At 32.2% G+C, this 144,179-nt stretch overlaps 7 protein-coding genes and 1 long non-coding RNA gene across 8 annotated transcripts; 2 read left to right on the top strand and 6 right to left on the bottom strand.

Moving 5' to 3' along the window:
- Positions 1-8,716: 8,716 nt before the first annotated feature.
- Positions 8,717-40,155, bottom strand: LOC139528163 (uncharacterized). Its single transcript, XM_071324023.1, has 7 exons — positions 40,117-40,155; positions 36,570-36,646; positions 34,611-34,721; positions 12,480-14,738; positions 11,261-11,351; positions 10,491-10,618; positions 8,717-9,138 (listed from the first exon to the last, which is right to left on the bottom strand). Exons 2-7 carry the CDS (start codon positions 36,619-36,621, stop codon positions 9,080-9,082), a joined length of 2,700 nt encoding a protein of 899 aa, XP_071180124.1. The 5' UTR covers positions 36,622-36,646; positions 40,117-40,155; the 3' UTR covers positions 8,717-9,079.
- Positions 40,156-55,170: 15,015 nt separating this feature from the next.
- On the bottom strand, positions 55,171-64,664 carry LOC139526779 (uncharacterized). Its single transcript, XM_071321945.1, has 6 exons — positions 64,554-64,664; positions 64,019-64,122; positions 63,075-63,192; positions 58,231-58,566; positions 56,255-56,361; positions 55,171-55,292 (listed from the first exon to the last, which is right to left on the bottom strand). The coding sequence occupies exons 2-5, from the start codon at positions 64,094-64,096 to the stop codon at positions 56,270-56,272; spliced, it is 624 nt and encodes a 207-aa protein (XP_071178046.1). The 5' UTR covers positions 64,097-64,122; positions 64,554-64,664; the 3' UTR covers positions 55,171-55,292; positions 56,255-56,269.
- Positions 64,665-72,529: 7,865 nt separating this feature from the next.
- On the top strand, positions 72,530-74,050 carry LOC139526780 (uncharacterized). Its single transcript, XR_011665168.1, has 2 exons — positions 72,530-72,975; positions 73,751-74,050. It is a non-coding gene; the product is annotated as an uncharacterized lncRNA (long non-coding RNA).
- An 8,269-nt stretch (positions 74,051-82,319) lies between these two features.
- Positions 82,320-86,023, bottom strand: LOC139526781 (uncharacterized). The gene is made up of 2 exons (XM_071321946.1): positions 85,984-86,023; positions 82,320-84,443 (listed from the first exon to the last, which is right to left on the bottom strand). Exon 2 carries the CDS (start codon positions 84,425-84,427, stop codon positions 82,463-82,465), a length of 1,965 nt encoding a protein of 654 aa, XP_071178047.1. The 5' UTR covers positions 84,428-84,443; positions 85,984-86,023; the 3' UTR covers positions 82,320-82,462.
- Positions 86,024-92,436: 6,413 nt separating this feature from the next.
- LOC139528165 (transforming growth factor-beta-induced protein ig-h3-like) lies at positions 92,437-98,673 on the bottom strand. The gene is made up of 6 exons (XM_071324024.1): positions 98,469-98,673; positions 97,010-97,242; positions 96,021-96,210; positions 95,377-95,478; positions 94,611-94,721; positions 92,437-94,016 (listed from the first exon to the last, which is right to left on the bottom strand). Exons 1-6 carry the CDS (start codon positions 98,650-98,652, stop codon positions 93,898-93,900), a joined length of 939 nt encoding a protein of 312 aa, XP_071180125.1. The 5' UTR covers positions 98,653-98,673; the 3' UTR covers positions 92,437-93,897.
- A 5,311-nt stretch (positions 98,674-103,984) lies between these two features.
- Positions 103,985-116,965, bottom strand: LOC139528166 (protein N-terminal glutamine amidohydrolase-like). The gene is made up of 6 exons (XM_071324025.1): positions 116,845-116,965; positions 111,285-111,384; positions 110,865-110,918; positions 109,735-109,883; positions 105,845-105,969; positions 103,985-104,225 (listed from the first exon to the last, which is right to left on the bottom strand). Exons 1-6 carry the CDS (start codon positions 116,925-116,927, stop codon positions 104,122-104,124), a joined length of 615 nt encoding a protein of 204 aa, XP_071180126.1. The 5' UTR covers positions 116,928-116,965; the 3' UTR covers positions 103,985-104,121.
- A 9,959-nt stretch (positions 116,966-126,924) lies between these two features.
- Positions 126,925-130,178, bottom strand: LOC139528167 (protein starmaker-like). The gene is made up of 2 exons (XM_071324026.1): positions 130,109-130,178; positions 126,925-128,726 (listed from the first exon to the last, which is right to left on the bottom strand). Exon 2 carries the CDS (start codon positions 128,688-128,690, stop codon positions 127,119-127,121), a length of 1,572 nt encoding a protein of 523 aa, XP_071180127.1. The 5' UTR covers positions 128,691-128,726; positions 130,109-130,178; the 3' UTR covers positions 126,925-127,118.
- A 385-nt stretch (positions 130,179-130,563) lies between these two features.
- LOC139528168 (isochorismatase domain-containing protein 1-like) lies at positions 130,564-140,376 on the top strand. The gene is made up of 5 exons (XM_071324028.1): positions 130,564-130,722; positions 134,095-134,142; positions 135,162-135,323; positions 138,476-138,592; positions 139,812-140,376. The coding sequence occupies exons 1-5, from the start codon at positions 130,597-130,599 to the stop codon at positions 139,953-139,955; spliced, it is 597 nt and encodes a 198-aa protein (XP_071180129.1). The 5' UTR covers positions 130,564-130,596; the 3' UTR covers positions 139,956-140,376.
- The last annotated feature ends 3,803 nt before the right edge of the window (positions 140,377-144,179 follow it).

Raw genomic sequence — 144,179 nt, forward strand, 5'->3', positions numbered from 1 at the left:
ATACAACGAACTAAAAAAACGTCATACAAAACTATAGTCTGATTTTTAATTTACATTTGTATAAGAATTATAGTTCATCTTGTATTTCTGTGTCAAAAGTCTTTCTTGTATAAACATCACGTTTTAATGTGCTTGTTGAAAAACAGATATCTCACGTGTGTATCTACTGGATTTTGAACGTAAGCTTTATGACAGAATTGAATATGGACTGTGAAATTCAGCAATATGTGTTGACTCAGATCTATTTAGTCCTTTTCTATTGTCAAAGATCTATTTTGACTCCTCTTGGCTTTTTTTGTGTGTGTTGTTGTAGCACAACTATAGCAAAATTTTCCGATTTCATGTATCATTATGGCACATACAAAAGTATGGAGGTGTGGTTTAAAAGGCATTGCAAGTAAACAAGTTATAAAAAAGAGATGATTTCAGCTTCCTAGTTGTATAATTTCCATTTCTTTGTAGCAACATTCCAGCAGCGCCTGCATGCGAATATAAATTTTCCAATTGTTACGATATTCCTATGATTAAATTTCCTATCGTGATTTTCCTGATAGAGGGTTGCTGCTCAAAAGGAAGCTAAAACCTAGTGTTCCAAATGGTTATCCCTTCGTAAATTTTACGAACGCCATCACGAGTTAGTTGCCTGTTATGGAATACCCGTTGCACCGATGATATCGGATATGTTTTTATGTCGTAATTACAATCCCGTTCCCGTTTCACGAATGTGACTTACCGAATTAGACTATTTACCAGGTGTGTAATAACATGAGCAACACGACGGGTACCATATTATGAGCAAGTGTCTACCCTCCAGGAGCACATGAGATCACCCCCAGATTTTGATGTGGTTCGTGTTTCTAAGTCTTTAGTTTTATATGTTGTGTCTTGTGTACTATTAATTGTCTGTTTGTCTGTTTGTTTGTTTTTCTTTTTTAGCCATGGCGTTGTCAGTTTATTATCCATCTATGAGTTTGAATGTCCTTCTGAAGTCTTTCGCCCCTCTCGTCTAATTCTATATATGTTACATGGATAAATGCGTTAGTACAACCATCTTTTGTGAGGACTAAATTGGGTAGCATGCAATTAAATTGCAATAACATGTAATTTTTTTGTGAATAAAGGAGTGGTGTCACCAGTGTTAAATATAAGCACAAGAGTGATGGAAGATAAGACTACATATGTTCCCCTCAAAACCTACAATGTATTCATATTTAACCGCATCCTTGCAATTTTTCACAAAATTTGTATAGGTACACATCATTGGTGAATTGTTCGAAATACTAAGGAATTTCTTATCCCAGGCATAGATTACCTAAGCCGTATTTGGCACAAGATTTTGGAATTTTAGGTCCTCAATGCTCTTCAACTTTGTTCTTGGTTTTGGTTTACAGAACAAAGAGTGGAAGATGAGAGCACCATGAGTTTTAGATTTTGTTCAGGCTTGACATATATCTACAATTATTAATTGTATCGAATCATTCTTACATATTCTGGCCGAGTATCCTTCGTTGCATTTGTATTTATAATTTGTATATTGCATTTGCACTACCCTAGCTATATGAAAGTATTGATTTGTATTTATTATGCCTCTAGTGGCCACAAAAATTCAGCTCATTGAAGATTTCATTGGATTTTTGGGACATAATTTATAATACTGCAACCAGAGTTCATTTTTTAAACTTTAATGGTCCGGAAGAACACACACCTAAATTACATATCGATGGAAAGAGGAAAACGTGTACAATAAGAAAAGTTGGGTCGTAAAAATCCAGAGTGGTCACAATTTTGTGAAATTGAGGTCAAAGGTCAGACGTAAAAATATCAATATTTCAACAACAAGGACAAAAAGGAGAAATATTCTGATATTTATTCAATAGAATGCTACAAAAACGATTCAAGCATAAGCATATGCTATAAACGATGTTAAAACGACAAATTTGACTACTTATATGAAGAGCTGCCATTACAAAATGGCGTTGATTTGGAACCTTCTGATTTTTTTCCATTTAAGACATAGCACAAGAAGAAATGGCCTTGACCTTTTCACATCCATAAACTTTCATATTGTGTATAGTTTTTCACTATAGTATATTACATAATTATTTTCTGAACTATAAAACACCAGTTTATCAAATTATTTCAAATCTTCTATCTTTGAAAAGAAACAAAATTCAAGCACTGAAACAGTGTTTTTAATTTTGCATCTTAAAGGTTGTGTATTTTGTGAAAATTAGTATCTAGTTATAGATAAATACATATTTTGTATTTGCAAAGTCTGGACAGAGCAGTTATAACACGAAATATACTATAGTCACCCGAGGCGAATGCGAGGTTTAAAAAAAATGAGTGTAAAACAAAGTCAGTTTGGTGCATGAACATTTTTTTAGTTGGATAATCCTGGTAAAAAAGTTAATTAATTAGTTTTTTAAGAGAAGGATGAAAAATTATAGAATGCAATGCCAAATTTCTAATGTTGTTATTCAAAATCAGTCATGATCCTTATATCACTTTTAAAAGCGACACACAATAGCTCAAGTATTCATTAAATAGGGACATGAATCAATCTCTTAGTCATCATATGCGGATTCAGTACGCGTATTAGCAGTACAAGACACTTCCCTTTTTTATAAGAACAAGTTCGGCGCAGGACAGAGTTTGTTCAAAGCAAACACAGTTTTTTTTAGTACAAATGCTATCTGGAGCGTAAATACCGTCATGATTTGGTCAAACTCGTCAGATATAGTCTTACCTTTGCATAGGAAACACAAAAGCAATGTGAGTACATAGTTTCGATCAATGTTCGTGACCCATGTTCCCATATGCATATGCATGATATATCCGCACTGCCAATCCCAAATGTAATTAGGCGAATGTTGCTACAAAAACGATTGATTTTGTAATAGTAATACATTTACGAATATTTGTTATCTTTAGGGACAATATTCGGTTCAGAAGTGCCTTTGAGGTTTTTTTCCATCAATTAACTAACAAATGAACTTTTGAGCCTAGGCTCCGTGTTGAAGACCGGACCGTGACCTATAATGGTTTACTTTTATAAATTGTGATTTGGATGGTGTGTTGTAACATTGACACTCATACCACATCTTCCTATATCTATTAAGAAGCTATTCGGGCATCGTTTCCATAGAAATACCAAAAACGAGGACATAGCTCATAAGAGCACTAGTGGCAGTGTGAATTTGTTGTTCTTCTTTTAATGTATCCTTGATATTTTGAGACACACCTTGGTGTAATTCTGAAAGTCTTAACATAGACTTCAATTTTCCTGCAGCAGATATGGCATCCCCTATATTGAGTTCATATCCCTATGTCCCACTGTGTCTGAATTGTAAGGTGTCACAATATCTAGCTAGTTCTGGAGTTTGGCAGTTTGGTAAGCATCAGAGACAATCTGTGGTAAAAGTGATCGGTATATGTAGAGGATGTGCTACATGAGAAAGACTTTTTCTTATGGAAGAACAAGTCACAACACTAACAATCGTTATCAATGAACTGACAGCAAGTTCAAATTCTAATTTTTCAGTAACTGTTTTACTTAATTGCACAGGTGTTGACTTCAATAAGTACTTGGTTATGCATGGATAAATGATTACTCACATTAATAAGTACAACTTAAAAGACTGTCAACACGTTTAGAGGACTCAGTTTTGTGTAGTTTTCTATTTTTTTCTTTTACACAAAAATCCTGTTTTCATATCAAAACTACAAGGAAGAAACTGAGCGCGAGATCGTATAAAAGTGTCAGGTTGTGAGGATACATGTCGATCAGTTTGATCACATATATGGATTTCTGTTGTTTCTAATTTAAAGTTCCCCAAGGGTGACTGGGGAAACGAAATATGGTCACTTGGTCTTCTCCCGACCGGCAGTGAAACGAAGTGGGGCGTCCGTTTGGCTGTGCGGGATGTATCAAGTTCAAAGTCACGTCCGGTCAGAATGGGGACGCTAAATCCGATGCCTCGTGTAAAGGGAGTGCCACGTCCTTTGAGCGTTAAAAACCCGTGCAACAAGTCTTTGAGGGGTCCGTAGGTGGCCTGTTGCAATTGAAAATTTCTGTCTCAAACCAATATACCATCATTTTCCAGTGGCAGTCTAATTTTCCCCGACCATCATATCGAATGGCCTCTATTATGAATAAACCTACCTATTGTTTTTATTGTTAACTTGTTCTCGTCCTGAAAATGCATGCAATATTTGCCACTGGACGTTAAGCAACCAACAATCAATCAATCTAATTTAAAGACGCACCAATTTTGCCTTCTGGTGCAAGTCTCATAACATCACTGATGATTCGCCCAAGGAAAGCAGAATATCAAGAGAAGTTGGTTTTAGCATCACCTTGTCATACAGCAAATCTCTGCAAAACTTCAATAGTACTTTTCCCCCGACCAGTTGCATGCATATTAATTGCTCTGAGGTTAAACATTGACATACATTGTATTTTCACACAATATCAACTATAGTCATTATCCGGAAAAACCTCTTATCCGAAGGATTTGGTTAACTTTTATAAAAAGTCAAAATTTTATTAACAAAAATATAACTTATTTACAGAAAATACACGAAAGAACTACTATACATATTCAAATCACTCAAAAATAAATTAACTTCTCTTACAAAATCTACATAATCACATCGAAACTATCAAATTGATTTCGAAGGAAAAAATAAATGGTGGAGCTAATTGAAAGTTTCCGTAATTAAAAAAGGTACAAATGATGTTTTTATTTTTGAGTTTTGATAAAATTGTTTGGAATTGGCCCAATAAAATTTGCATGCAGTATCGTAATAATATGTTTTGTCCTCTCAAATGTCAAATACTGTTTTTGAATCATACGTTTTTTTGTTTCCAAAGAAAAACGCGTTAAATTTCTATCTAAAAAACAGCCAACTTTAAGTTTGAAAGTTTTACTTGGAGATGGTATTATATTTATGTCTTCATCATTCCGATGATCATTGATGATATGTGCGTAGAAAATATTTACGAAAATAGCGGGAAATTCAACCAAAAAATATATTTTTGGATTTTAAGGTACATGTAACTACCCAAAACCGTAAATTGAGGGGTACCCCCATTAAAGGGATAAAATACAAAAATGTGACCATAGAAACTTTTTACCACCCGACGTAAATTAAAATATAGATATTATTCTATCATTTAAAACAATTTGCAGCCCTGTGACATTCCGGACCATTAAACTCTTTAACTAAGCGTTTTTTTCGGTGTCAGTTGCAGTACTATTATGACTACGCTGCATTGTTGTGACAATGTTGTAAAATAGTAGATACCGAAGGATATAAATAATCTAACCATTGTAAAACCCTTGACGTGAAACATTTTCAGTTTTCGGCATGTTATATCATTTATATATATATATATACCTTTTTTAAATGTTGAATCACTTCGAAACAGTCAGAATCTTATATATTTTATATATTCAAACTCTTTAAGGACATTTTTTAGGAACAACACACAAAATAACTATGTCAATTGAACATCCTCTGATACTATAACTGTCCTTAAAATTTTACTAAATACCATTGTTGTTCGCTTTGAAGATTCAGTATATGGTCAATTTATCGGAATTCCAATGGGGACTTACTGTGCACCACTTATTGCGGACCTGTTTCTATATTATCATGAGTTACAATTTATGACTAAAATCAGCAAAGACCCATCGAAACAACATTTGATACTAACATTGAATGATTTTTAGATATTTGGATGATACATTGACTCTAAATAATGACGACTTCAGTATGAATACTAAAGAGATTTTTAAATAAAGTTTAAACTAGCAATGTTCACTTCCCTTCCTGGATTTTGATATCTATATTTTGATTGTTCCTAATCTTAATTAACCATTTGTAGATTGTAAAATATAATTCATCTTATAAGTTCAGGTATTTATGATCAAATCTTTTATTGGATATTCTTAACAAAGCACAAAAATGTCGGCAATTACCTCAAAAGCTAAACAAACCTTTTAACAAGCATATTCAAAAGGGCTATAGTTACGATACTGTTGCCAGGTCATATTTTGGTATTGATATTGATAAAATCATGTAAAAAGATATTGGTTATGTTGTCGTATATTTTATATTAATATTATACTAAACCAGTAACGGGAGGGATTGAACTTGATTTCATATGACGAAGACATGATCTTTTAATTATTTTACTTGAAGTCTGGGGTTGGTATGTAACCCTGCCGCATTTTGCCTGTCCCAAGTCAGGAGCCTCTTGCATTTGTTCGTCTAATTTGTTTTCAATTTTATTCATTTATTTGTTTTGGAATTTAGAAAAAAGTTCATTTTCGATTAATTTATAATTTAGTACACATTTCTGATCAGTCTGATCTGAAGTCTGCCTCCGGGTGCGATATTTCCTTGCTGTATTGAAAACGATTGGTAGCTTTCGGCTGTTTTTTTACTTCCTAGGTCGGGAGGTTGCCTCTATGACAAATTCACCATTTTCATTCTCAATATTTCTTACTGTTTTGTGCCCCACGTGCACGTTAGATTTTATATATCATAAATTATCGAAATTCTTGATTATAATGTGCTTTTTAAAAGTGTTAGATTGGACTTTCCGTTGTTCTAATTGGAGCATAAGTAGACAAAATGAGCGATTTGTAACTATAATACCCAATTATAAGCCTGTATTTTTGTTGAGCGTTTGTGAAGCACTATAATGTAGAAACAAAACAGTGACGCTATGCAAACATGGGTACAGCTGTAGGTCAGATTTACAAATATAGATTAATTGTTATTTTTGTTCCGTCTGTTTTTTAAAGTTATTCTCGTTTATTTGTAAACAGTTATTTTAATAAATAAAGATCCCTTAAAGATTTGTTTTCAGGATTCGTTAACGTGCAGAAATGTTTACACTTCATTAACTTCACATTTTAATACTAATCTAATGTAACCTCCTATTTAATTATCCTGCACATGTGTGTATGCTTTTACTTGAGGATGTACTTTGGTACGTTTAAAAATTGGTGTAAAATGTTCGGAGTCCTTTGTTTTTTTCCATCAATACAGGGTAAAATATTTTGCACACTAAGCCCCTTTGTAGCTCACCGGGACCAAAGGGCCCTATGTAAGCTTTTGCATTCACTTAACGTCCGTCGAAGTCCGTTGTCTGTCGTCCTAGTAAACTATTTCAAAAATCTTCTCCTTTGAAACTACTGGACTTTAACTAAATGTTTTTTTTAGGAATCTAGTTTATGAATTGTATCCGAATGTTTGATCCATCAACAAACATGACCGCCATGGCTAAAAATAGAACATAGGAGTCAAATGCAGTTGTTTGATTATATATCAGAAAGTAACGTATTTAGAGCAAACCTGACATGGGTCAAGATGATCAAAAGGTCAAGATATATCAGCCATGACATTTCAGACACACTGAACAACCCATTGTTTGGTTGATGCGACTAGATTGGTTATTTTAAGGACATTTTACAGTGTTTGGTTATTATCATGAACATTATTGAAGATAAATATAAACTGTTAACAGCAAAAATGTTCAGCAAATTAGGATTTCTAAAAAGGTGTATATGACCTAAATAGTCAATTGACCCCGTAAGGAGTTATTAAGGACATTTTTACACAAGCTGTTTATGTTTTGTAACTTTAAAAATCTTCTCTAATGAATCTAGTATAATTTTGTATTTCTTTTCCTTGTACGTCAAGAAACATAGACACCATGGCTAAAATGGAACATATTACGTGTTTAAATAACTGTCAACCGTATTATTTGAACTTTATTTAAAATCGTAACTTTACCCAGCTTAATAAAAATGCTCGTAATCTAATCTTACTGATTGGATGATACCATATGAGAAAACATATATACATATCAGCAGCAGACTGTCACAGTAAGATGATATAAATGTCATTTTTTTTTATTTACCATCAACTTTCACGTCGTCTTTTTTCGGGATAAAACGTGCATACATTTCAATGAGGGGCGAACGATACCAGAAAGACATTCAAGCTCCATGGCTCAAAAAGCAAAATACTATCAGTCAAATAGACAAACAATAGCACACAAAACATCAAATAGAAAATTAAAAACTAAGCTACACGAACCCAGTAAAAAGATGGGCTGATCTCAGGTGCTCTGGATGGATGAGCAGATTCTGCTCTACATGTGGCCTCCGTCGTGTTGCTCATTTTAGTACAAACCCAATAATATGTCTAATTCCGTAGGTAATATTCGTGAAAAAGGAACGGAATAGTAAAAACGATATAAGGAACATATTCGCTATCATCAGTGAAACGGATATTCAATGAAGATCACTCAACACGTGATGGTGTCCGTAAAATGTTGATAAAAACCCTCTATCAAAGAAGAATACATGATAGGAGAACAGACCCGGGAGTATCGGATCACTTGAGAGATGTTTTACTGAATGTTTCCTACGTAGAAATAGAAAGTTTACAATTTGAGTTAACAGAAACAATAGATTGCTGATGCATGTTCAAAGTTCAGAAATCCAATCAGATTATATCCAAATCAGGGTAAAATTCAAACCCAGAGGGAATCACAACTACAAAAGAAGAAGACTAAAACAGAACCAGTCATTGACCTAATATGAATGTTGACAAAGAAAAACCAGTATTCATTATTTCGCAGCCAAGAAATATCTGTCATCAGAAGGCATCTTAAATAAATTTGTGAGATATATTTATTCAGTGTTTTCTCTATCATTTTGATGATGAAAACAACATATATATTTATGATATACATAGTATTGCACTTTGAGGCTTTAATACATTGTCTCTCAGACTACATACTCTAATATAACAATAATTTACACTCCTACAACATTGTCTTGTACAGAAAGTTTGCTTTCTGTTCTATGGTATTTTCCTAGCTGGTGGATCTGCATTACGAAATCAGAATACACTTTTCCCAATTGTAAATTACTGGTCTTGTTCGGTCTAAAGTTATTCATCATCATCTATATACTCCAAAACGAATTTATGAATAAAATTTAGCTGCTAGATATTATCACGATCGATCGTCAAGTCAGGTACTGGTATCTTTTCAGGACCAAAAATCCGCAGTTGGTTTATTAATTTGGCATGCGTCACTGGTATAATTAACTTGAAAATATAAGAATTAACATTTAAACGCATTAACGTGATATTGTCATTTAACAGAAATAGTCATATATAAAATTGTAAACATTTAATAAATGAAAAACGCATAAGTATCTTGTATTGTCTTATGCTTCACTGGTGTTTGCTTCAATTCGGCGAGAAATTAAACTAAATCTTTTAAAGTGCATATTGTTGTGTCTATGTTATTGACACAAAATTGAAGTAATAACGATTATCTCACCACGGATAAATACGGATGTGATGATTGGTTTCTTGACTGAAACTTGAGGACACGCTATGAATTCGTTTTTGGGTCAATAGGTCCGAGTAAACAGTTATATCGAAGTGCATTTCTTTTAGACAATAAATAAAAATAAAAAAAATTCCACTTGCTCTTTCTCAATAATAACATTTTTACTGTGTCATGTACTACTTTGGGGACAAATTATAGCAAATAAACTTATCATAGACATGATAGAAACTAAGATTAAATTTTGTTTTATGCCAGACGCGCGTTTCGTCTACAAAAGACTCGTCAGTGACGATCGAATCCAAAAAAGTTAAAAAGGCCAAATAAAGTACAAAGTTGAAGAGCAGTGGGGACCAAAATTCCTAAAAGTTTTGCTAAATACAGCTAAAATAATCTATTCCTGAGGTAGAAAAGCCTAAGTATTTAAAAAAAATCATAAGTTTTGTAACCAGTTAATTTATAAATATGACCATATCAATGATAATTCATGCACGCAAAAAAAGTGCTGACTACTGGGCTGGTGATATACATGGGAAATTAAACTCCACCAGCAGTGGCAAACTTATAGAAAACTATATAATACCGGCTCTAACTCAAAATATTGACAATACTATGTTAAGGAGGTCTTGCAATCTTTTGACAGCTTCCGAAGTACTTATTTTAAACCTCTTTCAGCTGGACCAAATCACTCCTTTACTTTAAAATGCATGACCCAATTCTTTTTACAGTGTAATTCCATCCCCATTTTTTGCTATTTGAGGCATGAAACAAGAAGAAATACATTTTGAAGGGGTACTAAAAACATTGCAAGCAACACAATGTCCACACTATGGACTATATTCGTGGACAACGAAAATTAAAGGACGATAAATGTGTACGCGGACCAGTAGATGTTTAATTAGGTTCATTACGTCGTAATTACTATTTATGGTGATTTTATATATAAGAGTTGTTGTTTCTTATTTTGTGTTCGATTGCAAAAGCTTTTCTGTTATTTGAAAAATAATTCAAAGTTTTACAAAATTCTCATTGTAACAACGTGTTATGCTTACAATTTATTATTGTATTAGATAGTAATTCTAACTCTTCTCTTAATCACACTTACTATTTGCCGGGTATGCTGTAACCATATGAAAAACAGTTGGCTCGTCATCTGTAACAATAGTTGATATTGTGTTTATAGAATGGCAGTCATGTGACTTAGAGTTTCCTTCAAATCTTGTGTACCTTGTTCTGAATAAAATAAAATTAACCCCTTCAATCATAGCTAACATTTATTTATCCTGCAATCGACCTTTTAACTATACATATACAGCAGGTCAACAGATAACATGAAGCAATAAACGTATTATAGATTTGTATAGTCTCCTGGTAAACTGCTTCTATTACGTGAACGGTATGTCAAATTACAAACGTCATAACAGTTTAATGTGGGGACCTAATATAATGCGGTCAACAGTATAAGTCATGTGGATTTATTTAAAAAAAAAGATATTTAACGATTGGGATTGAAATATTTACAAAATTATTTGCAGGATAAAGACTATCATGTTTAGTGTCTTTAAACATCAGCTGTATTTGTACTCCCCTCGTGACAGGAGAAATATATTTTCGAAGCCGGCATTACACTTGTTCTTAGCCAGCTGATATTTAAAGACACAGAACAGTTATTGTCTATATCTCTGTAAAAAACGACATACACAAGAGTTATTTCAGCTGTGAGCTGATAGATGACGCCATAGCTAAGCAGGAACTGTTCAAAATACATTCGCACCTGTTTTCATTTCGAACGCAAGGTGGCGCTCACATTGATGATATTGTGATCTAGAGATTGTTAGACCCGTATTTGGACATTGACATACACAAGACTCTTACCTCATCTTTGCACTTCTGAATAACACTGTCGCAACCAAAATGATTAAAATTGCACATACTATAGGAATGACGGCATATAGAAAAATCAAATCTGTAAAATATAAATGAATATTTCTTTCCAATTGATGAATTATTACAATTTAAATTATTTCACACCCCTTCGTGCTCATACACACTCTTTAAAGAATTTTTCAGATTTAAAAGGTGTAGGGAATTGTCGCTTTGCAAAGATCAGCGGACTTTTCTTTTATGATCATATCAATTTTTCATAGAGTTTATAAAATCAATTACATGGCTTACTTATTCTAAAAATAATATTTCTTTCTTGGAAATTAAGATATTCACATCAACAAAAGGAACAGGCGTATCTGCAAATGTTTTTTTTGTTGCAATCGATTTCTTCACCTCATTTTGAAAAGTATAAACTTGAATGCCAACAAAAAAAATGAACTAAGCGATACTAATATAAGCGCGAAACGTTTTGGGGCCTTTGCTAAACCTATAGATCATAGTTTTAAAACATAATAAATGCGTTGTGCTATATTTTTGTTGTTGTTGAGGGATGTCTCATTAAACCATGACCAGCTTTAAACATAACTTCAATTACAAATGTACATAATAGTTACTGAGTTATGGAAGTATACTTTGCATTCGTATCGTAATGTAGTTGCTGTTCAATCAAGATAGCAAATTTTCAATGTTTATGCAGGAATGCAATTAACTTAATTATTAAATAAAGGATCTAATTATATGCTTTTATGTTAATATGGGGACTTTGTATTAACAAGCAAATGAAGGCAACGACAATGGTATCATATCAATGCCGATAATACGTAAACAAAATATAGCAAACATCAAATTTGCTGCGATAAATGTGCATTTCCGGGCAAACCCACATTCGGAACAAATTTATTCGAAAAGTGAGAAAAGCCCTAAAACATCACCACACTTCAAACTATTCAAGTACATATACCTTACAGAATTACCAGATCAGACAGAGACATTAAACTTGGTGGATGTGCAGTTTTACATATGGTTCAATTGTAAATATGATGCAATGCATAATTGTATTAGGGTCTAGAAAATACGTTGTTTATTATATATGCTCATGAAATTTGCAACTGAAATATGATTTCTTTGATATTATAAATTTGAAAAAAATAGTTTTCTCATTGAAAATCATACCACAAATTATTAAAAAAAAAGACTATACATATACCTGGATCATTCGTATCGTCTGGTTTGGTACCATCTATTGGTGGTGTTGTTGTTAGTAATTGTGAAGATACTACAATTGATGCAGTTGGTGAAAGAAGAATTGTTGATTCTAAAAGAAGTGATGATGTTGTTTGATCAATTGGCATGGAAGATCGCACTGCTGATTCAGTCGATACTAACGGAACTGTCGATTCATAGGACGAAAAGGCAACTGATGATTCAGTATAGAGGAATGACATTGTTTGGTCATTTGACATTGAAAGTATCATTGTTGATTTAGTCGATAATAGTTGACCTGTTGATTCAAGCGATGAAAACGAAACTCTTGATTCTATAGAAAGTGACGACATTGTATTTTCGATTGACATCGACGATAGAACTGTGAAATCAGTCGAATATAATTGATTAACTGATTCAGTCGGCGACAATTGAACTGATGATTCTGAATCAAGCGATGACGTTGTTTGTTCAATTGACATCAAAGATAGAACAGTTGATTCAGTCGACGAAAAAGGAGACGTTAATTCAGTCGTTGATAAAGACACTGTTGATTCAGTCGAAGATAAGGAAACTATCAATTCGATTGACGATACAAAAACTGTTGATTCTGTCGATGATAAGGACACTGTTGATTCAGCCGACGAAAAGGGAGCAGTTGGTTCTGAATAAAGTGATGAAATTGTTTGTTCGATTGAAATTGAAGATAGAATCGTTGATTCTTTCGATGATAATTGAAATGTTGATGCCACCGATGAGAAAGGAACTATTGATTCTGTATAAAGTGATGTCATTGATTCAGTTGATGATAATTTAACTGTTGTGCCAGACGTCGATAAGAGAATTGATGATTCTGTAGAAAGTAATGGTAATGTTTGTTCAATTGGCACTGAAGATATAATTATTGATTCAGTCGCTAAAAGTTGAACTGTTGATTCAGTTTTTGATAACTGAACTATCGATTCAATCGATGATAATGACTGAACTGTCAATTCAGTTGACAACAATTGAATAGTTGATTTAATCGATGATAATTCAACTGCTGCTTCAGTCGATGATAACTGAACTGCTGATTCAGTTGATGACAATTCAAATGTTGATTCAGTGAATGATAACTGATTTGCTGTTTCAGTTGATGATAATTGGCCTATTGATTCAGTCGATGATAACTGAATTGTAGATTCAGTTGATGATAATTGAAGTGTTGATTCAGTCGGTGATAACGCAGCTGTCGATTTACTTAATGATAAATGCACTGCTGATGCAGCTGATGGTGATTGTACTGCTGATTCAGTTAATGACAATTGAAATGTTGATTCAGTTGATGATAACTGAATTGTTGATTCAGTCGAAGATAACTGAAGTGTTGATTCAGACAATGTTAATTGAACAGTTGATAAAACATGAACTGCTGAATCATCTAATGATAATTGAAGTGTTTGTTCATTCGACGCCAATTGAACTGTTGAATCTATAGAAAGTGGTAAAATCCATTGTTCGGTTGCCTTTGAAGATGAGATAGTTGATTCAGTAGATGATCCTGGAGGTTTTTTTGCAGTAGCAACAATTGATGATGTTGGTTCAATTGAGAATGCAAACGATTTTGTTGATGTGGTTGACAGTGATGACAAGATCAATGTTTGTTCCTCTGAAAATGAAGATTGAATTTTTGTTTCAAAGGGAAGTTGTGAATTGGTAGATAACATTACTACTGTCGATTCGGTTATAACTGTTGACGCTGTAGAATCGTGAATGGAAACTGTAATTTCGTTATATATTGATGACCTTGACGATTCAGATGACAACGGAACTGCATATTTGTTAGAAATGTATGACGATGTTGGTTCAATTGAGACTGAATATGATATTATTGATTCATCGAATAATTCAGAAACAGTTTGTATTGGAGAAAGGGATACAACTGACTGTGTATTTGATGATGAAGCTGACATTGTTTCATCTGTAGAGAATATCATACCCGTTTTGAAGACAGAATGTGATAAAGTTGAATCGATGAATGATGCTGCTGCGTCTGTGGATGTCGGAAATAATTCTGATGCCGTTGATTTGCTAACCAATGATGTGATAGCTGATTCGGTATATATTGCCGACGGTGTCGGTTCTGTTAACATTGATGTTGACTGATAAAAATCGGTAGATAATTCTAATGATGATGTTAATTGAGGGCAATCTGCTGCATTTGCTACACATGTTCCAGATTCACATCGGTGTAATCCTTCGGGGCATACATTCTCGGCTGCACCTTAAATGACAGATGAAATACTATCATGTATCAGACATGTGTCACACTTTTTGTCTTTGATAGAAGGTATTTTTTTATTTTTTTCATTTCACGTTTATAAAATGATTTCTTTAGCTTGATCTATGTGCAAAAAGTTGACCTATGATATTTCATGCTAAAACTATACGAATATGTCAGGCCAAATACAGTGGTTTTTCTTTTTTCATCTGTAGTTGTCATGTTTCTGTACGTCCTATGTCAAGTCAGGAATATGATAGTTGTAATTTAATAGTTCGCTTCTATGTACGTTAAATGTTGTTTGTTTTTGTTGCACGTCTATTTCTGTTATTTCGTTGTTTTCATTCAAACGATTTTTGACTCTTTGAAAAGCCGTATACTTCTGATAGTTATATACATTTCTTTTAGATTTAATTATGAATTTTGCCAGTTTAATATCATTATGATTAGATTTAAGATGCAGGTAAGTACATAAGTAATACTATGATATTTGTAAATCTGTCTGAATAGCCAAAATCATCTTGTAATTTAGATTTTATGAGATTATACTTTAAAAAACCCTGCTTGGTTTTGTCAAAAAAAAAGCAATGGATATATTTGTCAATTTACTTCTTTGACATTTTCTATTGCAAGCTTTTCAGATTGCTATGATGAAACAAACTGTTACTCGCACAAGATAATCTTAGGCACAAAACAAAAAGTATTGCAGTATACAATGGATCTAAGAATACAGGTTTTGGAACAAAATAACAGATCTACCTATCGGTTGAACAAATCATATATTGTATTGTTCTGACAGTAACTTGACTTTTACTGGCAATGCTGGTAATAAGGGAAAGGTCTGTGAATTTTTTTTAATTTAAAAATGTTGATTATATAGTTCAGTGGTAATAGAGAATTCTCGATATCTGAATTTACTAACGTAAGAAATCACGATTAAGACTATATTTGAGATTGAATTGTCTCCCTTTTTCCAAAAAAACAAAAACCCATATTAAAATGCATTCAGCTATAATTTCGCCATTATCTTCATATTTTTCTTAATCTAATTAGGATATTTGAATTGAGACAACATTGTTGTACACAGGGAAAACGTCTATTTTCAGTTAGGGAATCATGAATACATTGGACCATTAAAACAATCTTGATACTGTACGTGTAAGTCTTTTTGTTTATAAGAAACAAACCGATCAAAAACCAGATACAGCCCAATGCCATTAATGGACTGTTTTATGCTTTATGGTCTGGTGTGGTCTTTTTGAAATGTTTTCGTCTTTCATTTTTTCCATACTTCGTCATCCCGGGCTTTAATATCTCAGATCGTTAATCTATGTCCTAGCTTATATAGACTATTTCTTACGAGTTATTTAGTGTGAATTGTTGCAACTGTCTTTTTAAATCGATTTTTACCGAATGCTGTTGCTGTTTCTAAACTTAGGAGAACATTTTGAGTCGCTAAACATGTTTGTCCACCTCCAGAATTTGTGCTAGGTCATATGCTACTCAGTGCTTGACTTTGTTGATGTTTATAATATTTGTGTTTGGTTCGCACATGTTTGCTTTCTCATTTTAATTCCCTTGCCTTTCCCTTTCCAAAATAAAGATTTTGTCAGTGCATAATTAGTCGATCTTTAAGCGTGCATGCACGTCTTAAACTTGAGAAAGCAGTTTCGATTTTTTAGTATTTATAGTGATTCTGGTAACTTAAAATTATTGACCATTAAATTTCAAGAAAAATAATCGTAATTAATGGAAGAAAAGGAAGGTATAAAGAGCTGATATCCAGTTTATGATTCAATAACTGGAGACACTGCTATACACCTGTTATACTTTGTTTAAAATTACAAGGGTTAATTATAAAGTCAAAGCATATTATCATTAAACTATTATAATTGAAATAAAAAATCTCAAAATACAAATATCATCTCACTTTGTTGACCGTAAATCCACGATTTTCACACCAAAATAGGTTGTATCTCTAATTTAAAGTTGTGTTTGACGTATAGTTATCATAACTAGTATTTTGAAGGTTTTTTTCTCCGGAAAAAAACCTTCAGATATACCTTATAGTCAAGTCAGAATCAACATATGTATGAAATTATAAAAAAAAAATAAAAGATAAATATTCATGGTTGATACAAAACTTCATGTGTCGTATATTTTGTATCAAGACAGCTCTTGATTGTTTTTTGTCGTCAGTACATAATTAAGGCAATCTGAAATTGAGACCTGGGTCTAGACTAAAGCTAAAAAATGAAGGCCATACGGAAACCAATAGTTGCTTAAAATAAACATTATTCCCCTGATAGTAAGTTATCTGGGGCCGTGTCAATGAAAGTATCCTAGGACATGTACTTGTCCTAAGATAGGTCTTAGGACATTATTTAGGACGTGTCTGAGACATGTATTAGGATGTAAAACAAAGCTGTCTTAGGACAGTCCTAACTATGATTGTCCTAGGACCATCCTAACACATTTATTTAATTGAAAATATATGTAGAATTTTTTATGTCATAAGATTGAATTTTATTTTAGAACCTATATGTAAAGAGAGGGAGGATGACTCTTATATAGAAAACAATTAACGCAAAATAAAAGTTAAAAGTTTTTACGGAATACTTATAAATACGTTATTAAATATGATAATAGATATAAATGAATTTAATATGAAAACAAAAGTAAATGGTCACAAAACTTTGTGATATTCGTGCTGCAATTGTAGTGCATAAACTAGTTTTGTCCTTAGGTCCACTCGATTTCATTACATGTATCGAATCAGGATTAGGTAAAAAAGAAGTAAACTTTTTCCCATATTTGAATTATTTAAAATATGTTGCTTATGATGATAGTATTGTTTAGGCTTCAAAAAAGGCAACACGAAATAATTTAATATAATACAATTAAATCTTTAACAAACACTAAACAATGTTTTTTTTATTAATTTTGTCTAATGATAGTTTAATATTGTATTAGTATTTTTAGTATTGAGTTTATGTCATATTTGTTGTTTATATTACGTTTTAGAACGATGTAACCTTTAGGAATATCCTAAGACACCTAATTGTATATCCTAACTTTAGGACCAAATTTAGGACATATCTTATTTTAGGAGACTTTTGTAAACCCGACTTAGGACTAAGACGAGTCCTAAGACCATCCTAAGCCATGTCTTAGTCCTAGGACAGCTTCTTTGACACGGCCCCTGATTGTTAATACTGTTAAATATCGACGATTCATCTTTTTTGGTTGAACAAAGGATTTTTTTAAAAGTTTGATTTTTTTTGGCTTCATATATACACTTCATCAAATTGTCTGTATAAAATAAAATGCCCCTCCGCACCAAGTATTTAAAACACATAAAAAGATGGTTCGTTCCTTCTATGATGTTAACATTAGAAAGAAAAAAAGGAAACATCTGAGTTGCCATCTCCTTGCCATATTCTACCAATCATCTCTTTAAACGAGTATTCACAGTAAGGTCGAACATATAAATAACGAAGTTATTTTTTGGGAAGAACTTCTTGCAAATACGTTTACGAAATATCGAATGAAACAAGTGTGGACACAGACTAGCGTGGACAGTATCCAGCATATAAGAGAATTACTCTGTCAAACTCATAAGACCCAAACAAATGCGAACTTGATCTGGATTTTATCATGGACATTTGCCAGCCAGACAATACCACCAGATAGACCACTAGAAAGACAGATAAACAGACAGAGCAGACCACCAGAAAGATAGATATACAAACAGATAAGACCACCAGACCGACAAGACCATCAGACAGACCCCCAGACAGTCACACAAACAAGACCACAAGACAGACACACAAAAAAGACCATCAGACAGACACACAAACAAGACTACCAAACAGACATAGACAGACAAGACAATCAGACAGACAGCAAGCCAGACAAGACAACCAGACAGACAGATAGCCAGACCAGACCACCAGATAGACAGAAAAGACCATCAGACAGGTCCGTGTATATCTTTCGTTTTGAAATATCAAAAACAAAAAAACAAAAAACGAAAGTGTTTTCATTTTTCGTTTTTGATTTCTTAAAAACCAAAATGAAAAACAAAAGTGTTTTCGTTTTTCGTTTTTGATTTCACAAAACAAAAAACGAAAAACAAAAGTATTTTCATTTTTCAATTTTGATTTCACAAAAACAAAAAACGAAAAACGAAAGTGTATTCAATTTATCTTTCCCCTACACTGTTTAATTGTCATTCAAAAAATGACAATGTTGTCATTTGTCATTCAGTTAAGGTCGTTAAAGTATACATGCACAGCGGTTGTCAGATCAATACTACTTTAATCGAAAATAATGTCGACGGATGCAAATGTCTTTAGCAATCGGAACAATATGAGTGCGTGAACTCTATTACTTTTAAGTTTAGAAAGGTCGATCCAAGATTATTAGAATTTTTAGATTTTACAAACTACGAGGACGATAATGTATTTTGCTTGATCAAATTTTTAAAATTTCCGCAATTTCACAATCAAACTGGGATATCAAAGCCTTCAATTGGTTTGCCATTAGAGTCTATAAGGTGTTAATTTTGCTTATTTGTGAAGACTATAAGGTGACATTAACTAGAGGCCGTTGGTGGGGATTATGGAATTGAGAATAGTGGACAAAAAATATAAATAATAGAGACAATGGACTAAGAAATAAATAAAATAGCTTAAATGTAATGATAAGAGAATAATTGTCAAAAAGTATAAAGAATAGAGAAATATGGCCTAAAATATTTAAGAATACAGAAATTAAGAACCCCGAATCCAGACCATCATACTAGTTGCCTTAATGAACGTTAGTTTGTCTCTGGGAGATTGTTATTGGTTATCATACGGTTTTTCTTTATTTCTATGTCTATTAATTGAGAAGCGTGCTTTCATTATTTGCCAACATTTTACATAATACATTATAAAAAAGACTATTATTTTTCAAACTACCATAGATTTCCGGTAATTGTTCTGCATAGACCACACCACATTGTAGTCCCTGCTATTTTTTTTCAAGTGGACCGCAGTAACCCACCATACCCCATCATAACATAAAAAGTTAATAAACAAATGTCTACGGAAATACTTCTGTCCGCACAATGTGTAAAGGGGAGCTTGGTAGCTGATGTCTGCTGGAGAAAAACAATCAAGGTTGCTGTTTAGCTTATAATTTTTCAAAGATAGGTCCATAGTTGGGGTCGAACACCCCACCCTTACCGAAAATGTAATAAGAATTGTCCTCACTAGGTGCAAAGTGAAGTTGGGTAGCTGGGGTCTACAGTAGAAAAATCCAGGGTGTTGTTCTGCTTAGTTTTTTTTTCTTTCTAAAGTAGGTCTAAAGTTGAGGTCGTATACCCTACCCAACCCTTACCGGACAGTTAATAAAACAAATTCTGCGGCAATACGTTTATCTGCACTAGGAGAGAACGTAGGCTAGAGATCTAGGGCCTACTTGATCAAAATTACAAGTTAATTTAGCACGGATCAATCTTTTTTGAGCTAATAAATAATTTACTTGCCCGCCATACTTTGAATACAAAAAATAAACCTTTTGTCCAGTCATATTTAAACGAAATCCACTAGTTTAGAGGTAGAATGTTTTGTAAAAACAGTTTTGTGTGGCAAAAAGAAGTTAAAGCACGAGTTCAACTTTCTTTTCTTTTAATGCAGAATTATTATTACTTTTCATGAACTATTTGACAGGATGCCGATAATAAGGAAAGCTATTTCACCCAATAGTGCAATTTTGCCATCATTAAAAAAAAACATAATTATTTACGATTCTATAAACACTCAAAGTGTTGACTATTTAAAATGTAAAGCGGGCAGTACGCTGTGTGATATATCGAAAGCGATTGATTTTGCCTTTCTATAACTAATAATTACATAAGATGTATGTTTCATTATAATTCGTTATTCTGATTGGCTAACTGTACATCTCATGTTCCTTACGCAATTGCATTACACAATGAAATTCATCATTCATGATGACACGAGGTTCAACAATAAAGTGCAAGGTGAATTTAATATAAACTTGATAAAAATCGTGTTTTCATGATCCTAGCTAAAAAATGTAACTATAAATATTGAATGCTTCTTTTTGTAACGTCATAGGGTTGTAAAAGGATTGACCGTGCGCACATTTTTAGAATGAAGCGCTTCAGCGTTTCATACAAAATGTATTTCGGTCAACGCTTTACTGTACCTCAATGAAGTAACAAAAAAAGCATTTAATTCTTAAATGAACCAGAAATGAAGTTTTAAAATTCATTGAATAGTGTCTTTGACTGCTTAATTATATATTAAAAACTGATGATATAGTGGTTATATATTAATAAAAACATTTGAAGTACGTTTGAGTCTTATGCAATCTTTGTGTTTATATATTTGAAAAGTGGCTGCTACCGACTGGCTGCTTGAGCCTGGTCTCACAAACTCCGCATTTTCATTACAGCCGATTGCATTGAGTGTGTAGACAAAGGTATCTTTGGATCGCTTGTTTGTTAGCTGAACTATGAAGTAACTAGGTAAGGTACAAATGTATACCACCCTCCTGTAGAAGGAGCCTAGTCCTACAGACAGATTGATTGGTTATCTGTCGAACTAGTCTACTCTTAAAGGAGGGTAGCTTACCTAACCTAATAATACAAGCAAGCTAACCAAGGATATGCTACCTTTGTCTACACACTCAATGCAATCGGCTGTAACTTCTTTACACCACAGGTTGCAACACCTTGCCAAATCATTGGGTTCTACTAGAGAAAACAACACAAGCGACATAAGTATCTACTTTATACATTAAATGTAACTTAACAATGGTATTTGTACGTATGAAGCGTCAACTTCATGTTATTTATACCTTTCAAGCGTCATTGTAACATACATTGTACGTATGAAAGTGAAAATTATTAATTTGGATTGTCTTTCTTTTCCAAAAATCATTTCTATTACGAACTTAATCACTGACTGCATAAGTAAGATGGTAAGTCGGTGATTGTTTTTACAGATATATATATATTTTTTTGACAGTAAGCTAAAAAAAAAATTACGATTTTTATAGATAAAATGAAATTTATCAGTATCTTTTAATTTAAGTTGCATATGTTATGACGTTACGCGCGATGTTCGTACCTCATTGGAAATTCGGTGTAGTTGGCAAGATGTAAGTCCAAAATATATAATTTTGTGATATCATATTCATTGCTATTGTACGTATTTTGAAAAATAACGATCTTTAAAATAAAAACGAAAAAAATAATTGTTGAAAATATGTTTTATGCTGCATGCAAGAAGCTTCATTTAAAAAAAACGGCGATTTTTAGGTTGTCCCGCGTAACATATTTCATTTATTGTAACCACTAAACTATGATTTTTGTCAAAACTATTTAATATTTTGAAAAACGTTTTTTTTCCATTATTAAACAGAATGTTTCATTCAGTCTTTGATGCATTTATTTATGACGTTATGATGTCATAGATAAAAAAACGCGTTCCATACTACAAGGGCAAATCTGTCCCATGGTGAAAAAAAATGGGATTCCAGATTTGAGAATCAAAAAACATTTATCTAAAATGAACAAAAGTTTAGTATTTGTATTTACTACATCAATGTTAGTTTGCTTAGTTTTATGAATTTAAAGACAAATATCCTGAAAAATGATATATGGTAATTTATGAGCGATTTTTCAAAGGCTTACAAGGTTGTCGCACCGCCATTTTTTGACGTAAAAACGAAATCAACTCAAATTTACGTCAATTGTTTGCTTATCACTGCTCTTATAATGGTAGACAGTGCTTGTCGTTTGTTGGTACAATGTACTATGTGTGATAAATCACAGTAGAGCCTTCATCAATGAGCAAAGCCCATACCGTATAGTCAGCTATAGAAGGCCCCGAAATGACAAATGTAAAACGTTTTACAATTCAAACGAAATAACTAACGTCCTAATTAATGTACAAAAAAAATGAACGAGAAACAAATATGTAACACGGCACCAAACGACAACCACTGAATTACAGGCTCTAGACTTGGGACAGGCACATATGTACGTAATGTGGCGGAGTCCCAACCCTCCCCTAACCTGGAACAGTGGTTTTATAGTACAACAAAAGAACGAACTGTAAAAATCATTTGAAAAAGGCTTATCTGTAGATATTCGGTCTCAACAGTATTTCATGTACATTGTTGAAACCCGCAAATATATTTGCTCTTCTCTTTATTTCATAGCAACGTTATGTTACATATTTATATATGACTTTTAAAGCCAAGACGCAAAGATATGCTGATTTAGTTTAAGTTTGGTTAAGTTTAATTGGTAATTAAACTAAATTGATTTGTGTGAGACTAGTGCCTAATCAGCTATAAAACATTTTGTTGATTGATATAGATCGTTAATCATCTAGTGTTAACTAGATATATAAGTCCCTGACCTGTGAAGTGGAGCTGTAGGAGACTTTATTATATTTGTTTGTCTATCTGTCTTGTAGTCTTTTTTGTCTGTCTGTCTGGTGGTCTTGTTTGTCTTGTCTGTCTGGTGGTCTTCTCTGTATATCTGTCTGGTGGTCTTGTGTGTCTGTCTGTTTGGTGGTCTAGTCTAGTTGTCTTGTATATCTGTCTGTCTGGTGTTCTTGTCTGTCTGTCTGTTTATCTGGAGTTCTTGTCTGTCTGCCTGTTTATCTGGTATGTCTGTCTGACTGGTGGTCTTATCTGTCTGTCTGTCTGTATGGTGGTCTTTTCTGTCTGTCTGGTGGTCTTTTCTGTCTATCTGGTGGTCTGGTCTTGCTGTCTGTCTGGTTGTCTTGTCTAGCTTGTTGTCTGTCTGATTGTCTTGTCTGTCTGTGCTTGTTTGGTAGTCTTTTTTGTGTGTCTGTCTGGTGGTCTTTTTTGTGTGTCTGTCTTGTGGTCTTGTTTTTGTGACTGTCTGGGGGTCTTGCCTGTCGGTCTGGTTGTCTTTTTTGTCTGTATATCTGTCTTTCTGGTGGTGTGATCTGTCTGTTTATCTGTCTGTCTGGTGGTCTATCTGGTGGTATCGTCTGGCTGGCAAATGTCCATGATAAAATCCAGATCAAGTTCGAATTTATTTGGGTCTTATGAGTTTGACCAAGTAATTCTCTTATATGCTGGATACTGTCCACGCTAGTCTGTGTCCACACTTGTTTCATTCGATATTTCGTATAAAGAAATTCTTCCCAAAAAATAACTTCGTTATTTATATTTTCAACCTTACTGTGGATACTCGTTTAAAGAGATGTTTGGTAGAATATGACAAGGAGATAGCAACTCAGATCAGATGTTCCGTTATTTTTCTTTCTAATATAAACATCATAGAAGGAACGAACCATCTTTTTATGTGTTTAAATATTTGGTGCGGAGGGGCATTTTATTTCGTACAGACAATTTGATGAAGTATATATATGAAGCCAAAAAAAAACAAAAACTTATTAATAAAAGAAAATCCTTTGTTCAACCACAAAAGATGAATCGTCGATATCTAACAGTATTAACAATCAGATAGCTAACTATCAGGGGAAATAATGTTAATTTTAAGCAACTATTGGTTACCGTATGGCTTTTGTTTTTTAACTTTAGTCCAGACCCAGGGCTCAATTTCAGATTGCCTTAATTATGTACTGACGACAATAAACAAACAAGAACTATCTTGATACAAGATATATACGACACATGAAGTTTTGTATCAACCATAAATATTTATCTTTTGATTTTTTTTATAATTTCACACATATGTTGATTCTGACTTGACTATAAGGTATATCTGAAGGGTTTTTTTCCGGAGAAACAAAACCTTCAAAATACTAGTTATGATAACTATACGTCAAACACAACTTTAAATTAAAGATACAACCTATTTTGGTGTGAAAATCGTGGATTTACGGTCAACAAAGTGAGATGATATTTGTATTATGAGATTTTTTATTTCAATTATAATAGTTTAATGATAATATGCTTTGACTTTATAATTGACCCTTGGAATTTTAAACAAAGTATAACAGGTGTATAGCAGTGTCTCCAGTTATTGAATCATAAACTGGATATAAGCTCTTTATACCTTCCTTTGCTTCCATTAATTACGATTATCATATACTTAGACTAAATAACATATAAATTTTACCGTATGATAATAGCCTTAAATTGACGTAAATTCCATATTTTTCGAATCGGTGCTTAGCGGGCTGATATGAAAAGTTTATCACATGCTTTGATTGTTATCACATGCCTTTCCGTAACGTTATCACATGGCATTCCGGTAATACTCGGCCAATTCCGGAAAATACACCTCAATGCTACGTTTTCAGTGAAAAACATTAGAAAGTAGTGTACAAAACAATTACTTGAATACTGAAAAGTATATGGATTAAAATAATAAAAAAATAATAATAATAAAAAAAAAAAAAAAAAAACTATTTAATAAATACATTTTTTTAAGTTTTTCTGAAACATTATTTAGAAAGTTTCTTTAAAAAGTTGACTTTTCCAAACAATGATCATTCTGTATATTGTTTAATTATTTTTTTATCGATTCGTCCATATTAAAATGTTTTTTTTTTCTCTCTCTCTGTTGAGGCATATGATAGAAAGGTATCAATTTTTGGGTCCGACGGCCGTGAACCTTTTTACTCTTTAAACTTCGGGAACCACGTAAAAGGAGCAATAAATGAATCTGTTATTTTTCTCTACTGTTGAAGCATATGATAAAAAGATCATAACATGTCATTTTTCATATCGCATGTATTATCAGCCCTCGGTCAATATCAGCCCTCGAGCCATGCGGCTCTTGGGCTGATATTGAACCTAGGGCTGATAATTCATGCGATATGAAAAATGCCATGTAATAATCTGATATTAATTTTCTTGAGATTTAATGGTCAATAATTTTAAGTTACCAGAATCACTATAAATACTAAAAAATCGAAACTGCTTTTTCAAGTTTAAGACGTGCATGCACGCTAAAAGATCGACTAATTATGCACTGACAAAATCTTTATTTTGGAAAGGGAAAGGCAAGGGAATTAAAATGAGAAAGCAAACATGTGCGAACCACACAAATATTATAAACATCAACAAAGTCAAGCACTGAGTAGCATATGACCTAGCACAAATTCTGGCGGTGGACAAACATGTTTACCGACTCAAAATGTTCTCATAAGTTTAGAAACAGCAACAGCATTCGGTAAAAATCGATTTAAAAAGACAGTTGCAACAATTCACACTAAATAACTCGTAAGAAATAGTCTAAGCTAGGACATAGATTAACGATCTGAGATATTAAAGCCCGGGATGACGAAGTATGAAAAAAAATGAAAGACGAAAACATTCCAAAAAGACCACACCAGACCATAAAGCATAAAACAGTCCATTAATGGCATTGGGCTGTATCTGGTTTTTTAACGGTTTGTTTCTTATAAACAAAAAGACTTACACGTACAAAATGTACAGTATCAAGATTGTTTTAATTGTCCAATGTATTCGTGATTCCCTAACTGAAAATAAACGTTTCCCTATGTACAACAATGTTGTCTTAATTCAAATATCCTAGTAATTAGATTAAGAAAAATATGAAGATAATGGCGAAATTATAGCTTAATGCATTTTGATATAGGTTTTTTTTTTTTTGAAAAAGGGAGACAATTCAATTAAGAAATAATTCATGGGGGCTTGAATATATCGTGATTTTACCACGGGTTGGCCCTTTATGACAAATATTTTACCCCTGAGCGATAGCGATGGGTAAAATATCGGCATAAAGGGACAACCCGTGGTAAAATCTAGATATATTCAAGCCCCCATGAATTATTTCGATTCTGATAGGACACATACGGCAATTCTTTTGGATCGAAGCGCTCCAGGTGTAGGCAAATATTTGCCGTTCCCATAAATAAACGCACTAATAAACTAGCGTAAAAGAACGGAGCAAACTGCATTAGTGACATGCTTAAACTATTTAAAATAATGTATTTAGACAGTTTTGGATGAATTTGAATGATAATTTATTTATATGTCTTATATGATGTACAATAAAGGGCTTTTGCCACATTTTAGCATCATTTGTGTATGTTTCCTTGTGATGATTTTCGGATTCACAAGCGTGTATTTTCCCGTAAAATGCTTACATTCTAACGTCATTGTTCTATGACGTCGGGTATCTCATTCATAAAAAAGCATATGACGTGGGGGTACAATGGGAACAGCCCATGAAATATATTCATATTTTACCACGGGTGTGTACTCAAAGCGTTTGAAGGACGTCATGTTAGAATCTCAAATATAGTCTTAATTGTGATTTCTTACGTATACTTTATGTATGACGTTAGTAAAGTCAGATATCGTTATTGACACATTCGGTTTTACAAGCTCTTCAGAGCTTATGTTTGTAATTGCTTGCTTATACCGACTCTAAATAAAGCTTTATGTCTTATGTCTTATGTCATATCGAGAATTCTCTAATAAACGTTTGGAAAATTAAGTCAATGTGCTTTCCCATAGGGTTTTATGCAGAACGATTACCGGAAATCTATTATGGAAACTTGCAAAAACTATATCAAAATCGAAATCTAACTGAACAATGAAGTTACTAACATTAAAAAAAGTTGAGACATTGAAGGCCAAATTATTTTTTTTATTCTTGCGTGTCTTATTATTATCAGACGGTAATTTTAGAGTTTACAAAGAAATTTAATATTAAGACAAATATTAATGTAGAACTTCATTGGTGAAATTAACACTACAATACAAATAAAGGATTCTCAAATGATCATGACTTTTGCTTGTAGTAAAATAATCAATCAATCAATCAATCAATCAATTGATCAATCAATAAAATTGAGAATGGAAATAAAAAACGTGTCAAAGAAACAACAGCCTAACCAAAGAGCACAGCCAAAGGCCACCAATGAATCTTCAACACAACGAGAAACTTTCGCAACCAGAGGCGGGCTTCAGCTCGTCTCTAAATAAAAATATATACTAGTTATGTGAAAATGGACGTCACACTTAACTTAGATAAAAAAAAAAGAACATAAAAAAACTAACAAAGATCAAAGTCTCCTGTCTTGGGACAGGCGCAAAAATACGGCAGGGCTTAACATGCTTTGTGAGATCTCAACCCTCCCGCTATACAACTATATCTAGCTCATGTAGAATAAACAAACACACAACAATATGCACAGGAAAACTCAGTTTAAAAGAAATCCGAATCCGATGACAAAATAGTAAACAAAAGAAACTACACAAAATGAATATGATTCATAAATTAACAAAGAACTACTAGCAGTAACTGATATGCCAGCTCCAGACCCCAATTAAACATATCGAAATACTACATAGATATAAGAAGATGTGGTATGAGTGCCAATGAGACAACTCTCCATCCAAGTCACAGTGTGTAGAAGGACCCTATTATAGGTTAAAGTACCCTCTTCAACACAAATCCTCGGCTCACACCGAATAGTAAGTTATAAGGATCCCCCAAAATGACTAGTGTAAAACCATTCAAACGGGAAAACCAAAGGTCTAAACTATATATATAACTCGATGCTCTAAAGAGCCTGTGTCGCTCCCCTTGGTCTATGAGTTTTGCTGATGGTGATGTGTTCGTAGATCTTACTTTACTAAACATTTTTTATGCTTACAATTATCTCTATCTATAATGAACTTAGCCTAGTAGTTTCAGTGGAAAACATTTTGTAAAAATGTACAAATTTATGAAAATTGTTAAAAATTGACTATAAAGGATAATGACCTAATAAACAATTTTACCCCATGTCAGATTTGCTCTTAATGCTTTGGTTTCTGAGATATAAGCCAAAATCTACATTTTACTCCTATGCTCTATTTTTAGTCATGGCGACCATCTTGGTTAGTTGGCCAGGTCACCGGACACATTTTTATACTAGATACCCCAATGATGATGGTGGCCAAGTTTGGTTGAATTTGGCTCAGTAGTTTCAGGAAAATATTTTTGTAAAAGTTACAACGACGGACGACGGACGCCAATCTTTGAGAAAAGCTCACTTGACCTTTCGGGCCAGGTGAGCTAAAAAACGAGAAGCGAGAACGACATCAACACACGACAATTACTGTTTTTTTGTGTGATTTTTTTATTACTAGACCAAATGTTTTATGACTTTTTATTATCTAGGACTGTATTTTTTTTTATTAATAATTGATTGCCAAGTTTAATAAAACATATGTGTGTATAGCAAACATATTAACTTTGGCTTGAAAGACGTCTCTTTAATTGTTTTCGACTCGCTCTGCTCGGAAAAATTGACAAGAATAAAATCCTAAGATTGAACGCGTTCGTTCAACAATCTTATTAAAATTAATAAATATATTAATTTTCTCATACACATAAGTATAACGAAATCAGTGATATTCCTTTTAATTAGATTAGTTCGTCTAATTTACAAATGTAGTATTATCTGTAGTAAATTTCTTGACTTCTTTATAAAGGATTTGAATAAGAATGTGTCCATAGTACATAAATGCCCCACTCGCAATATCATTTTCCATGTCTAGTGGACCGTTGAATTGAGGGTCAGAACTCTATATTTGGCATTAAAATTAAAAAGATCATATGATATAGAATATGTGTACTGAGTTTCAAAAAAATTATATCTGTACATTAACTTCACTTTCAGGTATAGTGATGTGATTTTTTTTCTGAGACAAGTGCTTGTGACAATCCAAAAGAACTTGTAGTCATTCAATGTTCAGTACTTCAGTACTTTGATTGTTTGAAAATGAGGTAAAAATAGCCTGCCACATTCGGTATGTGTTTTTGTTAAACCTTTTTTTTCTTCTGTTTTGTATCGATCTCATGCGTTAAGCCCTTTCCACTGATTTGTATAGTTTGTTCTTATGCTGTGCTGTAACAAAACTGTCCCAGCTGCTAACAAGCATGTTAAACGCCACAATATATTGCATGTGCCTGCTCCAACTCAGGAGCATGTAGTTCAGTGATTGTCGTTTGTTGATGTCTTTTATATGTGTTTTTCGTAATTAATGTTGTTTTAGAATAGGTCGTTATTTTTCTCAATTGAACTGTTTCATATTTTTCAATTCATGGACTAATGTAGCCGACAATACCGGATGTTTTTTCTCATTGTTGAAGATTATATGATTGCCTATATATAATTGCTTACATCCACTACATTTGAACTTTATGGGATAGTTGACTCATTTGCATTAATACCAAATCTCCTTATTAAAAGTTGAGGGGTGTGTGTATTTCTTTGGAAAATTTCAATGTTTTTCTCCCAGGTCACCCAGTTTGAATAGAATATTTTGACATTTTGCTGTGCTGTTGGATTTGAGTTAAGAGTCAACCAAAGCTCACGGCCTGTTGGTGGGTAGTTGATGACTATATGGTAAGCTCTGAATGTCTTTTTGAGTATTGCATACGGTGATTTGGTGATGTCTTCATGCCATGCATTATCCCATTACTTTATATAGACAGCTTATCAGTCAACCTGATCTATCAAAGTAGCTCTCCTCGCCTTTTGTCTTCTAGGGTCCTTGAGCCCTTCCCTCGCCAACAATATATAGTTTGCTTTATTTGTAAAAGAGGCTAGTTACGCTTCTTTATTATCATCTTAGATTAACCTCTCCAAACTTAAAAGTAATAATCACGCACCCTTATTGTTTAGATTGATAAAGACTTTTGCATCCGTCGACATTATCTTCGATTAAAGTAGTATTGATATGACAACCGCTGTGCATGTATACTTTAACGACCTTTAAATGAATGACAAATGACAACATTGTCATTTTTTGAATGACAACTAAACAGTGTAGGGGAAAGATAAATTGAAAACACTTTCATTTTTCGATTTTAGTTTTTGAGAAATACTTTTGTTTTTCGTTTTTTGTTTTGTGACATCAAAAACGAAAAACGAAAAACTTTTGTTTTTCATTTTGGTTTTTAAGAAATCAAAAACGTCAAATGAAAACACTTTCGTTTTTTGTTTTTTGTTTTTGATATTTCAAAACGAAAAACGATTGGACGCAGATATACACGGACCCAGACAGACAGAAATACCAGATAAACAGACAGACAGACAAGAACACCAGACAGACAGACATATAAAACAGTCAGAAAGATATACAGACAAGACAACCAGACTAGACCATCAAACAGACAGACAGACAAGACAACCAGACTAGACCATCAAACAGACAGACAGACAAGACCACCAAACAGATATATAGACAAGACCACCAGACAGACAAGACAAACAAGACCACCAGACAGACAAAACAAACAAGACCACCAGACAGACAGACAAAAAAGACTACAAGACAGACACACAAGACCACCAGACAGATATACAGAGAAGACCACCAGACAGACAAGACAAACAAGACCACCAGACAGACAGACAAAAAAGACTACAAGACAGATAGACAAACAAATATAATAAAGTCTCCTACAGCTCCACTTCACAGGTCAGGGACTTATATATCTAGTTAACACTAGATGATTAACGATCTTTATCAATCAACAAAATGTTTTATAGCTAATTAGGCATAAGTTCCACACAAATTAATTTAGTTTAATTACCAATTAAACTTAACCAAAGTTAAACTAAAGCAGCATATCTTTGCGTCTTGGCTTTAAAAGCCAAAGATATATATGTAACATAACGTTGCTATGAAATAAAGAGAAGATCATATATATTTGTGTGTTCCTCCAAGGTACATGAAATACTGTTGAGACGAATATACAGATAAGCCTTTTTCAAATGATTTTTACAGTTCGTTCTTATGTTGTACTATAACACCACTGTTCCAGGTTAGGGGATGGTTGGGACTCCGTTAACATGTTTAACCCCGTCACATTACGTACATATGTGCCTGTCCCAAGTCTAGAGCCTGTAATTCAGTGGTTGTCGTTTTGTGCCGTGTTACATATTTGTTTCCCGTTCATTTTTTTTTGTACATTAATTAGGACGTTAGTTTTTTCGTTTGAATCTTAAAACGGTTTATATTTGTCATTTCGGGGTCTTTTATAGCTGACTATACGGTATGGGCTTTGCTAATTGATGAAGGATCTACTGTGACCATTTTTATTAATTTCAGTGTCATCTGGTCTCCTATAAAGAGTTGTCTCATTGGCAATCACACCACATCTTTTTTTTTTAATTTTTTTTATTTTGAACGAGAAACATTTATCAAACATACCAACAAACGACAAGCACTGTTCCTGACTTAAATTCCTGAATTAGGACAGGTGCATATAATAAATGCAGCGGGTTTGAACGTTTTAACAGGCGCCAACCTTCACCCTAAAACTGATACAGCAGTATAACATTACAATTGAAAAGACACACTATAAAATATTAATTGAAAATGGCTTAACTCTTAGACTATAAAAAAATGAATGTAATATGAAATCGTGTACCAGTGTTTGACTGAAATTTCTGTAAATTTACTTTGCATATGTTGTAACGGCTCTTGCTCTTTCTGCATGAAAGAGAATAAACTTTGAGAGAGCAAAAAAAGATAATAATTATGCAACCATCAGCTACATTTTCTTTTATCTGTTTTGACTCCTTATAATTATAAAATCTTGATTTATTTCCTTGCAAAAACTTCTAAGCTTGTTCGATTTCATATAGTATGTGCTGCAACGCATTTGAAAAGATTGGAATTGATGACAGGGGACTCTACAAAGATCCTTTAGTAATCTAAATAAATGTTCATCTGTTGACAAATAGCATTGCACATTAACGTAACAACTGTAAAAATACAAATTTCTTCTACACCGAAAACTTAAATAATCAATTTGAAAAACTAGAGGCTCTAAAGAGCCTGTGTCGCTCACCTTGGTCTATGTGAATATTAAACAATGGACACGGATGGATTCATGACAAAATTGTGTTTTGGTGATGGTGATGTGTTTGCAGATCTTACTTTACTAAACATTCTTGCTGCTTACAATTATCTCTATCTATAACAGTACTTTCTGTGGAAAATGTTATTGAAAATCTTCAAATTTTAAGAAAATTGTTAAAAATTGACTATGAAGGGCAATAACTCCTTAGGGGGTCAATTGACTATTTTGGTCATACTGACTTATTTTCAGTTCTTACTTTGCTGTACATTATTGCTGTTTACAGTTTATCTCTATCTATAATAATATTCAAGATAATAACAAAAAAACAGCAAAATTTCCTCAAAATTACCAATTCAGGGGCAGCAACCTAACAACTGATTATCCGATTCATCTGAAAATTCCAGGGCAGATAGATCGTGACCTGATCAACAATTTTACTTCCTGTCAGATTTGCTCTTAATGCTTTGGTTTTTGAGTTATAAGACAAAAACTGCATTTTACCCCCATGTTCTATTTTTAGCCATGGTGGCCATCTTGGTTTGTTGGCCGAGTTACCGGACACATTTTTTTAACTAAATATACCAATGATGATTATGGCCAAGTTTGGTTAAATTTGGCCCAGTAGTTTCAGAGGAGAAGATTTTTCTAAAAGATTACTAAGATTTACGAAAAATGGTTAAAAATTGACTATAAAGGGCAATAACTCCTAAAGTGGTCAACTGATCATTTTAGTCATGTTGACTTATTTGTAGATCGTACTTTGCTGAACATTATTGCTGTTTACAGTTTATCTCTATCTATAATAATATTCAAGATAATAACCAAAAACAGCAAAATTTCCTTAAAATTACCATTTCAGGGGAAGCAACCCAACAACGAAATGTCCGATTCATCTGAAAATTTCAGGGCAGATAGATCTTGACCTGATGAACAATATTACCTCGTCAGATTTCCTCTAAATGCTTTGGTTTTTGAGTTATAAGCCAACTGCATTTTACCCCTATGTTCTATTTTAGCCATGGCGGCCATCTTGGTTGGTTGGCCGGGTCACCGGACACATTTTTTAAACTAGATACCCCAATGATGATTGTGGCCAAGTTTGGTTAAATTTGGCCCAGTAGTTTCAGAGGAGAAGATTTTTGTAAAAGTTAACGCAGGACGACGACGGACGACACCGGACGCCGGACGCCAAGTGATGAGAATAGCTCACTTGGCCTTTCGGCCAGGTGAGCTAAAAATGTATGAAAAATGTCAACTTAAATTAAAAGATACTGATATATTTCATTTTATCTATTACAATCGTATTTTGGCTTACTGTCAAAAAAGTATATATATCTGTAAAAACAATCACCGACATACCATCTTACGTATGCAGTCAGTGATTAAGTTCGTAATACATAAGTTTTCACCTGTTTAATAACGGTCTAAAAATAATTTTGGGAAAAGAAAGACAATCCAAATTAATAATTTTCACTTTCATACGTACAATGTATGTTATAATGACGCTTGAAAGGTATAAATAACATGAAGTTGACGCTTCATACGTACAAATACCATTGTTAAGTTACATTTAATATATAAAGTAGATACTTATGTCGCTTGTGGTGTTTTCTCTATTATAAGTAAGATGTGTCGACGTACTCGTGGTCGGAGCCTTGTGGTTACTGATACTCTTTTTTCTAACATACGTATCTGGCCCCCGAGTTTTGGCTAAGTAAATGAGTTAAATACTTCGTCATTAAACATCATTTATACAATCCTATTTACATAAACTTGGACATCATTGAAACGACAGTACAAAATTGAAGTTCAACTGTTACAACTCAATTAATGCTATATGACTGGAATATACTCTAAAATAATAGATTTCTTTTATAGTACTGTTTATATGATACTGATTATTTTATTTCAAGATTAAATAGCCAACAAAATATATAAACTATTTAAGGAGTCCTGAATTAGTAAGCAGTACCAACATATTATTATAAATATTTAATATTACTTACAATTTAACTCGTCTGTATTGTCACCACAATTAAAGTCGGCGTCACATCTTAAATCTTTATCAATGCAGTTTCCATCGTCACATTGAAACTCGTTAATACTGCACGATAAACCTAATAGTATAAATAAAATATTAACACAATCACAAGAACAACTTCTATAATTTGAGAATGAACATCATATATGAACTTCCTAGGAAGAAAGATAAGAGTAATATCCCTTAACTTTTTTTTCCGCTTTATAGATGATGTTCTCTTACGAAATAATTTAAAATTTGGTGACTATATTGAAAGCATCTATTCCATCGAACTAGAGATAAAGAATACAACGAATACATTTAAGTCTGCCTCATATCTTGACTTCAACTAGAAAGTAACAATGAGGGTCGGTTGGAACAAAAAATTACGACATGGAGATGATTTCAGCTTCCCAATTGTAAACTTTTCATTTCTATGTAGAAACATTCCAGTTGCGCCTGTATACGGGGTATGTATCTCCCAATTGATACGATTTTCCCGGGCTTGTCTTTCCTATTCTGATTTCCTAGATAAAGGGTTGCTGCTCACAAGGAACCTATTAAACCAAGTGATCCAAATAATGAAGTTGAAATCATCTCTTCGTAAATTTTACGGACGCTATTACCAGTTTATTGACCGTTATGGAATAACCGTTTCACAGATGATATCGATTATGTTCCTTGTGTCCCTTTTCACAACGAATGTGAACTATCAAATTATAATATTTACCGGATTTGTAATAACATGAGGAACACAACGGGTGCCACATGTGGAGCAGGATCTGCTTACCCTTCTGTTATTGACAGGGTTCGCATGGCTTAGTCATTAGTTTTTTTTATGTTGGTTTCTTGTGTACTTTTATTTGTCTGTTTCTCTTTTTTGATTTTTTTGCCATGGCGTTGTCAGTTTATTACCGATCTATGAGTTTGACTGTCCCTCTGGTAACTTTCGTCCCTCTTTTACTATTAAGTTAAAGACACATTAAAGTTTATAATATTTAGTTGTAACCTCCATGTTTCAAAGATTTTATCAGAAGGTGGAATTTTTGATAACATTTTGAAATGTCAATATATAAGATAATGATAATTATAGTATAAGAAATCTACTACAGTGATAAAAACAATCCAATTAATCTGTTAAATATTGATTTATTGATGTTTGCTTAGCTAACAATAACTTCTATCAAGGAAAAACACCATGATAAATCGCTTATCTAGAATTAAAATAAGCTATCACCATCGGAACTTGTGACAATATTACAATTGGATTATGTCGTTGATATCTTCACTTGCCTTTTAAAACATGAAACATTTATCATTTCCAATGCCCGTCTTTTCTTATGACTTTCCACAAACATTTTCTTTTTATACTTTAATGATACATAGTACACTTTTAGTAACAAAAGCTATCTAGTTCAAATGATCCGCATCTGATATGAATATTTACATACACAATATAAATATTTCCTTCATGTTATGGACGAGGTGAATGGTCGTGAACATTTAGACTGTCACTGAAACATGAAGATATATTGCATAGGGACAGAAATTTAGCCTTGCAACATGCAAATAACGGGCCTTTCCAAGTTAATAAGAGATCAGTGCACTGTCTAAAACAAGGCTTAAATTGAATTGTCTACATTATGACTGGTGGTGGCTGGGTACTTGTATAGCAAACACAGCAAACTAGACGCCCTACTTTGTTAGTTTTACTGCCGGTCGGAAGAAGACCATATTTATATCCACCTTCGGATCTAAATTTAAATCCAAAGATTCTTTAGTTAATTTGACAAAATACATCTACAATTAATTATTATAATACATATTTAGCGACCGAATAACTAAATATGTAAATCACTATTTGTCTCATTTTGAAGCATTCAGACAGATTGTTAGTTATAAGAAAATATATAGGGATAATCCATCTAAGTAACATTATATATACCCGTTATAATCTCTTTACTGAATGCGAGTAGATACAGGATGTTAAGAATCATTGCCGCTGACTTGTTTTTCAAATTACTGTCAAAAAAGGTAAAAAGATTTATTATACCCTAATGATTGTTTTATCATTGAGACTCCATTCTACAAAACGGAGGTATGCAAGAACCATCATAACTGCATAATTATATAATTCGTACTTATAACTCCTCTATCTTTTTTCACATTTTAATCTATGTGAAAACCTAGGTTACATTTGATTGCAGACATACATGAATATGGTTTACTGTCACCTTGTTCAAAGCCAAAAGAAATTATTTTACAAAACAGTCATGTATCTAAAATTGAAATCATAATGTCTGTCTGGACATTACCACTATTTTCAAAATACTTCTCATTATACGAAACGCGCGTCTGGCGTACTAAATAATAATCCTGTTACCTTTGATAACTAGTAACAATTCATTTTATAGCTTTAAATAAAAATAGGAGAGAATTAATAAATTGCATTTCGTTATTATAATATATCTGATTCATTTTGATATGATTTCGTTTTGTTTCTTTTCGTTCCGTGGATTCCCATTTCTTTTTTTTTTCGTTGTTATTGTTTTGTATTATTTTGTTTCATTTCATTTTGTTTAAGGCATCAACTATCTCCTACACATATTTGATTCGAATGCTGAAATAATCTCAGCTAACGTTTTCACCACGTTGTTAAAACAATAAATTTTGTAGTTTTTATATAAATATAAATTTCATGTCTTGTTCAACACGGATTTGGTCTTCAACAGGATTGTTTTTAATTAGTTAGTTTGAAGACAAAAGCATTACTGGTCTGTCGTGGTATACTGAACAGATAATACGTATTGTTGAGGTGTATCGATGTTGGGAAATAATCATTGAAGGCTTTATTCTTTTTCCTCTCAAATTACTTTGCGCTGTTAAATTTGTCCATTGACAAGTTACTAATCTTATGTTGTCCATTGGTAAATAAATGGTCGAAGCTGAAAATACCCAAAGTTTGCCCATTACGACCAGAATATCTTAGCAAAAACATAAAAATCGAATATGATTTGTTAACTCTTTGACGATAACCAACATCAAGAATATTGAATTAAACTAATTTTCGTTTAACACATTTGTATCCTTTCAAGTTTTTGTGTGCTTTTCCCCCAGTCAAGCTAGTGGTCAACATGTTTCTTAACTTTCTTAGCATGTGTTTTTGTATGTTTTAAAAGCGCTTTTGACGCCCGAAATTTAAAAGTGCGTGTTTTTTTTTTTAATTTTCATTAACTACCACTGGCCGATACAAGTTAGACCATGAGTGTAGTCAGTGTTTCGTTTCAACCAATTATTTCTTAGATTCTCCGTTTATGAATTACAAAATCGTAAAGAAACTGCAATTCTATTTATTGGTGTTTTTGTCATTATCATTCAGTATATCGTGATTAAGTCTTACACATCTTTGACTTTCAAATGTTTTGGTTGGAGAGTTCCTGATTGAGGTAAATTCATTAATTAATCTTACAATACATGATCTTATTTTAGGTATCATGGTTTAATGCGCATGTAAAACTAACTAACCCCCTCATTTATTGCATGTATCCTTTTAGAGTACCTGAACCCGGTGTTGATCATTGTTGGTTGATTAGTATGGTTGTTTTTGTCAGAGTGCTCCATTGTTTGTGATCTATATGATCTTTTGTGTCATTGGGTGATTTTACAATAAAGATTTTTTTCTAAAGATACATATCATAGTTGAAACAATCAATTGTGTGTTTGTGATAATGAATGTTAACGCTTTCTGCTAAAAGGTCGAATTAGTAATCAAAGTTACCAGGATTATAATTCAGAACGCCAGACGCGCGTTTAATCTACATAAGACTCATCAGTGACGCTCAGATAAAAAAAAGTTATATAGCCAAACAAGTAATAAGTTGAAGAACATTGATGATCCAAAATTCCAAAATATTGTGCCAAATACGGCTAAGATAATCTATGCCTGGGTTAAGAAAAGCCTTATTTTTTTATAAAATTAAATGTTTTGTGAACCGGAAATTTATAACAAATGACCACATAATTGATATTTATGTCAACACCGAAGTTCTGACTACTGGGCTGGTGATACCCTCGGGGACAAAACGATTAACAATTTAAGATACCATAGTTATTCCACTTTCGTGACATCTTGAATATTATATAAATGTGCATCCTTCAATCACTTTAAAAATGATTTGTAGGTTTACCTTTTACTCATTTTGTTTCTATTTTTAGAATTAAAAATATCCCGATATATTTATAAAGAAGAATATTTTTCTGAATTGATCTAAGTATCGGTCTGTATTTCAGAACCAACATTGTAAACATCTGATTATAAATTGCTCTTCAACTTCGAAGATAATTTGCTCTTCCAATTATTATGAAATTAAATTAAAAATGGAAAGTTTGAATTCAAATGGCGAAATCAAAAGCTCAAACATACCAAACGAATTGATAACAACTGTCATATTCCTGACTGGGTGTAGGCATTTTCTCATGCAGAAAATGGTACATTATACCTGATTTTACAGTAAGCTAATCCTCTCACTTGAATAACAGCATAACATTTGTGTATTGACAACAATGTGTGAAGAAACCAAACAGACATAATATGTAAAACGTTAAAAGTAGGGGTATAGCAGTCAACAATGTGTTATAATTTTAATCTCTATAAACATGATAAAAGCAAGTAAATATATAATCAAAGAAAAACAAAAAACGTAGGAAAAGAGCACAAACGCAAAAACAAAAGACTTTACCATAGCAAAATTACACAATGACGGGATGTTTTAGTAATCAACCACTTCAAATGGATATTATCAACAAACAGACTAAACAGTAAAAGCAATGAATTACAAGTCAAATAAAATAAAACTTTTACACGTTATAAAGATGATAAAAAAAAAACGACAGTACCTTAAATCTGTACTTCAAGACCATTCTGTATTGTTTGTGAAGCTGACACGGATAATTTAGCAACTACGTCGAAGTATCTTCCGATGAATTATATTTTAGAAAAAGGATGAGACGTTCTTTAACATACCCCGGGTTCATCAATCACGACTACAGTCTGTTCTTATTTGTAAACAAAGTTATTTTTAGTATTTTTGTGTTGTGTTCAACTATTTTCGTGTATTCAATGACATTTAATTTAATTATAAAAAGACAAAAATCTGGGTTTTTTGTGTGAGTATTATAGTGGTTAACTTTTAAAGTAACACATATTTAATTTATTCGTGTATCATAATCGTAAATACAAAATAATGAAGGTGTGGTATCATTGGTAATGTGAAAAAAACTACCATAGACCAACAACTAGGATGTAAACACCTACACGTCCACTGTAAAATAGCTTGATCTAATACATGGAAATAAATAAAATAATACCAATAATTAATAAAATAAAGATAAATAAAATGAAATAGCACATCTTACAATAGTATATCACAGAAGTTAAGTAATACCTTTGACAATTCTTTCAGATTAATATGATCACGTAAATGTTTACTTACTTTATAAAACGTTTTGTATATCAATATATAGAAAATCACTCAACCCACCTGATATACGCATTTAAAAGACACAGATCATTGAATATTAAGTATGGGGATTTCCACAGTAAGTAAATTGATACCACTAACTGGTTTAAAGTTTTATTTGTTTTAATAACAATACTACATTCGTATTATTGAACAGCAGAACACTAGTATTGCCTTTATTTATCAAAAGGAAAAAAAACAATGGTTCAATATATTACATAAAATCACTACTGTACTATAGAAAGGAAAACAAATATCTGTATATATTCACAGTTGTGTCGGATATAGCATGTAAAGTAAAATTTGTTTAAAACGGTGCAAGAAAAAGCGTTCATACAAAATTAAACTTTATTGAAATACAGAATACTTGAACACACCCGCGAAATAGCGGGGAAATAGAGGGTATGTAAACTGTAAAAAAAATAAACCTGGAGAATTCCAGGAGAGGTATCAAAAGTCAAAGGTACTTGGGGACTTGGCACATTTTTTTTGCCCTCCCCTTTTCCCCAAAAAAAACGATTTTATTCTTTGTTTTTCTGTATACTTTGAACATACATATATATATATATATATATATATACTATAATTACTATAGAAAACGGTCACTGATATATTAAAAGTCACCCCAGTAAACATTGAAATTTATACTAAATTATAGCAAATTTATACAATTTATTCATAGTATATATATATGTATGTAGTATACAGAATATTTCAGTGACCGCCGTGGATAGAAAACTATTGGAACTGATAATATATATAAATAGCAAATACACTTTATCTATAGTAAATGTATGATCATAGTATACAGAAAAACGCAAAAAATAATTGTTCTGTCCCAAATACTTATGCAAATTATGTTTAATTTCAAAACAGGCCTAAAGGGCAGCGGAAGTCTTTTATATTCCTAAAAAAGTCAGTCCGATGACGGAAAAGTCTATGGACGCCTATATGTTCGTTTTCCTCCCAAAATAACCCAAACTGAAATTCTTTTAAGCAAAGATGATAAATGCTAGAACACACCCGCGAAATCGCGGGCATCCAGAGCGTGGTTGGAAGTATGTAGTGTTGTAAGATGAATTTTTGTAAAACAAATTAATGACTGGAGAGTTTCAGGAAAGGTAATAAAAGTTATAGGTACTTGGGGACAGGAAAATTATTTTCAACCCCTTCTCCTTTTTCCCCAAAATTTCCAATTTTTGTTTTCTATTTATTTCAATATGAACAAACGTTTAGTATGTTTTTAACATACATTACATTAAATAAAGTGTGTTTGTTTTTTAGTATCAATTCTCAGTTAACTAATCAATCCACGGTGGTCATTCATATATTATATAGACCATCTCTATATATTTAATATACTTAGTAACCCGATGAATTTTTGTAAAAGATTTTATGACTGAAGAATTTCAGAAAAACTATTAAAAGTTATAGGTACCTTGGGACAATGACAATGTTTTTTCTAGCCCGGCTCCTAATTTGTTTCTTCCAAAACTCCGATAATTTTTTTTCTATTGATTTCAATAATGTTAGCGTTTATCTGTATAACATACATTACCATAAATAAAGTTTATTTGCTTTTTACTATCAACTCTCAATTTACTAATCGATTCACGGCGGTCATTGACATATTATATAGACCCTCCCTATTTTATAAACTCTTCATTTCAGTGAATAGTAAACTTGAAAAAGATAGAAGATAGTGAATATACGTTATTCATAGTCTTTGGTATGTACAAAGAACAGAACAAACGCAAACCGGATGTCTATTCTGACTTAAAATTTGGTCCAATGACGGAAAAATATTCGGATGCAGTTTATTTTTGTTTTTCTCCCAAAATAACCCAAACTGAATAATCATAAGAATGGATGACAAATGCGACACTACTTAGTACCTATAGGACACAGAGACATGATGATTAATTTATTGTGGGAGGGAGAGAAGCGTCACACAAAATGAGGTATTCTCGTTTAATAGTATAGATTTATCATAATTGTTTTTTTCTTTAAAATACAAACAATAGTAACAGTAATCGTTTTGGTTGACTTCACAGAGGCCAGCTAACGTAAAACATATCAATTCCCTTTAGACATTTTTATGTGAAGGAATATTGCCAATGTGCTTAAATAATTAATTTATACTAAAGACGTTTTTCAATATTCATTCGCCGTTGTCATCAATTGCATATTGTGGTACTAAAATGTTATGTTTTACTTTTAAAACGATCACCTTCAAAAGTTCTACTGATGTCTACGAATGATTTTCTGACGTCATGCAGTTATTCACTTTTAATTCAAGACGTCAAATGTTTCAAATTGAGAGGCATTATTCTGCAATAACCGGAATGTGTAGTATAACGTTATGTCAGACAAAGCATACTCTCAGATCTGAAATTATTGTCTTTTTGTTATTGGGATATATAAGTACCCGGCCACGTACACTCTCTGTTTTATTTCTATTTGTATCCACCTGATGTAATTTAGTGGTTGTCGTTTGTTTATGTATTACATATTTGTTTTTCGTTAATTGTTTGTACATAAATTAGGCCGTTAGTTTTCTCGTTTGATTTGTTTACCATTGTCATTTCGGGGCCTTTAATAGCTGACTATGCGGTATGGGCTTTGCTCATTGTACGGTGACATATAGCTGTTAATTTGTGTGTCATTTGGTCTCTTGTGCAGAGTTGTCTCATTGCCAATCATACTACATCTTCTTTTTCTATATACAACTACAAGTAAAAATACTAATTTCTATTCCAATTTGAGTGTCAATGACTAACCTATTAACCGGTTAATACAAAGGACAAGCGTGATTCTAATTTGACGTTCTTCCAACGCTTTGTATACTCGATTATGGTTAACTACGAATAAATTGATGAGGAGATGGATGGGTAGTTCCCTTCTCCCTCCAGCCATTCAGAAATTCCTTCAACCCTGCCCCTCAATCATAGACGAAAAACGGGTAAAATTTGTTTCCCTAAATAGTCTTGTGAAGACCTGTTGGTGACCTTCTGCTGTTCTCTGTTCTATGGTCGGGTTGTTTGTTGTCTCTTTGACGCATTCCCCATTTCCATTCTCAATTTGATTTTGTTTTACTCCCCGGCTTTTTCCCTCTCGTTTGCATGTGACCTTATCATAAACTGACAACGTCATGATTTATGCGGATGTCTTAATCTTTCTCTAACATCGTATGCGTTTTATAAATGTTTACCTGAGATCAAACGCCTAAAATTATGTCATTGAACGATGGCTTCAGAATAAAAACAGTTGGACAATCGGGAGCATCTGGTATGGAATTGTCAACATGTAATGGCAGCCATTGTTTGGTGGTGGTTTTAGCAACAAGACAACGCACAAATGTGAAACTGAGAGACCTCAAAACATGAACAAATAACCATGGTGGTTAAATGGATGGTGAAAGTCTATGTCATAAAATAAGAGTAAGATGATCATTTATATATCCATCCAAATTTGTCTTTGTCCGTTTTTGTTAAAGTCTTATGCATGTCATTTATTAATTTTCTCTGATATTTCGTCAATATTAACACTGTGTTCAAATTAGGAAACAACAATTGATTCCATTCACCGTGAGCACTTCGATCAAATATTATGTCTGTTCCTGTCCTTTAGAATATAAACAAATAATGGGGGCATGTATTATATTGATTTGAACTATACTTTATCTCTATCGCTTGATGTAGAGTATTATGGGCAAACCCGTGGTAACATCAATATAAACTCAACCTCCAGAAATTATTTCTTGAATATATGTATATTGATGATGACAATAAAGAAAAATCTTCCCCTTTATTTTTAATTGCACAAATATCAAGATGAACCGAGAGTACATAAATTATAGTATTTATCTTTAGATCGACGCATAACATATTGTTTTCAGAAACTTATCAAATGAAACAAAGTTTAATATTAGATTTCCAATAACAATTTGCAGTATCATCACTGGATATAGTTTCTCTTAATTTGGTATTATGTTCATTGTCTAAGAAAAACAACTTAACTCTTCATATACCAACATATATATAGGTACTCTTTTTGTAATTGTACAGTAATGCTGTTTTTCTTAGACTATGGGTAGTGAATCAGGCCAAGGGTACCTATATCTGGTGATGATGAATCACCGTGAATAACAAGCACGGAAAGATCTCTTGTGGTTGTTTTCACAATAAAGGTAACACAATACGCATATTAAATCTAAAATAGTACGTTCATAAGTGGAAAACCAAACTAAAACAAAATATGTCATACCAAATTAGGTAATTTAATGCAATTAGATATATATGTTATAAAGATGGACTGGGGGTTTTCTCTCTCTAAGGTTGTATATCGTGGATCCGTTTGATTCCTTTGATTATACATTAGTGACATACATTAATAAAAAAAAAAGAACTATGCATAGTCGTGTAATTGAAGATTATATGAAAACACATAGTTACATTGATTTAAAAATAAAAATATGCTTATCCGAGTAAATACAGATTATTTAAACATAAAATATATGTTAACTATTTAATTGAAGAAATATAAATTGTATTAATATATTTACTAAAAAAATGTAACTTCCTTGTGAACATTTTAACAACAAAATGTCTGAATTAACATATTCGGTAAAGATGACTTCCTTGTCAGCGTTTAAAAACGTAAAGACAAATTGTATTACCTGGTTATCAGACATGAATCAGATACTAATTTAAAGGACTCTAACTATAATAAAATATAACCTATGCAATATCTTATCAAAATACCTTTAAGTTCCGGTTAGAAAATAATTTCTTTTTAAAGGGATTGTCACTTTACTAAATCAGCAAAACTATTTTAAAGGGAAAATAAAATATGAATAAATACAAATAAAAGCTCATTTGTCCGCATTCTTGTCACTTTTTAAATCGTTCAAAAAAAGGTGTATAAGAATTATTAGTGAATATGTTACAAAAGCGTTTTTGGTTTTTATTATGTTAAAGCATGTAAATATCGAACCAGAAAAAATGATTCAGTAAAATATTTTTTAAAGAAATAATTTAACTTTTGTTATGTAACCGATTATTCGTAAAGATAATTTCAGCAATCCCATGTCTCTAGACTTTTCCCTCATTACCATAACTTTGTTTGTATATGACCGTCGTATTTGTCGAGATATGCGTTTTAAAGATCAAATAAATAAAAGCAACAGTAGTATACCGATTTTCGAAATTCATAATCGATTCAGAAAAAAAAATCCAGTGTACAAACTAGAACTAACGGAAACACATCAAATACAAGAGGGAAACAATAAAACAACAGAAAAAGTGCGACAAAAACCAAACGACAATGTAACACGCACAGAATCGAACTATAATTCGATTTAAAGGGCTCGACCATTAAATCTCGTTATCAGAGGAATACCAGCAATAGTTCATTAGCAGGTCAAAGCAGACGCGCATGTCTAAATTTATTACACTACATATATAAATTAACTGCTCTTGCACTCTCATCACAAATATTGCAAACGCTATCTTCAAGGATTTATATTGATCTAAGGCCAGACTATTGATTTAACTTATTATACACATGATTACTTGATATTAATTTTAATATATTCAATCGATTTTATTTGTTAATGTTTACTATATGTCTATATAACAAATTATGATGTTTAATTTAATTTAATTTTAGTTTCATTCACATTATTGCTTTGTCTTTTATTGAGGCATCTAATAATGATGCTATCCATGCTAATTGCATTCTGTTATGCAGATTATTCTGATTACTTCCTATGATGTATGTAATTTATACTAAATTTACGATGCACGCCGAGAGTCATCTATATGGCTAGACAATACAATAATACATGGTACAGCTAATTGTTATTTGATGTTGCAAATTATTTAAGAGAATTATACTTAACTAGGCTTCCGTTAAGAAATATTTGGTAAATGCTTTAAATTGACATTTGATTAATTGATTTATCATGAATTCTTTTCCATCATAAATATCGCGTTGTTTATTTCATGTTTACTTTTATATTTAGTTAAACATATATTTTAAGATTGGTAACTATTTTTTATTTTATTTATAGGAAGGTTAGTGATGCCTAGGGGAAAAACTGTCGCGAGGGGAAAAGGAGTTAAAAGAAGGAGAACAGCCGTGTTAATGATAATGACAGGACAGCTGCACTGACTCAAACAGAACATGATGTAGTGCCGCCACAGACGCAAATGACAACATCTAATGCATCAGGACCATCTACCACGTTTAACAGTTCAGTGGATTTACCGAATAATGAAGAGTCGTATTCACAAAACATCAATGAATAAGGTACATTTCAAAATTTTGAATCTAATGTTAATTCTGTACATGAAATTGCCAGCATTAGCAATGATTTGGGTGATAATGTTTCTTGCAATATCAGACACAAAATCTTAAATGGTGAATATATTGATCTGGATTGTTTATTGTCGAACCCAGTACCTATTGATGATAATTCTAATACTTTAATAATTAAAGATGGTGTTCTACAATCTAAACCAAAAGCATCAACAGTAAAGATTAATAGTATTGGTCAGTGGACTGATGCATTCCTGGTTTTCATTGACCTGTCAAGTCATTTGGGAGAGGCAAGAGGGCTTCTGAAACACATGAGTAGCATACGACTGGGAGCTAGTAGGGTTCCCGGTTTAGGCTGGAAGAGGTATGACGAGCAATTCCGTTTAAAAAAAATAAGAATGCCGTCTTGTAACTGGGGAACAGTTGATTTAGAGCTTTGGTTACTCTTCATGTATGATGATAACACACAATTTAATCTAAACCCTGTAAAAGAGGGACGAAAGATACCAAAGGGACAGTCAAACTCATAAATCTAAAACAAACTGACAGCGCCATGGCTAAAACTGAAAAGGACAAACAAACAAGAGCACACACGAAACAACATAGAAAACTAAAGAATAAACAACACGAACCCCACTAAAAAACTAGGGGTGATCTCAGGTGCTCCGGAAGGGTAAGCAGATCCTGCTCCACATGTGGCACCCGTCGTGTTGCTTATGTGATAACAAATCCGGTAAATAGTCTAATTCGGTAGGTCACAGCTCCTACTCAGACTTTGTAATACGTCATCAGTGTCTGAGTAGAAAGTTGATGAAACAGGGGTATGTCAAAGAACGTCTCGTTCTTTTCTTAAAAAAATTTATCGGAAGGTACCAAGACCTTGTTGATAAATATTCCGTATCAACTTCTCAAATAATACACGATGGTCTTGATGTATAGATTCTTCGTACTGATGTTGTTTATCATCTTAACAACGTGTTTTATAGTTCTTTCATTTGTCTTTGTTCTATTATTAATATTACTTTTACTGTTGAATGGTTTCATGTGATATCCGTTTCACGTGGCTCGGTACTTATACATCTCGTCAATGTGTTTGTATTGGTTTTCATTTGTTTGTGGTTCGTTTTGTATTTGCGACTTTTTGTATTGTTCTTTTGTTCTTATAAAGTGACTCTGTACTTTAAAAGATCCCGTCAGTATGATATTGTTCTATTATATGTCATTATGATATATTTCTATTATGAATTACAATATACGTTGAACCACAAACGTCAAAATCATTCAATCGTGTAGTGGAATTAACTATTTTTGGATTCTTATATATTCTATAGATAACTTTTGGACTAGTTTAAATCTCGGTCTATTTCTTAAATTTATTCTTACATACTTTTGATTTTTTAACCCTGTATGCTAACATTCCCATGAAAATTTTAAAATTGTTTGTACGCACATTGAACGACAAATTTATGTGACGTATAAAATTTTCTGACGTCAGACACTCAAATCAATAAATGTGTTCGTAGATAGTAGATGTTTTTGTGTTCTGTTAAATTGTTCCTATTAAAATTGTTAAACGATGATGACTGATGTACCCATATTTTGACTATTATATTTATTGTGTCTGTTTATTTATCGCATCAATGTAAAAATATCAGAAATTGATGAGACTGTCATTAAAGTGAGAGGGTTAGCGCTATAGAACCAGGTTGAATCCACCATTTTCTACATTTGAAAATGCCTGTACCAAGTCAGGAATATGACAGTTTTTGTCCATTCGTTTTTGATGCGTTTTGTTATTTGATTTTGCCATGTGATTATGGACTTTCCCAATTGATCTTCCTCTAACGTTCAGTATTTTTGTGATTTTACTTTTTCATGAAAGGGAAGGGGATTGTAGTTACGACGTAAGGAACATATCCGATATCATTTGTGAAACGGTTATTCCATAACGGTCAACCAACTCGTGATGGCGTCCGTAAAATTTACGAAGGGATGATTTCAACTTCACCATTTGGAACTCTTGGTTTAATAGCTTCCTTGTGAGCAGCAACCCTCTATCAAGAAAATCATGATAGGAAATGCAAGCACGGGAATACCGTATGCAGGTGCTGCTGGAATGTTGCTACTTAGAAATGGAAAGTTCACAATTGGAAAGCTGAATCTCTTTTTTCGTAAAGTTTTGTTTTCAACCGACCCTCATTGTCAATTTCTAGATGTTAGTCAAGATATGAGGCCGACTTAACTGTATCTGTAGTATCCTTTATCTCTAGCTCGATTGGATAGATGCGTTCCACATAGTCACCAAATTTTGAATTATTTAGTGAAAGAACATCATCTATGTAGCGAAAAGTAGGATTAAAGGATATTGCTACTTCTTATCTTTCTTCCTAAGAAGTTCCTGCAAGAAGTCAGCCTCATAATAATAAAGAAACAAGTCGGCAAGTAGATAACTAATGCGTATAAATGTTATGATTATAACAATGGATCCTGTACTAGGCCTAACTGTCATTATTCACATAGTTGTTTACGTTGTTCAGGTATTCACCCATCGGTAAACTGTACACGATTTCATGGTGCTCAGACAAATTTTAATTTTAGGCTTGGTCCTATATTCGCTGCTGGACAACCAAATAACAGTTCGCAACGAGTCTCGAGTGCTAATCCAAGGGCAGCTGTCAGATTCCAGCGACCAGCTTTCCACGGTTCATTCAATCGCTAATACGCCAATTAAATTTGATGTTCTTTGCAAGTTTCTGGAAAATTATAGTAATAAAACAGTTGCTTCAGAATTATATTTGGGATTTTTGGAAGGTTTTCGTCTAAATTATACTGGACCTAGGATGACTACTGATTGTAGAAAATCATTGTTTTTGGCAATGAAGTTGAAGTTACAAAAAAATTATTGAAAGAAATTAATTTGGGAAGAATAGCTGGTCCATTTAACAATATACCAGTTTTTAATCTAAGATTGTCTCCGATTGGCTTATGTCCTAAAAAGGATGGTTCTTGGAGGCTTATACAGCATTTATCATACCCACACAGTTTAAGCGTAAATGATTATATCGATAAGGGCTTGTGTTCTGTGACTTGTACGTCGTTTGACCATGCACTAGATAGGGTGGGTAGCCAAGGAAAGTTCGTCCTAATTGGAAAAGAAGATACCAGCTCGGCATTTAGGCTTTTACCAGTAAACCCGGATGATTTCGAGTTATTGGGTTTCAAATTTTTGGACTTTTACTTCGTGGACCGCTGTTTGCCTCAAGGTTGTAGTCTGTCTTGCGCAACGTTTGAGAACTTCTCAACATTTCTAGAATGTATCTTTAAGGACAAAACGGGATCGGAAAGTGTTATACACTACTTAGATGATTTTTTGTTTGCAGGCCCGGGGACTGATTCAACTTGCCTTAACCTGGTGAGTTAATTTGATTGTTTATGTGATCACTTAGGAGTTCCTTTGGCACATGACAAGACCGTCGGTCCAACTCATGTTCTTACTTTTTTGCGGCTTAAAATTAATACAATTGAAATGTCTGTAAAAATTCCCAAAGAGAAATTACTGAAATTGAAAACAATAATTTCAAATTTGTTAGGCAAAAAAAGAACAACATTACGTGTTCTCCAGTCTTTTACAAGCATTTTGAATTTTTGTTCGAGAGTGATCCCTACGGGTAGGGCATTCAACAGACGTTTTTATTATGCAATGTCAGGAATATTAAATCCTCGGCACCATATAAGGCTCACTGCGTCAATTAAGGACGACATAAGGCTGTGGTCGTTATTTTTAGATTGTTTTAATGGCAAATTTTATTTTCCCGATTCCGATTGGATATCAAATGTTGATATGGAGTTATTTACTGATAGTGCTGGGAGTGCGTTTGGTGGATGTGCTTCGTATTTACATCCTAATTGGGCTTTCTTTCCTTGGCCGTCATATTGGTTAGGTTGCGATATATTAAAGGACATTACATTTTTAGAGTTATTTCCTATTGTTTTAGCCTTTCATTTGTGGTATGCGATCTTTGCGAATAAGAAAATTGTCTTACACGTTGACAATAAAGCACTTGTTCATATCTTGAATTCTAAAACGTCTAGATCATGAAGGGTAATGCATATTCTTCGTCCTTTAGTCTGAAAAGCTATGTTTTATAATATCCAGTTCAAAGCAATGCATATTACATCAAACAAAAACTGTATTGCGGATGCAATTTCTCGTCAACAGTGGCCACGGTTTTGTCGCATGTCACCAGAGGCGCTACAAGAACCAGAAAAGGTCCCACAGTCTTTTCTTCAAGTGATCTCAAATTTGAATCCAACAAGTTGTTAACGGCGTCAATCTCACCAAACACAAGTGACACTTATGAAACTGCTGTCAGGTCATTTTATCAATTTAGATCTTCACACGGACATGCCATTGTTTGGCCACCCACACTTAATGTTATCTGTAACTTTATAGCATATTTATCTTGTGCGAGGTTATGCTCCGTCTACTGTCAAGTCTTATATTTTTGGTATAGCCTTTAAATGTAAAATGTTAAATATTACTGATAACACTCACAATTTTATAATTAAGAAAATGTTAATTGGAATGGAAAGGCTTGACAAACGAGTGGATTCAAGATTGCCAATTACACCACAGATTTTAGATAAATTGATTTCACTATTACCATCTGTATGTCTCTCACAGTATGAGACCTTATTGTTTTCGGGGTTGTTTAGTTTGGCGTATTTTGGTTTTTTCAGGATAGGGGAATTAGTAGTCAATAAATCACTGGCACATTCTCACACTTTGTCGTTAGATGATTTTAGTTTTTCAGAAAATAACGTTTCTATCAACCTTAAATTTTCAAAAACTGATCAGTTAGGCAAAGGTAGTTTAATAATTATACCTTCAATTAATTATCATGTATGTCCTGTTCATTTATTAAAGAAGTATTTTATTGCCAGGCCCAAAGCATTCATACACTTCGGTGGAAACTATGTTACACGTTATCAGTTTAACGCTGTTCTAAAGAAAGCTCTGAATGTGGCGAATATAAAATCGGATAATTTTCAAAGTCATAGTTTTAGGATTGGAGCTGCATCTCAGTCTTCGAAAATGGGGTTTTCTGATGATGAATTTCAGGATTTTGGTCGTTTGGAATCAAAAGCTTATAAAAGATATATCAGAATACCAACGCTAAAGTTAGCAAGTCAAATTTAATATGTGTCATCATTTATTTGTTTGTATATATTGTACATAATTGATTTGAAATTTGAATACTCGCCTGATCGTCACTTTAAGACTTTCAGGTCAACAAAAGAGTGTTTGGTTGGTGGGTTCTTCAATCATCAAACATGCATTTGTACATGCTAGAAAGTCTGTCGATGGTGTAAATTTAGGTTTGGAACGAATAAAATCTAAAATATGGTGGCAAGGAAAAAGTGGAATGAGGATTTGTGAGATAATACCCAAAGTCAAACATGTGCTTACATTTGAAGAACCCCCGCAAGTATTAGTATTTCACTGTGGTGGAAATGATATCGGACAAAAAGTGTCATGTGTATTAGGACACGATATTTTAAAAGTAATTGATTGCCTTCGGGTCTTACTACCAAAGTCGAAATTTGTTTGGTCTCAAATTTTACCCAGATTGAAATACAGGAATGAGATTGTACATAGATCTTTGAATAGAACTAAAGCTAGATTAAATAGTTTAGTAGCTACATATATCATCAAACATGGCGGTGCTTATATTAGATATCCAGAAATATTTGAAGACAATCCAGATTTATTTTTAGACGGTGTTCATTTATCAGATATCGGAAATAATTTGTTTTTGTATAGGTTACAGCAAGGTTTATTTGACATTATAAAATTTTCACATACAAAACGGCGAAGTAGGTCCATGGCTTCGGGAATCTGTTAGCTTTTAGTTACGGCGGTCAGATTCTTTAACATACAGGTTTTTTTATTTTCGAATAAATCACCTTCATAGTACTGGTTGGCGGTAACAATTTTCGAAACATTCTGTTATGACAGAAAATTTCGAATTTGTTTAGTGGCGGATTTTATAGGCTGCACCAGTACCGATAAACTTGATTTATTATTATTTAATTTAGAACATTAATCCATTTCTTCATTTACACTTCAAACGTAGTTTTTCGTGTTGATTTTGGACATATGTTGCCAGGGTTCAATTCAGCACACTATTAATTCATAATTTCATTACATTTTAGTTTTATTTCAATTTTAATTATCTATTATATTTTGAAGATTTGATTTATAATTTTAATTTACGGTTACCCAAAGACCCTTTGTTCATGGGTTGGTAACCGACAGAAGCCGTGATCTTACTTCGCCAATAAATATATATTAACATGTGTTATCTCTTATAATTCGATTTAAAGGGCTCGACCATTAAATCGCGTTATCAGAGGAAGACCAGCAATAGTTCATTAGCAGGTCAAAGCTGACGCGCATGTCTAAATTTATTACACTACATATAAATTAACTGCTCTTGCACTCCCATCACAAATATTGCAAACGCTTTCTTCAAGGATTTATATTGATATACGGTCAGACTATTGATTTAACTTATTATACACATGATTACTTGATACCCACCCACCCATTGCCATTTTCCTGACTTCGTACAGAACATTTTAAGAACGAACAAACGGTGGGTTGAATCTGGTTTTGTGGCTTGCCAAACCTTCCGCTTTGTTGGCAATGTAACAGAGATTATAATACTAAAATGACAATATTACATGACAGGACTACAATACAAATAATTGGAAGAACTTACAGGACAGAAAAATACACAATTAAACTATACAATAACACATTACGACATGCTTATAGTTATTAAAGATACCGGTGTTATAACATCATACGCCATACGCGTGTTTCGTCTACATAAGATTCATCAGTGACGCTAAGGTCAAAAAAGAAAAGAAAGCCAAACAAAGATGAAGATCACTGATGATTCAAAATTCCAAATTGCTGTGTCAAATACGGCTAAGGTTATCTGCCTAGGATAAGAACATCCTTCGTATTCAGCATAATTCATACTTTTGCGAATAATTGATAAACATGTCTACACCGAATTGGTGAATAACTACAGAATGAAATCGAACACGTAAAACATAGGTCTGCACATAAAAGCAGTTCAATCAAACCGTGCGTTGTACATGTATGTCACATATTCAGTAACAATGTTATAATTTATTTTAATATTTGTCAACACTTTAGTAAGGTTTCAACTCCCTCGTATAAATTGGAATGTAAATGGATTAAGATATTTTTGTTATTGTTCTTTTTTGGTCGTGACTGTATCATGTGTATATGTCTATTCAACTGTTTCGGTTCTTGTACATCGATGCTTCATTTTTTTTTTTATTAATTGCATGTTTTTACTCGGTATTAGTTACATTAAAATAAGAATAAAATACATAAAACAAAACAGAATAAATAATTAAGAGCCAAATGAAAACAAGTTAAACAAGTAACGAGCAGTAAAAGATAGCAGACAGATATAAGAATGCATACTTTATCTTAAGATGGCAGATTAAGATAGGAATGGGAACAAATTGTGCCCCTCTACTTGCCGACATTTTTCTTTGTTATAATGGGGCTGACTTCATGCAGGTACTTCTTAGGAAGAAAGACAAGAAGTTAGCAATATCCTTTAACTCTACTTTCCGCTATATAGATGATGTTCTTTCACTAAATAATTCAAAATTTGGTGACTATGTGGAACGCATCTATCCCATCGAACTAGAGATAAAGGATACTACAGATCCAGTTAAGTCGGCCTCATATCTTGACTTACATCTAGAAATTGACAATGAGGGTCGGCTGAAAACAAAACTTTACGACAAAAGAGATGATTTCAGCTTTCCAATTGTGAACTTTCCATTTCTAAGTAGAAACATTCCAGCAGCACCTGCATACGGGGTATATATCTCCCAATTGATACGATATGCCCGTGCTTGCATTTCCTATCACGATTTTCTTGATAGAGGGTTGATGCTCACAAGGAAGCTATTAAACCAAGAGTTGAAGTTGAAATCATCCCTTCGTAAATTTTACGGACGCCATCACGAGTTGTTTGACCGTCATGGAATAACCGTTTTACAAATGATATCGGATATGTTCCTTACGTCGTAACTACAATCCCCTTCCCTTTCATGAATGTGTCCTACCGAATTAGACTGTTTACCGGATTTGTTATCACATAAACAACACGACGGGTGCCACATGTGAAGCAGGATCTGCTTACCCTTCCGGAGCACCTGAGATCACCCCTAGTTTTTGGTGGGGTTCGTGTTGTTTATTCATTAGTTTTCTATGTTGTGTCATGTGTACTATTGTTTGTCTGTTTGTCTTTTTCATTTTTAGCCGTGGCGTTGTAAGTTTATTTTAGATTTATGAGTTTGACTGTCCCTTTGGTATCTTTCGTCCTTCTTTTTTAACTAGACAATGTTAAAATAATTATATTGAATACAAGTAAAAAAAATGTAGCAAAGGCAACACGTACTAAAACTGATGAATGTAATAAGGTGTTACATGAAGGTAAGTTGTAGATCATTCTAAAGTGGCACACATAATGTCGCTGATTGTATCTAAACGTATTGTGATATTCGTTGTTATCGCAAATTACAAATGAAGAATACAATCTTGGATAAAAATTCTTGATCATAATTCAAGTTCAAGGTGATATATTCAATCAATATTAGCACCAAACCTCGAAATATGCTGTGTGAATTAAAAAATCATTTCCTGAGTTTGCAATAGGGCGAAATAGGATAAATTTGTGCACTTCCTTGTATTCCTTGTATTTTCATCCCTAAAATAAATGGAAAAACATTAGAGTCTGATAAATTCATTTCAAATGTTAGTTTTCGAAAGAAAGAAAAAGACATATGATACTTTAACAATAACGTTAACTTAAATTAGGATAACGTCCTTACCCTTATACCATTTTATATGAAAAAAATATGATTATCTCTGGTAAGTTTGTTAATTGGCTTTGAAATAGCTAGTAGAAACTACGAGTGCACTTAGATCAGTACCTTGGGCTTGTTTTTCTTCTTGTTAAGATTTTTCCGCTAAGTGGCGATCAAGTTTGTAAAATACACACCTGTCCCTTGTGTAGGAAGGTGTGCCCGCTCTCAAATATTTTTGATCATTGCAATATTCCTTATAGTCATGCGCCTGTAGTTCAGTGTAAGTTATTCTGTTGCGTCATTTATATTGGTTTTTTATATTTATTCCAGCCTAAACCTCTCCGCTGGTTTTATGATACGTGAATATAAGAAAGAAAATGTGGTAAGATTGCAAATAAGACAACTCTCCACAAGAGACCAAATGGCACACCAATTAACAACAACTGTGCATTAATCTCTATTCGTGGTACCAATTTGCGTGGAATAAGAAAAACTAGCATATTCGTGGATGATCAATTTTGTTGCTTTACCTGAAGTCTTCATACAAACCTACAGCAAATTTGTCATTCGTTTAACATTTAATTTCGTGGTGGTTCACCTGGACAAAAGAACTCCATGTAAATTGGTATTCAACGAAAAATAATGAATCCACAGTGTTATCTACACAATGGAGTGTACTTATTTTGGAGGCCGGACGGTGACCTTTAGTTGCTTATACCCATATTATTTGGTCTCTGATTAAATGTTTTATCAATGGCACTTAAATCGAATTTTATTATTTTTATATTCGTTTGTTTCTTTCTTTGATGTGTGATTACTTAATTACGAAAATAACTCATTAAAAAATACGTCATGTCATTACCTACTATGCTGCTGTCTATACAAATTTATTTTCGCTTGTTCTCATTCGGTTCCATAAATAATATGCAAATAAACAAATCGGTACTAGCAACAGTAGTAATAACAAGTCTGAAAACAATAACAGAATACATAAGATACAGACACATAATATTACATAGTACGTTGTCATTAATAAAATATTGTGTTTATATCAATTCGGTTTATGGGCGCAATACATTAGTGCCAATTTTTAAAATATCAAATCTTTCATCTGCACCACAAAGTTATATTTCATTTGCGCCAAAAAATAGTAAAGAGCTGCACTAGTAGCGCATGATACGTCCGTTGCCTTTTTAGCTTGTTTTTATGCATTAAATGATTTTTATTTTACATTAATTAGGCTGTTATTTTTCTGATTTGAATTGTTTGACATTTGTCATTTCAGCGTCTTTTATAGCTAACTATGAGGTATGGGATTTGCTGATTGTTTACGGTGACCTTTAGTTGTTAATTTTATTCTAATTTTTGAAATTTAGCTTAAGTCAACAGATATAAACAATTCACCAATGTTTCATAAAATATTGTGAAAGTGTTTATGAGTGATTGTCTGAAAATTGGAAAATCCCCCCTTTTTTAAGCTGAAAATATCATAACACGGAAACGTGTTATCTGAAATTTTTAAAAATCGAAAGGGAGCTTACGTCAATATATATAAACAATTCACTAATGTTTCATTAAAGTTGATGGAAGCATTTTTGAGTTATTGTCCGAAAACTGGAAAATCCCCTTTTTTTAAAGGAGAAAGCTTCATAACATGGAAACGAAAAATCTGAAACTTATAACAATCGAAAGGGAGATTACGTCAATAGATATAAACAATTCATAAAAGATTTATAAAAATTGGTGGAAGCGTTTTTTAGTAATTGTTTAAAGTGTGGACGATGGACGGACGGACGGACAACGGTATACCATAAACTACATTTGCAAAATGTTTAGGGGTAACATATAACGGAACAGTTTGAAATATCGATTTGAGGGTATTCATCAGGGGTAACATAGCAAGTTCATACTCATTCTAATAGAAAACTGAGATCCACTGAAGTTTCGAACGACAAAATTTATAGTGTTCATATGTTTGAGGTGTGTAGATGGACATTGTCAATTCTGAGATAAACAGTCCGGTAATGAAATACTAATTGGCACAACGGCAAAGCACAACTGTATATTCCTACGATAAAGCTTATCGTATTCGATGTGCCTAAATCTGTTGCCCAAATAATTCATTCATTCGCCATAATGCATTTTCATATGCATATATCTGTCAAAAATGAGAGGTTCAATCAAGAACACGTGTTATGCACAGTACAATGATCGTATTATGTTATACCTTAAATCAACCGTATATTGATTAACGATTGCAGGATAATCTCATTAATTATTTCAAATTGTTTTCAAGTTAATCATTTCATTTGCTCCGTCATTTAAACTGTTTACAAAACAAACAAGATTTCAAACTAGTTTAAACTACACCAGTTCTACAGGTTTAAAATAATTGACAAAAGGCAATGAGAAATTTCTTGGAAATATTACAGACGTTTTTTTAGACTTGGACAAGTCTATAACAAAAATTATCTAGACATTTTATTTCTGGCGATTCACCATATAAGGCTCTGGATGATACAACATGTTGTCTGCACAGTCTGGTATAACAAATGCATAAACATCTGTAATAGAAACTTGTAGAATAATTTTTAGTGTAATACGTGCTAATAAGTCTTAGAGTATTTATCGCAATACAAATGTTCCTATGACACCTCTATCTGTTATAGCACATTTTGTATCAAATGAAGTTAAAAAAAATCTAAAACTTTTAAATTTAAAATTCCTATAACATCAAGTTTGTTCTTTGGTTTATTATTGCACGCTATATTTTACATTACTGAAAATTGCACCAAATAATTAGATTCATTAATGGTAATTTCAATACATTTTACTTACATAAAAGATTGTTATGTTCGCTATCAGGATCTTGATTATCAGTTGGAGTTGTACCTGCTTTTACTGATGTCGTCGTATCTATTGTTGAACTATCATGCATGGAATGGGTTGCCGTTGTTTGAATGTCAACTTTAGATTTGGAATATGATGTAGACGATTGTTTCTGATCTGTGTTTGTTGGTGTGGTCTCTTTTATATTTTGAGTTGATAATTCTACAATGGATGTCGATAAATCTATAATTGTCGTTAGTACTGGACATTCATTTCTGTTTGAAACACATTCTCCAGTGCCGCACCTATATCGTCCTTCTGGACAAGGTTGTACAACACTGGGGCCTAAAATTAAGATTATTTAAAGAAATTATTGCAGCAGAAATGGTAAAACAAACAAAGAAAACTGTTAACATAAAAGTAAAGTTCATTCAAGAGTAAGATAGTGCTAACGATTAATAAGGAGGAAATGAGACCATCAGATGTCCACAAACAGATCAATATTCAACCCATGACACTCCTGTGTCTACTTGTGTCTATGAATTTGCCTAAGCAAGAAAGGACAAGGTATGATAAGAGGCGTTTTTGGCCCCCTTCCCAAATAAGTTTATATATACATCATTGATAGCCTTAGTATAGAAACTACTCAAAACTATGATTTTTTTATGTTCCGGTGAAAGGAAGGTTGCCTAGCAACGGTTTAAATAAATAGCCAAATTATCACATATGCAATATTGCTTTCTGCAGAAATCATATTAGAAATTCTTCCAGTGACTCATAGTCTCGGATTTACTTCCAGACTGCAATACATTTAAACACTTAAAAAGTGTAATATTCTATAAAAATCTGATTATAAGTCCGGCGTCTACAAGCATATTTCAGACGAATTGTGCACATCCTGCTACAAGCATGAAATTTGGAATAGACCTTCCTCAACTATTACTCTTTTATTTCAGATAGGGAGGCATTTGAAAAAAATGTCTCACTCCCGGTAAAATCCAAAATGGCGGACTTCATACTAAAATCAGTCCGATATCGAAGGCTAGTATTTGAAAAGGTGTTATTATCATGCTACTATCATAATATTTGGTACAAACTTTTTGTTTTACTACTTTTTGATATATTATATAGATTATATGTCTTCAAAAATCCTACTTCCGGTAAAATCTAAAATGGCGGACATTGTACTAAACTAAAATTATTTTTAAGGGAGGGTAATTGAAATGTGTTTTAACGTATTGCTACAATCATTACATTATGCAGGAACCTTTCGTTAGTGCTTCTCATGAATACAATGTATAAGAAATCTGTCTTTCAAACTCCTACTTCAGGTAATATCCGAAATGGCGGCCATAAAAATATCAATTCATTATTTGAATATTCAACTTTTTTTCAAAATGTAAAGAAAATGTTGTTTTGTTGTGCTGGTCATTAAACTTTTGGCTTTAAGTTATCCTCAAAACCCCTAATTCTATTCTGTTGTGAATGTTTAAATACTAAGTTAACACTTCCAGTAAAAAATATGGTGTAAATTTCAAAGATGAGTCCTCAAACCATTTCTTCGATGTAGAGTTTTTGATAAATTGATTAAAACAAAATAAAATCACTATAATACTAAAACCTTTTTAAAATTACTACTATTTGGCCAAAAACACATGTTTATTTACAGTCACCACCACATGCACACAAAGCAGTGCACGGGTGACCCGATTTTCTACATTAACAACGACCGCGACATTCTTTCTTACATTCACAATGTACAAGCTTAAGATTCTGACAAAATGATGAGGCCTCAGAAAGAGTTTTTTTTATAAAGGATCCTCTTCGTCCCTTCGCCATCCATTAGCGCCTGGACTGGGTAGCATAAGACCCAATCCAAAGCTCGTCCCCCTTAACACATGCCCTATTATATTGCACGTTTTACATGCTGGAAAAGACTATACCAAGTTGAGGAAATAGCATGAACTAGCCTTCCGTTTTGTGCAAATAGTTGTTTTCTTGCTTTGTTAACCATGGGGCATCTGATAAGGTGGTGCGATTTTACAGTAAAACCCCGGTAATTTAGGTTGATCAAATATCATTCCTTATGTTAAAGTCACATCTTCAAATGCAATCAATGTCTCACATGCAGTCTTTTTTTCTTTTTAAGCAAAGAAAGAACTGTATCCCAACCGGTAAAGTCATCGATCACAATAAGTGTGTGTGATCACTCATTGCCTAGAGCATTTGAAAAGCCATTGATAGATATTAATCCAAAGATTTTTGCCTTCCCACCACTTACTACCACTGGGTCGATGCCTCTGCTGGTGGACTATTAGTCCCCGAGGGTATCACCAGCCTAGTAGCCAGTACTTCGGTACTGGCATGAAAATACGGATTTTTTGTTTTATTAAAATTTGCTGTTACAAAATGATGAAAATTGTTATAAATTAAGGAATGTATCTCCCTCATGTAAAGCTCTGATTCCTTTTACGGATTTGGCTATACTTTTTGGACCTTTTGGATTATAGCTCTTCATCTTTTATATATTAAGCTTTGGATTTCAAATATTTTGGCCACGAGCATCACTGAAGAGACATGTATTGTCGAAATGCGCATCTGGTGCAACAAAATTGGTACCGTTAATTTTATTACTACCACTGGGTCGATGCCTCTGCTGGTGGACTATTAGTCCCCGAAGGTATCACCAGCCCAGTAGCCAGTACTTCGGTACTGGCATGAAAATACGGATTTTTTGTTTTATTAAAATTTGCTGTTACAAAATGATGGAAATTGTTATAAATTAAGGAATGTATCTCCCTCATGCAAAGCTCTGATTCCTTTCACGGATTTGGCTATACTTTTTGGACCTTTTGGATTATAGCTACTCATCTTTTATATAAGCTTTGGATTTCAAATATTTTGGCCACGAGCATCACTGAAGAGACATGTATTGTCGAAATGCGCATCTGGTGCAACAAAATTGGTACCGTCAATTTTATTATTAAATGTACAAGCAATGCAAAATTGGGGGAAAATGTTTGTAGAGCACTGCCAGGATTTCACGCCTTTACTGGTTGTGATTCAGTTAGTACTTTGTCTGGTAAAGGAAAAAGCAAAGCATTCGGCGTTTTGACACGTTCTGTGGAGTTTTCAGAAGGTCTATCCCGTCTTGGTGAAACTTTTGAAGAGGTAGGCGAAGAACTGTCAAAAACACTCGATGATTTCTGTGTGCTATATATGGCTACGAGAATAATAAAATCAATGAATTAAGATTCAGATTTTTTTTTGCAATGCAAAAAACATTCATTGTCATCCACTGCCCCCAACAAAAGATGCAATGTTTAAGCACATCAAATGAAGCAATTTTCAGGCCAAGATTTGGACATCTGCTCATCAACATAACACTGTTCCATCGCCAAACAACCATGGTTTAGGGGGAGGGTTGAGATCTCACAAACATGTTTAACCCCGCCGCATTTTTGCGCCTGTCCCAAGTCAGGAGCCTCTGGCCTTTGTTAGTCTTGTATTATTTTAATTTTAGTTTCTTGTGTACAATTTGAAAATTAGTGTGGCGTTCATTATCACTGAACTAGTATATATTTGTTTAGGGGCCAGCTGAAGGACGCCTTCGGTAGCGGGAATTTCTCGCTACATTGAAGACCTGTTGGCGACCTTCTGCTGTTGTTCTTTTTCTATGGTTGGGTTGTTGTCTCTTTGGCACATTCCCCATTTCCATTCTCAATTTTATTTGATTGTTAAGAATGATTTGATCAGCATCAATTGGCTAGACCAACCGTTAGCGTTAGATGCTTTATTGATACTGATAAGCTGTTCATGTAAAGCTGGTCGTGCCACCAAAAGATGTTCATGTGTTCGACAAGGTTTATCCTGTACAGATGGCTGCAAATGTACGAATGCTTGTAGCAACAAGAATAATCAAATCGTTGATATGGCTGACGATGACGACGATGAAGACGATGGTGATGATAATTCGGTAGATGACGTTGACGAAAATGAAGATGAATCTATGAATTGACCTTCTTCGTGACCTTAATATATGGTGATTCTGTTGTTAAAAAAACTTTAATATAGATCTTGAAACTCTGACAGTTCTTTTATGTGTGTGTTTTTTTATGACTGTGGTGTACATTGCTATTGTTTGTTTTTGTCATTGATTCCATGTTGTTTTCCCTTTTTACCTTTGAATTTTGTTCAATGCCTTTAGTTACTTGATGCTCTATGTTTCAATGTAAAAATATACCTTTTTTTTTATCAAGAAAACTAGTATGAATGCTTTGTTTTTTTCAAAATCATGAATTTTGGATATTACCCTCCCCCTTTTTTTCTTGGTCCTATACGATTTAAAAATTAAATAAAAATTAGCCTACGTATTAATAAGATATGATTTGTTCAATTTAATAAAAGAAATAGTACCGAATACTTGGTTATTTCTTCTTTTTTCTGTATATATGTGTTAAACCAAATTTGTGATATACTCGAAAATTAGACCCCTTTTAACCCCTTTTGGACACTTTTTCAAAAGTCTAACACCTCTTAAAATATTCTTCAGATATTACTCTTTAGATTTATACAAACAAATTGCGGTACTCTGGGGTGTAACACAGAACTGAAATTTTACCTTACCAGCTGATGGACTATTATGGAATATCTCTTTCTCATGTGGTTGATAGCAGATATGTGTGTTGTGTACTGATGTTTGTTTTTCTTCTTTTTAACCATGGTGTTTCAGTTTATTTCCGACTTAAGAGTTTGAATGTCCCTTTGTTATCTTTTGCTTCTCTTTAGCAATCAAAGGAATCATCATATCTACCTTCATAGTATCATATATGCATATATTGACTTTTACTTACAATTTAACTCGTCTGATCGGTCGTCACATTCAGTACTGCTGCCGTCACATCGTGATGCACTTGAAATGCATTGCCCACTTGTACACTGAAACTCGTTTGTGTTACATGCCTCTGCTGTCTGATTTGAAACACAAAAATATGCCTTTATTCAATACATTACCATATATTCGTATTGTTTGTTTATATAATGTGTAAATTCGATAAGAATAAGGAAATTATTGTCTTTGGGTTTTTTTAATTGAAGTTTTGTATGAAACTCAACATGGCGGAAAAGTGTCAATTATTATTTAAGTACATTAATCGTTTATTTTTATTCTAACACAATAATGTATATAACCATAGTGTAAAGTTCAGCATGGTATAACCTCCGCAAAAATATTCAGACTCAAACTGGCCTCGTTTGAAATTTATTTTGTGCTATATAAAGACGCATGAAATATAATGTTGATTTATATTATAATAATTACAGCCTTTAGTTGAGGCCAAAAGGATGTTATATCAACCAAGACTTTGTCTCTATCAATATGCGTCTCTAAGGTCGATATAAACACGTCTAAACCTTTTTAAGGCTTCAATTTTCTGCACACAAAACGGATACTTCTAAATGTTTGTTTGTCATTTGTACTACATATGCATAATTGTTTTCTTTTCCTTTTCCTTTTTTTTTGTAAAGATTAGAAATACATTTATTAGTTATCACCTGGATATAATTTAACTTGTAAAATCCAGAAAGTGTACACATGAGGCCTTGTTTACATAAGTTACGTTATTATTCATTTTATATAATTACACAGTATAACATTCTACATTAGATAAAATAAATTAAAAAAACACATTACAATTTGCAGTTTTACGCTTCACAAATTTGAAAATAAATTGCTGATTATATATCCTCCCGTAAAACAGCCTTTTCACAATTGTGTATGTCTACATATAATACTTACCGCTATATACAATGTTATTACAAAACATGTCAAGAGGTATCTTTGTGATCGTTTCATTGTCGTCTTATATAATAGCATTCATAAGTAATAGCAGAAGGGTTCAACTAAAATAGAAACACATCATTTTATCTTATCACGCAAACATTATTTACAATTTATAGACTGTTTTGCCTAGTGTTTTAAGCATGTTAAAGAAAATATGCAATTTCCTGCTTGTTTATAAAAAAAGTTCATACGATAAATGTATTACCTTTTGTTTTAAGCATGTTAAGAAAATATGAAATGAGAATTTTCGACTGGTCTTAAAGTAAATGTCATAAGATAACATCTTTGATTTTCCCAAGCATATTTTAAGGACCGATACACAAAATGTATTGAATTTCGTAAATGACTCATTTAAACCAAATGATCAATGTATCGTTTCATGGGTACGCCCATAAAAATATAGATTAACTTGTTAACAAAAGTCTTTAAAAAAATAAATCAACTTTAAATCAAGCAAACAAATAGGCAGTGACAATAACATTTGCTGTACCTGAGTTTTATAATCCTTATTTAACTTCCTTCTGCAACACTTCAATATAGTTGCTACACAGGACTACCACAGCTTTCACGTAACGCGAACCATGATCATAATATTTGGTGCATCATTATTGTAAATAGAAATTATAATTAGACGAGGGAAATCCACTGTAAATAAATATAGTTTACAGGGAAAACGGTACTATTTATTCTGCCATAGGCGACAATGTTAACATTTTCTAAATTTACCACTTTTTAAGATAAAAACCTGGATAAAACAGTTATATGTTGTGTTAGTACTTTATTACTCTGTTTTAAAAATTAAAGCCAAATAGTATCATGACCAACTTCCAACGGAGTTTGTTTATGTTATCCATGCCCACCGTCATTTTGCACCAAATTTATGAAATTTTGCAAGTCTTTTCGAATAATTCTCTAGAAAATATTTCAATAGGTTTTAAAATTTATATTGTAAATATACACACTGCAGTTATTCATAGATAAATAAAAAATATATTGTACCCTTACATCCAATCACAGCGCTCCTAATTTGACTTCCTTCACCTGCCTTGGGTACACAAAAGGCCAACCTAATGCTGGGAAAATTAAATACTACCGTTTTCCCTACAGGTAATTCTTTTAAAAAAAATAATGTTTACATAGTTCGTGCTTTTAAAGATTAATCGTTTAAAATACTGGTCAAACAGTGTATGACATTTAGCACACGTTAAACAGGAAGATCAAGATAGTAAGTGCAATTTATAGTAAATAAAATTGAATCCAAAATTCTAAACCAGGTGTGCGTATATATCATCTGGTAACGATTTTTAGATTGACAATTTTGATTTCAATGCAAAGAGTTTCAGTGTCACATTATACCTGCATGATGAAAAATATAAATAATAAGCAGATGATCTGATGATAAAAGGCGGGTCTTATTGAAATATTAAACAACGGAGGACAAACGATAAACATAAAATCATCTCAAATGACATGCAAAACCTTTACAGAATCCACTTGCCATCCATAGGGTACTCTGAACAAAAAATCGAACATTGGATTGAAAGTTAAAAAAAATAATAATGTAGGCTATTTTTACTAGTTGTATGTCATTTATGTGGTTTATCAAAAATATTAATTCAAGAGTTAAGTTGTTTTCTGATATAATGTTTTTTTCATATTTTTCTAAACCGATATACTAGATACATGCAAATGCCAATGATGTCAGAACTATTTAAATTGGTTGTAACAAGTGTATTGTAAATGTTTCTTTTTTGTCGATAGTATGACCTTTGTGCAGATTTTTTTTTTACATTCGATTTTTAACTTTTTGATCTTTCATTTTCGCCGATTTGACTCTTTCATTTGCACTAATTGTATACGGTTTATTCCTGCTATCCCTACATTTGATGATTTGTTATCAAAATATAGGAAATCCATGTAAGAATAGGAGGAATTCTTATACAAACAAGGGATTAAGACGGATTAGGTTGTTAAAACATGAAGCTAATAACTTCAGGTAAATTTGGATGAAATATTCTTTTAGTTTTCATTTCCTGTGCAATTTTAGTGTACTTTCAGTATAAAATGTTGCAGAGTTATATATATTTTTGTCTATTTTTGTACTGTTATTTTATGTATGCTTTCTGTTTTGTCCGGAGAGAAAATAAGAAAAGAAAATCAGTAAAGTTGCATATATATATATATTTCATCATGTTCATGAAAAACAGTAAATAACACATTAATGGAAACACTATTCATCTATCTCACAAACTCGTAAGCACTACAATAGGAATTGTAACAAATCCACGAGCAAAACGAAATCAAAGTTATAGAACATTAGTCAGCATATAAGGAACAAATAATGAAAGTAATCACAAAATAAGTCGATGTGAAAGCAAGAATAAAAGCACTATTCGTAAAAAATACTTTGCATTAATGAACATAATATATATCTATCATAACAATTGTCTACTAGTTGGTGAATCAATAAGTTAAACACTACAGTTTGTCATCAAGAAAATATATACATTTCTAAACATTAATAAATATACTATAGATCAGACTTTATCACAAAATTAGTCTATGTGAAGTAAGTGAGATGCAGCATCTGCGTATTGTACAGGAAAAAGTTACGCATTCTGTAGTCTAGTTTTGAGTGTTGCAAGTCTGTCATAAATTTGTCGATACTTTCTTTTCTTGGTACATGCTTCCCTCCTGCAGCATATTGTAGTAGTTTGCAGGCATGAATCGCCTCTTCATGCTACAGCAGCTTGACAAGACTAAAGATGTTTGGATGGGGTGATTGACCAATTTCTTTAACTTATTGTGCCAGCCCTCTAGGGGATTTGTTGTTCTTGGGCCATTTGTTGCATAGTGGTTCCAGAGACTACGATTACCTTCAACCCAGTAGCTTGTCACATATTCTGTAAATGCTAGCGTTGGAATGTTTATATTAGCGTTATCTAGTTCTTCCAAACCGTTGAACCATACATCTTCGACGGTGTCAGTTAGAAGTAATAGTAGAACAGCTGCCCTACGGACTAGTTGGAGGATACTGTCATTTTCCTTGTATGCTGTTTGTAGACCATGAGACTGAGTATTCCGCCAAAATACATTGGGTGTAGTGAAAGAAGCAGCCTTTGATGTTGATTTGGGGGAAAACTGAGTATGCTGCGTTCCGAATGGCTGTTTCCTAGTCCAGGAATAATGGTGTTGGTTGTAGTTGAATATTCCGTTGATGGCATATGTCTTTGAGTAGAATGAGAGGTTGTGTGTATACTTGTTGACTTTTCCCTGGTAGGAGACTGAACATTAAGGGATACATGGTACCGTATATTATTGCATGGAATGTTTAGAGTTGATGGAATAAAGATGGACACGAGTAAAATGTCCCATCAGCATAAATAGTATCTGCTACTGCTAAATGAGTTAAATTTTCTCTGGTGCTGAATATTAAGATGCGTCCATAAGTGTTGTCATCTGTGAGTAAGAATGGTTCAGCGTTGATGGTTTGGGTCCATTCACCTTCCAATACAATGTCTGCTGCTGAAGTTGGCAAAACAGGACGTGTTTTATGTCTTTGGTGGTAAAGGCTGGTTTTACATGAATGAAATGTTGGTACATTCTCTACTAATTGTTGTGTGGCATCATTCCATTCTGGGTTACGCAGCATGACTAATTCTTCCTTATAAATAGTTGGTATTGCTGTAAGTTCATCTTTGGAACGGTCTTTCATACGTGTTAGTACTTCATCAACTTGAAGCTTTTTTATTCTATCTATACAATTTTGATTTTCAGGGGGGGAGTCAGACATGGGCTTCTTTTCTGTCTGCCGGCTCATCAGTCAGAGCATACGACGATGCCTTGTTCCAGGTTGCAATTAACCTACATCATGGTTAGTATCTTCTTCGGAATAGTGCGTATACACGATTCCCACGGGACCACTGGCTGGAGCAACTGATCAAACATAGTCTACTCTTTGTATTCAAGAAATACGACAGAGCAACTGATTAACATATTTAAAATAAACATAAACAAGTGACACGATACCTTATTTTTAATACATAACACTTACAACCACAGATGAAGAAAAAACAAAAACAAAAAAGGAAAGCATAACAAATATACAGTATTTTTCTTTTAATTGAAATTAGTTATAAAACAATAGGTCAAAAACCAAAGTCTCAAAAACCAAAGTCTCAATCCCTAATAGAAGTTAAAAACACTAATTTATTTTTTTAATTTGATTTCTATTTACATTTATTAAAATAAGTTTAAACTAGTATAGGTTAATAAGGCGAACTACCTATAAACAAAGATAGTCGCCTTCAAAGGATTATATAATATATTTATTTTCTTAAATTTTATTTAAATGGAATTTTTTCTAAAGTTAAAGTTTACTATAATGGACTTATTCCAAATTCAGTTACCAGGGCGCAATAACCAGTTGGTAAGCCGTCCACCAAAAAAATATCCCCTTCAAGATATCTGATACAATTTATAATAAAAGTCGAATTTGGAGTTCATTATTAAATTTTTCTTCTTTATATTTTTAACAGAAATATACTATTTTGTGGTAGTTTTTCTATTCCATAGTCTCTGTAATGCATCTACTTGATTTTAATTTATTTTTATCATTGTAATAATCCTGTCCAATCTAATTGAAATTGCTAGAACAACAAAAAAACCTTTATTTCTATCTAATTTAAATTGCTAAATAACAAAACAGCTGATACCAACATAATATATATATATATTGTTCTTTGTTTGAAGGAATAGAAGGAATATGTATTTATTAAATGTAGGAATAGCAGGAAGACATCAGGGCTTTGTTCAATATCGTAGCAGCTACGTAGTGCTATGTAGAATTTGACTATTGAACGTGTAGCTATAGACTAGTTGTTACATAGATATTGATAGCAGCTACGTAGCCACTGAAAAAAAATCTTTATTTAAACAAATGATAAAATTCATAATTCACAAGTGCTAGTTATTTTTTTAGCATAAAGCCAAGACTCTGATTTTGATTCATTAATAAGTCACTGTTATAGACAAGGAGTACCAAAGGACATAGTATAGATCCTTGTAGAACGTCAAGTGTTAGAGTTACAGTTTTCAGATTCATATTCATACTGTATAGAAAAACTAAAGTTGCATCAGTTCAGGTTGACTTATTCATGTTAAGTTTGTAAATTCCTTTAATGGTCGTTCTCATCGTATTTAAAGGCACACTTTTTTTCTAAATTTTATATTATTTCCCCCAAACTGGACACAAATATGATAAATCAGGAAAAAAAGTATACAGCAATATTATTTACCTACGAAAGCATGTTTAACCCCACACGCCGGAGCCTATTAGTATCAATAAAATAGCTGAATAATGATCCCGTCAGTAATAGTACGGTGACCAGACCTAATATTTTTTAGATTTAATCGTCAAACATACTATATGGCTATATTATATATCATTGGATTCGGAAAAATTAGTACTATTGAAATATCGATGTCGTCAAAAAGAAATGTGGTAACAGTTTTGCATAAAATGAGGTCAAAGATCAAATTCTGTTTTTATTTTTTCTTCTTCTATACTTTCAAAATTTGAAGACATATACAACAATTAGGTTAAATTCTAGATACATACATTTTCTTATATCAATTTTCAATGAATCATCTCGAAAATGTTAAAAAAAAAAATGAAAAAGAAATCGATTTATTCTGGAAATTGGCGTTTTTCAAATATTTTTTCTATTACACAAGATCAACACATATTCTGTTAAAATTACTGTAGTTACCTTGCCGGCTAACATCCAACCTCATCAATAAATGATGAATATTATTTTTACCTGCATCCTTCTGTCATGAAGGCATATTTTGCATAAGACCATTCATGAAATTCATTAAAACTAAAAAGCACTCAATTATTCGAAAATAATTACAATTCAACATTCCAATCAAAGAGATCCACATCACAGAATTATATCTTCTGGTTAATTATCAAGGAACATGATTTGAAATTTCTACATAATTCTGACCCTTTACAGGACCAAAGCCCCGGACATGTAAGGTTTTGTAGTGAACAAACACATGACTCTTTCACATGCAGATTTTCCTTCAATGAAGACACAAGATCCTGCAAGAATTCTGCTGAAATATGCCTTTTAAAATACACGGGGTGTAATGAATCATTTTACTCTCGCCAACCGTATTCTAAAGGTGACCGGATAGGGGTTTAGCAATGTGTAATGCGTTTCAAATTTTTAATTTGTAACGAAGTACGTAAAACATACTGTTTCCGTGCCGTCTCGCAGGAAGGTAACCTGACTAAACTTACATCTTACTTGTGGTAAACTGTGGTAAATAGTTATTATGATGGAGTGGTTTTAAAGAGATAGTTCTGATCATAAACCTTTGAAATTATCTTTCATGCCAAAACAAGGGCTTCATCATTGTCAATATTACCGAAACTCTAAACACAACTGAAATAGTTGTGCGTGTCCTTCGAAGTCTTGTAGACAGTTTGTATACCTACTCCAAACAGAGACGAAGTTGCGTCGCATCCGGTAAGTACATGTGCAGCAGGCAATAGTTTACAAATTGTTGGGGAAAGACAGACACATAGTTATTGAATGGGTGAAAATCTCCGCCCATCATTTACACTGCTAATGTTCCACATCTGCAACCACAACTCGCTTGTATGTGTCCTATTTTTATAGTAGCGAACACACAAAACAATTACAATTGTATAAGAGGTCTGTATGATTGTTCTTCCACTCTTTCATATTTCCCTTAACTCCTTGTCAAAGTTTAAGGCATTGGGTATAGGCCTTCTCTTGAGTGCTGAATAAGTTACGACAGCCATGAACAGTGTTGGTATAAATAACTAAGTTTCAAACGTTCTGACTATGTAAAGCTCACATCAGGTGGAATCTTATCGGATTTGTCAAGGTTTTCCAGTCAGGAATACTTCTCCGCTCTATAATCTGATACACTTTGATGGAAGCTGTAGTCTCTGTGCGGCGTCCCCTTTCGGCAGACTTTATAGAGTTGTTCGTGTCGTAGCGGTCAAAAACATGTGCTACTATGTGAGCCATAGAAATTCATTGGGACATATTTTTTTAATAGTAAGCTGCAAGGTCGCCGCATGTTTTACCTTTCTTAGCATTAATAAATTGAACCAATGCCATACCATCTCTTATGTAAGTTGAGAGCGATGATATAAAGGAAGGTAGGGAAAGTGCACAAGAGACTTAAGATTCGAATTGCTTCACAAAATCCGACTTGCATGATTTTCTCATGGTGCCGTCATTTTATAAAGGAGATAATGGAATGGGTGCGACAACACTTGTTCTATGATAACATCATCTGTACATTTTGCCGAAATTAGTGCACGTCTAATAACAAGTTATGGATTTATGCGACCTGAAAGTATTTCCCCCGATTTATTTTTCAGGTTTGTGTTAGACTTTGATATTGGACTATAAAAACTCCTTGTGATCTTAAGAAAGAGCACTAATGATAAAATGTTTAGACATTTTCAAGCCATCTTCGACAACTGTGAGCAAATAATCTCGAATATGTCTCGAAGCATGCATTTAAGAAGAAATATTGATAAGACATTGAGGGTGGGATTCCACACCAAAGGGATCAGTCATGGATCATTTAGATGGTTCACAATGGCAATAACATGTTCTTCATCTCTGTTCAATGCTGTTGGCTTTGTTTCTTACTGTGAATTTGCATAATTTTCAGCATTTCCATCCCTTTTCAGTATTACACGACTGATGGATTCTATGACATGTCTAGTAAGGGCTCATCTAACAAGCGCAGACTTTTGAATTGTTATGCCTACAGTGCCACCTAATTCCCTCAAGGCTTTTATAACGGTCTTTTCTGTTGCCATGTCATAGTACTTTTAAAATGTCCAGGAATCTGTCTAAAAAGCAAAGTAGCTATCTATAAAAGGTGATCAAACAGAAAATTGAAGCATATCGAGTATGTAAAATGTCATCCACCTTCGTGGAGTACTGTTGGTTACAAAAATATAATTTTACATTTGAGATGACGATCTCAAGGAAGAGAACAATTTCCCTGTCGTTCTGCTCTAACATTTGACAGCTAAATGTCTACTGCTTCAGGGAACATATCCCAGTATGTAAATATAAGTAATACATCACATCCCAATAGCGTATATGTATCTATAAGAGGCTGTATATGAGCTTCGAATAGCTCCGTCATATGAACGTTATGAATTTTGTCTGGCTTCAATTGCTGAAATAGTGCTTCTGAGACTAATTAATTTGATATTATGTAAGGGATATAAGCCGATAACAGTCCATTCTGTAAAATATTGGACAGGTCTGAGGCCGCAGGCCGAAGACCTGTTCAATATTTAACAGAATGGACTGTTAGAGGCTTATATCTTACTTAAAACATTGTTTAACACGTCGATAAAAGTTAAAATTAAAGAAAAGGCCAGCAAAGATTTATTTTCATCAAGTATGAAAATTGTTTTGTGAATAAACTTTCTTTACATTAAAATATATCCTACATGCTGGCCCCGTTAAACAATAACTAAACTTAAAACAAATAGACAAAAAGAAAGTACAGCTGAAGGTAAACAACATGTATTGCTACATGAAGAATAAGACACAGTCACAGGGTATGCGTATCATGATTTTTACGTGCGAAAGGACTACTCACATCTTCTGCTCATAGTTTCCGTGAATACCATCACATACGGTTTGTGTTTCAAAATGGATAAAATGATGAAAGTATATTTTAAATGCAAAAACGAAGAAAAAGATGTCGTTGCATGTATTAGTGATTGTGTTGTTTCAAACTTTGGATTAAAATCAAATGTGTAATTGGAATCTATTCAGATACAGTATTCAGTGTGGATTACAAAGAGGATATAGACAAAGCAGCTTATAATGGTTAGTTTTATATATTTTATATTTCAAAATGTAGTCCTCCTCTATTAGTTTCTTGTTTCTTCTTGGGTTTTATTTTTACTAAGTGAATGAGAAAAGAAAAAGAATAGGATATGAAAACAGGTTCTTGTCGAACCATATCGAAGGCACCGCAGTCGATTTTATTACAAATATATATTAATTAATATGAACAAATGAAGAAATAGCAACATGCAATCAGTTATATTCTTTTATTGGAATTTCAAGAGACTGTACCCAAACGGTACCACCTGAATACATCCTTCCCTTTCTGTTTTTTTTTCTTTCTGCAAGGTCGTGTCGCTCTTTTTTCGTTTATTTGTTTATTGAGTCCTTTGTGTTTTATAAATGTTACCGAAATATATTCTTGTCTCGATTTTCTTTTGAAAAAAAAATCTCTCATAAAACGATCACTGCAAAAAAGTGCGAATCGGAAACACGATTGGTTTGTTTGACAGATAAAATGCGGTAATGTCTTCCTTTATTCTACTTTCCATATTCATCTTGGTTCATACGCGAAGTGTAGCATTATATTCATATTTAAGCAATAATATCAGACTTAAAAAAACAATACTTCTAAATCAATTTAGAAACTTGAATATTATTAAAACTATTATAGTCCCCTAGTTCATGAAGGAAGTTCAAGATTCGCACTTTCTACACAGGATAAGGTTTAGTTTGTTCATGGCCCTTGTATTGTCGCATGATCTATCAAATTTAAAAAGAATTACTTCATTGCTTTATTCATTTTTAATTGTAGTTGAAAATGATGTTAGGAATAATAAGAGCAACACCAGAGGTCAATTTTGATAGCCTAAAGACGGATGAGGATAACCCTTTTGAAAAAAGAAATAAATTCATAAAGTCCAAAGAACAAGACTTTCAACGAGCATAATCAACTTATTGAATTAGTCTTAAAAGAGACAACCCCAAAAAAAGGCTGTGAAAGTATTGGATGTGTTAAAAATCAATTTGAAAGTGATTTTTTCCTCAAGAAATCGTTTTGATGAGTGACAAAGTTATTGTATTGGAAAGTGACTTTAATAAAATGTTGGTTTTTTTTTAATTGTCATTTGTTCTTTGGTTGTATTTAATGTTTACAAGATGAAAACAATTGGGGTAATTAATAGGTTTTTTATTTGAGTGATTTAACTAACATTTACCTGTAAAAATCAGTTATGCTACCTTTAGCTGTCCAATATTTTTAAGAAAGAAGAGGGCTATTCTTAAAAATATTGGATAGCTAAAGGTGACATAATGGTTTCTTACAGGTAAATGATAGTCCAATCACTGAAATAAAGAACAGGTAAAACAATAGAATGACGTCACAACAATGTTTTAATGATTAATAAAGGTACAAATGTATGAAATAACGTATAAATGTTAATTATTTTACATTTTGCGTGACAAAAATCATGACATTAAATTGGAACGTACTCTATTAAATGCAAAGTATTCGTACAAAAACTCTTTATTAACGAATTAATTTTGCTAAACTTTCTTTGAAATCGTTAAAATAATATGAATAAGATGTAACAACAATGTATATAATAACAGAAATCATATCACGGATGTTATTTTACAATGTTGACCTCAAAACTTTTCTTAGTCGATTTTTCGTTCAAGTTAATTAACGTACTTCAAAGCCCATTTTATGAAAATTGCACCGTACGATTTTTTGACGACAAGTCAAAATGTTAAGTTTAACCTTTGAACTACCGATACTGTGATTTATAGCCGTATAGTCCGAATGACAATTAAACTCCTTAAATAAGCGACTTTTCCTTACTCGGTCACCGTACTATAAGCTTTAGATAGAAATAAAGTCTAAAGTACTGACCATTTGATTTGAGGATGCAGTCTGAGATATTTGAAAAGTTCGGACCCTGATTTTGCATTAAACAAAAATGCTGGCCGTTATGGATTGAAAACATTAAACTTGTCCATTTTTTTGCTTTTAGAAACAAAATTTTCCAACAAAATTATTTAGCAATAAATGAACATGATGAATAAATAACGGGCGTAGTTTATTTGGGGCCGGGGGTTACATGTAAGTCCCATATCTGACCGGAAGGTCTGTTTCGCCGAATTGATATATTAAATTCTTTTGTCAAGGCCCGACTGCAACATGCCTGCTGGGTGTGGCCTTTATGACTCCATTTGTCGATCGCATTCATAAATGCTTCATAAATTCGTTGCCATTTCTGACTTATTCGTAGCCTTTGGTTGGTTTTGAACCCATTAATTTCCTTGTTGGGTGAAACATTTGAACCATACATTTGGATAACACTTGTTGTTTGTCTTTCTTAACTCCTGTCGGTCGTATTGTAAATATCATATAACAGCACGGCGTATATCTTGTTTACAACAAGAAATCTGTGAGGTTACCCTAAATAAACATACAACAGACGAGAGTTTTCCATGTATATTTTTTACTTACAAGTCCTACATCAAATAAATTCGTACATAGCTTTGGATCCATCTAATCATTTAATAATCGACAATTAATGGGCAGAATACAGCATTAAAATCTCCAACACTTACACTTTAACTATAAAATTATAAAATATACATGCCCCACGTCAAAAATCATTAAAAAAGGTGCATTGTTGAGACTTATTATATATCTTTTTAACCAAAAAAAGGTTCATTTTGTTTTCGCCTCGCTCCACTCGACCAAAATTATATACTTCGCCCCCCTTTCCAAGATCCTGGGTCCGCTCTTGTAATTAATATTGGAACTTATTAATAAGGATTCTTTGAGATGAAGATTTTTATATCTTATGTAAGTCTTTATGTTCTTATCGATACGTTTATTGTTGCCCGAACCAGTTTTAAAACATTTACCAGATTGATTTTTTAGGGTTAACTGGTCGGTTTTAGGTCAGGCTTATGATAACGGCAGACTTATCTGGTTAATTTTAGGCTAAGAAATAGGGGTTATCTTGTTGATTGTAGAACCAGCGCCATTACCAAGGGCATTTATGTAGGTTTAACCAGTTAAATAGTTCCGTCATTTAGACACTAGTTTCTGTGGAACAGTAAAATGAATAAGAAATATTCTTGAATACTTGCTAGCAACTCAAAATGCAACTGGTTTAAATTAATTTTCTTCAAGCCCAAACAAACGGTTTATATTATAGTGTACATTGCATTACATAAACTGCTTGATAAATGAATCAGGTATTGACAATCCACTTTGAAACTCAACATATACAACACTGAAAATTGTAAAAAATATCAATCGTATATGAACAATTTTTTTTTTTAAACCTCTTTGTTCTAAATATTTTTACGATGAAAGGAAAGAAATCACCAATAGCCTTTACTTTTCGCTATAAAGATGGTGTACAATTTATCTAACTAATTGAATGCGTCTGCTGAACTCATCTTGCCCATGAAACATAAGATATAGAATAGAACAGATACGGTTAAGTCTGCCTCATTTCTTGACTTACATCTAGAAGTTGACAATGAGGGTGCGTTAAAAACTAAGGTTTACGTTAGAAAATGCCTGTTCCAAGTCAAGAATATGACTATTGTTATCCATTCTTTTTGTGTGTTTTGGGCGTTTGATTTAGTCATTTGGTAACAAACTTTTTTGGAATTTTCATCGAAGTTTGGTCTTTTTGTTATATTACCTTTTACGATACAACAGATGGTTTCAGTTCCATATGGAAACTTTCAATTTCTATGTAACAACATTCCACCAAAGCCTACATACAGAGTATGTATCTCCATGTAATCTTTTATCTTTTGATGGGTGTACAAGTACGCAGTCACGTTCATTTATTTAACTTTAGTCAAAATCTTCTTCTACTTTTTTCTAATCATTATCAAACTGATATTTATTTTGGATGTTTGAATACGCAGCCTCTGTTATCATTACCCCATCGTTGTGTAATTTTAAATATTATTTAAGCTAAGATCCGTCAGTTTTGAATTTCCACACAATCGTTGTTGTAGCATCGTTACTGTTGCCACCTTCTAAATTTTAGAATTATACGAGTTCATATCGCACATTACTATTTTTATTTAAAGCATTTCTTTGCAAACTATGTTGTAAATAGCTATATAACCTGCGAGATGTTTACAAGCAACTAGAATTGTACAAGCGTCTCTATGATGTTCGGGTTGACTAATTTATTTATAAATTTCAAGACTGTTATAGTCAAAATAGATTCAATTTACATCATGTTGATACTGATGGTGAATATCTGTTATCCGAAATATTTAACATTTGTTCATCTTATTTTAAGTTTTTGGTAATATTGTACCCATCCGACTGTCGGAATTCCAATGGAAACCAAGTATGCCCCTCTTCTTGTCGACTTGTTTCTTTATTAATATGAGTCTGACTTCATACAAGAACTGCTTAGGAAGAAATATAAGAAGTTGGCTACATCCTTTAACTTTACGTTCCGCTATAAAGAGGATTTTCTATCACTAAATAATAAAAAAATTGGTGACTATGTTGAACGAACCTTTCCGATCGAACGAGAGATAAAGGATACTACAGATACAATTATGGAGTACCTGAGATATTTGTTTTCTCAATTTATTCCCTTTTGGTTAACCTATTACACGTCAGAGGTATAAGTAACCTTCAAAAAGAGAGGCGACATATACAAAAAGGATCTATAGTTTAATTCAAAAGTCGAAGTCCACCTGCTAATGGCACATCAAAAGAAAATGAAAAACATTACCCAATACATAAAACACAACATAGACAACTAAAGACTGACCAACACGAACCAAGCAAAAACATGGGGTAGTTACAACTGCTGTGGAAAGGTAAGTAGATTCTTCCCCACCTGTGATATCCGTCGTGTAAATTGTATAAGTTAATTGATACCCACTGATAAGTCTTATTCGAAAAATCACATTCGTGGCAAAGATGACGGGGTTGTGGTTACAGCAATTGGAACATTACCGTCGTCATTTGTGATAGCGTTTGTAAAATTATTGAAGGGATGATTTCAATTTAACCACGTCGTACTCTCGATTCAATACCTTCATTTTAAGCAGACGTACCCTATCATAATATTTGTTTGCCTATGAGAGAACTTGCAGATGTTTATTGATTTCGACTTGGATGGAGAGTTGTCGCATTGGCACTTATACCACATCTTCTTATATCTATAAGCTCAGTGATATCGTACAAATTAGGAGATATATGCCCCATGTGCAGATGCTGCTGGATTTTTCTACACAGAATAAAAAAAAGTTCAAATTTGGAAGCTGTACTCTCTTTTGTGCATCAGTTTAAGCGTATCTCTAAAATATTTTTTCATGAAATCATAACCCTCCTCAATTGTCCCAGAAGGTTTTATACGGTAACAATTTGAAACGAAAACTCAACCAAAAAGTTATCAAAGGTACCATGATTATCATTTAATACGCCAGACGCGCGTTTCGTCTACATAAGACTCGTCAGTGAAGCTCAGATTAAAATAATTGAATAGCCAAACAAGTACAAAGTGAAAGAACATTGAGGACCCAAAATTCCAAAAAATTATGCCAAATACAGCTTAGGTTAGCTATTCCTGGGATAAAAAAATCCTTAGTTTCTGAAAGTTTTCAAAAATCAACTTACATGCTTGAAATATGTACGCGGATAATAAATGTGGAGATTGGTGTATTTAAAACAGGATAGGTCTTGTCTTTATGGTACCTCGATAATGTTATGTTTATTTCGAAAATTACTTTTCACTCACAATTCACTCACATTCATATAACATCAAACGAATTCAATTTCCTAAATTAGAACAACATTGTTTTTTTAATACAAGGTTACCAAAGTTCAACCATTAAACGAATGACAAGAACATAGAGATTTCAGATAAAAACAATTGCAAGCGAGATATTTATCAACCTTCATCAGAAAACCTGTACGTAACAAATATGGGTAATCCATTTAAAGTCAAGATGACGAACAACAATGAACACGCTGTGTCTGCTTTATCACAAATAATGTTGGGGTTTTTTTTTTTTTTTTTATTCATTTGATTTTGACTCGTCTCCATTTACATTTACCATATATCTGGTTATTTTTTTCTTTTAAATCAATAACACTATTCAAAGATATATAGATCTTTATATGGGTTTTTAGTGTAAGAAAAGTATTGAATATACAACAAAACAACATAGACACACAAAATCATCAAGGTCAGAAAACTGTCAATAATTTGAAGAGACATAAATTATGATTTTAAACAATACATTGAACTTTTATATTATATTTCTTTCTTTCAAAGTTAAAATATGTGCATTCCATTATTGTATATACAAAGTGTGTTAAAAATATATTCTGACTTATAAACCATTTGCAGTTGTTTGGTATGTAAGACGAGAGATGAATGAATCATTTGATATTAGTTTATATCATTAATTCGTATAATTTAACAAATTTGATTCGTTTAGGGACAGTCACATGTTAAACTATATTTTCGAAGGGAGAGAAAAACGGCGGATAGCACAAAGCATATTGCACAGAGCATATTGCACGGTTATTTTTAGAATATCTAAAACCCGATTTACTTTGTGACGTCATGTAATGAATTTCAGGATATCGTTAAACGTTTTGAAACAAATGATATCTGTGATCCATTATTTGACGAAAAAAATCATCAAATACATAAGATGTCAAACAAACAAAAAAAAGTAAATTAAATAACAACTAAAATGTTGTTATTGTCAAGGAGATAATATGATATCTATAAAATTCAAACAAAATCAAATGACGATTTTGATACAAAATATGCATAATGGTCTGAAATTAATAATATAACAAATATAGCCTTTGTATGAGGTCAATACAAGATATATCGACCCAAAGAAGTATATCGACCTCGGACTTCGTCCTCAGTCAATATACTTCTTTCAGGTCAATATATCCTTGTATCGACCTCATACAAAGGCTATATTTGTATAATATATATTCTGTCAATCAGTTGCAAATGTATTGTTAAAGAAAATTAGGTCATAATGAGTCTTTTAACTTTAAGTGGTAAGACGCAGTTAAGTGCAATACAATGTATATAAGAGTTGAAAAACGAATATGTTCACAGTAAGCTGACTAATTTATTTATTAAAAATAACATTATCCTGACACTAATCGAAATGGTAAACTTAAGGGCAATTTATGTTCAAAAATGAAATAAAAAAATAGATTTCGTCAATTAACCTGAACAAATCATTATATTTATTTTCCTTGTAAAATATCAACTGCATCTATATTGATTTTGCCGTTTATCTCCAGGTTGTTATCCTTTATTATTTTCAGGTATCTCCTTTCGGTGTATTCAATCCATTTCTTTCGCCAATCTGTATTTCCCGTAAGGCCTTCGGCTTCTATTTCTTTATATTTTTTTATATCTTCATTAATAATTTCTTTAACCTTCTGAAGCTTTGAACGTGGGTTAAATTCTACGTATAGAGATGTTACAGTTTTTATCAATATTGTAGAGGAATTACTTATTTCAAAGGGTACTTCTGGATTCAGGACAAATGTAAAAATTTCATTTTCGCTTTGATCATGTAATTTGTTCTCTAATCTTCGAATGTTGTTAAGGAGGACTAGTTGACAAACGCGAATATCTTCTTCTATAGTTGTGGAATATGAACAAAGTTCCTTGCTGTAGTTTCTTCCGGTTTTGTCATTCCATAATACTAGTTTTAGTATAACAAATAAGGATATAACGCTCGACAAGTTGTCTGCAATACTCATATTTTGCCAGTTGGAATTGATGATTTCGCTCATTCCACCTTCCAGTTTCAGATGAGTACCTGCAAATCCTGCTTCGTCGTGAGACAGATGATATTCATTGTCTCTTTTGCAGCGTGGCCTTCTAAATCTATTGAAAACATTTGACCCAGGAATACTATCTCCGATTTCCCTACCAACAGCTCTGGCAAAATATAACAAATATAGCCTTTGTATGAGGTCAATACAAGATATATCGACCCAAAGAAGTATATCGACCTCGGACTTCGTCCTCAGTCAATATACTTCTTTCAGGTCGATATATCCTTGTATCGACCTCATACAAAGGCTATATTTGTATAATATATATTCTGTCAATCAGTTGCAAATGTATTGTTAAAGAAAATTAGGTCATAATGAGTCTTTTAACTTTAAGTGGTAAGACGCAGTTAAGTGCAATACAATGTATATAAGAGTTGAAAAACGAATATGTTCACAGTAAGCTGACTAATTTATTTATTAAAAATAACATTATCCTGACACTAATCGAAATGGTAAACTTAAGGGCAATTTATGTTCAAAAATGAAATAAAAAAATAGATTTCGTCAATTAACCTGAACAAATCATTATATTTATTTTCCTTGTAAAATATCAACTGCATCTATATTGATTTTGCCGTTTATCTCCAGGTTGTTATCCTTTATTATTTTCAGGTATCTCCTTTCGGTGTATTCAATCCATTTCTTTCGCCAATCTGTATTTCCCGTAAGGCCTTCGGCTTCTATTTCTTTATATTTTTTTATATCTTCATTAATAATTTCTTTAACCTTCTGAAGCTTTGAACGTGGGTTAAATTCTACGTATAGAGATGTTACAGTTTTTATCAATATTGTAGAGGAATTACTTATTTCAAAGGGTACTTCTGGATTCAGGACAAATGTAAAAATTTCATTTTCGCTTTGATCATGTAATTTGTTCTCTAATCTTCGAATGTTGTTAAGGAGGACTAGTTGACAAACGCGAATATCTTCTTCTATAGTTGTGGAATATGAACAAAGTTCCTTGCTGTAGTTTCTTCCGGTTTTGTCATTCCATAATACTAGTTTTAGTATAACAAATAAGGATATAACGCTCGACAAGTTGTCTGCAATACTCATATTTTGCCAGTTGGAATTGATGATTTCGCTCATTCCACCTTCCAGTTTCAGATGAGTACCTGCAAATCCTGCTTCGTCGTGAGACAGATGATATTCATTGTCTCTTTTGCAGCGTGGCCTTCTAAATCTATTGAAAACATTTGACCCAGGAATACTATCTCCGATTTCCCTACCAACAGCTCTGGCAAAATATAACAAATATAGCCTTTGTATGAGGTCAATACAAGATATATCGACCCAAAGAAGTATATCGACCTCGGACTTCGTCCTCAGTCAATATACTTCTTTCAGGTCAATATATCCTTGTATCGACCTCATACAAAGGCTATATTTGTATAATATATATTCTGTCAATCAGTTGCAAATGTATTGTTAAAGAAAATTAGGTCATAATGAGTCTTTTAACTTTAAGTGGTAAGACGCAGTTAAGTGCAATACAATGTATATAAGAGTTGAAAAACGAATATGTTCACAGTAAGCTGACTAATTTATTTATTAAAAATAACATTATCCTGACACTAATCGAAATGGTAAACTTAAGGGCAATTTATGTTCAAAAATGAAATAAAAAAATAGATTTCGTCAATTAACCTGAACAAATCATTATATTTATTTTCCTTGTAAAATATCAACTGCATCTATATTGATTTTGCCGTTTATCTCCAGGTTGTTATCCTTTATTATTTTCAGGTATCTCCTTTCGGTGTATTCAATCCATTTCTTTCGCCAATCTGTATTTCCCGTAAGGCCTTCGGCTTCTATTTCTTTATATTTTTTTATATCTTCATTAATAATTTCTTTAACCTTCTGAAGCTTTGAACGTGGGTTAAATTCTATGAATTGTCCATACGTTTCCGGATTTGTTTTAATAATATCGTCCCATAAGTCAACAATCTTGTTTAGATCTTTACTGTATTTCACTAGAGCTGGCCGAAATCCATTTTTTGCAAAATCTGCATTAGCTCGGCCATAACCAGCTATAAAATCTAACTCGAGTGCTTGATCTAACTTTTTCGCTTTTAAAAGCCTACTTTCGTAATCACGTAGTGTTTTTGCAATGTTGCTACTCTTTGACGTTCCTACTCTGGTCATTTGTTTTTGATGCAATCCTTGTGGGATGTTATGTGCAGGTAAATTACGTGGTTTGATGCCAAATTCTTTAAATATACTAGCTGCAGGGACATGATTTGCATCATGGTTTGGCTTAATTCTGTCTTTTCTTTTCAAGTTTTTGTAAAGATCAACATTTGATTTGTTTGTGTTTTCTTTATTTATCTTTGACCTGCTCTTAGCTCTGCAAGTTTGACGTCGTTTTCTCTTTTCTCCGAGATGAAACGCTTTGCCATTTGTCGTAGATAGACCATCCGTTAGATTTTTTTCGCATGATTTATACGCTTTCGGGTTTTCAAAAAAACAAACTTCTTCCGCCCAAGTAGTTCCAATATGCTTGTGCATTCCAATGCTTGACAGAATGCCATATAGAGATGTTACAGTTTTTATCAATATTGTAGAGGAATTACTTATTTCAAAGGGTACTTCTGGATTCAGGACAAATGTAAAAATTTCATTTTCGCTTTGATCATGTAATTTGTTCTCTAATCTTCGAATGTTGTTAAGGAGGACCAGTTGACAAACTCGGATATCTTCTTCTATAGTTGTGGAATATGAACAAAGTTCCTTGCTGTAGTTTCTTCCGTTTTTGTCATTCCATAATACTAGTTTTAGTATAACAAATAAGGATATAACGCTCGACAAGTTGTCTGCAATACTCATATTTTGCCAGTTGGAATTGATGATTTCGCTCATTCCACCTTCCAGTTTCAGATGAGTACCTGCAAATCCTGCTTCCTCGTGAGACAGATGATATTCATTGTCTCTTTTGCAGCGTGGCCTTCTAAATCTATTGAAAACATTTGACCCAGGAATACTATCTCCGATTTCCCTACCAACAGCTCTGGCGAAACCTCTTAACCCTTTTCCAACTTTAGCGCCAGTAGCTCCCCCTAAAGCATCAAATCCAATTCCAGCTAGAAGATCAAATTCGTCACCAGCAGTTGTTTCTCCCCTACCCATTTTATCCCACGTATCCCATGAACCGTAATAGCGAGGTCTTCCATCTTCGCGTTGACCATTGACAGCTGTATCTATGCCTGTCACTATTCCATCGTAAGCTTGAGAAGCCACTACGGCTGCTGCTGCTCCTCCTGCTGGACCACCAACAATCGTCCCCGCGACTGCAGCTGGAATAGTCAGGAAAGACCCACTGGCACTCTTAAAAACAGAGTTTCCTTTTTCTTTTTGACCAACAATGTGATGAATTGACCCCTTTATATGGCCTACCACTGGCACTGAATCAGCCAAACTTTCCATACTTTTACCAAATTTTTTTTGCGTTTCTCTTGCGGCCTCTTCGTCTCCGTTCATAACATGGATAAGAGATGTCATTTGGGAGGCAATAATACCAGTTTCTGCAAATTTTTCCGCTGTATGTCGTGCTCCGTCTACATCTCCCGACATCACTTGGAAAAGACTTTTTACTTGTGATATCACTGGGATTGAATCTATGTTCCCCATAGCATACAGGGTTTATCTATAAAAAAAAAACAGGTTGATTCTACAGCATGATAGACTTTATAGTTACTGTACAGTTTGTAGTGGAAATAATATATATTTTATGGATTGCCAATCGTAAAACTTTGATATTTGATTTCTTGCAGGTTTCGCCAAAAATTATACATATATCGATGGACTACAAGAACAAGGGATAATAGAATTTGAAAGCATTAACCATAGGACAATCTATTTATAGACCGTTTGTATAATGAACTTATGTCAAACTCATGGTCAATAATGCAGATCAGAAAATAAATTACCATGTTAAAAACAGTCATTATCATTGCATGTGCTTTGCAAGGTATTTATCAAATGGAAACACAACCGCCTCGGTGATATTTTTGTAGGCTCTACCCTTGAGTGCAAAAAAAATTTAAAATATATATTTGCCTCTAAAATCCAGAATAATGTATGCCAGGGTAGGGTAGTATGTCTACTTTTGATATGTTACCTTGTGAAATAGCATTAACGGTATGATATCGGACTCAGTGTGTTGATCTTGTCAAAAGAAAGATATCTTATGTTGTACTGTTATACCACTGTCCCAGGTTAGGGAGAGGGTTGGGATCCCGCTAAAATGTTTAACACCGCCACATTAAGTGCCTGTCCCAAGTCAGAAGCCTATAATTCAGTTGATGTCGTTTGTTTTTGTGTTACATATTTGTTCTTCGTTAATTTTTTATACAAATACGGCCGTTAGTATTCTCGTTTGAATTGTTTTACATTGTCATATTGGGGCCTTTTATGGCTGACTATGCGGCATGGCCTTTGTTCATTGTTGAAGGCCGTACGATGTTCTATTGTTGTTAGTGTCTGTGTCATGTTGGTGTCTTGTGGACAGTTGTCTCATTGGCAATCATACAACATCTTCTTTTTATATATCGTTATACATTATATTGTTTTTCGATCTGAATACGCATTTAGTTAACCGCTGGATGTTTATTTTCGATTTATGAGTTTGACTGTCCCTCTGATATCTTTTTTCCCTCTTTTGTAGTTATCTGTACTGAGACACGCAGTCTTCTAATAATAATAAACAACACCATAAAGGGTGGATGCCTTTGGTTTCTGATTGATGATTTTCTTAAAACACCAGCGTCACTGATTAGTCTAATGTAGACAAAACGCGCGTCTGGCGTACTAAATTATACTCCTGGTACCTTTGATAACTAATTAAATCAACGTTTATTATATAAATAAATAAAGAGTAAAAAAGGAATACAAAAAAATATCATATAAACGCAGCTGCAACGTATTAACTCATATAATCAACTTAGTATGGAGATAATTGAATGATCATCTTTTTTTAAGGACATCAAAGTATATTATAATCATAGCTACAGATAATCCTTATATGTATTATATTATGTTTTTGAAAAATCTAGACTGCTTTTTGATATTAATCAATTGTATTTATAACATCTTTTGGAGAACATTAAATTATTAACCAAATATGCCTATTTTCTTTCGTATTTTGGAAATTCATATTCTTAATTTGAATGTCTAAATCATCTTACCTTTCTCTTCTGAAGCAACAGTCGAAGGAATCGTGTATCGTTTAGCGATCCTTTGTCGCACCTTTATATATATATATATGCTCGCTGACCGGCTATCCCTAATGTCCAAAAATAGATAGGGAAATAACCATATACAAGCATTATAAAAAATTCTTAGAAACTCTTAAGTTTAAAGTGAAACAGCTAGGTACGACATATTTATCAAGTACTGCCGGGTTGAAGTTGAGAGTAGCAAACTTGAGTCAAATAGGAGGCAATGACACACGCTACTTGGAAGAATCTAGTGTTCACTTATCAAAACCCAAATGAAGATTGAAACACGAATCCTTACGCATTTTCGTATTATCATAGTTAATTTAAAGCAGAAATCTAGTTTATGATGGGATAAACATTTAAATATATGTGCTTATAGTCCTTTGCAATTTTTGGTACTCAATGATCTTAAACTTTGTATTGTATATGGCCTTTTTAATATTTTTTATTCGAGCGTCACTGATTAGCATTTTGTAGACAAAACGTGTGTATGGCGCAAATACAAAATTTCAATTCTAGTATAGATTTATGATGAGTGTATTTGCAGTGTGTTATAATACAAACAACAATCAAGCTTGTTTGTTTTAACAACATGATTAATTTTGCATAATAATACACTGTATATACGACGAACTTTCTTGTTGTCTGTGTGCAACAAAAAAGACAGGTTCATATAGAATCAGAGACTACATAATTAGGTTTGAATTAAAAACAAATACGTTCTGAGCTTTTTATTACTGTTCTTTCTTTTTCAATACATTTCATTTTTTTTTAAATCTTGTACAAGTTAAAATCCTTTTTAAGCAATAATCAATATTTTGTATATGTTATAACATGTACGAATTACTTTTGTACATGTTAGGACTTGTATTTTTGCATTGTTCAAGTTATAACATGCACAATATTTTTTGTACATCTTATTATATGTACAAAAAACGCAACATATACAAGACATAGTATACAACTTTGGTTCTATTATGACATGCATTAATTATTTACGGGTTTTATTTAGAAGTATTTTTCCCTAAACCCCCCAAAAAACACTTCAAAATAACATCAATATTATCTATAACAATTTTGTTTACTTTGCAAGTTCATAGTTTGCTTTCAAACAAAAACTATCTCACTCCTCAAGGAGTATTGCCATGGAAGAACAGAGCAATATTACAACAAAATTATTGTTACGATAAAACAAATACAATACAATAATCCTGTAATATATATTACTGGTGTTTTAAGAAAATCATCAATCAGAAACAAAAAGCATCCACCCTTTTGGGTGTTGTTTATTATTATTAGAAGACTGCGTGTCTCAGTACAGATAACTTCAAAAGAGGGACAAAAGATATCAGAGGGACAGTAAAACTCATAAATCGAAAATAAACTGACAACGCTTGGGTAAAAATGAATAAGACAAACAGACAAACAATAGAACACATGACACAACATGAAAAACTAAAGAATAAGCAACACGAACCCCAATTAACACTAGGGGGATCTCATGAGCTCCGGAAGGGTAAGCAGATCTAACTCTTCATGTGGCACCCGTCGTATTGCTTATGTTATAACAAATCCGGTAAATAGTATCATCCTGTAGGTCAAATTCATGAAAGGGTAGAGAAGGGGATTGTAGTTACGACGTAAGTAACATATCCGATATCATTTGTGAAACGGTTATTCCACAACGGTCAACTAACTCCTGATGGCGTCCACAAAATTACAAAAGGGTGATTTAAACTTCTCTACTTAGAACTCTTGGTGTAATAGGTTCCTTGTGAGCAGCAACCCTCTTTCAAGAAAATCATGAAAGGAAATGCAAGCACGGGAATATCGTATAATTGACAATTATAATTTTAAAACAATATACCAAAAATGAAGAATTACCTAAATAATTTGAATATTTGTGTCAATCCATTTCTTAGTATTTCTATGCACTCAACGTACTATATGGAGTAAACCATAATGATTGTAATTTTTCTAAAACATATTAGCATATAAGTTTTTATTTGCTATTCTAATATGACGTGCTTCTTTCGCTTTGTAAACAACACCGTGATAAAATTCTCCATATATCTATAGCGCAGACATAGAGATATACACAATAATGGCTGTTACTATATACTTCCCACATAAATCCACATGTATTGGAACCTATTTGCAAACCGTTTGCCGATTTAATTGTTTAAAAAATTGCAGTTAAAAATAGACAAAATAACTCTTATTCGTATTCGGATGCATAATAAAAAGAAGTAATGCATGAGAGCTCGGAGAAATCAACAAAATAAAAATAAAATAAAATTCCGCGAAAGTCTTTTAATGTTTTTGACGCATTTAAGTCATTTCAAAACATGACGTCATGCAAATGAAAACGCTACAGTTGAACGTTTTCTGATACGTGAACCATTGAAATTCGTATAATAATGTATTAAAATTGATTTGTAAGGTAGGATAAAATTCGAATATCACGGCCCAGGCCATGTGTTAATTTCCAACAATCTATGGCTTCCATGAATTAATTCTTTAATTTAAAATTAAGCTGAATAAAATAATTTAAGACAGCAAAGAAGATAATTATTACTAAGACTCAAATAAAGAGTGAGCTATTAATACTGTAATATGTGACGCCTCTACTTATCTGATCAAAGGGTCAGAGTGTCCTTCTCAATTACACAATAAATTGTTGACATTAGATAACATGTTTTCACGTTCAGAGAAATTTAACTTATGACTAATGCATTATTGGAATACATCTTTCTTATTGATCATTGATCTTATTCGGTCAGCACAACTTCACGTGTAAGTGCGTTGTGGTCAGTTCCTTTTATCATGAACATTTGATGAACTTTCTTTTCAAACAGTTTATTAAAAATTCAAACCCACATACACGTTCTTCCCTTAATTTTATCTTTAGAAGTAGATATGTATATATATTTATCTGTGAGACAGATTTTTCTCCACATCTTTGTTATTCTTTGTCATTGATTCAATTGATAGGAAATTAGTTGATGTAATTTCGTATTAATAATGTATTAATATATCATATCAAATAGTAACTTTTTTGTCAAATGTTTTATTTGCTAAATGTATTTTCTGCATTTTATGATTTTTAATAAATGACTTTTTATCGTCAGTTTTTTTATATCATATAGCAAATCGAGCTCAGACTGTGGCTTGTGTATACATAGTATGTTTATGGTATCTAGCTGTCTGTTTTATTCTTTTCTTTTTCCTTTTCCAGCCAGGCGTTGTCAGTTTATTTTTCAAATTGTCTGTTTGACTGTCCCTCTGGTATCTTTCGTCCGTCTTTTAAATGGTGATGATCCGGATAATTTTTGGATTAATCAACGAACCTCAAAACCAACATTAAAGTCTAACAGATATTATTTATAAAGTTTTAAATCCATCAGATTGGAGCAAAAAACATTACAATAAAAGAACACGTCCCCAAACTATAAACGCTTAAAAAGAGAGGAGAAAGATACCAAAGGAACATTCAAACACATAAGTAAACAATTAACAAATAATTTTGGTTTTACAAACAACTATTAATTCATAACTTAATTACAAACAATGTTTTGAGTACCTGAGCTACTGGAACCGGTATCAAACATTCATTCGGTACCTCGACGCAATACAAATCTTATTTCTTATGACCCCTTGATCCGTTATACAATCGTGTACAATTCATGCACGCCATAGATTTGTTGAAAAACATCACATTGCCTGGGTTGTTGCATTAAAATTATAACCTGAGCGTTAGCAAGGGATAGGAATAAAAACCAATCTTTGAATGCATGCGTTATTTTGATGTTTTTTTTGTAATTATTTTATTTTTGATGATGAAACATGTGAAATTACGTACTGCAGTATTCGATACACATTTTAAAAATAAAGTAATACTTGATAAATCAATAAAGTCATATGGATATAATAAGATATATATAAATATTACAAAAAGATTTTGATAATTAATCAAATAAATTAAATAAAAGCTGCTTCTAACAAATGCCATTTCTGATCCATTTTTACTTTTTGTACAGGGGTTAAGAAACATACAGAGTATTTTTCTATATTAATCCAATATTTCAAATATTCTACCCCACCATATTTTGTGGGGGATATGTTCTTACATCTACATTTGTATATATAATATTTGAATAACAACAAAATATTGTTAACTGTTTTACTGTTAACAAAATCCTCAGACACACCTAACATGACTTCGTTATTTTGATGTTAATATGGCGAACTTTCCTACTAATAATACTGATGTAATTTCAGTTAAATATGTCGTTTTCGTGCACAGATAACTTTATGACGTCGCCGATGTATAGTGGTTGTGGTTTATTGAGTATTTTATTATGGCTCTATTCATAATTCCAAATGTATTTGCATATATCAAATACTTATACGAGTTCATTAATGGAATCCGTTTCGAGTGCGTGAAATTGAAAAGGTTAACATATCGATTATTCTGTCTAGTGCACAACAAACGAAAAAACATGGTAACAAAGCATTCATTTTACTAAATATAGTTAATCTTTGCATTGACATTCTTATGATAAACATACAATATTTTGAAATGGTAAAAAAATCAAAATGTTATATTTAAATCAGTTCATGCTTAAGATATATTTGATATATTCCCCATAAATTTCTTTACAAACCAATATTCCTACACAAGTGTACATATTTTCAACCACGCTCTAAATGCCCGCGATTTCAAGGGTGTGTACCAGTTATTTACTTAAATATTGTTCTCACGTTAATTTTAATGATTTGTATAAAGCAAAATTGACAATATCCTATTTTGAATGTACCAAAATGAAGATCATATTAGTTTAATGATAAGTGCTGTTGACATTTATAAGTGTTCTTAAATCCCCAATGATGACAAAATTGTCAAAGCTGTGTTGTCTTTAAATAAGGTCAGTTTTCAGATATGTTTAAGGTTTTGTTAATGTTTTAAAGGCTTTGGTCATTCAAAGTACATGTATGTTTTAATAGAAGCTAACCAAGATTTTACGCATTCCCTATCTTTTCACAAAATAAAAGAAATAATGGTATCATATTGTTTAATGTATGAAAAAGTATACATGTATATGGTACAAGGTAAATGCAAAAGCCGTCATGATATAAGTTTACATAGAATCAATTTCTATTTACTCGATCAAGTGACATAATAATACATAAGAATATTAACACAAATCGGCATATATCAGGAACATTTTTACAAAATTAATATCTATCACAAAGGTAACCATAATTAATAGTTTAACCGTAAATATATGTAAAATAACGAATTTATATTTATATTTCATTTTAATTGTTTATTAAAAAGACTTAAATAAAGAGTGAGCTATTTATACTGTAGATTTACGATGCCTCTAGTCTGGTCAAAGAGTCAGAGTTGTCATGTGCTGATCAATTTCACTGATGACCAGTGTATAATTAGATAACATCTTTCTTATTGGTCACTGATCGTGCGGAGTCAGCACGAGTTCAAGTGTAAGTGCGTAGTGGTCACTTCCTTTTATCATCAGCATTTGATGTGTTAACTTGTAGTTTAGTTTAGTTTAAACATATTTATTAATCCGGCCCTTTCCACTTTAACTTGTAATTCTTATTAAACAATTTGTGAAACGTTTCCACCCACATACCTTCCTTTATGTGATCTTTAAAAGTAAATATATATAAATATCTGTTTATAGGCAGATTTTTCTCCCCCTCTTTTTATTCTTTGTCATTTTTCAATTAATATGACATTAGTTGATGTAATTTCGGATTAATTGTGTATTATCGTTTCGTATTAAATATGATTTTTGATGTTTAATGTTTCATTTGCAAATCATTTTTTTTTCAATTTTATGATTTTAAATGAATGACGTGTTTTTTTGTCACCGTAGTTTTCATATCAAAGACATTTTGTAACAAATCAACGTCATATTTTGGCTGTGTATGCATCGTATGTTTATGGTATCTTTCTGTATGTATTAAATTATGATTGGTTTGTGATTATCAGTTAGTGCGAGTATTGAGACATATGTCACACCTATTCATTTACAGTTATACATAAAATTGTTCTTCCCATGGTAATGGCATGACAGGAGAACTTGAAATTGTAAATAATTAACATTTTTCCATTGCAAAAAATATCTAATTCCAACAAGCATAAATACCACAAGTAACATTTATATATTAAAATGCAGTAAATTACTATGCCGGATAATAAATAGAGCACACGCAATCCCAAATCAAAACAGGACACTTCATATGAAAAGGTCAAATAGCTATCAAAGGTACCAGGATTATAATTTAGTACGCCAGAGTCGCGTTTCGTCTACATAAGACTCATCAGTGACGCTAATATCAAAATATTTATAAAGCCAAAGAGCATTGAGGATCCAAAATTCCAAAAAAAAGTTGTGCCAAATACGGCTAAGGTAGTCTATGCCTGGAATAAGAAAAACCTTAGTTTGTCGAAAAATTCAAAGTTTTGTAACAAGGAAATTTATAAAAATGAAAAAAATTAAAGAAGTTTGGTCGTGCATTCCAAACAAAATACAAAATACGAAATCAACACACTATTTCCGACCCTTTTAAGAAGATTAAGGCAGCTGATGCTTATTATTTTATCACGAGAAAAATTTGGGTTTGATTCATTAAAATTTACTAATCATATATTTGGTTATCGCTGTAGTTCTATCGTTGGCATCACTTCTTTTAACCAATTTATTTTTTAATCGGGCAATGCAATCCGAAACAGCATTTTGGATAACCTTAAATTGATCCAATTCGTAACTTGTAAGGCCCTCTTTGTGAAATTTTATGATAAGTTTTGAAAATTTGATGTACACGAAAATCCCACTAATATTCTGCAATATAACAACAATACAATAGGGTCTTTCTGAAATGAAATTATATATTGTTTTATCTTCTTCAAGCTTATTAACGTGATTGATAATGTACTATATCAAAAAAAAAGAAATGTATAGCAAGTCCCATTGATTAGCATATCAGTCTGTATTTCATTCAACACCATGAACAGTTTGCCAAAACTATATTTGTTAAACATCGAGATAGACAGATAGATCAGATATTCAAAACAGTATATGGGACCAATATTTGAAATGGTAAGACATGTACATCTGAATACAATGAAGACATGCATATTGAAAAAATACTAGAATAAATCTTAAAAACTGAATATTGCATAAAAACTCTCTTTGACTGATTTTTACATAAAAGAAGGAAGAGAAAGAAAATAGACCGACATAATAGATTGATCGAAATTGTAAATCATAAATATTACAAGAGAATAATCAAAGTAGGGACAAATTCAAGTCAATATTCCTTCTGTCATATATCTGTCGATCTCTTTTGTTTCATTTTTGGAACTATTTAAATGGCCAGATCTTTGATAGTGTCTTCAAAATATATTTAACACTTTTTGTCGATTTAGGGCGATTTAGAATAGAAAAGAGAAAAAGAAGACGATCGAAAGGGATTACTTTTCCTTCAATTAAAATAAAATGTATCACATATTATATTTTCTTAAGGAACTAATACGCTACAGCTTTTGATGCGTGTAGGTATAAAGTACAAAATATATTTTCGTCCTTTTTTACATGTTTTTTGGTGTATATCACCAACTTAGATACTTAACATAATATATCGTGGAGTAATTGAAACCAATCTCATACATACATGTACAAACGAAGAAAATAAAAAAAAGAAAGGGTAATCAGTCTTGTATAAAAATTTAGATAATAAGCATACATGAATATCATTTGTTAGTACTAAATACATTAAGATATATTCAATTCTTTCAAAAAGTTGTCACTCCGAGAGGCACTGTCTCTACTTGTTCATCACAACTAATTAATGTTCCCAGTCAAAATCCGTCGGCCAAAAAATCTTTGTCGTAATATGTACAACTCCGTTTGTGGCGGCAATATCCGGAAGTCCTAGGAAGGATCCATTCACAGTCACATTTATACCTATAGGACAAATATATATAAGTAATGTTATTTTCGGTCTTTCCGTCTTAATTAAAAGTACAGAATTCCAAACCCTGTTTAAATTCAGATATATAATGAGTAGATGTTTAAGGTGCAAGACGTTTGCTTCGATATATATTCACTACAATAACTAAAATAGTCGTTCGCATGGATTATATCCGGGTTTCCATTCTTTGAATAACGAAAGACAACCTAGTGATAATCGAACTCCGAAACAGCGGTTACGTCCTCTTTACTACGCTACGAAGACTGTAACACCAGCTAAAGACAGGTTGTTGTTTGTCTCTGCCCTATCAAAATTTGGGGTGGCGAATAATTAAATGTGCTACGAAAGACAATGGCGACTGGCATGAACATAGTATGATGCATTTAACTGTACTTTATTTTCTTTTTACACGAACTTCGAATTAATCATTATGATTAAAGATAATTATATATTTGTATATATATCAAACTATTGTATGATTATATTGTTTTTAAAAACATGTGATAATAGAACACCAATGTATTTGCTTTTCTTACCACAACTTCCTTTTATATATGAAAAACTAATTTAAATATCGTTTGACGAACCTATTAAAGAGTCCACTCTTAATTCTTCTCCCAGCATTGTTGTCAAAGTATCATTCAGTTTCAAACCATTTGTAAAATATGTTCCTGAGACTATATGATTTTCCATGACGCCTTTCCAAAAGATTTAAACGTATGAGAGAATCCCGCATAATTTTAAAATAAAACAAATATAAATTTCAAACATAAAATTGCATGTACCAAGTCAGGAATATGACAGTTGTTGTCTAAATGTATTTGTTTGATGTGTTTTATCATTTGATTTTGCCATTTGATTAGGGACTTTCTGTTTTGAATTTTCCTCAGAGTTAAGTATTTTTGTGATTTTACTTTTTTCAAATAAAAAAAAAAATGATTTTTAACGGTCAATAACAATATGTAAAACATTGTATTATATCTTCAATAATTTGATATTTATTTTTAAATGAAATATTTTAGATTTATATCCAAACATCTCTTCCTCGTTGACCTCGAATCTTATTAAATCGGCTGATTTTTGTCGTTTTTAGCATATTGGTTTGGCATAAGTAGCATAAAATTAATCGATCTTGGTTGAAAAGACATATTTGATCATTTGAAATGTGTTTTTATTTAAATCGACTTCTCTCCGCATTTGCACCAGACGCGCATTTCATCTACAAAAGACTCATCAGTGACGCTCGAATAAAAAAAAAGGCCTAATAAAGAACGTGGTGCATTGAGGACCAAAAATTCCTCAAGGTTTTGAAAAATACAGCTAAAGTTATCCATATTAAGTATATATACATACGGCGAATTGCTGTTTTGTTCCCTCTAAGTTTGTTCATAGTCTTGTTTGGAAGTGCTTCCCATGGCAGGTCCGTGGGAGCAAATAATGTATATGGTTCTTTTTCTGTAAATAAAAACATGAACTAAAACAAGGCTATCGTATACACCAGAGAATGCAAGAAATAAAACTATATATACAAATACAAAGTAACATTTTAAACCAGACAAGCTCGTCATGGTATTTGGTTTGCTTTGCTCGCATCTGTGGCATAGGATGTACATTTTGACATCCAGTGGTTTTATGTCATGAATTTATAAATAAGCCATTATTCTTCATGTCCATTCAATTCCGTAAACCCCTTAAAAAATGGAGAGAAAAAAACAAATTATCATTTCAATGATATCTAAACAAACGTCACTCGCTTTCTATCCCCTGTATCACAAAGATGTCTTTATTTTAATTTTATGAGCCTATCAAAATATTTTTTATGCATTCCATAGAAGCCAGGAACTAATTAATAAAACTTGTTCGGGGATTTGAAGAAATGGATATCTCTATCAATTTATGCGCTTCTGGTATATTTAGGCAGATTCCAAAGTCTAGGTGTATCCATTTGAGACTATCTTTGCTTTCAAAAATAAGAAAAAATATACATAATTCCCTACTGTTCAACTGCTCAGATAATCCACCGTCCATCAAACCATAAGCCATAAATGTAGTGATTGGTATATTGACGATCTGTGCTACGGATCCATATCGTGGTGGCCAGAACATGACACGAGATATAGTGTGTACAATACCATTGGATGCCTCATTATCAAAATTCACTATATGACTTCCTCCTGCAGTTATTATCTATGTTTAAAAGTACAAGATATGTATCTATGCAGTTACACGTTTCTTATGTTTCTTATTAGTTAGGAAAACTTGGAATCTTTCCAAGTATATAAAATATAAAAGATTAAAAACAAAAACAAAAACAAAAAACATCAAATAGCTTAATCATTTAGAAATATATTAATACAGTGTTTTGTTGTCCTCTAAAAAAAATAGTTATAGGGATATATTGTAGTCAATATAAAATTACTAACTTATTATAATAGTAAAAGTCTTACAGAAAAAAAAAAATACAATTCCAAGGGTTCAACTTTAATTGAAGTCGAAGAATACCTATGAGTGGTCGTTCGTGTCATTTGCGTGATATTCTATCGCGTTATTAAAAATAACGCTTTTTAATAACGCGTTATTTTACCAAACTATCGCGTTAGTTTACAACAATAACATTAGTTAACATTAACTTAGTTTGATAAAATTTCAAATAAATAGCAAAATTCAAATATCGCGATAGTTTTTTGTAATAACGCGTTAGTTTCCGACACTAACGCGATTAAATGAAGAATTAACGCGTTAGTTTAACAAAGTAACGCGATAGTTTTACAAAATAACGCGTTATTTTTACTTACGCGATAGAATATCCCGCAAATGATATGAACGGCCACTCATGAATACCAGTCGACACAAACACCCAGGTAAAATGTGCATTTGGTACAGGAAAATTGGTACCTTTATCTTATATTCAATGCAAAACGAACGATTACATATTAAAATTCACAAACGGACATACAAAAGTTATCTCAAATAAAATGTCTCTTACCTCTCCGCCATGGTAAATATTAACACGGACTTTTAAAAATGTATCTCCATCCTTCATTTTTGACTTTGATTTGTACAGAGCCTCGTTTCTAAAACTCTTCTTATCATGGCGCCCATCAACTAAATGGTACAGCAAAATTTCCTTTGCGTATGACAAGTCCTTTAGATTTTCTTTCTGTTCTTCTGGTAGATCAATAAAGGTTTTATTAGATGGGATGAAAACCGTCACGTGTCCTGCAAAAAAACAATGTCATATATTACTTTAAAATTTCAATAATTTAAATTGTAAGACAACTCAAATTCAAAATATTATGTAGAAAAGCAAAAGATGATTCATTCTCGTTCAAGACCTGAACAATCATAATCGTTATTCAGATAGAATACAACTTAAACTTTCAAGTTTCATTCATCCAATCATCATTTGTGACATGTGTGAAGTCGAAGTCCTTTAAATAGAATTGTATTCTAAATTTCTTGAAACAAAAACGTTTCAGGGCACAAGTGATTTTTTTTCGTATTCAAATTATAGTTAAAATCAAATAAAACATCAACCTTACAAAAATCTGTATGCTGTATGTTATTATATCAAACAAAATTGACCCTCATATTTTACAATATAAATATGAAAAGTAAGGCCAAATATATTTTCGTAATACGCAATGATATTCATATTATTAGTACATATACACATTATACAATTAATGAATTTACTGAATACAATTCATTTGAGTTTTATTTCATTAACAACATAAGACAGGGACTAAAAATCTGCAATCCCTTTTTTAATTAAGATAGATTTAATATATATTTTATCATGTTTGTTAAACTTTATTTAACATCGGGAAAAACTACATTTTTCTGGCACAATCTCTCAAACTGACATCAACGAACCCTTTCGATAAAAGTCGGTGTATCCTATATATTTCGTTTAACTGAACAAAGATATCTACCAAAACTCCGCATAACCGCCAAACGTACTAAACCTAAGGAAATTGTAACATAGTGCACTTAAAGTTGAAATTAGAAGAAGAAAAAAAGAAGTCAAGCGCCATGAAGTTGAACTTCATCATGAAGTAACATCACTGTTCCAATTACAATTTTGAATTCGAATTTAAGTTCATACATCTAGCAGTACTCTATTTGTTTATCGCTTGTTTGTTTGTTAAGTAACATCATTTTGCATAATAGTTTTACGTCCTTCGTATTGAATATAAATGAATACATGTGTAAGAAATTATTTACAAAAATAAAATTAGTTTCCAACAATATTTTCAAATTATAAAACGGTAAAAAATAGACATGTATCTCTCCTGTTTTGCACCACAAGAAAATCATATTAAATTAAATTAAAAAAAATCTTCTCTTCCGTTTTCCAATGAAACAAATGCATGTGTTAATAAATTTATACATTTAAAATACCGTAACTGAGATTTTGAAAATGCTTATTTATATTAGCTTACCTGTTTGATTTAACATTGCGGTAAGATAAGTTTTAATAACAAGTGAAAGAAAGGTAGTTGCTCCAAGATTATGTGCAACATCGAGCAAATTGCTTTTTCCTGCTGACTTAAAATTTTGACTTTCTGCATCAACATTGTACAGAAACCCTATAAGAATTACAAATAGTTGACATGTGAATACCATGTTTCAAGATATCGGAGTAGCTATTTTAATGTTATATAAGCATACGAATTATTTATATAAGCCTACGAATTATTTATATAAGATGTGGTATGATCAACAACCAGACAAATATTCTCATTGTGTCATGGAGTACATAGGAAGGTCACTAAAGTTGAAAACAGATAAGGCAGAACTGGAACTATACTAGTCAACAAAAGAAACAATACAAGGCAATGTTTTTTTGTCTACTTACAGATGGCCTGCTTAAGGATGTTGGCTCCTCCATTTTTTGATTTTTTTTTGCCTGATTTTCAGAATCCTCTGGTTTTATCCATGTATTGTCATTATAAAATTTTGCCCACTAACCCTTACTTTTCTTTTCATAATTTTATAACATAAAGTTTAAAAGGCCATATTTCAAAATTTTATAAAATTCTTGTTATTTTTTCATAGTTTTTGAAACAAACAAGGTGCCAATGTTAAATATATGAAAAATCTAAAGAGAATTATTTCCCGCCAAATTTTCAATGGCTTATATCTCGAAAATGAGCACACGGACCCTCCATTTTTTTCTACTTTTTGAGTTTCTTTATTAATATACTATCAATTCATAATAGTCTTTTAAAAAGCTTGTTATTTTTTAACAGAGTAGCGAACATCCTTAAATTTTTTGTGAATAAAACGAAATAACGTGCCTACTTTTATAATTTTTCGCCAAACAAATGTTATCCCTGTGTACAATAACACTGTATTTTTCACTTTTCCAAATTTGTCAGATTTTTTTAATTATGTCTATTTTATCTGCAAATGAATGATTTTCATTGGATAATTTAACAGTTTTTCCAATTAATTATATAGTATGATAAATTAAAGTTCAATCTTGTGTATCAATTCTTTTGTTAACTAGTATATAACTTGAACTTTGAAGTAGAAATAATGTTAAATTCTCATTCCCACTATTTATAGAGTTTATGTATTGTAGGGAAAACCATAATATTTCGTCACATGCTTAAACATACAGTATTCATATTGTCACACACAATTGTAGCATGAACCAAACATGGTTAGCCTTGCCCATGTGTCCATTATCTTTCAGTTATGAAACGGTTTCACGCTTCAGGTGCATGGACAAAATGCATAAAAAATACTTATTTCATTTAACGGGTAGACATTGTATGATATCAACATGTATCAGTTTCTTTAAAAGAAGTCAAGTTAAGCAAAATGAAAATAACTCTATATATATTGGTTGCATTCAAAGCGCTTTCCATGATTTACTTTCAGGAACGTCTAATCAAAATATTTTCATTTAACATTGTGCATGTTACATGTTATCTCAAATTAATGCATCGTCAGTGAGTTAGATTGTATATACAATTGCAGGGATGAAAATGTAGAACGTCATCATTTTGAATATTATTTCACTTACAGATTACAGGGGTGTTATTTTTCCTTTTTAATTAAAATCCCCCCTTTCAGATCATGAAATAGTCAGAAAAAATGGTAATTCTTCTTTAATTTGTACTTCTCACAATCAAAGTAATCGAAATCACTGATCGAAAGACTGAAAGAGTTAGTGCCTAGTAGTTTACAATCATATTCCCATGTATCAAGGTGAACAACAAAACAAAATTGATATATCACACATTAAAATTCAGAAAGATAATTGGTATTTTAGTTGATATAACCATGAAAGTAATATTTAAATATTACTTCCATGATATAACTAGCTTATCTCACTAAAAATACTTGTTTATAGTTTCTTTTGGGAGTATTTCAATGTTAACACATAGGTATGGGTTTTTTCAAACCCATCTTAGTCATTTATTGTTTTTTGCTATATAAATTGTATGACATTGATGATGAACACTTTTATATCATTTCCATAACATTCCAGTTACAAAATCTAATGGATTTAGTATAAAGATGTCACTGACAGTCGCAAAAAACGGAATGCCTTAATTGTGAATTGTTAAAATACATGTTTCGACTGATTGTAGAGCCAAGAATGCTTTTATGCATATACCTATCATATTTTACTTCCTGTTACATTTATTTTTATTTTTTTCATTCTTTACTTTACTATTTTCATTTAAAATATTTCGGAAGGATGAAGAGGGCTCGGGGTTGCGTATTTTACATAACTGCGTACAATGCACGGTTACTCATGAATATTGCTTTCGAATCAGTATTCATTTTACAAAGGAACTATATTGAAATTAATATCTAAAAGAGAGTAGCTGTTTGGCCAATATTTAGATAACATGTCAAAAGATGGCAGTATATGACTAAGATGATTAAGTTTTTGTAAGTCATCAAAATACACAATGTATTTCACATGACTTCAACTTGAAACTCTGCACCATCTAAAAATGCAGAGTGATCACATAGATCCAGAAAGGCTGAATAACCATTTTGCATCTAAGACTAAAATACCAATAAGTACACATCCAGCATCCAATGGATTTAGTGTAAACGTGTCATTGATGATCACGAAACAAAATGGCCTTGTGCAATGCTTAGATACAGGTTTCGAAAGATTGTAGAGTCAAGAATGCTTATATGTTTTATTTATTGATAGTAAAATCAATATTTATATCAATAAAGATAACATCCAAAGATCCCATTACAGTGTTGAATTCGTAACCTTTTAGAATTAGTTTATTTTAATGTTTATCCAGATCGTACTTAAATTTTCGGGCTCGGTAAACAACATCTCTAAAAGTTGGAATGTGCTATCCCATTTGATATAAGTTTTCTACAGTTAAATCTGAAAAAAATATAATCAAACTCTTCAAACGATTTCATATTTATAAAAGTAGTTAACTTAACCCCTTGCAAAACATCAATAGGTGTGCAATCTTTCAATAAACTTGCTTCTTAGTTGGAAACTGTAAAAGGAATGGAAGATGACAACAGACGACGGACAAAAGGTGATGGAAATAGCAAGTTAAAAAATTATGAGTGGGGCTCCAAATCTGACATTTTGTACCTATAAGAATATTTCTCCCAGTCAATAGAGTTATTTTTTTTTCAAATTCAATGTATGACCAGTTGTTTCAACACAATCTAAATTGTGTGTGTAAATTGTCTCACACAATGAAACACGTGCATTCAATACACCAAATACGTTGACATTATGCTTATAGTACATTGGCTAATATTCAATGAGCCTTGACAGATAGACATGCAAACCTGAAAAGTGTCCCTTTCACCAAACATAGTTGGCATTTCGCTTATAGTATCCGAGGAAACAGATCTAAACTATGTCAAGTAAAAGTTGACAAGTGAACTCTGAAAATGAGGAAGAGGTAAGATGAACCCTCTTGGTAAGACTTATAGACCTTACAGTCATTCAGGATATCATCCAAAATTAGTCGTCATACGCTTATGTCATATATTAGAAACTGACTTAACCATGAAAACTTACTGGTTATAACTTTGGTTCTATACAACAAAATATGGTTAGGATTTTACTGACAAAAGTGAGAAATCATGTGATACAAAAAAAAGTTTAATCATATGTAGGATGATACTTATAAACAACTCAGAAATGCCCCTTTTTTTATTATAGGATGGGCATAAATAAAGGAAAACAAAGTCTCCTTTTATTTGTTTGTGAGTGATGAATGTATTTATCCAATCAATAGTTGAATGTTGTACTTTTATAAAATAACCCATAAGTTATTGGCTTTGAACAATTAAGCTGTCAGTGACTTCAAGTACTCTCAGATTCGACTTATCGTCTTTTTGTTGTTGGGTGCACAAGTACTCAGCCACGTCCATTCTGTGTTTTTGTTAGATGTTTTTTTTTTTTATCCATCTGTAATTTTTTCAAGCCTTTTTCAACTGATTTTTATACTGTAAACTCAGAAATTATATTTTGTCTTTTTTTGGTTCATTTTTTGTACATAAATTAGGCTGTTTGTTTTCTTGTTTGTCTTGTTTTACATTTGTCAATTCAGGGCTGTATAGTGACCTACAGTTGTTAATTTCTGTGTCATTTAGTCTCTTGTGAAGATTTGTTTTATTGCCAAACATACCACATCTTCCTTTTACATATCATCATAACATGGTTGTATTTCTGGCATGTTAGTGATTAAATTAAATATAAGCTGTCTTTGTTATTTTAATAAAAAAAAATAAAAAAACTTGTGTATGATATACAAAATATAGTAAAACGAATAATATCACAGTTCAAGCTGATACAATCCATAAACAATGTTGGTCGTGTAAAGGAGTAGGTCGGGTAAGGGCCGATTTCGGCTTCAATTTTCAAATTCATCTAACGAAAGATTTTGACATTTTCTAAACACTTAAGTGTCTATTTCAATTGATTCAATTCGTTAATGTGGAAGTAAGTCATTTAAAACGCCCCGATTCAAGCTTAAGGGGGTTCGCGGTCTAAATCATTTATATAGGATTTCTCTATATTTTTCTATAAATGAACTTTATCTTATAGTTAATAGAAAATTAAAATAAAAAAGTGGGGTCACCGTTCATTTGCGCTCACAATCTGCCTTCGAAAGAAGCATACATTTTTGTAAAGGTGGTTGAAGTAATAGGAGAAATATAGGTAATATCGAAATAAAAAAAGAAATTTATTACAGAAATCGCTCAAATTTTACAATAATTTAGTTTAAGTACAGCTTATATGGAAATTATATTAAAAAATATATGTCACCGATGAGTTAAAAAAGATATTTCAATTTTAAAGCCAAAAAAGGTCATTTTTCCACCAAAGGGAGATAATTTGGAACTTTTTCAATGATGTACACATTTTTAATGTCATCTGGGGCCAACACGAATTGATTGTTTTGAATGATTTTTGTACCATATGATAAAGTAACAACTACAAAAGGTAATAAATAAAATTTGTGGTGAAAAACAAACGTTTAATTTTTTCTGAAATTTTTATACCCTCGAGCCTCCTTAAATATGAAAAATCCATCAAATATGCCAAAAATCGTCACTTTTCAGATGGTTTTTGTCAAAAATGATAGTGGCCGCATCCGTGTTCATCCTCAATCTTTATATATATTATATATTATCATCAAATACAACTTACATTTCAATATTATGAATGAACACGAATGCGGCCACTTTCATTTCAGACGGAAACCGTCTAAAATTGAACTAAAATGCTACAAGTGTGAAGATTTCAGTAATTTAGCATGACTTAATGATGCTAGTACCCGATATATGTGCATTGTGTTGTCAAAAACAGCCCATATTTATGTAGCAGAGGCATTCTACTTTGCAATGAATATCTAAACGATTACATTTTCACAATTTTCTAAAACTGCTATATTTTGAGGCCAAAAAGGGGTCTTACTGAACCTACTCCTTTTAGTATAACTAAAATATTAGCTAGTAAATTAAAATTACATCTTGTTATAGTAGCTGCTTCAGTTAAAGTGAGTAATAGTTTTTCCTTTACAAACATGATAAACAGTCTGATATCTGTTGGTAGATTTGGAGAAATGTAGTTTATGAATGATGAAAGAAACTAACAAAGTCATTCAAGGGTTTTACCATTCCAACTCCAACATCAGGGTCCATACTGATAAAATCACTTATATTATTGTCACATTCTGAAAATAGAAACACGCTAAAAATAATTCAAATTATGTGTTAACATAAAACATTGTGTAAAACAAACCACATTTACTGCAAAAGCAACTTATTTCTACAATTAAAGTATCTTTAGTGAAACTTGAGGCCAAACTATTAGGGAATCCAAAACCTTATACAAATGGTGAAGATGTGATTACACCAAACAAAAGGCTCATGAGAGCCTGATATAGCTCACCTGACTATAATTTCAGTAAAGATCTTACTTTGCTGAACAATTTTGTCTTTTATACTTTCTCTCTTTCTATAATAATGTTAAAGATAAAGCATAAACCAAAACTGTTCCTAAATATTTCCTATTCTGGCCAGTAACCCAACAATAAGTTGTCCTATTTGACTAACTTGTCAGATAGCTCAACTCTATCACCTATGTCAGCTTTGCTCTTACTGCTTTAGTTTCTGAGATGAAAGCCAAAAACTTCATTTGATCCCTATGTTCTATTTTTTATAAACTGGCATCGTGTTTTGAATGGATCAAATCCCTGAATATAATCTATAAACAAGATACCCTATGGAACATTCAATAAAAGTATTAATGTATTTGGCTTGAAGAAGTATTTGGCCCAGTAGTTTCAGCGAATAAGATCTTTTGAAAAAGAAATAGACCTGCACAAAAAAATGTATTAAATAAACATTCCAAGGGCAATTACTCCTTCAGAAGTAAACTGACTATCTTGATCATTTAACTTTTTTATAGATCTTACAAAGCTAAACATTTTTGCCATTTAAATTTTCTCTCTATATATTATAATTATAACCAAAAACAGTAAAAATTTCATAAAAATAAACTATTGTGGACAGTAACCCTACAATAGGTGGTCCAATTGGTCTGAAAATAGACTTATTTATCACTTTAAATCCTTATCATTTTTGCTGTAACTGCTACAGTTTTTAAGATAAAAGCCAAAAACTGCATTTGACTCCTATGATCTATTTTTAGCCATGGTGGCCATGTTTATTGATGGATCAAATCTTCATACATAATTTATAAACTACATACACTAAGGAACATTCATTTAAAGTTTGAAGGTATTTGGCTCAGTAGTTACAGTTGAGAAGATTCTAGAAATAGTTTACCATGGTTATGACAACAGACGAAGACAGATACCAATGGACACCAACCAATGACATGATCTTGGTGAGCTTAAACGGATAAAAAGTATTGCCAAAGTTGGAAAATGATTCAGAGCTTTACATGAGGAATACTTGTATATGCTCCTTACTTTCAAAGGATTATAAAAAAAAATCAGTCAAATCCATATCTGAATTTTAATACTACATTTAGTATTAATGTACTGACTGATGGTTTGGTGACTTATTCTAAAATCTTGAATGAATTAATAAAATCATATTTTTGCAAGTATTTTTATTATTCATTGGTTATATAAATTTCCTTCATACTCCCGTTTGTATTAAAACGTCGTAGAGTTTTGAGTATTTTTTTGGGGTGTAAACAGTAGCCTTATTTCCAAACTATATCTAAATCAGTAACAGTTCTAACAAACATTAACTGTGCTTAGTATGTAGAGTTGACAACAAATTTGATTCATTTGAATTCTATTAGAAATAGCCACTGTACCTTTGGTTTTAATACATTGATATGTTGGTGGTGGATGTAGGTAGTTTCCTTCCTCGTTTAACATGTGACTCCTGTCTGAAGCAAATGTCTGCAGAAACATTGGTGCTGAGATTACTCGAAAAGATCTAAAAGTAAAATACATTTATGCTATAATTATAAAGGTTGCAAAAAAGTCAGAATGTGAATATATATGTTCAAACTCTTTTAAGTCATTTTTTAGTAGCAATAAACAAAACAAACTATGTCAATTGGACATGCTTTGATACTATATATGCCCTTGAATTTTTACTAGATAACATTTTTGTTCGCTTTGGAGATTCCGTATATCGTCAGGTTATTGGAATTCCAATGGGGACTAACTGTGCACCACTTATTGCGGACCTGTTTTTGTATTGCTATGAGTTACAATTTATGACAAAAATCAGCAAAGACCCATCGAAACAACATCTCATAAAAAAATTTAATAATACTTTTAGATATTTGGATGACATTTTGGCTCTCAATAATGACGACTTCAGTATGTATACTAAAGAAATTTATCCTGTTGAACTTACTTTAAATAAAGCTAATACTAACAATGACCACTGCCCTTTCCTTAATCTTGATATCTATATCACTAACGGAAGCTTACTACTAAAATTTATGATAAAAGAGATTTTTCATTTCCTATCGTTAATTATCCATTTTTAGAAGGTGACGTTTCATTGTCATCATCTTACGGTGTTTATATATCTCAACTTGTACGATTCGCTCGTGTATGTAACAATGTTTTAGATTTTAACGAGAGAAATTTATGTATTACTGAAAAATTATTATACCAGGGTTTTCGATATCGCAAACTAGTCAAAACATTTACTAAATTTTATCATCGGTATAAGGACATCATTTGTAAATATAGCTCAACATGCAGACTTCTTATACGTTCAGGTATTTCACATCCAATTTTTTATGGAAATATTCTTTATAAAGCACAAAAATGTCAGTTTTCACCTCAGAAACTAACAAAACCTTTAAATAGACTTATCAAGAAGGGATATAGTTACGATACTGTTGTCAGGTCACTAAAGATTGCTTATTTTGGCGTTAATATTGATTCACTTATAGGGTCTTTGCATCGGAACTAAACACATTTATTAAAAAAACAGTTGTTGGCATGACACAGGTTATGTTCTTCTCATATATTTTATGATGGTAGGATACTAAACCCCTAACAGGAAGGATTGTGCCTGATATTCATATGATGAAATCATAATCTTTCAATCAGTTTAATTGAAGTCTGGAGCTGGCATGTTAGTTAACTGCTAGTAGTCTGTTGTTATTTATGTATTATTGTCATTTTGTTTATTTTCTTTGGTTACATCTTCTGACATCAGACTCGGACTTCTCTTGAATTGAATTTTAAATGTGCGTATTGTTATGCATTTACTTTTCTACATTGGCTAGAGGTATAGGGGGAGGGTTGAGATCTCATAAACATGTTTAACCCTGCCGCATTTTTGTGCCTGTCCCAAGTCAGGAGCCTCTGGCCTTTGTTGGTCTTGTATTTTTTTAATTTTAGTTTCTTGTGTACAATTCGGAAATTAGTATGGCATTCATTAACACTGAACTAGTATATATTTGTTTGGGGCCAGCTGAAGGACGCCTCCGGGTATGGGAATGTCTCGCTACATTAAAGACCTGTTAGTGACCTTCTGCTGTTGTTTTTTCTATGATCAGGTTGTTGTCTTTTTGACACATTCCCCATTTCCATTCTCAGTTTTATACATCACATATATATATATATATATAAAATAAACACAATAATCTTGAGGATTCACATCTGATGATTACACAATGTATTTTATGAACAAAGAAGTTTTGCATATTAGCCATGTAAATTAATTTTTTTCTTGCCTTCTTCAAATGTTTGAATGAAAAAAATGCTTGGATTTCTAAGATGATTAGGATTTAACTACTGGATTTTTCACCAAAAAAAATTAATCCGAAAACCCCCAGCTCAAGCTTTGCAATTTTCTAAGTAAAAAGGGGTAATAACTCAAGAAAGGTAAGTGAATTACTGCCCGAATTAATCATGTGCATGAGTTTTATAAATTTTGGGTGAGGCAAACTTAAGTAAGAGTAGGGAGAGGAAAATACAGAAGGACAGACAAAAAGATAGACTGACGGTCAAGGGTAAGTAAGACTTAATGACTTTATAACTAATAATTGGATTTTTTCTTTAACTTAAATTTGTTTCAACTAAATGTTATGAAATTTATTCACATATAACCACAGAAAAAAAACAGACCAACTTTAAGTTTGGGTGATGTCACTGTGTTATTTTCACAATTCTCAAGTTATGCCCAGGCCCTTTATAAAGTAATTTGTCCCATGGACAAATCTCCATTTATTTTGGTCTATTACTTTCCTTAGTTTTGTAATTATATTGTCTTTTCAGTAATCCCACCCAGAACAGACATAGCTGTTATTCAATGTTTTTAAACATAACTTTTTTTAAATTGTTTCCAGTATGTATGAAGAGTAATCAGAGTATAACTACTGTATACTTTTGGATCATAATCTTAAATCTAAAATACTTAAGAAATGACTGTAATATTTTTTCTGTCTATGAAGAAATAACATAAAAAAAATGTGCTGCACAGTGAATAACCAGCATTTTTTATGTTACATACCTGTCAACTGACCCGGATTCTGCGGGTGTGACCCGAGATTTTCACAATTCTGAGGGATCACCCGGGACACCCGCCGGGTCATTGAAATAACCCGGGAATTCCGAAAATGACCCGATTTCACCCGTATTTCTTGGCCTTGAGATTGATTTCATAAGTAATATTCCTTTGAAATACCGGCAAATTCGTAATTCTTCCATGAACAGGAAGTTCATCTAGCTATGTAAACTGTCAAATGAAGTGACCCATTTAGTGCATGGCTTCACTTGACAGCTTTGGTGTCAAACACACTGTTAATTAACACCAATTACCTTAGCTTTAGGTTGTAAATTAATTGCACTATTCAGAATTTACAAAAATATTTCAATTAGAGTTACTTCCCCTTATTTGTCACAATTCAAAATTATTCCTTATATTTACGTTTTATGGGTGAAAAGATTAAATCATGAAAATATAAAATTCAAATACCATATTGAAAAATAAATTTTCATTATTTTTATACCTTTATACAATTTTAAAATAAAAGTTGAAAATTATTTTTTACATTTATACTTCCTTTAACTGTATTACTATATTTTATCATAGTCTAATTTCCTTATGGTTTGCATGATGGTATGTTTAAAGGCTACATAGCCAGTAGTTGCAAACCTTATAAAATTACATTTGAAAAATAAATTGATCTATCATCACAAAAAGTAAAGAACATAAGACTGTGTTACACAAATATATAAAAATCTTTAAAAGTGCAATGAAATAATAATTAATAGGATTTAAAATGACTTAATCAAGTGAACATGCATTGATGGTTTGGTATCGTTGATATACATTATAAGAAAATGTACCATAATTACTGAAATTCAGCTCGAAAAAGTTCGTACGCGTTATGACCTGAGATTTGATTCTTCAATGCAGGTCATGACCTGCATTTTCATTGTCACAGGTTGACAGGTATGATGTTATTTTGCATAGACAAAAAAAATACTACAGTCATTTCTTATAATTTAATTCTAAATTCTATTTTAAGCTGGAGTAAACCATGAAAACGTTGATGACTTCACATTCATATGACAAAATTATGTCTATGAGCTGATAAACATTAACAAGGTCAGCCAATCAGAGGATGTGTTACATTCAAAATTAAATTATATGAATATATATAAAGGTGATATGGTATGATTGTCAATAAGACAACTAATTCTAATTGTCATATATTGTACATACCTATGATATTGTGGTTGTAAGGTTTGATTAGATCTTATTCCCTCTAAAAAGTATGTTTTGAAGTCACATGGGAAGGGTAAGGATGTATCAAGGTCATATACAAAGGATTCTTTCTCAGACTGTTTATATATAAATATCACATGGTAATCCTACAAAAATAAAGACATTCTTAATAAAGTATTCAATCTATCAGACTGCTTATATATAAATATCACATGATAATCCTACAAAAATAAAGACATTCTTAATAAAGTATTCAATATATAGGTTGCACTCTGTTTCTCAAACCAAATGTAAATGTAACCAGTATAGAAAAACATGGTAGCGCCTAAATTTTAATTCTGAGGAGGTCCAAAAATGGAGGTAAAGGTAGCATAGAATTTTAGTATATATGTTAAAACTCTTAGAAGTTCAGGGCATATAAATGTTGAAAATATGCTACACAGCACTGTATTTTGACCTATGATTAAAACAGTAGTGCATATAAACTTTCCGTTCTGGGATTATTTTTCACAAATTTTCATGGTAAAAGTGACCCAGTTTTAGCCGCAAAGGTAGTTCCTATGGGAAATTGCATTGTCTATATTTACAGAATTGCAATCTATAAAGCTTATATTCAAAGGGAAGTAATAATGAAAAATAAGTGCAATTTTAAAACAGACATATGTTCTGGTTAGTGTTAAGTGATTCACTGTGAATAAGGTTATTGGTGGTTGACAATAAGATGGCTGTTTAATGTCCAGTGGCAGATTTAATGCATATTCAGGATGAAAACATGGTTATACACCTTTTTTGTGATATAAAAAATTAACCTTGTGCTGTACATATATATTAAAATCAACAATTTGAGCCTGATTTTAAACATGCTAGTGTACAATGTTACAGTTCGCAGGAAGATATGTCACTTTTATATACCTAGAAATATTATGACTTCGAGTTGACCAGTCATAGCTCTTTCTTCCTTTCTTATGCTATGGGCTTAGCAGAGAAGCAGCAAATTCCTTTAAACCTTTACAAAAAATCGGTATTAAGATAAAAAAAAATGTGAAACTTAAAGGTGATATAAAATTGAAATTAAATTAAAAAAAAGACAATTTTTAAATGTCGGTACTAAGTGATATCCAACTTACCCATATCACAAGAGTATCTTCTCTTTGACTTGACTTTTGCTGCCATAATGGTATCTGTAAAATAATAATAAAAATGTAGCATTAAAAAAAGTTAGCTACTAATATCTTATATATATAGCACTATATAATTATTACTAATAAATTTTCATTTGAATCTGTTCTTCACACATATTAGTATCTGAAGTGTTTACTGCTCTCTACAACATATGAACATTGGTTGTGCAAGGAATTTAATTTTCTGTGAAAAGTTAAACAGTATTAAAAGCAGATTTTTACTTTATTTAGTTTTCTTTATAGGTGCATGCAATTCAATTCTATCTATAAACATGATAAACTATAAACTGTATTTTGGGATCATCATGATCATTGACATATAAATTATTTATTTTCTTTAAACATTAAATCAATTTTAGTACCTACCACTTTGTCTTTGTTTGATATGAATACACAGTAACAGTTATCTAGTACAGCAGGATGGTGATTCTTCACATATTCACAAACCTTCCAAACATTTTCTTCACTAAAAAAAAGATTAATTGATTGAGTTAAGCCTTCCAATTGATATTTTATAAAGTATCTTTCTATGTTGTGATGTTATACTATTGTTTCAGAAAAGGAAGAAGGTTTGGTACCATTAAAATATATAATCTCGCTGCAATTATTTGCACCTGTCCTAAGTCAGGAATCTGATGTACAGTAGTTGTCATCTGTTGATGTAGTTCATACTTGTTTTTTTGTTTTTCATTTTTATATAGATAAGACCGTAGGTTTTCCCATCTGAATGGTTTAACACTAGTAATTTTTGGGGCCGTTTATAGCTTGCCAAGGCTCTGTGTGAAGGCCATACCTTGACCTTTAATGGTTTACTTTTATAAAGTGTTACTTGGATGGAGAGTTGTTTCATTGGCACTCATACCACATCTTCCTGTATCTATTGTATTGTCATGAATAATAAATTGTGTTAAAAATAAAATAACAGGTAATCACTGCATTGTACTACATGTACACGTACATGTACCAACTTTGAATAGATCTTACAAAATGTACCTGTAGTAATTTTTTGATATAAAAGTCCATAAAAGTGTAAATTTTTATTCATACTATTTATCCTTTTTCTTCAATCTATTTTTACTTTATACTGACCACCTTCAACACATTGCAGTTTATGTCACTTGTAGTGAGCACATGTATGTACTCATTTTTATCTATTTTTGTTTAATTTTTAGACCATAAAACTTATCTGCTAATTGTAAATTTACACTTGATAAATTTACTAACTATAAGAATAACATTATAAGTTGAGACAGCTGTTTAAAATGATGTGACAGAGTTGCTTATCACAATGCTAAGTTTTTCCACATTTTACTTGTACGTGGACAAAAGGATTGATAGCATATTTGTATTCTGTAGGATGGTATAAATTGGGTATGCGAGCGCATACATGTTGTGGACTGTTCAATTGGTTGTATTTTTCTGTTTTTTGGATGGCAGTTAACATATATTCTATTGTTGATCTGACTAAAGATTATATATCACGTATATACCTGTCACTTTACTGAGCATGCTGAGATAGAAATGTCATTAAGATTACTTGAAGAAAACTAAGCATGCTAAGTGTGCGGTTTGCCTGAGTCATTACATATGACTATGCCATAATACATGTAGGTCTTATTGAAATGTCACACACAGGTATTTATCCCTTTCAGCATGTTCAAGTATGTGAAAATGTAAAGAGTCATTGTGTTTAGGAATGGATCTTTATTTTGGCTGATGTACAGAACATACACCTTATTGCTATAAATCAGATTTTTTTCTATTGTGACGTCAAAATTTTACAGGAACCTTTGTCATGTTTGTGGTGTGTAGTAATGACACCATAAAGCTTCCTGTAAAAAATTTGACTTCACAATGGAAAAGAGATTGTTGAACAACGTCAAAAGTTTTAGCTGAGCAGATTCACAGGGGGTACCACGATTTCCCGAGAAATACAAGAAAAACGTAATATCCCCAAAACAAACTGAAAAATCCCGATTTTTTTGTGGTGTTATAGGTGTAATACTGCTTAAATAAGTGTTACAGCATACAATAATAAGGTTTAAGGCGTTCATAATTAATTAAAGTACACGCAATCTTCAGAAAATCGATTTTTATATCTTTTATCTTGTTACACTAATGACTGGATCGAATGACAGGACCAAATGAAAAATGCTAATAACTTTTTCATTTCTCAAAGGATTTATCTAAAATTTGAAATATAATAAGATTTTATCATTTTATATAATGATTTAAGAAGAAAAAATAGATTATATTTTTTTTACAAACTTAAGAAAACGTGACCTGACCAACACTGACATGTGAGAATGAAAACCGACATCAACAATGACAGGACCAGATAGAAATGCTAATAACTTTTTTTTTTTTTTTCAAAGGAATTATCTCAAATTTGAGATATAAAATAAGATTTCATCTGTCATTTATTACATAAATTTCATAAAAAAAATAAACTTTTTTTCAAAAACTTGCGAAAACGTGACATGACCATCGCTGACTGATAGGACCAACCTCAACAATGACAGGACCAAATGAAATTTCTAATTACTATTTTTATTTCATTAGAATTTTCCTCTCAAATTTGAAATATAATAAGATTAGACCAATTCGTACATAAATATCATGAATATAAGAACAATATAGGAAAAAGTATTAAAAGCTTGTGGTTATGTGACCTGACCAACATCAAATGAACATAGGCAATGACCTGGCCGATGAAAAGTCCTAATTTCTTTCTTATTCTACTTAAATTCTTAAAGTTTGATCCATAATTAATAAGATATTTCTAAAAAAAAATTAACTCATGAAAACCTATTTTTTGGTGGATAAAAAATTGACCTAGCTGACAAATGTACGTTGGCGGACAGAAAGTCAAAGTACAAAAAGACACAAAGGATCAGTATATACAATTGTTTGAAAATTAAAGAGAGAGATCTTAAAATATTTACTTGTTAATGCATATATTCATTTTACAGTTTAAGAAATATAATAGCTCATTAAGCTACATGTAGATAAATTAAGATTTATTGAATTATAATCATTATATTTCTTGACATCATTCAGTTGTTTAAGTCAGGGACTATCTATAGTCTATAGTATAGAAAGTCCCTGTTTAAGTATCAAGCCACTTTGATATTTTGTTTTATTTTATCTCTATGTCTGTGCCTTTCGATCTGTCCTACTGTGTCAGCTTATATTTTGTGAAAATATTTAAAACTATTTAAGAAATGTTTATTTGTTTTTATGAAAGAGCATTCCTCAAATATACATGAAAGTAAATATTTACTGCTCTGAAAATATCTAAAAAAAAAAAGAAACTATATGTGATTTTAAATACTGTCATCACAGACTATATTGGATTGATCAAGTTATTTATGGATTAATTCACATCTTTTGTTTGTTACCTTATAATTGTGATTTAACGTGTCAGATTATGACCGGTAATTGATAAACAACATAATCTACACCACAGCTAAATACAATACACAATATACTACATAATACAATAAAAAGTTCAAATAATGCAGTTTGAATATGCGTTTTTAGACTTAAGGCAGCAACCATTTGATTTTCTGGGGGGGGGGGGCTATGGTTTTTTTTGGAAAAAAAAGTTTGTTTCCAGTTTTTGGAGAAAAAAATAATTTGTTTTTGATTCTGAGAAAAAAAAATTGTTTGTTTCACCCTCAGCTGCCACTATATGTAATGCTAAAATTGAAAGAAAAAAAATTGCTTTCGACTTGTCGCGAAAAAAATAGATTGTTTTTCGCTGCAGGCGGAAAAAAAATTTGTCCAGAAAAAAAAACCATAGCCCCCCCCCCAGAAAATCAAATGGTTGCTGCCTAACTGGTTTGACCAACTTTTTGGGTCTTATTTGATAAAAACCTAACCATTCAATCTTAATGTTTTTTTTAATTTATTTCGGCAATTTGTGATAATACCAACATGACCAAGCTTTAGTTTAAAAGGAGATATTTGAGGAAAATTGTACAGATATAACAGCATTTAATCATATCATAAGAAAACAATATAATCCCTAAGATTTTGGAAACATGTTATTTTAGTAATAGTTAAAAACAATTTGGCGCCAATTTGGAAATTTTTCTTTTTTCTCATTCTTACTTGCCATTAGCATGATTAGGGTCAGTAATAGATTTCTTTCCACTTTTTAAGCATAGTTCTTCTCAAATGAAAATGATACCAAAAAATGTTAAATTGGCCTTCTTTTACAATTACGTAACGTCGTTGATCGCCGTTTATAAATAAAGCGAAATTGTCTGTTATTTTTGTCTTCTTTTTTCACAGATAAACAAAGATTTTTTATATATATATATACTATTATATAAAAAATTAATATATATTGTATCTCAAACATGTCAAAGTTAAAAACAAATAATTAAGTCTAACGTTCGATCACCCCTTAAATACCCGAATGAAGTTAACGTTATGATAACTGTAATAGCTTTTTTATATAAATTTTAATCAGTACTTTTGATACTTATCTATTCTTTCAGTACTTTTAAGTTGTCTACCTTTAGAATATCCGCAATATTGTTTTCAACGAGAAATTTGCATACAAGACATACAAATCAAATTTTTGAAATGAAATTGCACTTTTATTGAATAAAAACGAGTAATATTTTTAATTAATATTCTTTAATATTATTAATTCGTATATTTTAACAAATTTGATTCGTTTAGGGATAGTCACATGTTAAACTATATTTTCAAAGGTAGAGAGAAAACGGCGGATAGCAAAACGCATCTTGACCGGCAAAAAGCATATTATTCACCGGTGAATAACCTTTTGAGTTTGTTGATTTGTACTTGAGTTACCTCCCATGAAAATGACGTCACAGACGTAAATAAACAAAATGGCAGCGTTCACTTTACACTGGAAGCCCATGGAGAGACGAGGAAATAAAGCATTGGGCATGAATAGAGCTGAGAGTGCAAGCAGCCGATAATATCTCTTATAAACGGTCCTTGTCAGGACCATCAATATTTTACAAAAAGATTCTACTTTTGTTGTAAATTCGAGAAATTCGAACACAAATGTATTTTCAAACGTCAGTCTGTGTGTTATATGTTAGAAATATAGGCACTATAGTAAGTGTTTGATATGCCCTTCCACTGTTAGTTCGGTATAATAAAACAATTGTGGCCCCTTAAAATCGATGAATATCCAAAATTGTCAACCCTTAAAAGTTATTTCACTTCGGGCTGAGCCCTCATTGAAATAACCTTCTTGTGTTGACAATTTTGGATATTCACCTTTTCAACGGGCCATAATTGTATAATATATATGTTGTTGTTGTCAAGGAGACAATTTAATATCTATAAAGTTCCAACAAACCTAAATGACGATTTTGATACAAACATGGTCGGAAATTAATAATATAACAAATATAGCCTTTGTATGAGGTCAATACAGGATATATCGACCCAAAGAAGTATATCGACCTTGGACTTCGTCCTCAGTCAATATACTTCTTTCAGGTCAATATATCCTTGTATCGACCTCATACAAAGGCTATATTTGTATAATATTGTTAAAAGTAGTATAACACTATAAAAAGAAGCATAAGCAAAACACCATAAAAAATCTAATTCTTATTCTCAGGATATATCAGTTTATTTTGGGGATATCAATTATCACGTTATTCTTGTATTTCTCGGGAAATCGTGGACCAACGCCGATTTCTAAATAGCTATATTAAAGGTGAACTACATTGCTTTTGAGGACGAAAGGCCATTGTCCATGTATTTTTGTATAATGCACTGTGATATGCTGAATTATTTCTATCAAAAATTATGCAATTTGATAATGCAGAATCTTTTCCTTGCCACTATTTTGCAAAAAAGACATTGTAAGAAGGCAAACAGAAAGAAAACATTTTTTCCCTTTGAATAAAAAATAGTTGCAAAGTACCAATAACACTTTGTGTATACGCATTCTTCTTTCGATAATGGTAATTCTGGGTTTTTTTCTAATTCGTGTTTGTTGTCAGTCATACTTTCGATTTCTTTTTCTACTTTCACTTTCCAAAGAGAAAGCGTTTTAATGATCTAGAAAAGAAGCGTTAAATTGAAAATATTTGGTTTTACCAATATCCCCAAAAATACAGACTACAGGATAGAACAACAACGTAAAATTTTTGATGAGATCCGAATGACTTTTTTGCTATAGAATCTGCATTATATAAGGCAATCAATTTTGCTATTAATGTGTACTTTTTAATGATAAAACAATCATAAAACATAGTGTTATCAAACCTTGGAATTTCGTAATGATCACTATGCCGGGTCACCATCAATCTTCGTAAGGATGTACTTAGGTGAGGTTAGGTAAAATTAAGAAATTAAGAAATTAAAATTGATACTATAAGCTGGTAGAGCATCAATTAAGGATCAAGATAAGCTAAAAATATTGATAGGTCATGGACCTCCTTTTTGAGATATTTGAGATTTTAAATATGGCGGGAAAAGGCTGACTCGGACTCTTACCTTATATTTGCATTGGTTCATTTGGGTCTCAAAACAAAAGAAAGAAAAACAAGAATCTTCTAAGATTTTGGTACATGACCTTTTATGAGCTATTAAGTCTTATTAAGTCTTATATGAAAAAATAAATGGGTGTTATGGGGCAAAAATTTATTTCTATGGAACTTTATTCGAGGTGCAAGCAGCAAAAAAAACCTCACTTTTAAAACAGAAAAGCGTCCAGCTGCTTGAACGGCAATTTTCTGTATTTCTGTTTGACCTCTCAATCTTTAAAAGGGTTTGTCATAGATCAAAACACAATTAAATTATTAAGTTTACGTATAATTTCAGGTGCACAAAGGGACGCGTTTTAAATCGAGTTCTTACAGGTTGCATGTCTTATTAGCATCTTCCAATTACAAGTGCACATCCTAGACATATTTTTTTCAAATTATTATAACAAGTGAAACAAGTGGCCACAGAAGAAACAAAAGCAACGAAACTGATCTCAACAACATCGTATGACTTTGGAAAAATAAACTTATATATTCAGGTTAATATGATAAGTTTCAAACTGAAAATGAACAGCGTAAGACATTACAGATGTGTAACACAAGATTAAAAGATGCAGTACTCTGTAAAATGATTTTAGAAAAACGGAAATTCCACTTTATTTAACTGGTAACTAAATATATAACCATGCATACAGTAATAATTCTTAATAGAGCTATAAAACCATTGACAGGTTTATTCAGTGTTTAATTACTGTATTGTGTCAGATTCATGGACACTCCAGACACTTGCTAAGTTTATGTTAGACCTTTTGGGGTTAAAAGCATATAACACCATGATGGCTTTTAACCTGGGAAGGAGTAACATCCCTTGATAAGTATAATAAAGAGAGTATTTTTGGAAATTTACCATCCCAAGAACATTCTCGGTGGATTATTTATTTATTATATCGCATAAAAATTCACATGTTAAAGTAAAAGCTATATTGAAAAACGGATTTTGTTCATTCGGAAATATGTATTGTAAAATAACAAAACATTTGTGCGTTACAATTGTATGGCACCTAAATTGAACTAAAATCAATAATACGTCAAGATAAATGATAGCCACGACACGAGAAACTCAGACGAGAGAACAACTTTTAAACCTTGGCCTACAAAGATGTGGGATTTATAATTATTCAATCCTCATGCAGAACACATTGTGCTATTTCCTATAGTATTCAGTAACTGATGTAGTAAGATATTAACATGTGTTACGGAAACGACCACTTTTTTTTTTAACTTTAATAAAAAAAAAAAAGGGGGGGGGTCTTACTTCTAAAAGAATATTCTGATACCCAATTAAATTTAGAAAAAGATAATCTGATCAAGCAAATGCATGACAAATAAAATATTTTAACTTCAAATTTTCCTCTTACCTCATTGTGTTAAAAATTGAATAAAAAAATCTGGCTCAGATATCCCCCTGATTTATTTGCCACTGACAACCAACAATCAATCATTATATAGGTCGTTTTTACAAATAAACTTAAGTTCCAACTTCTGCAGGATAAGTAGCCCTTTTCGGTGTGAGGCAAAGCTCTGAGTTGTTCAGAGACCGTACTTTTACATATACTAGTTTATTGTTACAAATTTTGATTTAGATAGGCAGTTGTCTCATTAGCACTTATATTACATCTTCGTATATCTTAGATGAAATTTGATATTTTAACTTTCCTTTTAACCAATTTTGAAACACCTCTTCTTATATTTACTTGACTTTTAAATATTTGAAAATTGTCAGCTTTCTGTAGGTAAAATGCTTTACTTAAAATTTAGCTGGTTTTTGAGCAGCATTGGTGTACGGCCAAAATATTTAAACTATCAAATCTAAAATTAAACGATTATCATATTTTGAATTTTAAAATTTTAATTATTTGGTAAAAATTTCTAAATTTCTAAACTTTTATAAATTTGAAGTTTGAAATTCTGAAACTCTCAAAATTCCAAAAACTAAAGTTTGATAACTTTTAAAAAATTTGAATTGATAAATCTTACAAGTAGTACGATGACCAGAGTGAACATTTTAAAAATTTAATCGTCAAAAATGATATACGGCTGTTTCATATATCATTCGATTCGACAATATATGTACTTTAAAATTAGTTTGGTCGTCAAAACTAAATATGGTGCAGTTTTTCAGAAATCGAGATCAAAGGCACCATTTTTCATACATAATTGCAATGGATATTTATAGATAACAACTAAATTACCTTATCGCATATTTTTTTTAGCAAAATAGCATGGATTCTGTTTTTTCATTCAATTTTTCATCCAAAAAATTAAAAAAAACTCCTAAAATAAACTGTATCGATAAAGTGAAACATTTAAAAAAAAAAAAAAAGGGGGGGGGGGGGGGTGATTTTTAACTTCAAAAGAAGTATTTTTTCGAAACAATCATTATTACAAGCATCAAAACCATAATAATTGAATACAAAATACGAAAACACATGTCTGATTTAAGATAAATATCTTTTATTACCCAATATTAAGTTAAACAATTAAGTGTTGTACACTAAGGGTAGGGTTGGTACACGCCAAATTGACAATAAACTCTCTAAACACAGACTGATATGTGGGCTTAAAAACTTTGTGTATGTTATACCATGCATTACAAGGAACACAAGAAACTGCATTTAACTGTGTGAAAACTTTAGATTTGTAATAAAGGTCTCAGTGATACAATATCAGAAATGCATATTCAATTTGCAAATCGTACCAAAAGCCTTACTGGCAAATACAATTTAGTCTCAAACCTCTTCTGTAAGGGCATGTGTATGAACGTTCTTGCATGATTTTGATCCTTGGCAGGAACATAAGTCGATACATGCAAGGTTTTGGTCGACACAAACACACGACTTTTTACATTGTGATTTTCCCTTACACGAACACACGAGGTCATGAAGAAAATCTGCTGACATATTTCCTTCAAAGTAGACAGGATGCAATGAATCTTTGAATGATTTCCATCCGTACTCCAATGGTGAAGGCAGGAGTGGTTTTGCAAGACAGGAAGCATGCCAAATTTTGGTCTGAAATGATGCACGAAGGATATGCTGTCGAAGCTTTGCTTCAGAAGGTGGCAATCTGACCAGACTTGAATCCTTGCTTATAGCAAGCTTAACTCGCAGTTTGCTAATGTCCTGATGGCAGGGTGCATATTTCTTCTTTTGGTCGTAAAGTCTTGCCACAAACAAAGGAAGATGTAGTGTCACACCCAGAGAGAGCATGTACGGCAGGAAAAACTCTACAAATGATTTCAGGGAGAGAAGAACACAGTTGGTGAATTGGCAAAAACCTTCTATTATCTTTTATAGTACCAATATTTCCCATTTGGATCCAAAATTCACTCGTGTTGGTCATCTGCTTGAACAAATGAATATATAGAACAATGACATTTGTATCAGATGATTTGATAATGATCCTGCCTTTCTTTCCCATCTCTTTCAATCTTTTGTCTGCATATAACTTTTATAAATTGGAAGTTTGAAATTCTGAAACTCTGAAACTTTGATCAAAATTCCAAAAACTAAAATTTGATAACTTTTAAAAAATTTGAATTGATAAATCTTACATGTAAAGGACCTTTTAAGTACCATAATGACATATTAAAGGGTACCAAAAGCAGCATCAATAGTGGAGAGTCTGGATTGGGTTGACAGAATAAAGATTAACGGGCAAAAATAATAAAAGGGTGATAAATTATGAAAAAAAGATTTTTTTCCCGAAAATATGTAGAGTCTAGAGATGATGCGGGATATAGATAAGGAAGAGATATTGGGTCCGTCTACAAAAGTAAGAATGAAGAACAGAAAGACCCCTGCATTCAGACCTTTGTATGGAGTATCATAACATAGTCATTATTTTGAAGGATTACACTGAAAGTTTCAGTACACCATCCAAACTAGCAGGTCACGGTATCGGATCAACTTGGGAAATAAATGTAAAAACGGCTCGAAACCTTCCTGGAATCATATCCATAGATCAAGGAACGACCAACTAACTCTAAGGGGGAGCAGGGGTGTTATATTTTTACCCAAAAGATCATATTGTGATCCCCTATGCGATGCAAAATAAATTTTAAATCCACATTTTTTTCCCCCAAAAAAACTTAATTTGATTGATGGCGTTGAAAAAATAAATTTATTTTTTTTATGACTCAAACAAATAAAGAAACCCTCCCCCTAAAAGATAAATTGTTGCTCCCTAATTATGGAATAACACACTATATTGTTCAATGCACAAATGTAGGGTGATCGACTGAAGTAATCTGAGCAATTTTGCTCCTATTTAAATACCGTTATAGTGTGTGATAACATTGTGTGAGGGAATTCGCGACGTTTGATGTACCACTGTTCACTCCAGTGCAATTTATGACAATACCACTGCATCAATCAGAATTATTTTTTTTGCAGTGTTTTAAGAAATGATTTTGCTTTGTTGTCGCGTATTATTTGTGAAACATTCAATGTTTTAAAAAGGCGAATTTTCTTTATAAAGTCAATGATTATGTTGACTTTTGAAGGCCAAACTTTCTACAGCCTTAAATACGCTAATGAAAGATCAAAAAACTATACCAATACATAACGACATGATTATGAAATTATAACAAATCTATTGGTTAACAAACTTTTACTCGTTATTGCAAAATAATGAACTTAATATATCTGACATTTTCTCCCTACCCAGTTTACCCCTATACATTTTTATGATGTGGACTGGTCATTGTTATTGAATCGTAGGCAATTTGATTGGATTAAGTTGTTATTAGTTTACCTTCAAACTTGTTTATGCTTTTCATACATGACTATTGATTAATTAGAACGTGCATGAATGTGACCGGTAACTAAAATGACCTTCAAACTGGACACTGGACGAGTCAATATTATGTTTTATCAATGAAAGTTAAGGTATGAAAGGTAAGAATTGCCACTTATTCGATTTTCACAAAATTTTCGGAATATACAGTTGGAAAGGTTATTTTTTAAAAGCCTATTGTGAAGAGTAAAGAGAAAGTTTACAAATAATACGTTTTGTTCCATTAAACAAGTCATTTTCGTAAGAGAAATACCGAAATATATTTTACGCACGACTACGGCAGGTAAAATTATTATTTATCATAATAAAAAAAAAGCATTTTTCAGTCTCATTGGAATATGTTGATTACAATTAATCCCAAACTTAAGAAGTAAGTAACTAAAGTCAAAATATGTCCGATCTGCCTATTTCTGCACATCAAAAGTCAATACGATCGTTTTAAAGTCAATTTCGTCTACCTCACAAAATCTTGTTAGGCACTTTTTTTTTTTTTTTTTTTTTTTTATAGTAACTTAAAGATTAAAAATAATTAATAACATCCCGCGCTGTTTCCGTTACTTTGTGCATGTATAAAGATAAAAGATATGTAGTGATATAATACGCCATATATTGATGGTAAAGAGAAGATGTATAGAATTATTAAACAATGAAGGAACGATCATTTAACTTAAAGTGTGTGTGTGTGTGGGGGAGGGGGAAATATTCTAATCACAAAATTTGATTGCTAGCGTTAAAACTAAATAAAAGGGTTCGCGAAAAAAAACAATAGCCCTGCAAGTCAACCGAGGGGGGGCGTTAAGCAACCAACAATCAATCAATCAACCGAGGGAGATTTTAAAAGCAAGATTCCCTTGTAAAATCCATTTTAAAAATCCCAATACTAGTACTATCAGTTAAATAAAATGTCAGCTAGCCTTATGTTGACATTTCAACACTTCACTATTTACAAGGGAATTCATTTTATATACCAAACTAATATGCTAGATGCTATATATATTTGATATGTTGTAGAGTTATATGTATATAGAAGGAGATCGTAGTTACCACCCTTTATTTAATCCAGTTAGATATTTTTAAATAATACAAAATACGGGAAATAATATAGCTAAAAGAACAATCAATATAATAGAAAACGCAACACGTGAAATGAAGACGAAAATAAAATGAAATAAATTCTCCATTGCAATTTAATTGCAATATTTAAAATGTTAAAACACTGCTAAACTTGTTATTAATATTTATTTACAATAGAGTGTCTGTTTTAAAGTAATGATTGTGTGCTCTCACCCAATGAAGTATAACTGAAGGTAAGGTAATGATAAAAAAAAAAATAACTGAAGGTAAGGATACCAACCTTTCCCAGATAATGCTAGGCAGTGGAGTTGTCCCCAATGGACTGTGGTATCCACAGCTCCGAGGGAGTAGAACTTCTATACTGTCACATCCATTTGAATTGTCTATGCTTACACCCGAACGGGTCAAAAGCTCATATCTGGGATGGTGAGGTACACAAGGTAATTCACTGGGAAAGGGGATGTGGTGAATGAGAGTGGATATGAGAGTAGTGGTGGATGAATGACAGTTGATATGAGAGTAGTGGTGGGTGAATGAGAGAGGATGTGAGAGTAGTGGTGGGTGAATCACAGTGGATATAAAAGTAGAGTTGAGAGTAAGAGAGTGGGGAAGTATGAGAGTGAGTGAGAGGATGAGAGTGTGTGGGTGGTGGGTGAATGAGAGAGTGGTAGGTGAATGAGGGAGAGTATCAGAGTGGTTGTATGAGAAAATGAGAGTGCGTGGGTGAATGAAAGTATGTGAGTGGGTTAATGAGAGTTGGTGAATGAGAGTAAGGAAATGGGTGGGTGTTGAATGAGCGTAGGTGGTTGTTGAATGGGAGAGAGTGGTAGGTGAATGAGTGAGCGTGGTGGGTGAACGAGAAAGAATGGGTGGCGGGTGAATGAGTGAAATGGTGAATGATAGTTGGTGGTTGAATGAGAGTGGGTGTTGGTTGAATGAAGGAGAGTGGGTGGTTGATAAGAGAGACTATATTCAATTTGATAGTTAAAAGTTTAAGTATTTATATGAGTAACAGTAACAAAAGTTTTTGAATATAAATTTTAATTCCAGTAAGAATTTATTTAATCAGAGCCGGCAAAATAGCATTCAGTTTTCTAATAGCATGTTTTCTATTTTGCCGGCGCCGGCTAAATAGCAAATTTGCTATTTTGTCGGTGCCGGTCGGACCACTGAATAGCCAATGGCAATACATTAATACTTTTAAAACAATGATAATATTAATTTAGTAAATCTTACAATATAATTTCGTTCAAAACATAAAACATAGAGTCTAGAGATCAACAGGGTAAATAAACTATTTCGGTAATTTCCTTGCTCAGACGACCGGAGTTTATGAGACATTTTGCAATAGTTCCTTCTGATATTGTTATGCTAATATATATGAAATCGAGCACGCGAGTTAATCGATGATGATAGGCCTGAATTTTGATAAATTGCTAATTGTGTTAGAAAAGAAAAACAGAACCATGCTCTCTGTCCACAGGCACTAGTTTTCTATCCATGGCTATCCCTAATATATATAGGGATAGTAGATCTTGCCATGAATAGAAAACAAGTGCCTGTGTCTGTCCAGCAGTTGTGTGTTTTAATTCCTGATTGCAGAAAGTACCCAGCGTAACTATACACGCACCCTCATATGGCGCGGAATCAGGGTCATAAATATCGATTTTAGTATATATCCTACTATATATGATTTCAGTATATACTAAATTACATTTTAGCATACCCTCAATTGATTTTAGGGTATCCTAAAATGATTTTAGTATATGTTTAAATCATTTTAGGGTATCCTAGAGTCAATTCAGTATATACTAAAGTAATATACTAAAATCATTTTGGGATATCCTAAAATCAATTTGGGATATCCTAAAATCAATTTAGCATATACTGAAATATTCAGCATGTACAGAAATATTGGCGCGGAATCAAGGTCATAAATAACGATTTTAGTACACATGTACACTTAATTGATTTTAGTATATCCTTAATTCAATTTGCTGATAGTTTTGTTCACCAATGAAAAGATCGCTTTCTGGACGAGTTGGAAAGACAGTCACTGCGGACCTTGCTGAGATGTCGCTAAATGTTCTCTCACTTGATTTCAAACCTTTAAGGAGGCTCGGGGGTATAAAAAAAAATCAAACATTTGTTTTTCATTACAAATTTTATTTATTTCCTTTTGTAGTTGTTACTTTATCATATGGTACAAAAATCATTCGAAACAATCAATTCGTGTTGGCCCCAGATGACTTTCAAAATGTATACATCATTGAAAAAGTTCCAAATTATCTCCCTTTGGTGGAAAAATGCCATTTTTTTGGCTCTAAAATTGAAATATCTTTTTCAACTCGTCGGTGACCTATCTTTTTTAATATAATTTCCATATAAGCTGTACTTAAACTAAATTATTGTAAAATTTTAGCGATTTCTGTAATAAATATCTTTTTTCTTATTTCGATATTACCTTTATTTCTCTTATTACTTCAACAGAAAAAAAAAACACCTTTACAAAAATGTATGCTTCTTTCGAAGGCAGATTGTGAGCGCAAATGAACGGTGACCCCACTTTTTTATTTTATTTTTCTATTAACTATAAGATAAAGTTCATTTATAGAAAAATATAGAGAATTCCTATATAAATGATTTAGACCCGCGAACCCCCTTAAATAAACTTATTCGGAAAGGATACTAGGTTACCAGAGGCGGATTCAGCCGTTTTAAAAGGGGGCGGGTCCCAACCCAGAGTAAAAAAAGGGGGGGTGTTCCAACTATATGCTCCCATTCAAATGCATTGATCGTCCCAAAGAAAAGGGGGGTCCAACCACCGGACCCCTCCTCGGATCCGCCAATGATCTCTCGCCTTGACGGAGTCAAAAAGCGAGAAAGGTATGCTGTTTCCGGCGTCGGCGACGGCGTCAACAATGTATTAGTTCTAGTTTATGGTGAACCACATGTGATAGGTCAATCATATTTGGTATGCAGTCATGGTCTATTGACTTCGAAACTTTTGCTTATTTTAAATGTATTAGTTTGTGATTAGGTCAGTTTTTGGGGAACCACAAGTGGTAGGTCAATGATATTTGGTATGCAGTTGTATAAGCATTGGTATATCTTATTTCCATGGAGATAATTTGGATCCGCCCCCTTACTCATGATCTATTGACTTTGAAACTTATCTAAGTTTACATATATTAGTTTATGATAAGATCAGTTTAAGATGAACTGCTAATGTTTAGTCAATGATATTTGGTATGCACATTTATTGGTATTTGCAAGTAATGTTTCCATGGAGATAATATAGCCCCACCCCTCTTCGTGGTTCATTGACTTTGAAACTTTTACATAGTTTACAAGTTAATGTTTGTAATTAGGTTTGGGAACGACTTATAATAAGACAATGGTATTTGGTACGCAGTTGTTTTAGCATTGGCTCATCTCATTTACATGGAGATTGTTTAGCCATGTAACTCAGTCATGGTTCATTGACTTTGAATATTTGCATAACTTGTGTAAGATATTAAAGTATTGCTATTTTGATTTCAACATTTGCATAATCTAAATTGCAATAAAAGGCGAGACATATCTCTGTGATAACAGTTTATTTTACATAATTTTCTGTATTGATTGTGTTTCATTCGTGTCCTCTGTCGTATCCTGTCATTTTCATTATTTGCATCTTTTGGTAGTATTTTCGTCATTTTATTTCCCCTGTTAGTTTATTGTCATTCCAATTATTTGCCTCTGTTGGTTGTGTTTCCATTGTATTACTTTCCTCTTTTTATTGGTTTTCCTTTCCACTATTTACATCTGTTGGTGGTGTTTTCATTATATCATTTTCCTTGTGTATTTCCTTTGAATATGCTATCTTCACATCATCTTTCTCTTTTGAATGTACTGCTTTTACATGGAGTGAATGTGCTTCTTTTACATCATGTTTCTTTGGATGTGCTGTTTCCACATGGTGGGAATGTGCTTCTTTTACACCATGCTTCTCTTTTGGGTGTACTGCTTTTACATGGATTGAATGTGCTTCTTTTACATCAGGCTTCTTTGGATGTGCTGTTTCCACATCGTGTGAATGTGCTTCTTTTACACCATGCTTCTCTTTTGGGTGTACTGCTTTTACATGGTGTGAATGTGCTTCTTTTACATCAGGCTTCTTTGGATGTGTTGATTTAACATGGTGTGAATGTGCTTCTTTTATATCATGCTTCTCTTTTAGATGTGCTACTTTAACATGGTGTGAATGTGCTTCTTTTACATCGTGTGGATGTGCTTCTTTTACATCGGGTGGATGTGCTTCTATTACATCATGTTTCTCCTTTGGCTGTACTACTTTAACATCGTGTGAATGTGTTTCTTTTACACCATGCTTCTCTTTTGGGTGTACTGCTTTTACATGGTGTGAATGTGCTTCTTTTACACCATGTTTCTCCTTTGGATGTGTTGATTTAACATGGTGTGAATGTGCTTCTTTTATATCATGCTTCTCTTTTGAATGTGCTACTTTAACATGGTGTGAATGTGCTTCTTTTACATGGAGTGAATGTGCTTCTTTTACACCATGTTTCTCTTTTGGGTGTACTGCTTTAACATGGTGTGAATGTGCTTCTTTTACACACTGTTTCTCCTTTGGATGTACTGCTTTAACATGGTGTGAATGTGCTTCTTTTATATCATGCTTCTCCTTTGGATGTGCTACTTTTACATCGTGTTTCTCCTTTGGCTGTGCTGTTTCCACATCGTGTGAATGTGATTCTTTAACGTCATGTTTCTCTTTTGTATGCAGTGCTTTTACATCGTGTAAATCTTTTGCTTGTGATTTCTTTAAATTGTGTATTTCCCTAAGATTTGTCTCTATTTCATCATCATTGAGTGTCTTTTTCGGATGTACTTCCTTCACATGATGTGTCTCATTTAGATGCATCTCATTCACAATGTGTGTCGTTTTTGGATGTGTCTTCTTAGCATGGTGTTTCTCCTTTAGATGTGCCTCCTTTGTATGAATTTTCTCTTTTGAATGTGTAGCTTTTTCATTTTTCGTCTCTTTAGAATGTGCTTTTTGGTGGGTATCTCTTGGGTTTTCTTCCTCTTCGTTTTCTTCTTCTTCTTTCTCCAACTGAAAAGCTTCCTTTCTCGAAAGATGGGAATCAGTTGAAAGATGCTTTAGTTTAGCTGGCACCTTTTGAACATTTGGATGGTATATCGGTGAATGTTTCTTTTTTGGCGTATATTTCTCTTTGTTATATGTCTTAGTATTTCCTGGCTTATGATTGACACCAATCTTGTTTGACGAATGCGGGCCGTCCAGAGTACCTTCCGAATTTGTAGAAGAAAATTCCTTCTCCATATCGTTGATTTTTTCAATTTCTTGTCTTCCACTTATCTGCAAAAAATAGTCAATTGTTCAAACTCTAAATAAAGACAATAATTCAAATCGGGTTTCTTTGTATCCCGTTTAGGATAGGAAGGAACCATAGTGTTTTTCGATATGTGGCGTCAGTAAATTATGCCGTGTCATATTCGGAGTTCAGACTTTATTTAGGATTATCGGGGTTAAGACTTTAGTTAGGATGTGCATATACCAGATGTTATCACACCCATTTGGAACTTAGTACACATGTTCATTATGCGTGAAATCAGCAAAGTTTTAGTTTAAAATAAACAGTAGTTTACCTAGAATTCATTATGAGGCGAACTTTCTGTAATATGCCAAATACCATACGATGACCTATGACTACTATGTCATTTGGTCTCTGGTAGAGAGTTAATTGTCTCATTGACAATTATACATGTATACCACATCTTGTTACTTTTTAATGAATTTTTACCCAGGTGTTTCAGTGGTATGCTAACTTATTGTGAATAATTAATAAGGTGAAAAAAACGTTTCCAACGCTATGCCTGGTGATCAATATAACACAGTGGAGGGTTCCAGAAATGTTTATAAGTTGGGGCCCACTGCCTGCCTAAGAGGGGCTAGCTCCAGTCATGCTTCAGTGATTCCCTATATAATCAACCAAAAAAGGGGGGGCTGAAAACCCTCTAAATCCGCCTCTGCAACACATATGTATGTTGAAGTTTAGCTTATGAGGGTTTTGGTCGAGTTAAACCTTCCTTCCCTTGGATACTTTTGGATATGTACCTCAAAGACATATTGATTACGAATAAAGCAACAAAGAGATCATCTCGACGTAAGGGAGCGTACGGGTCTTGTTGTACGACATAGGATTTTGTGACTACTCATTGTTAATTTACTCGTTATAACTGCAGACAATTTTGGAAGGCCGCTCTGTTGCCATATATATTCTAGCTTTCAATTTGCATGCGCCAATGTATCCGTATACGGTGCAGGAAATGCTTACCCTTCCGGAGCACCTGATTTCACTCCCGGTTTTTAGTGGAGGTGTTGTTTCTTGATTATTATTTATAACTGTTGATGTAAATGTCCTTTGGTTTTGTGAGTCTTTGTTTACTCCTTGGTTTTGATTGTTATTGTCTTTTATGGGTCATAACTCATAGAGCTGTTCTAGATATCGTCCGCATTGTACAAATCTTTGTTGCCTTTTGCCCTAGCGATATGCACCATATTTGTTAGAGACATGGTAACCCCCTAAAAAAATGTATTGCAACGAATCTAGCTGCAGGCTGACTAAGTATCGTCAGAAACAACAATCTCATTGGATAAGTTACAACTTATATAAATGTGAAACGCGGAATTGCACAGAAATTAAAGTATATATACGAAGCATTGGACTTTTAACTCACCTTTGACTTGTCTCTTTTATGCTGTATCTACAGCAGTGATTTAAAATTATGTCACAGAAACACAACGTCACAAATTTATTTTGCGTAACGTACGTTGTCGTATTCCCGAAAAACCCATTCACCTTGTAGACAGTCACACCAAGAACGATTGATGCATGCGTATCAAAAAGTAGCAAATATTACAGGAAATAAAATACTTGAGGAAAACAAATATATCAATGCTGTGTTAAGTGGCATACCACGGATATTATAGTTAACTTACGATATTGTTAACAGGTCATTAGGGATTGCATATTTCGGTATTAATATTGATTCACTCATATTATCTTTGCATCCGAAATAAACACATTTATTCTATAAACATGATAAATATAGCAAGATATTCAAGTTTTCCAAAAAGAATTTTCGTCCTTTGTGTTATTGCTCGTTTTGAACTTACTAAACGTCTTTAGGTATATTCTAATCATGTGACAACTGATTCGTACAAAATGGCAAACCGACGCCTTGGTAATCTTTGTGCTAATAAAACTGTATTTTTCTTATGTGACATGCAAGAACGATTTCGTAATGCCATCAAGTATTTTCCAGAAATAACAGAAGTGGCATCAAGGCTTGTAAGTGTTTCTTAAAAAAAGAAGATGCTACAATTTCGGTATATAATTTTGATTATAATTTTAAAAGCTCATGTGTATATCTCTAGCTTATGGTTATGATATATCCTTGATTGTATACTATGCCGGCTCTAAATAAATCTTTTTTCATTTTGTTTATTTATAGGTTTCAGTCTTGTACTTGACTGCTCCATAGGTTTACATGCAGAACAGCTGAACTTTGAAATTTTTTAAAAATAAAATGCTACATAAAAAAAATTTCATTTGCATATCAGCATTGATCATGTATGTAGTAATGTGAAATTGCGATAAAAACGAAAATAAAGTGGGTCTTTAAGACGAAGAATAAAAAGTTAAATAACCCTGAAGTCAAAATTATTTTTTCTACTTTCTGTTTGCTATGTAACTAAGTAATGTAGGTCGCACTGTTTCACCACTTCGAGTAATCTTGACAACAGTCCACTTTCCTAGTTTGAAATCCCCCAAAAGATGAAACTTATCCATAATGCTTATTACCACAAAACACAGATCAAGTTTGAAATTGGTGGCTTCACTTTTACCATTCAAGAGTTATGCCCCTTTACAAATGGAAAAATTGCTAATTTTTAGTTTCCATTCACTAAACTTTAATGTGCTTCAACCAAATGTTATGAAACTTATCCAGAGTGTTTATTACTACGAAACACAGATTATGATTTTGATGGTGTCACTTTTACTATTCTAAAGTTATGCCCCTTTACAAATGGAAAAATAGCAGATTTTTTGCTTCTGTTTAATTCTCTAACTTGAGTTTGCAAATTCAATAAGCATTTTGTCAAAGTTTCATAACATGAACCAAATGTTATGAAACTTTGACAAAATGCTTATTTATAAATACTACAAAACTCAGATCAAGTACAAATTTACAGTTCTTACATGTAATTCATGAGATTTTGGCCCTTTATAACTTTATATGTAAGCAGGGCATCATCTGTGTCCCATTGACACATTCACCATTTATTTTAATGTAAATACACGTTTCAATTCAGCATAAACTTTTAATGAAACAGAAAAAATTGAGTCCAGATTTTTTTTTTAAATTGGAACTACTGAAAATTCCGAAATTATTGCAATGTTTTTATTATTGCGAAAAACATGATTGGGTTTTCCTCGAAATCGCAAAAATTATAATGGCATTTTAGTTTAAGATGACACAATCGTTATAAAAATTTGCAAGGAATAATTTCTGAATTTACACACTGTATTTTATTCACTTCATTTTTAACTAATTTTATTTCACATCATTTTTGTTTTGACATGCACCAGAAATTCAAGTGGTAATGCGACTGGTACCTATAAAGCGCACCTGTGATGATCAATGATGAAGCAAAGTATTCCACTATATTATATACAAATCAGTCACAACTCAACTTCCCCTTTTCCCAAGAATATTACGAATTTTTCAGACAAACTACTATATTCTATACAACTAAATGAGTTTCACAGGTTTTATGTTCCGGTTCTATACATGTTCTGGACCATATGGGTATTTGGACCCTACAGCCAGGTATGGTTGTGACAAAATGTGCATACTCTACTAGTCTAATCATAAGCATAAGCATGATAAGCATAGGTTGGACCTTGCCAGAATTTACTGGTTTGAATGGTTAGTATATGGGTGAATAAACTCTACCTTGTTTGCAAGAATACTCAGAGTTCTAGTTTTCTGTAACACAATTTGCACAACTTATTAATTGAAGTCTTATGGCTTTTATTCATAAAACATGCCAGATTTTTGCAGTAGTGAATTGTTTATAAATCTTGACATATGTTTCTTTTCAATTAAAAAAAATTCTGAGTTTAAGATTTAGAGTTATTAATCATGTTAAGGTTTAATATGTACCCTTCTGTAGCCTTTTTTGTACGAATTTTTCAAACATCAATTGTATCAAAACTAAAGATATAATAAGTAATAGAGGCCATTTAGTACATGTTCCAAGGGGAAACTTGATGCAAAGCATTATTTTTTACTGTTTCATTGCATTTGATAGAAAAAGAGGACTTTGTGGCAAATAAATCAAGATTTTTATAGAAAATCCACAGCCTTTCATACAGAGATTTTTGTTATAAAATTTGAAACATAAATTACTCACTTGATTTTCTATGATGTGCTAGTGTTTATTTTTTAAAAATAGTTCTAAGTAACCTGTAAATTCCAAAACACCTTGTGTTGAGTCACTAAAGTCGAGCGCACCCTAAAAGGTGTACTTGATTTTGGCCATATTTATACTTGTCTTAACCAATAACTACATTTATAAACTTGTTTTAAGGAAATAAATGCTAGCACTGCATGCAATAATCCTATATCTATCAGTTATCAAATTGCCAAATATGAGAGTACAAGGATAAAGGCTGTGGATTTTCTATAAAAATCTTGATTTATTTGCCACAAAGTCCTCTTTTTCTATTAAATGCAATGGAACAGTAAAAAATAATGCTTTGCATCAAGTTTCCCCTTGGAATATGTACAAAATGGCCTATCTCTCTATTCTTCATTATATCTGTAGTTTTGATACAATTGAAGTTTGAAAAGTTCGTACAAAAATGGCTACAGAAGGGTACATAAACCTATTATTTGAAAATTTATTCTTAAAAAAGGTTGAATTTTCATGTAGTTTTAGGGCTTTTATCATTTATCATAAAACTTTGGTGATTTGTGTATAAATGTATGTCTATTGAAATCAGCTTCCTTTTGTTTTTCATAACAGTCTGATATGACAAATTATTAGTTGAAAAATTGTTGAAACTGTCCAGTTACCATGATTACAGATATACATGATATATGGGTGTTTATCAGGAGCAATATCATGCTTATGGCATAGCTCTTCATTTTAATCATTTTGGTAAAAATCAACTCTTCAGAATAAAACTTTGACAAAAGAGTTCTATTCAACATTCTCACATGTCTTTTTATTAAAACATTTTATATCATGAAACATTGAACTTAAATCAGGGCCAAATATGGGCCTTTCAAAACAAACGCCCTTAACTGGGCATCAATTAGCAGAAAATAAACTTATGAATAACAAATTTTAACAAAATACAAGACAAACAAAAAAGTCAAAGAAGTACATGTACATGTATCTGCATTAGATGGATTAATCAAGAACTGTATAACTACACGTACTCCATCAGATGAATTTCATTAACCACATGACTTTTTGTACATTTACTTCTGTCAAGAATACTGTTACGGTTGATATTATCTGAAGATTAAATCTGTACATTCTCCATTAGAAATGCATCTATTATATGTTGCAGGCACTTGTGCATTTTAAATGTGTTAGTCTTTTAAAAAAATTCTAACTTGTAACTTTTTTTTACAATTTATTTCAGGTGCAAGCTTCAAAGCTCCTAAATATTCCTTTGATAGTGACTGAACAGGTATAACATGTATATTTAATACACAATATAATTTATTATACTTCACGTTAAAATACCATAATATATCATGTATATTTTGATTGGCTAATATGAGGTGTTAATTTACTCTATCACATGGCTGAGTAGGTGACAATTTTTTTTAATGTTACCCTCTGTCCAGACCAATACAAACTGAATTTACATTAAGTAATTAAATACAATGTTTAAGTTCTACGTTTTGGCTTAGATTTTATTATTCGACTGTTAAAATAATTAAAAAAAAACATCTTGCTTGACTTTTGTTGTTTTTCTAAACATGTCTAATACCTGTATAGTCCCGTAACGTTGTAATGTATGTGATGTCATAGAAAATACTTTTAAAATAAAAGTAATCTGTAAAAGACAATAATGATATGACATTCAGTTTAATAAATTAAATAACACATAGCTGAGAGGGTGATAGATCAGATTGGTACCCCTCAAAAAGGCATTGTCAACCTTGGCTTTCGACGCGGTTGACAATGTTTTCTCAGGGTACCAATCTGCTCTATCACCCTCTCAGCTATATTTTATTTATATAATGTTATGTGATAATATTTGAACATAGCGAAAGTTTGATTTAACTTGGTAATGAAAAAAAGAGAACAAGAAAATTAAGATAAAATATAAAGTTACACAAATCATGTTGTAAATGAAACGTAATTTTCTATTATTACAGATAAAGTACTGTAGATTTATATTGAATTTTTTCATACTAAGTCATGTTAGTTGACAGGTTTTTCTTGTTATTTGGTGGAATATGTATGCACTTTATTACTCCCAGTTTTCCCCCTGGTTATAATTCTCTTTAGATAATCCAGTTTCTTCAAATAACAAAAGCGGGACAACATTATTTAAATTTAGATTAAAGCTGTTATTTTGAATTTCATCAAAAAAATCTGTAATCAGTGTTAGAGACAATATTACACATTATAAAGCAACCTAGCTATTATTTAAGAAATAATTTAAATTGTTAATTATAAATACGATGTTCATTTCAGTATCCAAAGGGACTGGGAAACACTGTAACAGAATTAGATATTTCACATGCTGCAGGAACATTTCCCAAAACCAAGTTTAGTATGGTTTTACCAGAGGTAGAGACAAAACTAGAGAGCTTATGTTCTAATGATGTTCAACATATTGTACTGTTTGGTATTGAGGTAACTTTTTATTAAATCTTTTCCTAAGTTACTTTTCATCACAGTCTATGAACTTTCTTCATAAAAGAGGGACGAAAGATACCAGAGGGACAGTCAAACTCAAAATAAACTGACAACGCTTGGCTAAAAATGAAAAAGCCGACAAACAGACAAACAGTAGAGGTGTCATACCACCAATTACTCCCTCAAATTTAGAACGTATGTGAAAGTAGGCCTACTCGGACAAAAAAAAGTGCATTTGATGTCATTGTTCACCTAAACTAACAAACAAATTTGCAGAAATGAAAGTTTTGTTGAAAGAGAAATATATTAAGACCATTTTGAGCCAAAATTTACCTGTCTATGAGTTTGCATTAAAAATTGAAGATTAATGCGCTCCATAGTATACTAATTTAAGATTTCCAGAAAACCAGGGGTTATTTTTAGTGGTACCTCCTTTCGGAAGCTCTCTGCTTTCTTATATGATTTTGAATGTATGTTGAAAATTGGCATGCAGAAAGGTGACACCTGTACAATTCAGGATATACCTAGTTTCTATGAAGTTAAACTTAAGGTAAAATATTTAGAAAGCTGTGAAAATTGCAAAATTTGGTTGAACAGATAGGGACTTTTAATTGGTGGTATGACACCTTTAAGCAAAATGCGGTGAAACATCAAAATCAGAAAACAATTGTTTTTTTTTTTGTCTTAACTGATCATTTGAGATAATAGTAGCCACATTTCAATCTTTTTGGGGGCAAAATGTCACATATTGCAAATTTAGAGCCTAAAACTTGAGTTTGTCCTATTTTTAGCTTTTCCCATCCTGACAATATGCTTTTATATAAAAAAATGTCCTAAATAATGTTATAAATGCACAGAAAGTTATTCTGTGGTGTTAAACATTGAAACATAAGTTGTTTACTACCTCCAAAAAAATTTTGTCATGCAGATTAAATGAAATCATTTGATTTTTACCCCTTATAGCATTGCGTCATACTATGTACTTGGCAGATAGCATAGCCTAATGTAAGCATTGCAGAAACTCACAAAAGCACCATTTATTATTCCAAATGAAAATTTTATATCTTAAATTTTATTAACTGATGTAAATAAACACAGTTAAATGACCATGACTGCACTTTTGATCAATTTGTAGTACTTTACTGACACCAGATGAAAAAAAGGGGGGTCAATATTCCTTGACACTTCAATACCTTGGATTTTTTACTAAATTCATTGCAAAAATTGTTGGAAGTCTTTCAAGAAGTAGAACAAACAAGAAAAAATCAGTAAACAATGATCTTGATATTGAAAGTTTATGTTCCTGTAGCCCAAAATGAAATTTTCAAGTATTTTCTATCAAAGTCATAGATTACAGTCAGTTTAAATTGAGCTGTGAAATTTTTATTACAAGTCGCATAATGGTCAGATAGGCTGTTTTTAACTACAAATTGACTAAGGATTAAGAATAAAGCAAAATAAAAGATTTCTAATCAACTTTTTTGTCTCTTTAGGTGTCATACCACCAATTACTCCCTCAAATTTAGAACGTATGTGAAAGTAGGCCTACTCGGACAAAAAAAAGTGCATTTGATGTCATTGTTCACCTAAACTAACAAACAAATTTGCAGAAATGAAAGTTTTGTTGAAAGAGAAATATATTAAGACCATTTTGAGCCAAAATTTACCTGTCTATGAGTTTGCATTAAAAATTGAAGATTAATGCGCTCCATAGTATACTAATTTAAGATTTCCAGAAAACCAGGGGTTATTTTTAGTGGTACCTCCTTTCGGAAGCTCTCTGCTTTCTTATATGATTTTGAATGTATGTTGAAAATTGGCATGCAGAAAGGTGACACCTGTACAATTCAGGATATACCTAGTTTCTATGAAGTTAAACTTAAGGTAAAATATTTAGAAAGCTGTGAAAATTGCAAAATTTGGTTGAACAGATAGGGACTTTTAATTGGTGGTATGACACCTAGAACACATATGACACAACATAGAAAACTATAAAAAAAGCAACACAAACCCCACCAAAAACTAGGGGTGATCTCAGGTGCTCCGGAAGGGTAAGCAGATCCTGCTTCACATGTGGCACCCATTGTGTTGCTTATGTTATAAGTTATTTTTCATTATTACAGGTGACTGTTAAATTATTTATTTTCAAAAACTGTTTTGAAGAATTTATACCAAAATGTATTATTGTGTTGTAGCATGTTAAATTTTAGCAGGCATATAATTTATTTGTCATAGCTAGATCATGTGATTATGTGTTTTTCCCCTATAATCTCAAAATTCCTTGTCAAAATGAGTAATATTTATAATATAGCTTGATACTATCATGTATATTGTCAGTTATTTACTAAAAATCCAGAAAAGAAAAGTATTGAATATTCACAGTAGAGAAACAGGGGAGATAATTTGATATTTTCTTTTGATGTTTGAGGATTATGAACACATTTCCTTATTTATTGGGATACTTGACAGATTTTATGTCCCAACTATGGGCCTGTTTTTCTGTTCTTTTGTTCGTCAGTTTGTTTTTTTAATCACCTGTATGCCTGTCCCTCTTCAGGTTAAAGTTTTTGGTCAATTAAGGTAGTTGAAATCCAATCAACTTAAAAATTAGTACACATGTTCCCTAGCTCTACCATAATCTTTCTTATTTTATGCCACATTAGAGTATTGACCCCAATTTCATGGTCCATTGAATATAAAAAATAATAGTGGGAGGAGGCATCCATGTACTATGGTCACATTCTTGTTTTATACTGTATTTTTGGTAACTTATTTGAAGGTTATATAAATATTGAGAAAACAATTGTATAGATTCTCTTTTTTGAACTGACTAGATAGTAAAACTAGTAGCTATGTAAGCATCTGCACTGACTTATGGCCCAGCAAAAATCACATATCATCTTCCAAGAAGTTCACAGTTTTTGATCATACATATAAAACTTTAAGAATAATTCCAATTTTCATTTATTCTTTAAAACTTGAATAATTGTGGCAGATTTAGGGGGATGGGGTAATTAATTTATGATCCTCAAAAGTTTTTAAGTAATTTTGTTCACTCCAACTTGGCGTCATATATTCAATTATCAGTATTATGCCTTATAAATTCTCTGACACAATTTTATCTTATTTTTTTTTTTAATATTTTGCAGACCCATGTATGTGTCCAACAGACAGTGATTGATCTCCTGAACAAAAATTATGAAGTGCATATAGTGGCAGATGCCTGTTCATCAAGATCACAAACAGATAGAGTATTTGCATTAGAGGTAGGTTTTTTTTTTAAAGAATTTACATTTGTGAAAGTAACTATATGTTACAAGGCTACCATGTCAATTATTTTGCGCTTAATGTTCAGAAACAACACAGATTATGAGCCTTTATAGAAGATATGGCATTAAATTATTTTCTTTAACAAGTATTATTTTTGTCTAATATTTTGAAAAATGAATTAATTGTAAAAAGCTAAAATTATTAGGAATACATCTTGTATAAGACATTGTACACATTGCCAGATGTTGTAAGAGTAAGAAATATATTGATTTCTTACCAATAATTACCTTACATTATATGCATATTACAATGCATATTGAAAGTACTGTATAGAAGGTTATTTTTGCAGGTGTCAAATTTTTTTTTTTTTTTATTTTGGTAGATTCCTAAATCCCTATTAAATAATTTGGCGGATACTGAAATTGTTGCATATAAAATATTGAAAAACTGAGAAGCAAGTTAATTGATTTGTTCACTGAATTGACAGTCTTACTTAATGATCTTGGCCGGAACTTTGATGTACTTACTAATTAGGTTATACAATTATCAAGACTGATTTACAACTCTGATGTAATTATCTGATAGAATACCCTACTCTCCTAATTTATTTGACACTAATTGATAAGGAAATATACACATGTGACAGTCATTTTATAAAATACATGTATGTTCAATGCCCTTTTTATTTATGTTGTGAAAACTAACCTATACTCTACCGACGAAAGCTTAGTTATTAGAAAGTAAAGAAACTATGCATTAATTCTTGCAGAGTTTATTTCCGTAATTTTCTTTCATCCGCTACAAAGCAAAAATAAACACAGCACAAAAATAACCCGCTATACAGTATAATGGACTAAAGAAACTGTAAATAGAATACCATAAATGATAAATAAGACAGGATATACAAAATGCCAATACAACTGAAATCATCATTCAGCGCATTAAAGCTCAAATGAAGATTAAGTGAAATATGTAATAAATATTTTACTTTGAAAAAAAAGGAATTTGACATTTTTGTTCCTAAATTTTTTTTTTAAACCCTTGAGAGACTCGAGCAATTAGGAGCCTCAAGCCTTTTTTTTATCGATATTTTTTTCAAGCAGCTTCAATTACAAATTAAAAACTTTGCTGTATGTATACAAACTGGTTAAAAGTTTTTCTTTTACTTTTACTTATAATGTTTTTATATGATCTGTCACCATTTTTTTCTTCCAGAGATTTCGTCACATGGGAGCTACAGTAACAACAAGCGAGGCTGTACTACTACAGTTAATAGGAGATAAAGATCATCCACAGTTTAAAGCAATTCAAAGTCTTATAATGAAAAGTGCTCCAGATACAGGACTTGTAAAACTGTAACATTAAACAAGGAATTTTTATATGTACATTATAATTGTGTAAGGGGGGGGGGAAGGCATTTTGAACATTTGCCTTATCTTTGAATGAGTACAATGCATCTTTTTGTTATAAATTCTGTACTATTGTTGATGATTTTATGAATTTTCTGTGAAATGCTTTTGTATAGTCACCAGCAATCATTCGATTTTAAATAGTAGCTTACACAACCAAAATTGAATGTTGCGGTCATCAATTTTCACCTCCACATTGTGATGATCAAATGGACACTCAAATAGTGAGATGAAAGGGTGTGTTGAGAGTTTGATATAGGCGTCATTATTCATTATTGAACCAGTAACAATAATTATATAGAGTGTACTCCATTGATGTAATTCAGTTCATGTGATAAATCATTTATAATAAATTAAATTGTTTTGGAAAATATCATATCTGCATACACAAACTTGTAAAATATACATAATTTTTTTTTGTACATTCATACAGACTAATTTTCATAACAGTTAAAGAACAAAGAGCTCTTCCTGCACTGGTATTTGGGCAGGTTTGATATCTGCTACAGAATTACTGAAATATATATAATTGCCCTACTTACAAATGTAGCAAGGTCAGTTAAGGCATTTACAAATAGTTAGATTATCTTTAATGCTTTTTGTCTAGTCTAGATGGAACAAAATTGGGTATGCTGTTTGTGTCAGCATTGGCAGTGACTGTGGCATCAATAATGTATTAGCTTGTGATAAGTTCAGTTTATAGTGAAACAGTATTTCAATTTGTAGTCAATGATATTTGGTATGCAGTTGTATAAGTATTTGCACATCTCATTTCTATAGAAGTAATTTGGCCCTGCTCCCTCAGTCATGGTCTATTGACTTTGACACTTTTGCTTAGTTTACATGTATAAGTATGTGATTAAGTGAGTATATGAGGAACCGCTAGTGGTTGGTCAATGGTATGTGGAATGTAGTTGTATTACCATTGGCTGGTCTCCTTTTTATTGAGAGTATTTGGCCCGGCCCCTACAGATATGGTTTATTGACTTATTCGGTCCTTGAATATCTTACATTCTAAAGTATTGCTGTTTTAATTTCAACATTTTTCATTTTACTATCACATAACAAAAAGATTTAACACATCTCTAATTTTCTTCTCTTTTAATTTAAAAAGATACATATCTAAAAATTGCCCTCTAAAGATGATTTTTATCAATTCTTTTGCATTTTTTTAGTTATATCTTAAATAACAGATAGATTTAAAATTGAAACAGCCATTATTACCAGAAAGACAAGATCCACAAGAAAAATAAGGAGTAATAGAGTAATCGATCTTCATTGATGATCTTTAAATTTTTTTTACGGATTTTGTATGCCAAGCCAGTTTACTATTTATTCCAATTTCAAGATTTCTCATATAGTATATAAGATACATGTACATGTATCTCATTTAGTATATAAGATATCTTAAACATTATATGAGATATATAAGAATTTTTCTATCTTAAATATTTATATATGAGATATTTTATATATTATATAAGATATCTCATAAAGTTTATAAGATACTGATAAAATTTCTCATATAATATATAGGATAGCTTACCTAATCTGTTTAATAAGATATCTTATATAGATAATTAGATATTTCATATAGTTTGGTTTAATAGCTTCTTTGTAAGTAACAGTCATATTCAAAATTGAAGTTGTCTACCTTTTTCCATAAATGTTCTTCTGTTCTGAAAATATTAACAATATCATTGTTAAAGTAATATTTTAAACTGGGGTTATCTTCCTTTGTCCACAAGAATCGTTAAACCCGCTGCCGACTTTCAATACTTGTAGTTTTTCTAAAGATGAAATGAAATGTTACGGCTGTAGGAAATAAACCCTGCATTTCATTACAGAAAATAATTTCTTCAGGAGTCATAAACACATATCTTGGATGTGTCAAAGCACCATTCTTTTTTATTTGTTGTTTTTATAAGATATTTTGAAATCTTGAGGTTACATTGTCACTTTTATAAGCTTTTAAACATGACAAAATGTAAAGGAGAACATTATTCGCATCCATCCCATCGAACTTTAAAGAATCTTAACAGATTTTTATAAAATTTTAAGAACGATTTTGTTGTAATTGGTTAACTTCCTGTTATGATAATCATCTGATATGCAATGAAATGTTATGTGAAATTTTTACTGTAGTACTGGGCAGGAAAAATTTTTACTTGGGCAAACTTTCTTCATTTGAAACAAATGTAAATTCAGCACATTTTTTTTGAAAAATACAAGTTCAACAAAGAATTACATACGAGAAAAATGATGGATGTATTACTCCTAAATACTTGGGGAAGCTGTATATACACCTTTGACCTTTTATGCAGTCTGATCTTGAAAAAAAATTCAGAATAATACGTTGTACCTTTATAATGATTTTAATTGCTGTTAGTTTCTTGTCTCTAAGGTTAGTTGTTGTTTCATACAAATGTGTTTTTGAAACACAATCCATTCAGAGTATTTCATATTTGCAAACTTTAAGTGAAATATCCGATTTTTTTATCAGACTGCATACAAGGTCAAAGGTGCAAAAGAAAGAAAATGACGCATTTTATAGTATGACGTCCATTATCACTGAACTAGTATATAACTTTGTGTAGGGGCCATCTGAAGCACGCCTCCGGGTGCAGGATTTCCTCGCTGTACTGAAGATCCATTGGTGGCCTTTGACTGTTTTCCGCTGTTTGGTTGGGTTGTTGTCTGTTTGACACATTCCCCATTTTTATTCTCAATTTTATCAAAAGGGGACAAAATATTAATATAAAATTAAAAAAATAAGGAACATATAAGTAACGAATTAGGAATAAGGATGAAGAATAAGGATAAGTAAGGAATAAGGAATATTAAGGAATTAGTTACCAACTTAATTAGCATTTATAACGGCAAAAATTAATGGATTATATATGGTAAGTTGTTTATTCGTTACTTGTAAGTAAGCCAACACTTATGGATACACTGTATATACTATACAGGACAGACCTTATTTTAAAGTGTTTTGGACAGAAAAGGTATAAAGGTATTGAAAGCAAACAAAAACAAACCCAAACACAACATGGACAAGCAACTAATCTATGTTTAAAAAAAATCAAACCCAAGCACAACGTTAGCTTACTTCTTAAAAGCTTTATATTTTAGAAGGTGGAAGACCTGGATGCTTCATACTTTGTATAAAGATGCCTCATGTTGCAAAGTTTCCGTCAGTCACATGTCCAATGTCCTTGATCTCAGTTTCATGGATCAGTGACCACTTGAAAAAAAGTTCAGATTTTTTGTAATGTTGAATTCTCATTAATAGGATAACTATATTTGGTATGTGCGTACCTTGCAAGGTCCTCATGCCTGTCAGACAGTTTTCAGTTGACCTTGACCTCATTTCATGGATCAGTGAACAAGGTTAAATTTTGGTGGTCAAGTCCATATCTCAGATACTATAAGCAATAGGTCTAGTATATTCGGTATATGGAAGGACTGTCCAACTGGCAGGTGTCGTCTGACCTTGAACTGTTTCATGGTTCAGTGGTTATAGTTAAGTTTTTGAGTTTTTTTCTAATGCTATATGCCATAGGTCAACTAAATTTGGTGTATGGAAATATTTTATGATCTATGTCAGTCTCGCATGTTTTATTCGACCTTGACCTCGCGGTTCATTGCTCAGTGTTAAGTTTTTGTGTTTTGGTCTTTTTCTTAAATTATAAGCAATAGGTCAACTATATTTGTTGTATGGAAGCATTGTTAGCTGTACATGTTTCTCTGGCATGGTTCATCTGACCTTGACCTCATTCTCATGGTTCATTGGTCAATTTTTAGTTTTCTTGGTTAATGTTAAATTTATGTGACAGTTGTAATAAAACTTTATATTTAGGACTATCAACATAGTATCAATGATTAGTTAAGAAGGCGAGACATTTCAGTGTTTGCACTCTTGTTTTTATTTTTAAGTACTTTTGCTGTTTTAATATTGTACATGATCAATTTCGTATTTACATTACACAAGGGCCATACTACTTTAAAATATAAAATGGTCCTTTCAAGTCAGGTCTTATGTATTTAAGGTTCATCATAACCTTTTGGCTAAAATGGCCGTTTTACACCCCAAATTTTACTCTGAGTACAGACTAACCTATACACCTGCAACAGTTTTAAGGGATGACAGGAACTAGATATATAAATTTTAAAT

The sequence above is a fragment of the Mytilus edulis genome, chromosome 6 (assembly GCF_963676685.1).
Source record: "Mytilus edulis chromosome 6, xbMytEdul2.2, whole genome shotgun sequence".
Classification (NCBI taxonomy): domain Eukaryota; kingdom Metazoa; phylum Mollusca; class Bivalvia; order Mytilida; family Mytilidae; genus Mytilus; species Mytilus edulis.

What these genes read in the sequence shown, in the direction of transcription:
- LOC139528163 (XM_071324023.1), bottom strand. Translation starts at nt 36,621, where the DNA reads ATGATTCTTAACATCCTGTATCTACTCGCATTCAGTAAAGAGATTATA. An exon ending in CAATACAGACGAGTTAAATT is followed by an intron (nt 14,739 to 34,610) that starts GTAAGTAATATT and finishes CTGTCATTTAAG; the next exon opens with GTGCAGCCGAGAATGTATGC. An exon ending in TACAGCATACCCGGCAAATA is followed by an intron (nt 9,139 to 10,490) that starts GTAAGTGTGATT and finishes TATATTTTCAAG; the next exon opens with TTAATTATACCAGTGACGCA.
- LOC139526779 (XM_071321945.1), bottom strand. Translation starts at nt 64,096, where the DNA reads ATGCTATTATATAAGACGACAATGAAACGATCACAAAGATACCTCTTG. An exon ending in TAATAACATTGTATATAGCG is followed by an intron (nt 63,193 to 64,018) that starts GTAAGTATTATA and finishes GTTTCAAATCAG; the next exon opens with ACAGCAGAGGCATGTAACAC. An exon ending in CGAACATAACAATCTTTTAT is followed by an intron (nt 56,362 to 58,230) that starts GTAAGTAAAATG and finishes TATTGTTTTCAG; the next exon opens with ACTTGTTATTACTACTGTTG.
- LOC139526781 (XM_071321946.1), bottom strand. Translation starts at nt 84,427, where the DNA reads ATGGGGAACATAGATTCAATCCCAGTGATATCACAAGTAAAAAGTCTT.
- LOC139528165 (XM_071324024.1), bottom strand. Translation starts at nt 98,652, where the DNA reads ATGGTATTCACATGTCAACTATTTGTAATTCTTATAGGGTTTCTGTAC. An exon ending in GAACAAAACAGCAATTCGCC is followed by an intron (nt 94,722 to 95,376) that starts GTATGTATATAT and finishes TCTTTTGGAAAG; the next exon opens with GCGTCATGGAAAATCATATA. An exon ending in AAGAGTGGACTCTTTAATAG is followed by an intron (nt 94,017 to 94,610) that starts GTTCGTCAAACG and finishes TTTGTCCTATAG; the next exon opens with GTATAAATGTGACTGTGAAT.
- LOC139528166 (XM_071324025.1), bottom strand. Translation starts at nt 116,927, where the DNA reads ATGACTGACAACAAACACGAATTAGAAAAAAACCCAGAATTACCATTA. An exon ending in AAGATACTCTTGTGATATGG is followed by an intron (nt 109,884 to 110,864) that starts GTAAGTTGGATA and finishes TTATTTTTGTAG; the next exon opens with GATTACCATGTGATATTTAT. An exon ending in TCAATGTATTAAAACCAAAG is followed by an intron (nt 104,226 to 105,844) that starts GTACAGTGGCTA and finishes TTCTATTTTCAG; the next exon opens with AATGTGACAATAATATAAGT.
- LOC139528167 (XM_071324026.1), bottom strand. Translation starts at nt 128,690, where the DNA reads ATGGAGAAGGAATTTTCTTCTACAAATTCGGAAGGTACTCTGGACGGC.
- LOC139528168 (XM_071324028.1), top strand. Translation starts at nt 130,597, where the DNA reads ATGGCAAACCGACGCCTTGGTAATCTTTGTGCTAATAAAACTGTATTT. An exon ending in CAGAAGTGGCATCAAGGCTT is followed by an intron (nt 130,723 to 134,094) that starts GTAAGTGTTTCT and finishes AATTTATTTCAG; the next exon opens with GTGCAAGCTTCAAAGCTCCT. An exon ending in TTGTACTGTTTGGTATTGAG is followed by an intron (nt 135,324 to 138,475) that starts GTAACTTTTTAT and finishes AATATTTTGCAG; the next exon opens with ACCCATGTATGTGTCCAACA.